Consider the following 126,043-nt stretch of genomic DNA (forward strand, 5'->3'; position numbering starts at 1 on the left):
TACTTTACATAAATTTAGAGTCAATATTTTATTTTATTTTATTTTTTTAATTTTATTTATTTTTTTGAGACGGAGTCTCGCTCTGTTGCCCAGGCTGGAGTGCAGTGGCCGGATCTCAGCTCACTGCAAGCTCCGCCTCCAGAGTTTGTGCCATTCTCCTGCCTCAGCCTCCCAAGTAGCTGGAACTACAGGCACCCGCCACCTCGCCCGGCTAGTTTTTTGTATTTTTTAGTAGAGACGGGGTTTCACCATGTTAGCCAGGATGGTCTCGATCTCCTGACCTTGTGATCCGCCCGTCTGGGCCTCCCAAAGTGCTGGGATTACAGGCTTGAGCCACTGCGCCTGGCCGAGTCAATATTTTAAAAGGGATACTCTGATCTTGTTGGCAGACAGTAGCTATAGCATGAGTACAATTTCAGTAACTGGAAACTGAATGAAGGGCAAGATAGTGAACATACTGAAGGTATGACATACTATTGACCATATTCAGTAAATAGTATTTGCTGAATATTTAACACAGGGGGGCTACTTTGCTAAGTGTGTTTACATTTTTCTCAGTCCTTACAACTTTTTTGAATTAGGTAATATCTGTCTTACAGGTGAGGAAAGATTTGGAAAGGTGAAATAACTGGCTCAAAAATCACAAAACTTGTAAGTGACAGAGTCTAGACTCAAACCCAGCCATGATTAGTTTATAACCATTGTCTGCCGACAGGGACACACACAAAGCCCCTGCAGACCTTGTATAGGCATCTGGCATGTGTGTCTGGTTTCTTAAAAGTTGGACACTAGGTTGTGAGAGATAGAAACCTTAGGGCCAGGCGCAGTGGCTCACACCTGTAATCCCAGCGCTTTGGGAGGCCGAGGCGAGCGGATCACAAGATCAGGAGATCACGACCCTTCTGGCGAACACGGGGAAACTCCATCTCTACTAAAAATACAAAAAAATTAGCCAAGCGTCGTGGCAGGCGCCTATAGTACCAGCTACTCGGGAGGCTGAGGCAGCAGAATGGCGTGAACCGGGGAGACGGAGCTTGCAGTGAGCGGAGATTGCGCCCCTGCACTCCATCCTGGGCAACAGAGTGACACTCCATCTCAAAAAAAAAAAAAAACAAAAACGAAGCCTTCATTGTAGAAGATTATGATGGTTGTCTTAATATCACAAAAAAAGCCATGATTCTTTTAATAAAAAAAAAATAGAAAATATGTTTGAGAAAGGTTTTAACATGAGCAGACTAAAAGAATTAGCTCCTTTCCTCACTTAGATAACAATTGAAACCACTCTCTCTAGAGATGAAAGGCCTGAGCTTGAGTCCTGGCTCTGCTGCTTCTGGCTGTATGGCCTCAGGGAAGTTTCTTAACTTCTCTGTACTGTCCTCGAAGATCTGTTGAAAGCATCCACAGAGTTAATACGTTAAAAAGCTGTGAAGGGCCCCTGACATTCCCATACTTACAAAGCTGGTGACAAAGCTGGTGTTTGAAAAAATATCTTCTTGACTCCTAAGTCCATGCTGTTCCCCAGTAGAGAGCCAAGGGCAGTGACAAAAGGGATTCACCTTACACCTTTCAGGACTAAAACCATTTCTTTTCTTCCAGGTTTGAATCTCTGTTTACTGACTTGGAACTGAGACAGGTAGACCTGGGCATCTCCAGCTTTGGGGCCTCTGTCACCGCCATGGAGGATGTCTTCATAAGGTAAGCACATATAAAACTGTAAGACTCCAAGGTTCTTAGGATTGGAAGGGATCTTAAAGGTCATGTATCTAAACATTGCCTGATGCTTGAATCTTTTCTGTAGCAACCTCACTGAATGGCCTTCCAGCCTCTGACTAGTACTTCCAATAACAGGGATACCTGAATCTTGGCTCACTGCAGTCTCTGCATCCCAGATTCAAGCAATTCTCCTGCCTCAGCCTCCTGAGTAGCTGGGACTACAGGCCCCTGGCACCACACCCAACTAATTTTTGTATTTTTAGTACAGATGAGGTTTCATGATGTTGGCTAGCCTGGTCTCAAACTCCGGACCTCCAGTAGTCTGCCTGCCTCGACCTTCCAAAGTGCCTGGGATTACAGGTGATTTTTGTATTTTTAGTAGAGATGGGGATTCACCATGTTGGCCAGGCTGGTCTTGAGCTCCTGACCTCAAGTGATCCACCCACCTTGGCCTCCCAAAGTGCTGGGATTACAGGCATGAGCTATTGCACCTGGTCTTTAAACAAATTTTATTGATACATAATGTGCGTATGTATGGAATACATGTGATATTTTGATACGTGCGTATTCTACTTGAGACTTGATTGATGTCTGGCTATGCACATCTTCCATGAGTTTAGAATCCCCAGCTATTATTATCTGTTCATACAGGGCCTCTGCTCAAATATCTCCTCTCGTTTTGGAACTCCAGTTAAACATATTAGATAGATCTTATCACTCTGCTATGTGAATTTTAACTTTTTAAATATTGTCCAACTCTTTGTCTCTCTGAGCTGTACTCTACATAATATGTTCTGATCTGCATCCAGGTCATTGATTCTCTCTGCAGATGTTTCTGATCTTCAGCTAAACACTTCCATTGAGACTATTTTCTTTTTTGTGGAGACAAAGTCTCATTATGTTGACCAGGCTGGTCTCAAACTCCTAGGCTCAAGCTATCCACCCCCTCGGCCTCCCAAAGTGCTGAGATTACAGGTGTGAGCCACTGCACACAGCCAGTTTTTTAAATACTTACATTTTTGTTGAAGTATAACATATACACCAAAAGGTATGCAATTATTAAACCTGCAGCTCAGTTTTCATTTTTTGAGTTGTTGAAATTTCTATATATTCTAGATATAGATCTTTTGTCAGATATGTGTTTTATCTACATTTTCTTCCAGTATGTGGCTTGCTTCTTCATATTCTTAGTGGTAGCTTTTTTTTTTTGAGACAGGGTCACACTAGGTCACCTAGGCTGGAGTACAGTGGCATGATCTTGGCTCACTGCAACCTCTGCCATCCAGGTTCAACGGATTCCCCTGCCTCAGCCTCCCAAGTAGCTGGGACTACAGGTGCATGCCAACACACCCAGCTAACTTTTTGTATTTTAGCAGAGACGGGGTTTCACCATGTTGGCCAGGGTGGTCTCAAACTCCTGACCTCAGGTGATCCGCCCGCCTTGGCCTCTCAAAGCGCTGGGATTACAGGTGTGAGCCACCATGCCTGGCCCCTAAATTTTTTTTTATGGTTACTGTGTTCTGTATGCTTTCTAAAAAGTATTTCCCTACCCTTAGGTCATAAAGTTATGCTTCTACTTTTTATTCTAGGAATTTTATCATTTTAGCTTTTACATTAGGTCTGTGACCCATTTTCTGTTAATTTTTGTGTATGGCTGTGCGTGTGTGTGTGCACGTGTGTGCAAGACAAGGTCTCACTCTGTCACCCAGGCTGGAGTGCAGTGGTGTGGTCACAGCTCACTGCAGCCTCTGCCTCCTGGACTTAAGTGATCCCACCTCAGGCTTCCAAGTAGCTAGGACTACAGGCGCACACCACCACACCTGGCTAAGTTTTTTTATATTTTGTAGAGATGGGGTTTTGCTATACTGCCCAGGCTGGTCTCTAACTCCTGGGCTCAAGCAATCTTCCCACCTCGGCTATTATTCCAAAGTGTTGGAATAATAGGCATGAGTCATGGTGCCCAGCCTTGTGTACGGTTTGATAAGAGGTGAAGTGGAAAAACATACAGTGTTTTTCTTCTGCTCTTACATCACAGCAATCAACACAGAAGCCTTCTATGATAAAATGTGCAGGAATTTCCCCCCAACAACAAGCAAGCAATGAGTTCTGCAGCAGACAGCAGCTGAGTGTCCTCTAATTCAATTCTGACACTATTTGGAGATAGCATCAGATCCCACAAATCGAGGGCTAAGTTCCACAAGACTTCCCACTTCCGGTGTCAATCACAAGCCCCAGGTTGTTTTACCTGTCCTTTTTTTTTTTTTTTTTTTTTTTTTTTTTAGAGACAAGGCCTCACTATGTTGCTCAGGCTGGTCTCTATCTCTTGGGCTGGGCTCAAGTGATCCTCTTGCCTCAGCCTCCTGAGTAGCTGGGATTATAGGTGTTAGCTACCACACACTTACCTGTACTTCTGACCGACCAGCTATAAACTAGGGATCCTATTACCCCCTCCTTAGGTTAAATTAATTTGCTAAAGTGGCTCACAGAACTCAGGGAAACACATTTCCCAGTTTATTATAAGGATATTACAAAGGATGCAGAAGAAGAGATGCATAGCGTGAGGTATTGGGAAAGGGTATGGAACCTCTGTGGCCTCCCCAGACACCCTCCAGGAACCTCCAATTGTTCACCTCTCTGGAAGCTCCTCTTGGGCCTTCTATGGAGACTTCATTGGATAGGCATGACCAAAGCATGGACAACTGTGTAGAAATGAGATTGGACAAAAAGAGTACTATGTAATACTAGCAGTGTGAGGGGGGAAACCCGCAAGGCCTGTCTGTTCAGATCCTTCTTGGCCTCTCTGTGCAGAGTTCTTTCCCCCAAGGTATGGGATGGGACACCTTCTAAAATGGGAGGGTCTTTTTTTTTTTTTTTTTTGAGACGAAGTCTTGCTCTTTGCCCAAGTTGGAGTGCAGTGGCGTGATCTCAGCTCACTGCAAGTTCCGCCCCCCAGGTTCACGCCATTCTCCTGCCTCAGCCTCTGGAGTAGCTGGGACTACAGGCACCCGCCACCACACCTGGCTAATTTTTTTGTATTTTTAGTAGAGACGGGATTTCATCGTGTTAGCCAGGATGGTCTCCATCTCCTGACCTCGTGATCCGCCCGCCTCGGCCTCCCAAAGTGCTGGGATTACAGGCGAGAGCCACAGCACCTGGCCTAATGGTGTGGTGGGGGTCTTATGACCTACATTCAGACAAGATAGGTCAGAGAATTTCTTTATGGCCACCTCTAAGACAGAAAGATGCAGGAAGATTATATTTTTAGTTTCTGTGGCCTGCCTTGGGGAGAAATAACAGCTACAGGAGTTATGAGCCAGGAACTATGAATGAAAACATATTTTATTGACCCCTATGATATAATGATATCACCGCCTCGACCCCTGTGATACATCGTTGTATATGATACATCATTGTATATGATACATCGTTGTATATGATACATCGTTGTATCACAGGGGTTGAGGCTCATTTTCTTCCACATGAGTATGCAGATGGGACAGACTATTTGTTGAAAAGACTTTTTTTTCCCCACATTGAGTTGTTCAGATGCCTTCACCAAAAATCAGTTGACTGTATGTCTGTACATTCCCTCTTCTGTTTCATTGATCTGTTTGTCTGTCCTGTGCTAGTACTACATTGTCGAGATTACTGTAGCTTTGTAGTATATCTTAAAGTCAGGTAGTATTGGCCGGGCGCGGTGGCTCACGCCTGTAATTCCGGCACTTTGGGAGGCTGAGGTGGGCGGATCACGAGGTCGAGATATCAAGACCATCCTGGCTAACACGATGAAACCCCATCTCTACTAAAAATACAAAAAATTAGCCGGGCGTGGCAGCGTGTGCCTGTAGTCCCAGCTGCTGGGGAGGCTGAGTCAGGAGAATGGCGTGAACCCGAGAGGCGGAGCTTGCAGTGAGCCGAGATCGTGCCACTGTACTCCAGCCTGGGTGACAGAGTGAGACTCCATCTCACACACACAAAAAAAGTCTGGTAGTATATAGTTCTTCCAGCTTTGTTCTGTTTTTTGAAGATTGTTTTGGGTATTGTAGATCCTTGATATTATCATGTAAATTTTAAAATAAACTTGTCGATTTCTTTAAAAAAAACAAAACAAAACAAAGAACCTGATGGAAATGCTAGTTCATTTGTAACGGTGAACCACACTAATGCAAGGTGTTTAAAACAGGGAAATGGGGCTGGGCGCAGCAGCTCACACCTGTAATCCCAGCACTTTGGGAGGCTGAGGCAGGTGGATCACCTGAGGTCAAGAGATCAAGACATCCTGGCCAATATGGTGAAACTCTGTCTCTATTAAAAATACAAAAATTAGCTGGGTGTGGTGGCTTACGCCTGTAATCCCAGCTACTCAGGAGGCTGAGGCAGGAGAATCGCTTGAACCCAGGAGACGGAGGTTGCAGTGAGCCGAGATCGCACCATTGCACTCCAGCCTGGCAACGGAGAGAGACTCCGTCTAAAAAAAAAAAAAAATAGGGAAATGGGGGTGAGGGGAGCTGTGGAAACTCTCTGAACTTTCTGCTCCTGGAAGTAGATGCCTCAGCCCCAGTCAAGCCATCAAGGGACTGCAGCCCTGTCTAATAGTTTAACCGCAGCCTCATGAGAAATCTTAATATAGAACCACCCTCACTAGCTAAGCCACTCTCAAATTCCTGACCCCCAGAAACTGTGTGAGATAATAAATGTTTACTGTTGTTTTAAGCTACTAACTTTTGGGATAATCTGTGTCACAGTATTAGATAACAAATATACCATCTTTTACAGAGTCATACTGAAGGAAAAAAGTCAATTTCCTGGGTTATTTTGCTGTGACAAATTCTTAGTAGAATGACAGCCCAAAGCCTGTGAGTAGAAATAGTTTCCTGGCACACTGACACTTTGCTGCCAACCAAACACATCTTTTTGCCTAGAGCAGGGGTCAGCAGACTTTTTCTTAAAGGGCTACATAGCTGGGCGCGGTGGCTCACGCTTGTAATCCCAGCACTTTGGGAGACCGAAGCAGATGGATCACGAGGTGAAGAGATCGAGACCATCCTGGCCAACATGGTGAAACCCCGTCTCTACTAAAAATACAAAAATTAGCTGGGTGTGGTGGCCCGTGCCTGTAATCCCACCTACTTGGGAGGCTGAGGTAGGAGAACTGCTTGAACCTGGAAGGTGAAAGTTGCAGTGAGCCAAGATCGCGCCACTGCATTCCAACTTAGCAACAGAGCGAGACTACATTAAAAAAAAAAAAGGATCACATAGTAAGTATTTTATGCTATGTAGGCTTAGCAGCATAATCAAGGATATTATGTAAGTAATTATATAACTAGTTCCAGGCCAGATACAGTGGCCCATGCCTGTAGTCCCACCTATTTGGGAGGCTGAGGCAAGAGGATCCCTTGAGCCCAGGAATTCGAGGCAGCTGTGAGCCATGATCACCACTGAAATCCAGCCTGGGCAATAAAGTGAGACCCAGGCTCTATTTTTTTAAGTGTGTGTGTGTGCATACATATACATACTATGTACTATTTATACATATATATGATTATATATACTTATATATATACACTGTAAATGTATATATAGTAGCTATATATACATGTGTATATATACATGTGTACATATACATATGTAATATGTGTATATATAGTATGTGTATGTATATATGCACATATTAATATATATATTTTACATACACATATTACATTTTATTATATAGTACATATATACACATATATAGTGTGTGTATATATACACATATTAGTATATATATACTTTACATACACATATTTGTGTGTGTGTGTGTATATATATATATACTTTAAATATATTTGTGTATGTACATACCTATACACACATATTGGTTAGTTAACTCAATACTTGGGACTTATTTAAGACTTTGCAGCCAGGCGCGGTGACTCACACCTGTAATCCCAGCACTTTGGGAGGCTGAGGCAGGTGAATCCCGAGGTCAGGAGATCGAGACCATCCTGGCTAACACTGTGAAACCCCGTTTCTAATAAAAAAAGAGAAAAAAAAATTAGCCGGGCGTGATGGCGGGCGCCTGTAGTCCCAGCTACTCGAGAGGCTGAGGCAGGAGAATGGCTTTAACCCAGGAGGCGGAGCTTACAGTAAGCCGAGATCACGACACTGCACTCCAGCCTGGGTGACAGAGTGAGACTCCATCCCAAAAAAAAAGAAAAAAAAAGACTTTGCTAGCCAGTTTATAGCCAGTATATACTATATACTGTATATATAGTATATACTGGCGCTATATATATATACACACACACACACATACACACACGTATTTATTTGTATATGTGAGTTTCAATGTTTAGGGTTATGTTAGATGGTTGTATACTTACATAATATCCTTGATTATGCTGCTAAGCCTACATAGTGTAAATATAATGTATATATTGCTCAGAATCAACCATAGTTCATTCCGAACTCAGAATCCCTTGGGCTGGATATGGCCCGCTGGCCATTGTTTACCAATTCCTGGCCTAGAGTCTCAGCAGAGCTCTGCTTTATAATTTTCAGTTTTGCTCATGAAATAGTTATTAAATGATATATCATTTTGTTTTAATTTGCATGTAGAATCTTTTAGGGAAAATGACAAAATCTGTTCATACTAGTGTTGCCTCAGTTATTTGGAAAAGCCATTGGTTAGTTAACTCAATACTTAGGACTTATTAAGACCTTGCTAGCCTGTTTATAGTCAGTATATACTTGCTACCCACTATATATAATCTAGATGCAGCTTTTTTCTTCATTATTCTTATCCTAACTTATTTTTTTTCAAATATCATATTACTTTCATTCTTTAAATCCAAGCAAAATGAACTGTGCCATGATTTTGAGAATTTGGTTTTGGTTTTGGTTTGGTTTAGGGGTTGTATGTTGGCAGATCCAGTACAGCTATCTCAAACATCAAACGTCCCTCTATGCATCCCCAGCCGCACTTAACAGAATTCCTGTTGACAGAAGTAAACATCTTCATTCAAGGATCTTCTCAATACAGACTGGGCTGCCAATCAGACCAAACGCTGGGGTAAGTAACATATTCCAAATGTATGTAAGAAAGCACATATTGGTTTAACTCTTGGAAATGTGGTGTCATTCTGTCAAGAAGTTACATCAGCCTTTTACAGGGGCTTAAGAAAAAATGTGCATATTTTAGGCATAAAAGATTGACTGCCAAGTTTCGGCACTATCACAGTCTCTGCTCTAGTTCAAAGGCGAAGGGTGATGGTCTGTATAGGATTAACCCAATGTAAGAAGGAATCATAAAAGATTATAGTAGAGGTCTTGGCCATTCCTCTGACCAGGAAGAAGATAGAATAAAAGTACTAAATCTGCTAGCCAAAAAGCATGTATCTTTCACTATAAAACAGATCATGTATTGTATCACTTAGAATTTAAAATTTGTTTAAATATATTCTTGTGAAATATATGGACAACCTGTAATGTTCTTTTAATGTTGAAAAAAGGATATTGGGCTGGGCATGGTGGCTCACACCTGTAATCCCAGCACTTTGGGAAGCTGAGGTGAGCGGATAACCTGAGGTCAGGAATTCGAGACCAGCCTGGCCAACGTGGTGATACCCTGTCTCTACTAAAAAAAATACATAGATAGATAGATAGATAGATAGATAGATAGATAGATAGATAGATCTCAAAATTAGCTGGGCATGGTGGTGGGTGCATGTTATCCTAGCTATACTTGGGAGGCTGAGGCAGGAGAATTGCTTGAACCCTGGAGGTGGAGGTTGCAGTGACAGTGAGCCAAGGCTCCAGCCTGGGCAACAAGAATGAGACTCCATCTCAAAAAAAAAAAGAAAAAAGATATTGGTGTGTGGCTGGGCACAGTGGCTCATGCCTGTAATCCCAGCACTTTGGGAGGCTGAGGCAGACGGATAACCTGAGGTCGGGAGTTTGAGACCAGCCTGACCAACATGGAGAAACCCCGTCTCTACTAAAAATACAAAATTAGTTGGGCGTGGTGGCGCATGCCTGTAATCCCAGCTATTTGGGAGGCTGAGGCAGGGGAATTGCTTGAATCCAGGAGGCAGAGGTTGCGATGAGCCAAGATCATGCCATTGCACTCCAGTCTGGGCAATGAGAGCAAAACTCCATCTCAAAAAAAAAAAAAAAAAAAGAATATTAAGGTGCATTTTATGAAGTGTTCTTGATTTAGCTATCCACAAGTATTAATGTAAAATAAGACTGACTTTTGTGGGTTAGTCAAGAGATTAACTTTATTGTTTCATAACCTTGAATCACACAATTACTGGGAAGCTGTCATCCACTGAGCCTCCAAGTTGGGAAAGGTCTTGGGGTCAACTAAGTCAGCCACCTGTCTCATACAGGAGGCAAAAGAAGACCCCATCTCATCAAAAAATAAAAAATTAGCCAAGCGCGGTGGTACACGCCTGTAGTCCCAGCTACCAGGAAGGCTAAGGCAGAAGGATCGCTTGAGCCCAGGAGGTCAAGGCTGCAGCAAGCCAAGATCACACCACTGCCCTCCAGCCTGGTTGACAGAGTGAGACCCTGTCTCAGAAACAAACAAAAAATTGAGAGTTCTGGCCGGTCGCGGTGGCTCGCACCTGTAATCCCAGCACTATGGGAGGCCGAGAGGGGTGGATCATGAGGCCAGGAGATCGAGACCATCCTGGCTAACACGGTGAAACCCCATCTCTACTAAAAATACAAAAAAATATATATATATACAAAAAAAAAAAAATTAGCTGGGCGTGGTGGCGGGCACCTGAAGTCCCAGCTACTCGGGAGGCTGAGGCAGGAGAATGGTATGAACCTGGGAGGAGGAGCTTGCAGCGAGCCAAGATTGCGCCATTGCACTCCAGCCTGGGCGACAGAGCAAGACTCCGTCTCAATTAAAAAAAAAAAAAAAAAAAAAGGCCGGGCGCGGTGGCTCAAGCCTGTAATCCCAGCACTTTGGGAGGCCGAGACGGGCGGATCACGAGGTCAGGAGATTGAGACCATCCTGGCTAACCCGGTGAAACCCCGTTTCTACTAAAAATACAAAAAATTAGCCGGGCAAGGTGGCGGGCGCCTGTAGTCCCAGCTACTCGGGAGGCTGAGGCAGGAGAATGGCGTGAACCCGGGAGGCGGAGCTTGCAGTGAGCTGAGATCCGGCCACTGCACTCCAGCCTGGGCGACAGAGCAAGACTCCGTCTCAAAAGAAAAAAAAAAAAAAAAAAAGACTTCTAACTTGAAGCAAATTTTGAACATAATTGAAAAGTTAAGGCCGGGCACAGTGGCTCAAGCCTGTAATCCCAGCACTTTGGGAGGCCGAGACGGGTGGATCACGAGGTCAGGAGATCGAGACCATCCTGGCTAACACAGTGAAACCCCATCTCTACTAAAAATACAAAAACTTAGCCGGGCGAGGTGGCAGGCGCCTGTAGTCCCAGCTACTCGGGAGGCTGAGGCAGGAGAATGGCGTGAACCCGGGAGGCGGAGCTTGCAGTGAGCTGAGATCCGGCCACTGCACTCCAGCCTGGGTGACAGAGCGAGACTCCGTCTCAAAAAAAAAAAAAAAAAAAAAAAAAAAAAAAAAAAAAAAAGGACCATCTTGGCCAATATGGTGAAACCTATCCCTACTAAAAATATAAAAATTAGCTGGGCAGTGGTGGTGCATGCCTATAGTCCCAACTACTTGGGAGGCTAATGCAGGAGAATTGCTTGAACCCAGGAGGTGGAGGTTGCAGTGGGCCAAGATCATGCCACTGCACTCCAGCCTGGCAACAGTGCAAGACTCCGTCTCAAAACAAACAAACAAACAAAGAATTATTTTGATCTGTATATCCTGATATGGTCAATGTCCATTATATACTTTTAAATGTAACAAGTAAGAAGATAATGCGTAGTATAATTCCGTTTTCATTTTAAAAGATAGTATCTAGAAAATATGGAAGGATTATACACAAAACTGTAGCAGTAGTTTTGGCAAGTGGAAAGGTACCTATACTTTCTAATTCCTACATGTCTCTTTTTTTCCATATTGTATACTTTTAAAATACATGAATTCTGGGCTGGATGTGGTGGCTTACACCTGTAATCCCAGCACTTTGGGAGGCCAAGGTGGGTGGAAAACCTGAGGTCAGAAGTTCAAGACAAGCCTGGCCAAAATGGCAAACCCCCATCTCTACTAAAAATACAAAAATTAGCCTGGCATGGTGGTGGGCACCTGTAACCCCAGCTACTCAGGAAACTGAAGCAGGAGAATCGCTTGGACCTGGGAGGCAGAGGTTGCGGTGAGCCAAGATGGTGCCACTGCACTCCAGCCTGAATTACAGAGTAAGATTCCTTTCTAAAAAAACAAAAAAGAAGATGATAGAGGTCTCTGAGTGTTTTTTACATGAGTGGTCAGTTGAAGTTACAGGGTGATTAATGATTGATAGAAGAGCCACACATGTAAATTTTTTTTTCTTTTTTTTTTTTTTTTTTTGAGGTGGAGTCTCCCTGTCGCCCAGGCTGGAGTGCAGTGGCACGATCTCTGTTCACTGCAACCTCCGCCTGCTGGGTTCAAGCGATTTTCCTGCCTCAGCCTCCCAAGTAGCTGGGATTACAGGTACTCACCACCAAACCCAGCTAATTTTTGTATTTTTAGTAGAGACAGGGGTTCACCATGTTGGCCAGGCTGGTCTTGATCTCTTGACCTCGTGATCCACCCGCATCAGCCTCCCAAAGTGCTGGGATTACAGGTGTGAGCCACCGCGCCTGGCCCAAACATGTAAATATTTTGTGTTTCAAATAGCTGTGATATGGATAGGGAGAACCCTTTTATTTACTTCATTTTTTAGTTAACAAAGAAAAAAATGAATATATTTATTGTATACAACATGAAAGAAGTCTTTTATTACATTATTTTTATAGAACATTGGTTATAGCAAGGGAAACAAAATATTACTCTTGTTTACCATTTGCTAGGATGTGGTTATAGTACTGATGACAGTAATGCTTCCTTTAAATAATATTTGTTATAAGAGGACTGCACCTACTATATGTAAAGGTGAAGAATAGCCTTGAAGATCACCCAGAGTTTAATAACATCTATTTGTCCTATTTTAGCAAAAGGATATGTGGTCCAAAAGAACACCTATGCCTGAGAGTCACTAGGTATGGGGAAGTACCTCACAGCTCTGGCTATTTCAGGACCTGTGTACATCATCCTGCTTTTCTTTGTTGAAACCAATATGTTCTAGAAACTGAAAACCAGGGTGTCTGACTTCTGCATGAAGCAAAATTTGGTGAGTGGGTCAACATGTAAATCTTCTAGGGGCTCCATAGCTTCCTTCCTGTGGTCTGTAGCTGCATTGATTCTCAGCATCAGAGGGAGCCTGCAGATCATCTGGTCCCATCTCAGAGCAGAGAGGTGACAGCTTGTGCCCAGGGACTCCCAGAGAGGGAGGAAGACTGGGGCTTAGTCCCTAGGTCCTGTTAATGATGCTGGCCACCTGTGGGGCTTTAAGTCCTGCTCATCAATGAATAGAAACAATACTCTGGGATTGGTCCAGGCATGGTGGCTCACGCCTGTAATCCCAGCACTTTGGGAGACTGAAGCGGGCGGATTGGCCTGAGGTCAGGAGTTTGAGACCAACCTGGCCAACATGGTAAAACCCCATCTCTACTAAAAATATAAAAATTAGCCAGGCATGGTGGTGGGTGCCTGTAATCCCAGCTACTCAGGAGGCTGAGGCACGAGAATTGCTTGAACTGGAAGGCAGAGGTTGCAGTGAGCCCAATTTGTGCCATTGCACTCCAGCCTGGGCAACAGAGTAGGACTCTGTCTCAAAAAAATAAAAAATAAAAAAATTACCTGGGATTCCTGAAACCAGTCACCTTCTGGAATACCTCTTTCCCCACAGACATCCATGAGCCAGGTAGGAGAAAGTTCTGCCCAGTCAGCTCTTGGTCTGAGTATCTTCCAGAGGTCAAGATCACCCAAGGAAACTGTAGAAAATAGGCGTTTATTATATTTTGATATCCCCAGGTTATAAGTCATCTAGTTTTCCTCAAAAGGCAATGCCATTTTGTTTGCATGTCCACGATATCATGGTCATGGCAATGGGAGTTCAGTTTTTGATGCCTGTAGTTGCTTCTGGAATAGGGGTGGGAGGTTTTATGAGAACCAATGTCAGCTGGGCACCTTTGAGGCCTTCCCGGAGAGGATCCAGTCTTTGTAGGTCCTTTCAATCGCTACCTCCTACCATCACAAAAGCAATTACATTTTCCCTCGTCTTGGAATACAGGCAGTGTTGCACACAGTAGCATTAGTGCCTGAAGACCAAGATGTGCAAGAGGAGGCAAAAAGTATCCAGACTAGTTTGCCAACTAGTGGAGAAAACTCCACTAGTTGTTAAAGAAATGTCAAAGTTAAAGTCAGACTTGTCTTTAAAAAGTCACGAACATTCTTCTTTTGGGCCCTTTGCATAAGGAATCAGTAAGTTGAAGGGCTCCCAGCCTTGCCTGCAGGTGTGGAGTATTGGAAGTGCCTCAGAGTTAATCACATGAGTTCATCTGTGTACCCAGAGACAGAAATTTGCAGCTCAGCCCTCCACTGTCTCTTCCCCTGGAAGACAGGAGGGCCTGGGATGGGAGGGGAGCCAGAGCCATGAACCTCAAGAACCAAGGATGTGGGCCAGGCGCGGTGGCTCACGCCTGTAATCCCAGCACTTTGGGAGGCCAAAGTGGGCAGATCACTTGAGGTCAGGAATTTCTGAGACCAGCCTGGCCAACATGGTAAAAGCCCTTCTCTATTAAAAATAGGAAAATTAGCAGGGCGTAGTGGTGGGCACCTGTAATCCCAGCTATTCAGGAGGCTGAGACAGGAGAATTGCTTGAACCCAGGAGTTGGAGGTTGCAGTGAACCGAGATCACATCATTTTGCTCTCCAGCCTGGGTGACAAGAAACTCTATCTCAAAACAAACAAACAAACAAAACCCTTCAAACATCCTCCCAAATTTGTTTTTCTTATTGTTTCCCTGTGGTTACTGGTGGTTAAAAACAAAATCAAGGCCAGGTGCAGTGGCTAACGCCTATAATCCCAGCACTTTCAGAGGCCGAGGCGGGCGGATTGTCTGAGCTCAGGAGTTCGAGACCAGCCTAGGCAACACAGGGAAACCCCATCTCTACTAAAATACAAAAAAAATTAGCCAGGTGTGGTGAGGGGTGCCTATAGTACCAGCTACTCGGGAGGCTGAGACAGAGAATTGCTTGAACCCAGGAGGCGTAGGTTGCAGTGAGCTGAGACCGCCCTGCTGATCTCCAGCCTGGGTGACAGAGGGAGACTCCATCTGCAAGGAAAAATAAAAAAAAAAAAAAATCGAAAACAAACCCTCAGGCAACATCAAAAAGTTTTGTTTGCTTTAAGGACAGAAGGGAAAGGGCCTATCTTAGGGAACTAAGTTCTCAATATGTGAAGACAGTTGGAGAAGAGAAAACTTTAATAAACCCTGCTGGGAGTAGCAGCTGAGAGAAGGCAAGTATGAGCCTGGGTACAGGAGAGGCCACGTGGGCCCAGAGGGCAGCTGGTAGCTATCCCAGAGCAGGTTTGCACCAAGCACAGTGCAACCCCTGGACTGCTGACTGCATGGCAGCCTCCTCACTGTTTCTCCTATCTTGTGTGTCTCAGATCTACATCAACAAGGTGCCCTGCTGTCTGTGAACAAAGTGTCCTTCACTGCAAGCACAAGAATGCTCTGGCCTTCTTGGCATCACTGGGGCTGAGAAGTCTTCCATTTTCAAAATGCTGACTGGGCAGAAGGCCATAACCTCCGGGGACGACTTTGTCAAGGTCCTCAGCATCAGCTCTGATGTAGGGAAGGTGAGTTTGTCCCTGGAAACAAACGTGGGGCTGTGACGCAGGATTTGGGGAACAGGAACTGGAATGGGATTTGCTCCCTGAAAATTCCATGTATCTGTTTCATCTGTGACTGCCAAATCCATAGCTCCATCCTAGATTGCTTCTCTGAGCTCCAGATCATATGTCAAGTTGTTTACTTAACACCATATCATGAATGTCCCACAGGCACCTGAAATTCAGCAGGCCCCAAGTCTCCCCACAGCCCTGCAACCTCCTCTTACTTCCTCCCTCGTGCTTCCTGGGGGAGTGAGTGGTACACATCCTCCTGCTGTTCAAGGCACCTCTCCAGACATCCAGTCAAGCAGTCTGTGGATGCTCCCTCCCAGCAGCTCTTGAATCTGCTGCCTCTGGACCCAGTCCTCCTGCACTCCCCCTAGCTGAGGAGACTCCTGATGTTCTGTCTGTCTTTTCCTTGACTCGTCTGCAGCATTCATAATGCTGGCCTTTTCTGCCTTCAAACTCTAGCCTTCTTCTGTTAACTTCTGTAGCTTTCCCCGCTCCTGGTCTTCTCAGTCACTGACACGTCCTTCTCAGAAAGGAGTCTTCTCCTTCATCTGCCCCTTACATTTCTCAGAGGCTGCATCGTCAGCCACGTCTTTCTCACTCCCGATGCACTGTCCTGCCTGTTGGCTTCTCACTGCTGTGGCTCCTGTTAACATCTGTCTGTGGATGCTTCCCCAGTAGGCACACCCCAGCCCACTCCAGCCCTGTGCTTCAGTCCTGCACGTTGATGCCTTCTCATCAGCCTTCTTTGGGTATCTCGAAAATGTTTCAAACTTAACTTAATATCTACTCCTAAACCTGACCCACTCTTGGATCAATGAGACACTTCTTGAAGGCCTTGTGTGCCCAGCTGTTGTGCTAGACCCAGTGGTTCTCACTTGCAAGGGGCTCATGAGCACATGAACAAGCCATTGCCATGAGGTAAGTGCATAGCCGAGGTGGGGGTGGTGCAGAGGGGATGCGGTGAAAGGCGCCCAGAGAGACCGCACTGCAGAGGTACGATCAGAGTTGTACTCTTCACAGCAGACGCATGCATGAGTCACTATTACCAAGAAGTTTATCAAGCCGGCCTCGATGTTCATGACCTAATCATGTAGAGAGAAAGCAGAAGAACCCACCCAGTCTAGTTCCAGAATCCGTGCCCTCAGTTGCCACTCTATATTGTCTTTCAGTATACCTAGCTTAATTGGACAATTATAACCAATGTAAGCCCTCCTTGGTCATGAAATATTTACTATTAATTTTAACTTTTTATTACTTTAAAAATCGTGGTGAAGGTCTTCTAGTAATGGCAAACGAGGAAATTCTGGCCCCCCCACTGCTGATGATAACTAGAAAAACTGGGCCAATGTTAAAAACATGTTTGAAAGCTTCAGAAAGCTAACAAGATAGTGAAGACTTACTGGGCCAGGAGGTAGAAGAAGATAGAGGCTCAGGTAGTGAGCAATTCAAGGTTTCACAACTGAGAGCTGAGCATTGCTTTTTGTTGTTGTTGTTGTTGTTGTTTTTGAGACTGAGTCTCGCTCTGTCGCCCAGGCTGCAGTGCAGTGACCGGATCGCAGCTCACTGCAAGCTCCGCCTCCCGGGTTTACGCCATTCTCCTGCCTCAGCCTCCCGAGTAGCTGGGACTACAGGCGTCCGCCACCTCGCCCGGCTAGTTTTTCGTATTTTCAGTAGAGATGGGGTTTCACCGTGTTAGCCAGGATGGTCTCGATCTCCTGACCTAGTGATCCGCCCGTCTCGGCCTCCCAAAGTGCTGGGATTACAGGCTTGAGCCACCGCGCCCGGCCGAGCATTGCTTTTTATGCTGAGTGACAGGGATTGGAATTCAGAGTTTACCTGGGGCAAGCACATGCCTGGTGAATGAATCCTTTCTTTGAGTTGAGACCCTGAAGGGCTGCACTATAGACACAGGGGTGAGCTATGCTTATGCAAGCTTATACAATGATTGCAAAACAGCCTGGACTTAATAGCAGTCTTTGACATGAAATTAATGTGACCCTAAACTGCCAGTGCTCCCAGACATCTATCAGAAATAAAGGGCAGGGGCTCACACCTATATATAATCTCAGCACTTTGGGAGGCTTAGGTGGGCAGCTCACTTGAGGTCAGGAGTTCGAGACCAGCTTGACCAACGTGGTGAAACCCTGTCTCTACTAAAAATACAAAAATTAGCCAGGCATGGTGGTGGGTGCCTCTAATTCCAGCTATTCGAGAGGCTGAGGCAGGAGAATCACTTGAACCCAGGAGGTGGGGATTGTTGTAAGCAAAGATGTTGCCAGTGCACTCCAGCCTGGGTTACTGAGCAAGACTCCGTCTCAAAAAAAAAAAAATACAAAAAATACAAAAAAATTAGCCGGGCGTGGTAGTGGGCACCTGTAGTCCCAGCTACTTGAGGGGCTGAGGCAGGAGAATGGCATGAACCCAGGAGGTGGAGCTTGCAGTGAGCCGAGATTGTGCCACTGCACTCCAGCCTGGGCAACAGAGTGAGACTATATCTCAAAAACGAAAACAAAACAAAACAAAGCAAAAAAAAAAAAAAAAAAACTGGCCGGGTGTGGTGGCACACGCCTGTCATCCCAACACTTTGGGAGGCTGAGGCGGGTGGCTAAGTTGAGGTCAGGAACTTGAGACCAGCCTGCTGGCTAACATGGTAAAAACCCATCTCTACTAAAAATACAGAAATTTGCCGCGCATGGTGGCACATCCCTGTAATCCCAGCTACTGTGGAGGCTGAGGCATGAGAATCACTTGAACCCGGGAGGTGGAGGTTGCAGTGAGCTGAGATTGAGCCACTGTACTCCAGCCTGGGTGACAGAGTGAGAGACTCAGTCTCAAAAACAAACAAACAGGCCGGGCGCGGTGGCTCAAGCCTGGAATCCCAGCACTTTGGGAGGCCGAGACAGGTGGATCACGAGGTCAGGAGATCGAGACCATCCTGGCTAACACGGCGAAACCCCGTCTCTACTAAAAAATACAAAAAACTAGCCGGGCAAGGTGGCGGGCGCCTGTAGTCCCAGCTACTCGGGAGGCTGAGGCAGGAGAATGGCGTGAACCCAGGAGGCGGAGCTTGCACTGAGCTGAGATCCGGCCACTGCACTCCAGCCTAGGCAACAGAGTAAGACTCTGTGTCAAAAAACAAACAAACAAACAAAATCCCAAAAACCAAAGGTAAATCTTCTCCAGGGAAAGAGGATATCATCCTAGTCCTCAAATGATCTCTACAAATAATTTGGCAAATGCAATGCTTGTTGCACAATAAAAAAATACTTAGGTACATGTGGATAAAATATAACACCCCAGCCCTACAAAAAAAAATTAGAGGCCCAGTGCAATGGCTCACGCCTGTAATCCCAGCACTTTGGGAGGCGGAGGCAGACGGATCACGAAGTCAGGAGCTCGAGACCATCCTGGCTAACACGGTGAAACCCCGTCTCTACTGAAAATACAAAAAAATTAGCTGGGTGTGGTGGCGGACGCCTGTAGTCCCAGTTACTTGGGGGGCTAAGGCAGGAGAATGGCATGAACCCAGGAGGCGGAGCTTGCAGTGAGCCGAGATCGCGCCACTGCACTCCAGCCTGGGCGATAGAGCGAGACTTTAGGATGAAGCACATAGGGTCAAAAGGGTAGAAAAAATATAGAGGAAGATAAGAGTCATTGTGGTATACAGCCTCCAAGGTGTGCCCTAGTAATGCCCCTCCCAGCATTCACACCCTTGAGTAGTCCCTCCCTATGTGGTACCAGGATTGTTGGATGTGTCAGCAAAACACTGTAGTCTTCTGAAGAAGAGATGGGGTGTTACTTCTGAGACTGGGTCATAAAAGACACTACAGCCTCTGGATTGGATACTCTCTTTCCTTCACAGCACTCACCGTATTATCACGATTTGCCAGAGAAACAGAACAAATAATACATACATAAACAGACACATAGAAAGAGATTTATTACGAGGCATTGGCTCACACAATTATGGAAGCTGAAAAGTTCCACAATCTGCCATCTGCAAGCTGGAGGCCTGATAAAACCAGTGGTGTATTCCTGTCCAAACCCAAAGGCACAGGGACTGGGGTGTCAATGGTGTCAATCCCAGTCTGAGTCTGAAGGCCCAAAAGTTAGAGGCCCCAGTGTCCAAGGATAGGAGAAGATGGATGTCCCAGCCTAGTAAGAGTGGAGTCACTCTTCGTCTGCCTTTGTGTTCTCTTCAGGCCCTCCGCGGGTTGGATGACACCCAACAGCATCCTTAAGGGCATGTATCTATTCTGTCTCTGATTCAAGTGCTGAGCACTTCCAGAGACACTCTCACAGGCATTCCCAGAAATCATGTTTCACCAGCTATCTGGACATCCCTGAGTCCAGTCAAGTTGGCACATAAAATTAACCAGCACAGCCGCGTGTGGTGGCTCACGCCAGTAATCCCAGCACTTTGGGGGGCCAAGGCGGGCAGATCACGAGGTCAGGAGTTTGAGACCAGCCTGACCAACATGGTGAAACCCTGTCTCTACCTAACATACAAAAATTAGCCAGGCATGGTGGCACATGCCTGTAGTCCCAGCTACTCAGGAGGCTGAGGCAGGAGAATCGCTTGAACCCGGGAGGTGGAGGTTGCAATGAGCCAAGATCACGCCACTGTACTCCAGCCTGGGCGACAGAGTGAGACTCCATCTCAAAAAAAAAAAAAAAAAAAAAAAAAAAAAATTAACCAGCACGCTTACTCTGAGGGAAGCTAAGTGCCATTGCCATGTCATGCAGACACCTAGGTGGCCCTGCAGAGAGGCCTGCATGGTGAGGAGCAGTAAGAAGGTACCTGAGACCTGCCAGCCACTTGGAAACAGCTCCTCTAGCCTTCAAGAGACTTTGGGCCCCACTGACAGGTTAGCAGCACCTCATGAGAGACCCTGGTCAGCACCACCCAACTAAGCTGCTCTGAGATTCCTGATCTGATGCATAATAACCATGAAATAACAAATTACACCCACGTTTTGAAGTAATTTGTTATGCAGCAACATATGACTAATCACATAGGAAGGATACAGTGACAAGGCTTAATATGTGTGTAACAGAGGTTCCAAAAGGAAGGGAGACAAGGCAACATTTGAAACCATATGGCTAAAACTTTTCAAAATTTATGAAAGACTTCAATCACAAATGAAGCCCTATTAGCCCCAAGTGGATAAATAAAAAGAAATCAGCCTCTAGGAACAGTATAGTAAATCTGCTGAAAACCAAACAAGAAAAAGTCTTAGAAGGACCCAGAGATAAGAGGTGGAGTCCCTTCACAGTTGTGAGCAACAGTTACACTGGCAGAGGCCCAATCACAGAAATAATAGAGGCCAGAAGACAATAGAACGATACATTGTAAGTGATATGAGAGGAAACAACCTACCTGGAATAAAGTAACTCATCAAACTATACTTAGGAAAGAAGTTTTGTTTGTTTGTTTGCTTGCTTGCTTGCTTGCTTTCTGTTTTTTTGAGATGGAGTCTCGCTCTGTTGCCCAGGCTGGTGCATGCAGTGGCGTGATCTCGGCTCACTGCACCCTCTGCCTCCTGGGTTCAAGCGATTATCCTGCTTCAGCCTCCCAAGTAGCTGGGATTACAGGCGCCTGCCACCACACCGGGCTAATGTTTGTATTTTTAGTAAAGATGGGAGTTCACCATGCTGGCCAGCCTGGTCTCGGACTGCCACCCTCAGGCCATCTGCCCGCCTCGGCCTACCAAAGCGCTGGGACTACAGATGTGAGCCACCAGCACCCGGCCAGAAGATATTTTTTAAAAGACTTTCAGGCTTTTTAAAGCGGTGGCTCAAGCCTGTAATCCCAGTACTTTGGGAGGCCTAGACGGGCGGATCATGAGGTCAGGAGATCAAGACCATCCTGGCTGACACAGTGAAACCCCGTCTCTACTAAAAAATACAAAAAACTAGCCGGGCGAGGTGGCAGGCGCCTGTAGTCCCAGCTACTCGGGAGGCTGAGGCAGGAAAATGGTGTAAACCCAGGAGGCGGAGCTTGCAGTGAGCTGAGATCTGGCCACTGCACTCCAGCCTGGGCGACAGAGTGAGACTCCGTCTCAAAAAAAATAAATAAATAAAATAAATAAATAAAAATAAATAAAAAGACCTTCAGATAAATAAAAGCTGAGAGAATTTATCACCAGCAGATGTATGCAAAAGGAGATAATAAAGAGTAAGTTTCAGGCAGAAGGAAAATGATCCCAGATGGAAACTCAAAGATTCAGAAAGGGCTAGGTGTGGTGGCCGCTGCTCATACCTATAATCCTATCACTTTGGGTAGCTAAGGCAGGTGTATCGCTTGAGGCCAGGAGTTCAAGACCAACCCAGGCAACATAGTGAGACCCCCATCTCTACAAAAAATAACAAATTAGCTGGGTGTAGTGGCATGCTCCTGTAGTCCCAGCTACTCCAGAAGCTGAAGTAGGAGGATCGCTTGAGCTCAGGATTTGAGGTTATGGCAAGCCATGCTCATACCACTGCACTCTAGCCTGGGTGACAGAGCAAGACCCTATTAAAAATATATATATACAGAAAGGATGGCTGGGCGAGATGGCTCATGCCTGTAATCCCAGCACTTTGGGAACCCAGGGGGAAAAAAAGGAGTAAGAAGTGATTTATTGATTTATTGATTTATTTGAGACGGAGTCTCGCTCTGTCACCAGGCTGGAGTGCAGTGGCGTGATCTCGGCTCACCGCACCCTCTGCCTCCCGGGTTCAAGCGATTCTCCTGCCTCAGCCTCCCGAGTAACTGGGGCTACAGGCACGAGTCACCATGCCTGAGTTATTTCTGTATTTGTAGTAGAGATGGGGTTTTACTGTGTTAGCCAGGATGGTCTCAATCTCCTGACCTCATGATCTGCCTGCCTTGGCCTCCCAAAGTGCTGGGATTACAGGCATGAGCCACCGTGCCCGGCCAAGTGGTTTTTTTTTTTTTTTTTTTCAAGGGAGATGTGTGGCTGAGAGCGATGGGAGATGCGCCTGTAGTCCCAGCTACATGGGAGGCTGAGGGAGGACAATCGCTTGAACTCGGGAGGTGGAGGTTGCAGTGAGCTGAGATTGCACCACTGCACTCCAGCCTGGGCAACAGAGTGAGACTCCGTCTCAAAAAAAAAGAAAAGGGAGATGTGTCAGTTTTGACGGAAAGCTATAATAATAATGTCTTATGAGGTTTAAAATACATGTAAAAGTAAAATACATGACAACAATGGCTTTAAGTCAGGAGAGGGTAAAAGAAGGTAAAGTATTTTAAGGTCCTTACCTTGTTCATGAATAAAGTAAACAGTTAATGATATCCATTGCTAAGTCAAGGATGCATGTTTTAATCTCTAAAGGAACAACCAAAGTAATGGGAGAAAGGAGTATATATTTTTAAGCTAATAGAAGGGAAAAATAGGAACATGAAAAAAATTATGTGATAGAAGAATTGAGAGAGAAAAAGGAACATAGAACATATGGGCTAGCTAGCCCTGAATAAGATGATAGAGTTAGGCCAGGCTTGGTGGCTCACACCTGTAATCCCAGTACTTTGGGAGGCCCAGGCGGGAGGATGGCTTGAACCTAGGAATCCGAGACCAGCCTGGGCAACATAGCCAAACTCCATCTCTACAATAAATTTAAAAATTAGCCAGGTGCAGTAGTGTGTGCCTGTAGTCCCAGCTACTTGGGAGCTGAGAGGATCACTTATGCCTAGGAGGTTGAAGCTGCAGTGAGCCATGATCACACCACTGCCTTCCAGCCTGGGCAAGAGAGTGAGACCTTATCTCAAAAAAAAAAAGTTATATATATATACATATAAATATAAATGTTATATATATAATTTTAAAAGATTAAAATTATCAAAAAGGATACTCAAAAGGTTAAACATAGAATTACCATATGACCTAGCAATTCCATTCCTAGGTATATAACCAAAAGAACTGAAAACCTACATCCACACAGAAACTTGTACAAGAATGTTCACAGAAGCATTACTCATAGTGGCTAAAAGTGGAAACAACCCAAATGTCCATCAACAGATGAATGGATAAACAACATGTGGTCTTGCTGTATAATATGGAATATTCCTCAGCCATAAAAAGGAATGAAGCACTGACATGCACCACAACATGGATGAACCAGAAAACCTTATGCTAAGTAAAAGAAGGCAGACACAGAAGACCATTTGCTGTGTGATTCCATTAATATGAAATGTCCAGAACAGGCAAAGCCATGGAGACAGGAAGCTTATTCGTGGTAATCAGGTGCTGGAGGTGTTAAAGGGAATGGGGAGCGACTACTAATGGGTACAGGGTTTCTTTTGGGAACAATGAAGTGTTTCAAGTTGAGTGTGATGATGGATCTGAACGTGCTAAGAACAGTTGAACTGTACACACTGGTGAAGTATGTGGTACGTGCATTGTATCTTAATAAAGCTTTTATAAAAAGAAGAAGGAAAAGGGGGAAGCCCCACTCTGGGAACCAAAGCTGGGCCCTTAGTTGTGTAAGGTCTCTGTAAACATTCTTCCATGCTGACAGCCTTCTCCCTTACCTCTCTTTCACTAAGCAGACACTTCATGTGGTTTCCTTTCTTTCCCTCCCTCCCTCTCTCTCTTTTTCTTTCTCTCTCTCTCATTTCCTTCCCCTTCCCCTCCCCCTTCCCCTTCCTCCTTTCTTAGAGTCTCCCTCTGTCACCCAGGCTGGAGTGCAGTGGCATGATCTCAGTTCGCTGTAACCTGTGCCTCCTGGGTTCAAGCAATTCTCATGTCTTAGCCTTCAGAGTAGCTGGGATTACAGGCGTGTGCCATGTTGGCCAGGCTGGTCTCAAACTCCTGGCTTCAAGTGATCCACCCACCTAGCCTCCCAAAGTGCTGGGATTACAGGCGTGAGCCACAGTGCCCAGCCTCCATGTGGTTTTCTGTTTTGTATTCTGTAAAATCCTACCCATCCTCACAACCTCAGGCAGTGAAGCCCAGGGTTGTCCAGCTGTTTGAATAGAGAGGAGAAGAGGGGAGAAAATAGGAGGGAAAAACAGTGGTTACTTCTCAAAAATGGCATCCCACTCTTTTCAGCACCTGGGAGTAGACGAACATGGACACAAACGAGGGTGGTCAGCTGCAAGTTTAGAAAGGCAAAAACCTGAGGTCAGGAGTTTGAAACCAGCCTGGCCAACATGGTGAAATCCCGTCTCTACTAAAAATACAAAAAAATAGGTGGGCGTGGTGGCGTGCACCTGTAGCTCCGGCTACTCGAGGGGCTGAGAGGAGAATCGCTTGAACCCAGGAGGCGGAGGTTGCAGTGAGCGGAGATTGCACCACTGCACTCCAGCCTGGGCAACAGAATGAGACTCTGTCCCAAAAATAAAAATAAAAATAAAAGCAAAAACGTGGAAATGAGTCAAATGAATTTTTTAAACAGCTAAATAAAATCTAGAAGCCCTCCCTGGATGACTAGCAGTTAAAATAAGTGGGGGTAGATCTGTATTTACTGACCTAGGAATATCTTTAAGACATAATGTTGAGTAAGAAAAGCATGTTGGCTGGCCATGGTTGCTCACACCTGTAATCTCAACACTTGGGGAGGCTGAGGCAGGTAGATCATGAGGCCAGAAGTTCGAGACCAGCCTGACCAAATGGTGAAACCCCGTCTCTACTAAAAATACAAAAATTAGCTGGGTGTGGTGGTGTGTGCCTGTAACCCCAGCTACTCAGGAGGCTGAGGCAGGAGAATTGCTTGAACCCGGGAGGCAGAGATTGCAGTGAGCTGAGATCACACCACTGCACTCCAGCCTGGTGACAGAGCGAGACTCCATCTCAAAAAAAGAAAATAAGAGGCCGGGCGCGGTGGCTCAAACCTGTAATCCCAGCACTTTGGGAGGCTGAGACGGGCGGATCACGAGGTCAGGAGATCGAGATCGTCCTGGCTAAAACGGTGAAACCCTGTCTCTACTAAAAAAACACAAAAAACTAGCCGGGCAAGGTGGCGGGCGCCTATAGTCCCAGCTACTTGGGAGGCTGAGGCAGGAGAATGGCGTGAACCCGGGAGGCGGAGCTTGCAGTGAGCTGAGATCCGGCCACTGTACTCTAGTCTGGGCGATAGAGCGAGACTCCGTCTCAAAAAAAAAAAAAAAAAAGAAAAAGAAAAGAAGAAAGAAAAGCATGTTACAGAATGGTAGATATGGGATGATACCATTTGGCAAAAACAGCACCCAGCCAGTCCTGAGCAAGGAGCACAGGCCCACAAAGGTGCCTTTGCCAACACAGAAGTCTAAAGGGTGCACAGGTGCCTGGCCACAGCAGGCTGAGCCAATAGACTGCAGGAGTCTTTGCATGAATATTTTACAAAGAAAATCTGTTTGCAGATTACATGTCTAATGGAAAATATTTCTAAAGAGGAAAAAAGCAAAGCAAGCCTCTTGTATTGACTGGATGCTTCAAAGGCACCAGGAAGTAAGGAGGCACTGTGTGCTGAGGTTTCATGCTGGGTGGGCTGGAGGAGGAGCTAAACAAGCACTCCACCCTGTCCACTACACCAGCAGCAAGGGCTGTCCCAGGCTCCCGTACGTTACTCTACTTCCACTCACAGCCCCTTAGTAGTGTGCCTGTGCATTCACGTGGCAGATGCAGGTAGTGGCAGAGGCAGCAGCCTGGAGCAAGACCGGCAGGTGTCCAGGCCCTTGCCTCATTAGAGGCTTGATAAACCTGGTGGGAAGAGGCTTTCTTCTGACGTGCCTCCCTCTCCGGGCTGTTTCCTAACTCAGATACGGCGGTGGATTGGTTACTGTCCTCAGTTTGATGCTCTGCTGAACTTCATGACAGGCCGTGAGATGCTGGTCATGTATGCCCGGATCTGGGGCATCCTAAAGCACCACATCACTGCTTGTGTGGACCAGATTCTTGAGGATTTAGTCAGGTACATGTATGCCGACAAGCTGGTCAAGACCTACAGGGGAGATCTGGGGCTTCCTTCAGCCCCTCCACCTCCAGTTACAAGATAAGTTCCAGTTCTTCCCAGACCTGGAGAGCAGGGCAAAGCCCCCAGATCTGGGCATGAGGTCACTGCACAGGTGGTTGGGGGCGGCCTCCACCCCTGCAGAAAGAGGTGAGTGGCCTGGGCTGCCTCAAGGCACCACTTCCTCTTGGTCCTGGGCTTGAGCGGATTATAAAGCTGACGCAGGGCTAAGGCAGCTTACCGGGCTGAGGTCAGGTCGATGGCACCACAGGTGTTACTGTCCTGATAAGGTGAGGACGGACCTTTCTCCCTGCCACTTCATGAAGGGCTTTCTATTTTCAATAAGTTTGCATTTTAAGCCCCGTTTTACCTCATACCACTGGGCCTGGAGTACCTGAACTGCAGATGTTCTGCTAAGGAGCATGGGGTATTTCTTAGCCTTCTGTTGTCAGTGATAGAAGCCTGACACCAATCAAAGCAAGGCCACAGGCTGCGCAGGTCCAAGGACTCCCTTCGTGTTGTGTGCAGCTCCCCCTGGAGGCACACAGCGGTACTGCATACCCAGGATTGGGATGTAGAGGTGCCCACACGTCTGGCAAAATGAGCCCAGGGTCAGATGATGATGTCCCTTGGGTCTTCTCTCTTTGTTGGCTTCTGTTTCTTTTTTTTTTTTTTTTTTTTTTTTTTTTTTTTGAGACGGAGTCTCGCTCTGTCGCCCGGGCTGGAATGCAGTGGTGGCCGGATCTCAGCTCACTGCAAGCTCCGCCTCCGGGGTTTACGCCATTCTCCTGCCTCAGCCTCCCAAGTAACTGGGATTACAGGCGCCCGCCATCTCGCCCGGCTAGTTTTTTTTTTTTGTATTTTTTAGTAGAGACGGGGTTTCACCGTGTTTGCCAGGATGGTCTCGATCTCCTGACCTCGTGATCCACCCGTCTCAGCCTCCCAAAGTGCTGGGATTACAGGCTTGAGCCACCGCGCCCGGCCTGTTGGCTTCTGTTTCAAGCAGGTTTTATGTTTCCCTGCATCTTCTGAAGATCAAATGAGTTCACATTTGCAGTTTAGAACTGTGTGTTGCGCATAGTAAATGCAATATGTGTTTTTTTTTTTGTTTTTTTTTTTTTCTTTTGAGGCAAGGTTTTCACTCTTGTTGCCCAGGCTGAAGTGCAATGGTGCGATCTCACCTCACTTGAACCTCCGCCTCACGGGTTCAAGCGATTCTCCTGCCTCAGCCTCCCAAGTAGCTGGGATTACAGGTGCCCGCCACCACGGCCAGCTAATTTTTGTATTTTTAGTAGAGACGGGGTTTCACCATGTTGGCCAGGCTTGTCTCAAACTCCTGACCTCAGGTGATCCACCCGCCTCAGCCTCCCAAAGTGCTGGGATTACAGGCGTGAGCCACCACGCCCAGCCAGTATTTTTTTTTAGTTAGCTAAGATGGGCCAATGCCCGTCCTCTCAGATAGAGAAGTGCTTGCCCTCAACACTTCGAGACCCTCAAAGAAGACTCCTCAACCATGTGCTCACCCTAGACTCATCCCTGTGTCCAGGGGAATGGGCTATTCCTTGAGTGGACAGCCCAAGCCACAGTTCAGCTCTGGGTGAAAGTGGTGGGCTGCACTGCTGAAAGCCCCATGAGAGGTGTGGGAATGCTTCCTGAATAGAGAAGGAAAGGGGGTGAGTATTGAGCTGGCAGTGCTCAGTGCTGGAGACTGACCATTGCCATCACCCAACCTTCTCCCTTCCACCCCCAGCAGTGGTAACAAGCAGAAGCTGAGCACTGGCGTCGCCCTGATCAGAGAGCCTGCCGTCATCTTCCTGGACGAGCCGTCCTCTGGCATGGACCCCACGGCCTGGCACCTGCTTTGGAATGCTGTGGCATGAGCCGGCAAGTCCGGCAAGGCCATCATCATCACCTCCTACAGGTAGAGCCTGGGTCTGTGGGTAACTGGAAGTTTCAAAACCAGGTAGGCTGGGAAAGAATCAGGTGGCCAGGAGACCCGTCAGCAGCTGGTGGAGAGTCTTTGAGGAGATTCCCTCAGCTCTGCACATGAGCCGCACTCTGAGCATGGGTATCAGGAATGGCCTGATCAGGGCACCAATGCCTTCCTGTCTGCACCAGCCTTTGGCATCCCCAACCCTGTCTGAGGCCCCGCCCTCTCCACAGCATGGAGGCGTGTGAGGCCCTGTGCACCCAGCTGGCCATCATGGTGCAGGGGCAGTTCAAGTGCCTGGGCAGCCCCCAGCACCTCAAGAGCAAGTTTGGCAGCGGCTACTCCCTGCGGGCCAAAGTGCACAGCGAAAGGCAATAGGAGGCGCTGGAGGATTTCAAGGTCTTCGTGGACCTGACCTTTCCAAGTGTGTTTCAGCCCCAGCAGCCCCCACTGGGTGGGCCCTGGGCCCCTGCCTAGGCCTCTTCCATCTGCCGTAAGGAGAATCTATGCCTCACCCCTCCCATGTCCCATCTCCCCAATCCCTGGGATGAGGACCCCAGTGCCGAGCAACCACGTACCCTCTGTGATCCTCCAGCCTGGCCGTCACAGCAATGCCATCCGTCCTTCGTGCAGGCAGCATCCTCGAAGACAAGCGCCAAGGCATGGTCCATGACCACCTGCTGGGCCAAGACCTCAGCTGGGCAAAGGTGAGCGCACATTTTTGACGTGACCCACTTTCTGGGGTAACTCTGTCTCTCTCTCTCCCTCTCTTTCTCTCCTCTCCATCCCCCTGAAGTCATGTTCAGCACTGCCCTTGTCCTCTGCCGTCTCCATGGCAATGTTCACGTGGTTATCATAGAACAGAAGGTGTTTCCCCTGGAAGGGACTTTGAAGATTGGCTCCTCCTGGCCCCTCATTTCATGGAGAGGACAGCAGGCCCAGAGAGGGAACACCAGATGCCTGGGGACACACAGCAAGCCAGGGACACCCACCAGGCCTCTGACCTTCCGGCACCATTCCCACCCAAGAGCACAGACAGCTGAGATCCATAGCACTGACTTCTTGGGAGGTGTTCTGGAGCAGCTGAAAGAGGGATGGGCCTCTTTGGGGCCGTGTCACAGTCCCAGAGGCCAGCCCTTCCCGCCTTCTCTCCTCCCCTGCGTGCATCTGTGGGACAGCCAGAGGCCAGCCCTTCCCACCTTCTCTCCTCCCCTGCGTGCATCTGTGGGACAGCCTGGCCACAGCAGCCTCCTTCCTCCCCTCAGATGTTTGGCACTCTAGAGCAAGCCAAGAAGAAGTACATGCTGGACAATTAGTCAGGTCACCATGGAGGTCATCTTCCTGAGCTTTGCCTGCCCTGTGCCCCTGGTCCAAAGTGAAGACCAATGACAGCAAGCAGAGCAAGCGGGCTCCTCATCGTGCTCGCTGCCTCCCTCCCTGCCTCCCTCTCAGCTTTTCTCTCAGCCTCCCTCCCTACCTCCCTCAGAGCCTGTCCTGCTGTAATTAAGACAGACCAGTGCCAGGTTGGCCCAGGTGTGCATGGCCTGCCCTGGGTCTCCAGGGCTTACAGAGGCAACTCTCAGCCCAGCTAGCTCAGCACAGGGCTCTCCCCCTAACTGCAGTGCACGGAGCAGAGTGGGGCCCACTGGAGAACTTAAGAGGCCCGCTGGGGAACCCAGGTGCGTTTCCTTAGAAAGGGATGCCCGAGTCCCACCTGAGTAGCCTGTGGTCTTGTTGAGACCTGGCTGTGGAAGCAGCCTCAGAATATCTTGCACATCCTTTCCAAAGGCGGCGGCCAGGGAGTGACCACAGTAGTAACCATGACCCGACCAGGTGCCAGCTCTGTGGACGGTCCCCTGCAGGCATCATGTCATTTGATCACACCACCCTCAGGCCCAGCCTGAAGGGGACTGTCCTGGTCATCCCCTTGCTCATGGGCAAGAAGTCTGCAGGGCAGAGGGAAATGCTTACCCAAAGCTTGCCTTCTTCCTTCTCTAGAATCCCCTGCCCAGATAATTTGTCCGTCCAGTGCACTCCCTCCCAGGGCAGGCCATGCTGCCCGATGCACCCTGAGACGCGAGGTGCAGCAAAGCAGCAGCTCTGCAGAACTGTGGGTGGAGTTTGGATGGGTGCATGGGGGTTTCCACACAGATGTGCAGATCCCTTGGAAAGCAGGATAGAGCCAGAAACAGAGAGGAGGGTGCCCATAGGCCAGGGTGGGGCTGGCTCCCATGGTCACATGGAAGAGTGGAGCTTCATGGAGACCATGATTCTAAACTCACACCTGGCCTCCCAGGTGGTAATGACACTGTTCTTCTGAAGGAAGGAGGAAAGAAATATTGACAAGCTTGCTAGCCTAAGTCAGGATGTTACAACATTTAAGTATTTGGATGTGTGGGCTTTCATCCTCTTCCCCAGCTCCTGCAAATTTAGGGCTGCATGTGATCCTATATCCACCCATGAAGTGAACAGCGCCCTACCTCCCACATGGGTAGACTGACTTAGAGGCAGCCAGTAACTTCCCACATCAACAGGCAGGGGAGCCAGGGTTGCACTGGGGCAGAGGTTTTTGCAGTGGGGTCCCAGCAGCAGCAGCACCATCAGGAAACTTGTTAAAAATGTAGGTTATTGGGCCCCATCCAAAACCTACCAAATCAGAAATGCTTGGGGCAAGGCCAGCAATCCTGTTGCAACAAGCCCTATAGCAGGTGTTCTGACGCAGCTCCAGCGTGAGAACCACTGAGCAGAGGCCCCATGGGCGCCAGACCATCGCAATGTCCACATGCAGATGGATGTGGCCACATGCCTTTGTCACGTACACTCTCCTATCCTCTGAGACGGGCTCCATTCAGCGGCCTTTCTCTCTCTGTGGAGCTCACTCTGCCCCTTGCCACAGGCCCCTCAGCTCCCCTCTGGGAAGTGCAGATGCTGGTCTCTGTCTCTTCTCAGCCAGGACTCAGAAAGTATCATGCACGAGCCTTGTCTATGCTTCCTGCACCCCTTGCCCAGAACGACAGCGTCACACACCCATGGTCACCAGCCCACCTTCTTCTCAGTCTTTGTTTCAGGTGACTGCCCCCTGTGATGAAAGCCACTCCCTGGGCTCCCACATCCAGCTGTCATTTCTCCCATGCCCCTCTCTGCCTCCACTGAAGGCCCACCTTCTCTGAATGTGGGATTTCTCAGGCTCCCAAGCTACTTCACTTTCCCTTACTCTTCCCTGCCCCTCACTACCCATGTCGTTTTCAACTGACACCTCATTCCACCAGGAATTTCCCTGAGCTTCTAACAGTTTAGACTTTTCCAACAAGGTCTCACCTTCCTGAAGCCCAATGGGAAACGGGCCCACACCCTGGAGGAGCCACTCATCACCCCAGGGCAGCCAGTGCAGGGTGCGGGCCGAAAGCAGGCATGGCTGCAATCAAGACAACTCCTGCTCCCTGAAAAAGAAATTTGCCTCTCCATATTGAAAGGAGAGTGATCACTACACAAAGCACAGGATAGAGCTAAACAACAACCTAGGGACCAGGGACGCTGTTCTAGATTCTAGAGGCAGCTGGTGTGGCTAATGTGGTCATGGCCGGCTCTAGTTGATTAATCCCTTCAAGATGCTATGGAAGCTAACCCTGAAAGTGCACCTCTGCCCTAGGGGGAGACAGTGACAAAGTAGGAAACAGTAACCCACGAGGACAAAAGTGAGACGAGGGGATAAGAAATCTGGGAGCTGAGAACATGAGACATCTGGGGAGCAGGCCCCAAACTTGCTCAGCCTGTTCTCTCTTCACCCTCCTTCATCCGCTTCCTGATTCCAGGACAGGGAATAGTCCCAACTTCCAGGCCCTCTCTGGGGCCACGGACTCTTCTGCGCCCTGTGCTGTGATCACCTGTTTGCTCTGTCTCTTGCTCCAGGCTGGCTGAAGCCTACACGCCAGGGCTCCTGTCTGTGTGCCCAGGGCAGGCCCAGTACTTGAAGGGGTTCTATGGGGACTCAGAAGGATGGAAGGGTGCAGACTGAGGGAAGCGTGAGGGAGGGGTAGGCAGCCTTGGCCCAGGCCCCTGCCTTCCCCAGGAAAAGCCCCTCTGTCCTCCACCAGACACTCAGGAGGCTGCGTGTCTTCCCCTTGACAGCCTGTGCCGTGAAAGGGGTGGGGTATGGCTGATTCCTGAAGGACAGCTCGGATGGGCTCTGCCTAAGACAGGAGTGAGCAGATGTGACAGATCGCACGGCGAGCAGCTACCAGGTAGCAGCCGAGGAGGCGAGACAGGGGGCAGCATCTGGCCAAAGTGAGGGGGAGGGCTTGCCCCGGGACTGGGGCACTGAGGCGTCCAGGGTGCGCCACGATTCGCGGGAAGAAGGGGTCAGCGTTCCGCGGGGGAGACTTCCAGCGCCAGCTCCGACCTCCTCTTTCCCTACCACGATCCGGGCCAGCATCCCCGCCCAGCAGCGGCTCGGCCACAAACCCAAGGGTCTCCACCTGAAGCAGGCGGCGGAAAGGATGGCCGTGCAGGCTGGGGGTGAGGGTCGCGGACCCAGGACCGACCCCGGGACCCGGGCAGGGCACGGCCTCGTTCTAGAAGCGCCACGTCGGGGCTGTGCCAGGCTGGATCACGGCCGCGACTGCGAGGGACGCCAAGGAGTCCTCTTTCCCCTGGCCGCAGGCATGCGCCTTCGGAGCCCATCGGGCACCGCAGATGCCAGTCGCCGGGGTCAGCGGCTAAGCCCGGACCCATGCGGCCGGGAGAGGACGCCTAGAAACCCCTGCGCGCCGGCCGGGAGCCGCGTTCCTCCAGGACCCCAGCCCCGCTGGGGAGGCGGGGCGGCCACGCGGATTCCACCAGTCAGCGACCAATGTTCGAATTCGCGTCCTGGCGCGGCCAATGGCGGGCGCCCGGAGCAGGCAGTGTGGGCGTGGAGGGCGGTAAATAAGGCGAGCCCGGGGCGGGACGTGGGCGGGGCAGGCGGCGGCCCCCCCGGGCAGGCCAATGGGAGGGCCGGGCGCGTTTGAAAACTGGGGTGGGCGGTGGGGCGGGGTCTGCGCCTGCGCGAGGGCTCCGCGCGCGCTCCAGCCGGGACGCGGGCGCGCTCGCAGGCGGGCTCAGGCGACAGAGACGCGAGCGCGGCGATGGGGAGCGGTGGCGGTGAGTGGGAGGCGATGTCCGCCGGTTTCTGCCCCACAGCCCTTCTGCCTGCCCTGCGGGGCAGACGGTGGGTCCCGCGGGAGGGGAGGCCCTGGCGGCCTGAGGAGGGCCGGCTCGAGCTCTTTAACCCGGGGCGGGTGTCGCGTCCGGCGCAGGGAGCCCCCGCGGCCGGGCGCGCGGTTTAAATGCCCGGCGGGCGCCCGAGCCCCTCGTCGCCTTCCCTCGCGGCGACGTTTCCGGCCCTTTGCCGGAGCGGCGATCGGGTCTCGGACGGCGATCGGGTCCCGGGGCGGCGATCGGGTCCCGGGGCGGCGATAGGGTCCCGGGGAGCCAAACACCAGCGCCTCCTGGTCGGGGTTGGGGCTGCGGAGCTCGTGGGGTCGAAGCGATCCCGCGGCCCGGCCCGGCCCTGACTGGGCCTCGGTCCAGCGGGGCCGTGGACCTAGCTCAGTGGAAAGCAGCGTTCGGCCCCGCGCGCGATGAGGCACAGGAAACTCGAGCTGTAGTTTGAGCTATTATCACAGTATCTGTCCGGGAGCCGGAGAATGAGGAATATTTTATGGAGAGCTCTATAGAATCTTTGAGAGTTCGTCGCCCTGGAATACGTTTGGCTTTTGCAGCTCTTTTAATTGCTGACAGGAAGACCCGGGTCGGGAGAGGGGAGCAAGGAGCAATCGCTAGGAAGTCCTGGTGGGGAGGGATTTGGGCCCACAGAGGGGAGTGGCGTTTCCTTTCAGGACTGGAAGAATGGATAGAAAGGTAGATTTGTAGATGGGGAGGCAGGATCCTGAGGTTCCTGTCTGAGGGCTTCTGTTTCTCTATGAAATAAGGGCTAAGGTCATCTGCTTAGAGTGAGGAAGGGGTTGCTGGAGTAGGAGTTAGAAAAGCCGGCTGTGGGAAGAGGAGAGAGCACATCTGAGAAGCATGGCTGGGCTGCCTGCCTGGTGGGTGGAGAGCCCGTCTCACCTTTAACGATTGCACCTGTAGACAGACCTACAGGTCTAGGTTTGTGTTGGGACCTGAGCAACAACCTTACTGCGCAGCTGTCAACTCTGCATTCTACAGTGGAGGGCACACTGAGACTCTGCAGAGCTGACTTGGACGCACACTACCCTGGCCTCCAAGCCTGTGGCTTCTCTCCAGGGCTGACCCTTCTAATTTGGATTGAAAACCAGACTCTACAAGCCCACAGATCCTTATTGAACATTATGCACCTTGGTCATGTGTGCAAAAAGCAAAGATATCCAGCAAAGGCCCCAGGGGTTTTCCTAAGAGTGAAATGGAAGGAAAACGGTCATCAGCCTCAGCAGCTTTTTCCCCTTCCTGACTGTCATGTGGGCTCTGGATCAGAAAGTTTCTCAATAGCCAAGTTACATGATATGCGCTATTTGCCATAAATATTTGTTGAATATTTGAAAATGAATGATCTCTTCTGTAATTTGTGCAATGCCACTCCTTTTACATAATCTTTGTTTGGGACAGGAAGCATAGTTCCGTTTTTGTGGCACAGGGAATAGTAACCATTAGATCATTTTCAGGTGTAACTTTTATCCTTTTTTTTTTCCCTTCAAGGGTATGTATATAGAATAATTTTTCATCTTATCAAGACTTCTGTCTTTTTTTCCTTCAGTGGTTCACTGTAGGTGTGCCAAGTGTTTCTGTTATCCTACAAAGCGAAGAATAAGGAGGAGGCCCCGAAACCTGACCATCTTGAGTCTCCCTGAAGATGTGCTCTTTCACATCCTGAAATGGCTTTCTGTAGAGGACATCCTGGCTGTCCGAGCTGTAAGTCCCTGGATGAAAACAGCATGAGCCCTAGCACTGTTACCATCAAGGCCTTGTGTTCTTAACTGTCAGAACAAAACTTTGACTAAAAAGGAGGTCACGGGCAGAGGCCGGGCACGGTGGCTCACACCTGTAATCCCAGCACTTTGAAAGGCCAAGGGGGGGGTGGATCACCTGAGGTCAGGAGTTCGAGACCAGCCTGGCCAACTTGGTGAAATCTGTCTCTACTAAAAATACAAAAATTAGGCGTGGTGTCTCATGCCTGTGATCCCAGCTACTAGAGAGGCTGAGGCAGGAAAATGGCTTGAACCATTTTCAAGGTTGAAGCAGTGAGCCAAGATCGCACCACTGCACTCCAGTCTCCAGCCTGGGCAACAGAGCAAGACTCTGTCTCAAAAAAAAAAAAAAAAAAAAGGGGGGGCAAAAGGAAACAAGGATGATATCATTACCATTACCATATGCTTTCTTTAAGACATTCTGATTACAGAAATTTCCATTCCTGTCTCCCAGCACACTAAAGTTGCCTCTGTTCATTACAGTGTCAACAGAAAAGTACCTTTTTTTTTCTTTGAGACAGAGTCTCGCTCTGCCGCCCAGGCTGGGGTGTGGTGGCGCAATCTCCACTCACTGCAAGCTCCGCCTCCCGGGTTCATGCCATTCTCCTGCCTCAGCCTCCCGAGTAGCTGAGACTACAGGCGCCCGCTGCCACACCCGGCTAATTTTTTGTATTTTTAATAGAGTCAGGGTTTCACCATGTTAGCCAGGATGGTCTCAATCTCCTGACCTTGTGATCCGCCCACCTCGGCCTTCCAAAGTGCTGGGATTACAGGCGTAAACCACCATATCCGGCCAAAAGTACCCTTTTATGGCAGTGAAATTTGCATCCCTTAAAAGATAGTGTTTAAAAGAATAAGAAGGCCAGGCGCGGTGGCTCAAGCCTGTAATCCCAGCACTTTGGGAGGCCGAGACGGGCGGATCACGAGGTCAGGAGATCGAGACCATCCTGGCTAACACCGTGAAACCCCGTCTCTACTAAAAATACAAAAAACTAGCTGGGCGAGGTGGCGGGCGCCTGTAGTCCCAGCTACTCGGGAGGCTGAGGCAGGAGAATGGCCTAAACCCAGGAGGCGGAGCTTGCAGTGAGCTGAGATCCGGCCACTGCACTCCAGCCCGGGCTACAGAGCAAGACTCCGTCTCAAAAAAAAAAAAAAAAAAAGAATAAGAATATATTCTTGAGGACAAATCCCATGTAACATTTAACACTTAAATGAACTCTAGGAGTTATTTTCTAGATATTGGAACCATAGGCTTACTTTGAGTGACTTAACCTAGAGTATACAGTGGATTCATGGGAAAATACCAGCAACAACCCATTTTCTGACTCCCAAAGTCACCTCCATTGCAGGTGTGACGCACTTTATGGACCCCAGGGAGTTCTGAATTTCCAGTGGCAGTGGAAACTTTGGTGCTTAAAATGCTCAACTGTGCTCCAGGTCCTGGCCTGGACACTTCCTGCGCTGGCCCAGCGCAGAGGTTCCAGGTTCTACCTGAGACCTCCATCACGGGTGGTGTTCTTTGCCCTGAGTCCCTGTGACCTGTTTCCACACTCCCACTAGCAAGGCCTCCAGTGGGGAAGCAGAAAACACATTTCCGTCCTGCCTGCCCCCGTTTAGAGTGTTTCCCCTGTCTTTGGGGGTGACACCTTTGCAGGGATGTGGAACCCTCTTTCTCAGCCTAGGTGTTTGTTTCCTCCTTCCAAGATCATTGTCCTCTGCCCTGCTTTAGAACCTCAGAGAAACTCGTTTCTGGGCTGTTTTATCTGTTCAAAGCGACAGTTACTTTCACACAGAGATTGGGGACCTCGACTACTTGGGATGGGGAGGGAGACAGGAGACCCTACATCTGCGTCTTGTCCTTAAGAACCTCCAGGCGTGGAGCCTTTGGGTGGTCCCTCCATGACCCAGCCCCGGCCCCTGTTGTTCTGCAGGTACACTCCCAGCTGAAGGACCTGGTGGACAACCACGCCAGTGTGTGGGCATGTGCCAGCTTCCAGGAGCTGTGGCCGTCTCCAGGGAACCTGAAGCTCTTTGAAAGGTATCTCTGCACCCTGAGAATGGCTCGGTCTTCTCCTGTCTTGGCCTCCCTATGTGCCAGTCTGTGTCTCACGGCCTGATTCAGTAATGATTTTCCTGTTGCTATCTCCCATGACATTGCCTCATCCCCTGGGGAGTGACTGAGGGTGGCAGACCTCACGCATCAAGCCGCACAAGCCACACGCCTTCCAGCAGGCCGTGCAGTCAGTCATCCCTCACGCCACTGATCCATTCCCACATGACCCAGACATGAGTCCTCTTCCTGTGGAAACTTCACTCAGCCTTCCTTCCCTTTGGTCAAAACCATGTGATTTCTATCCTATAATGTTTCACTCACTGGCTGATCCCACCCCAACCTGCACCCCACACCCTGGCCTCCTGTCCACGTGTGCTCATGGTCCCAGGTACCAGCTGCCTTCAAAACAAACCAAGGAACCACAGTTCAGGCGGGGATTTTTCTTTTTTGTTTGTTTGTTTTTTGTTTTGTTTTTTGTTTTTGTTTTTTTCTTGAGACGGAGTCTCGCTCTGTCACCAGACTGGAGTGCAGTGGTACGATCTCGGCTCACTGCAACCACCGACTCCCTGGTTCAAGCGATTCTCCTGTTTCAGCCTCCCGAGTAGCTAGGATTACAGGCACGCGCTACCATGCCCAGCTAATTTTTGTATTTTTAGTAGAGATGGGGTTTCGCCATGTTGGCCAGGATGGTGTCGATCTCCTGATCTCGTGATCTCAGGCGGGGATTTTCTGACAGGGATTCACTGTGGCCCTTGTCCACTTGAGTTGCCAGAACTCCAGATAGACAGCCAACAAGGGCAGGCAGCTGTGTTGCCAGGGCCATGCTTGGGCTGCTTCCAGGGGAAATGTATATATTTCTTATTGAGACATGATCCACACATCACACAGTTCACCCATTTAAAGTGTAGAACTCAGCCGGGTGTGGTGTCACACCTGTATTCCCAGCACTTTGGGAGGCCAAGGCGGGTGGGTCACTTGAGGTCGGGAGTTTGAGACCAGCTTGGCCGACATGGCAAAACCCTGTCTCTATTAAAAATACAAAAATTAGCTGGGTGTGGTGATGGGCGCTTGTAGTCCCAGCTACTCTGGAGGCTAAAGCATGAGAATTGCTTAAACCCAGCAGGTGGAGGTTGTAGTGAGCCGAGATTGTGCCATTGCACTCTAGCCTGGTTGATGGGGTAACACTGTCTCAAAAAAATAATAAAAAAATAAAATGTGGCCAGGCACGGTGGCTCACACCTATAATCCCAGCCCTTTGGGAGAGCGAGGCGGGCAGATCATGAGGTCAAGAGTTCGAAACCAGCGTGAGCAACATGGTGAAACCCCGTCTCTACTAAAAATACAAAAATTAGCTGGGTGTGGTGGCACATGCCTGTAATGACAGCTATTCAGGAGGTTGAGGCAGGAGAATCGCTTGAACCCGGGAGGCAGAGGTTGTAGTGAGCTGAGATTGTGCCACTGCACTCCAGCCTGAGCAACAGAGCGAGACTCCGTCTCAAAATAAATAAGTAAATAAATAAATAAAATGTATAACTCATTGGTTTTTAGTATACTGAGAGTTGTACAGACATCACCAGTACTTAACTTTAGAACATTCTCCCTACCCCAAGAAGAAAGCTTGTCCCCATCAGCAGTCACTTCCCATTTTCCTCACAATCCTGGAAACTCTAGACAACCCCTAATTGATTTTCTGTCTCTCTGGATTTGCCTTTTGTGAGGATTTCACATGGAATCTTGCAACACGTGGTCTTTTGTGGCCGGCTTATTTCACGGACCCTGATGTTTTCAAGGTTCATCTGTGTCAGAGCATGTAATGGATAATTCATATTTGACTACATGATATTAAGAAATGTTCTGGCCGGGCGCGGTGGCTCAAGCCTGTAATCCCAGCACTTTGGGAGGCCGAGACGGGCGGATCACGAGGTCAGGAGATCGAGACCATCCTGGCTAACACCGTGAAACCCCGTCTCTACTAAAACATACAAAAAAACTAGCCGGGCGAGGTGGCGGGCGCCTGTAGTCCCAGCTACTCGGGAGGCTGAGGCAGGAGAATGGCGTGAACCCGGGAGGTGGAGCTTGCAGTGAGCCAAGATCGCGCCACTGCACTCCAGCCTGGGTGACAGAGCGAGACTCCATCTCAAAAAAAAAAAAAAAAAAAGAAATGTTCTAGGGCCAGGCATGATGGCTCAAACCTATAATCCCAGCACTTTGTGAGGTTGAGGCAGGGGGATCGCTTGGGTCTGGAATTCAAGATTAGCCGGGGCAATGTAGCAAGACCCTGTATCTAGAAAAAAAAAATTTTTTTGTTTGACTATCTGAGCATGGTGGCACATGCCTGTGGTCCTAGCTCCTTGGGAGGCCGGGGTGGGAGAATGGCTTAAGCATAGGAGGTTGAGGCTGCAGTAAACTGTGATCGCACCACTGCACTCCAGCATGGGCAACAGAGCAAGACCCTGTCTCAGATATATATATACACACACACGCATATATATACGTCTATATACACACATATATGTGTGTGTGTATATAGACGTATATATATATTCAATTCAGGGAACAAGTATTCTGACTTCTTCAAGTGCTATGGTGCTTCATACCGTTTGTGGCATAAAATATTGTGATGCTTTATGTTCTTAATGTTTCAGGGCTGCTGAAAAGGGGAATTTCGAAGCTGCTGTGAAGCTGGGCATAGCCTACCTCTACAATGAAGGCCGTAAGTCCTCACCCCTCCTGCGTGTTGTCGCTTTAGATAGGCGTGAGCCTTTGGCCCTATGAAGAGGTGGTCCCTGTGTTAGCAGTTCAGTCACTGTCCTTGCTCTGTCCAATGGCCTGCCTTCCCATTCCCTCTCAGGAGCTTGTGCCCAGATGTACCCTGCTGAAGAACCTGCTAATGATACTCTGACTTTGTAGGTTATGAGAGAGTCACCTCTTGTTTTAGCAAACCCTTTAATTTCAGTTGGCAAAGAGTGACTGAGCCAGAGCCTCAGCACGGGGGCTGTTCGGGCTCCCCGCCCTCTGTGCCCTGAGCACGCAGACCCGCGTGTGAATGCTGGCCCTCTCCTTGGCCATCCTCTTAGAATTCTTGAGACAGAGGTCAGCCTGCCCTGTAACACAGAGCCAAGCTTCTAAACGGGAAGCATGTATGGGCAGGTTAAAGCTGGCCTGGTTCCTGGATCCCTTCATCCCCAGAGGCCAGGTGCTCCTTGAAAGAAACTTGCACAGCCTTTTCTTCTACCAGTTCCCGCTTATCTGGCCAGCACCCCAAGGAACGAGCCCACAGTCTGTCCCAGCTCTCAAAACAAGGACTGGGGTGTAGCCTCCCACATTCCCACTTCTAAACGATCTGGTGTCTTGCTGGGAGAGAGTCCCTACCCCTGGCTGGCTGGCAGGATTGTGGTGACTGACAGGGACCATGAGCAACACCCTCCTCCAGAATCAGGGGAGCCGAGGTCCTACCCCTACCCTCCCATCAGAGAGCAGTTCCCAGACATGAAATTTGCATACCATACAGTTCACCCATCTAAAGCCTGCAGTTCTGTGGTTTTTAGTATAGTCACAGGGTTGTGCAGTCATTGCCACTGTCTAATTTTAGAATATTCTCCTCGTCCCAAAAAGAACCCCCACTCCTGCCATGGACCCATGACCAGGGGGTCAGGCGGTGGTTCCCAGCTGGAGGGAGGATGGGACATGAAGCGTCGCAGGGTCTCCTTCCCCTGACCTTCAGAATCCAGGCTTCCGGGAGGACTGCAGCAGGGGCATTGATCACAATGACCCACCTGTTCTAGACATTAACGAGGTAGGGGGAGAAAAGACAGGTGCCCCATCCTGGAGGGCTCTTCCTTCCTTAAACACCAGCTGCTTTGCACTATGGTGGACTTCAGGCGTTACACTTTCCACCAAGACCATGGAGAACTTCCCACATTCCATCCCTAAGAGACATCCCTGGGCTCTGTCCTATCTGTCCCCACAGTGTCTGTGTCTGATGAGGCCCGCGCAGAAGTGAATGGCCTGAAGGCCTCTCGCTTCTTTAGTCTCGCTGAGCGGCTGAACGTGGGTGCCGCGCCTTTCATCTGGCTCTTCATCCGCCCTCCATGGTCGGTGAGCGGAAGCTGCTGCAAGGCCGTGGTTCATGAGAGCCTCAGGGCAGAGTGCCAGCTGCAGAGGGTGAGTCTGGGCGAGGGGCAGCACCTGCGAGGCCACCTGCAGGGTCCCACGGCACAGGAAGACCCCGAAGGTAGACCCTGGACCCTGGAAAGTCAGGAGCCTAAGGGAAGTGAAGATGCAGAAAACTGAGAGTGCAGATGTGGGGAACGCATCTCGAAATTACCTGGCACAGAGGAGGAAGCCTGAGAGCCAGGGTGGGCTGCAGAGTTCTGGGCACATGTGCTAATGGCTGGAAACTCAGGGCTGAGGCTGCATGGGGTAGTTGGAGCTCAAGACCCAAATCCGGCCGGGTGAGGTGGCTCACGCCTATCATCCAAACACTTTGGGAGGCCGAGGCTGGAGAATCGCTTGTGGCTAGAAGTTCAAGACCAGTCTGGGCAACATGATGAAACCTCATCTACAAAGAATACAAAAAAGCCAGGGGTGGTGGTCCCAGCTACTCGGGAGGCTGAGGTGGGAGGATCGCTTGAGCCTGGGAGGTTGAGGTTGCAATGAGCTGTGACTACGCCACCGCACTCCAGCCTGGCTGACAGAGCGAGACCCTGTTTCCATTAAAAAAAAGAAAAAGAAAAAAAAAGACCGAAATCTGAGAGTGACCCTCTGCAGGGGAGGGAGGGCCAGACAGCAGGGCCATGGGCATGGGACCCAGAGACACAAACAAGGGAGGGTGGCCCCCAGGCAGCTCTCTCTGCTGGAAATCACACTTCTTTCTCCTTTTTTTAAAGACTCACAAAGCATCCATATTGCACTGCTTGGGCAGAGTGCTGAGTCTGTTCGAGGTGAGTCAAATTGTTCTCTGCACTTGGACTTTGTGTTTGATACATCCCTAGCCAAGATCCTAGAAGTGAAAAGCAGCAGAAGGGGGAATCCAAGGCCCAAAACAAAAGGCAAGCCTTGCCCAGAAAGGCCCAGCTGAAGAAGCCAGGGAGTACATATGCGCCAGGCCGCGGGCTCCGATCCTGGCTCCATGACCCATCTGGTGGGGGAGTAGGGGGAGGTGAGAACTGCAGAGCAGATAGCAAGGAGGCATTGAACCTCGATGCTCGCTCGTCTGCTGGCCCTGCTTCTGGTGGGCTTCGCCTGCCCATGTGGACCTCTCTGCTCTTGATGTCCTAATGGACTTTGTGATCCGTAAACCCCCTTGGCAGCAAATTGAGGGAATGTGGTGGCTTCTAGTGACAGGCTTGGCAAACGCATCAGAGAGGGACACTGAGGAGAAGCCCTGAGAGCCACCACTGAGGGCCACCAGCACTATCCTGGCAGTTGAGGGCAGTTCCTTTGGCCGCAGGTGAGAAGGGCAGGCCTTTGATGGTGCAGAGCTGAACCAGGGATTGTGCAGGCCCAGCCCAAACATAAACCCTTCCAGGAAGACAGCAGGGCTTTTGTGGCCGGAGTTCTTTTTTTTTTTTTTTTTTTTTTTTTTGAGACGGAGTCTCACGCTGTTGCCCAGGCTGGAGTGCAGTGGCGCGATCTCGGCTCACTGCAAGCTCCGCCTCCCGGGTTCCCGCCATTCTCCTGCCTCAGCCTCCTGAGTAGCTGGGACTACAGGCACCCGCCACCGCGCCCGGCTAATTTTTTGTATTTTTAGTAGAGACGGGGTTTCACTGTGGTCTTGATCTCCTGACCTTGTGATCCGCCCGCCTCGGCCTCCCAAAGTGCTGGGATTACAGGGCCGGAGTTCTTGAGTTCACACTCCTCACTGGCTTTGGAGTGGTGCCTCTGTAGAGAAGTCACTTCTGCTCTGATTTAGATAACTCATTTTATTAAAGCTCAGAGCAATGTGTGTTACCACTTTGTATAGGGGCCGGGTGTGGTGCCTCATGCCTGTAATCCCAGCACTTTAGGAGGCCAAGGTGAGTGGATCACCTGAGGTCAGGAGTTCAAGACCAGCCTGGCCAAAATGGTGAAACCAGGTCTCTACTAAAAAACACAAAAATTAGCTGGGCTTGGTGGCAGGTGCCTATAATTCCAGCTACTCAGGAGGCTGAGGCAGGGAGAATTGCTTGAACCTCGGAGGTGGAGGTTGCAGTGAGCCGAGATTGCACCACTGCTCTCCAGCCTGGCAACAGAGCGAGACTCAGTCTCAGACAAAAAAAAAAACAGAGTATGGAAAGGGAGGAGGCTGGTGAGTAGAGTGACTGAACATCAAGTAAAGAATAAGGGCCAGTCATGGTGGCTCATGCATGTAATCCCAGCACCTTGGAAGGCCAAGGCGGGTGGATCACCTGAGGTCAGGAGTTTGAGACCAACCTGGCCAGTGTGTTGAAACCACATCTTTACTAAAAAACACAAAAATTAGTCAGGCGTGGTGGTGGGCACTTGTAATCCCAGCTACTCAGGAGGCTGATGCATGAGAGTTGCTTGAACCTGGAAAGCCGAGGTTTTAGTTAGCCGAGATCATGCCACTACACTTTGGCCTGGGTGACAGAGGGAAACAACAACAACAACAACAAAAAAAAACAGCCAGGCACAGTGGCTCACGCTTGTAATCCCAGCACTCTGGGAGACCAAGGTGGGTGAATCACCTGAGGCCAGAATTTCAAGACCAGCCTGGCCAACATGGTGAAACCCCATCTCTACTAAAAATACAAAAATTAGCCGGGCATGATGGTGGGCACCTGTAATCCCAGCTACTCAGGAGGCTGAGGCAGGAGAATTGGTTGAACCCAGGAGACAGAGGTTGCAGTGAGCCGAGATGGTGCTATTGCATTCCAACCTGGGTGACAAGCAAAACTGTCTCAAAAAATAAAAATGAAAAAGAGAGTAAGGGAAGAGTGAACTCTGCTGGGATTTATTCTAGGATGAAGAGAAGCAGCAGCAGGCCCGTGACCTGTTTGAGGAGGCTGCTCATCAGGGATGTCTAACCAGTTCCTACCTCCTCTGGGAAAGCGACAGGAGGACGGATGTGAGTGGAGCCTGCTCTGGGTTAGGGGGAGGTTCGCTGGACAAAGGCATAGTTGACGCTTGGTCCTTGGATGCAGTTCTGTCCGCAAAAGGGTGGTGGCTCTTGCTGCTCCCAACCTGTCAGCCTCCAGGAGCCACTGGTCAGTTGGCTGTTCTTGGTACCTCCAAAAATGACTCCCACCATTTGAGAGAGAAGAGGTGGGAAGTTAGCGTAGTGTCGGCCCTTCTGAGTCTTGGTTGTGAGTTCCTCCCAAGACACAGTTGTATAAAGGCTCGGTGATCTTCTCCCATTGACAGGTGTCAGATCCTGGGCGATGCCTCCACAGCTTCCGAAAAGTCAGGGACTACGCTGCCAAAGGGTGCTGGGAAGCGCAGGTGAGGTGCGGGGCTGGGATGATGTGGGGAGCTGGCCTTTCTCCTTCTGACCTTGGGGCAGGACTATCTGGGCTCCCACAGGGAGGCCAGGATTGAGGGATACCGTAAGATCGGTTCAGCACTGGAACTGAGTCTTAAAGGACAGGTACACAGTGAGAAGAGCTGGGAAATATGTTATTCCTCCATGCCCATCCACCCTTGCCTCTCAGCCAGCCAACCTCTTAATTTTCAAATGCTTGTGACCTATAGCTGCTGTCAAAATTTGTGCCATTCTTGAAATTTGTCCCATAGGTAGAACTGATCTTAACAACAAAACTTGAGGCTGCTTGAGAGCAGAGGGGCGTGTAGAGTCCCTTCCTGCTTCCTCTTCCTGTTAGGGTCTTGCTCGTCATGTCACCTGGTCACCAAGTCATCCAGGGCTAGAGGCAGGAAATCAAGCGCTGGTAGACTCTCCCCTCACAGCTGTAAAGAATTTGTCAGGGCCAGGCGCGTTAGCTCACGCCTGAAATCCCAGCACTCTGGGAGGCCAAGGCAGGTGGATGACCTGAGGTCAGGAGTTCGAGACCAGCCCGGCCAACATGGTGAAACCGTCTCTACTAAAAATACAAAAATTAGTTGGGCATGGTGGCAAGCGCCTGATACTCAGGAGGTTGAGGCAGAAGAATCGCTTGAACCCGGGAGGCAGAGGTTGCAGTACCACTACACTCCAGCCTGGGCGACAGAGCAAGACTCTGTCTGAAGAAGAAAAAAAGTTGTCAGGACAAATCAAAGAAAGCTCCTATTTGCCAAATGGATAGAAGCTTATTCTTGTCACCCCACCAAGTGGGTGGCAGAGTGATCTGTGCTCAAATGCTAGGGACAAAATTACAAATTGATAATGGCCCAGCCCAAGGTGTCATAGTACATTGTGGTATTCACATCCAAAAAGCCAGTCAGCAGATTTACAAGAAGGCCAGCTGTGGTGGCTCACGCCTGTAATCCTAGCACTTTAGGAGGTTGAGTTGGGAGGATCGCTTGAGCCCAGGAGTTCAAGACCAGCCCTGGCAACATAATAAGACCCCATCTCAACAAAAAATTTAAAAATTAGCTGGATGGGCCGGGCGCAGTGGCTCAAGCCTGTAATCCCAGCACTTTGGGAGGCCGAGACGGGCGGATCACGAGGTCAGGAGATCGAGACCATCCTGGCTGACACAGTGAAACCCCGTCTCTACTAAAAAATACAAAAAAACTAGCCGGGCGAGGTGGTGGGCGCCTGTAGTCCCAGCTACTCGGGAGGCTGAGGCAGGAGAATGGCGTGAACCCGGGAGGCGGAGCTTGCAGTGAGCCAAGATCACGCCACTGCACTCCAGCCTGGGCGGCAGAGCGAGACTCTGTCTCAAAAAAAAAAAAAAAAAAAAAAAATTAGCTGGATGGGTTGGGTGCAGTGGCTCATGCCTGTAATCCCAGCACTTTGGGAGGCTGAGGCGGGCAGATCACGAGGTCAAGAGATGGAGACCACCCTGGCCAACATGGTGAAACCCTGTCTTTACTAAAAATACAAAAAAAAAATTAGCTGGGCGTGGTGGCGCGTGCCTATAATCCCAGCTACTTGGGAGGCTGAGGCAGGAGAATTGCTTGAACCCAGGAGGAGGAAGTTGCAGTGAGCCGAGATCATGCCACTGCACTCCAGCGTGGCAACAGAGTGAGACTCCATCTCAAAAAGAAAAAAAAAAATTAGCTGGATGTGGTGGCATGTGCCTTGTAGTCCAGCTACTCAGGAGGCTGAGGCAGGAGGATCACTTGAGCCTGGGAGGTCAAAGCTGCAGAGAGCCGTGATCGCAACACTGCACTTCAGCCTGGGCTACAGAGGGAGACCTTATCTCAACAAAAAAATTGTTTATGAGAAATGCAGCAACGTAGTTCTGTTGGAAACTCAGGGTAATCAATAAGAATAGGAAGACTCTGATAGAAGTTCAGGGGAGCCTCAGTTGATTCTCAAAAAAGAGGAAGTAGGGCTGGGCGCAGTGGCTTACATTTATAATCCCAACACTTTGGGAGGCTGAGGCGGGAGGATCACTTGAAGCCAGGAGTTCTCTCTCTGTTGCCCAGGCTACAGCACAATGGTGTGATCTCAGCTCACTGTGACCTCTGATGCCTGGGCTCAAGACTTCTGAGTAGCTGGAACTATAGGCGGCCGCCACCACACCCAGCTAATTTTTGTATTTTTAGTAGAGACGGGGTTTCACCATGTTGGCCAGGCTGGTCTGAAACTCTTGACCTCAAGTAACCTGCCCGCCTCTGCCTCCCAAAGTGTTGGGATTACAGGAGTGAGCCACTGAAGTTGACCAAAAAAAAATTAATAATAAATAAATAAAAAGAGGAAATAAACTCAAGTGGTTAGAAATTGGAATGTTCAATCTTATTACTAGTCGTAAGAGTGCACTTTTAAATGAGATATTTTGGGCTCATCGTATTAGCAAATTATATATGTATGTATGTATATATGTGTGTGTGTATATATGTATATTTCTCTGTGTTTGACTGGTAATTTCTGAAAATAGCTGTTTTTTTGTTTTTTGGTTTTTGGTTTTTGGTTTTTTTTTTTTTTGAGGCGGAGTCTCACTCTGTTACCCAGGCTGGAGTGCAGCAGCGCGATCTCTTGGCTCACTGCAAGCTCCGCCTCCCGGGTTCACGCCATTCTCCTGCCTCAGCCTCCCGAGTAGCTGGGACTACAGGCGCCCACCACCATGCTCAGCTAATTTTTTTGTTTGTATTTTTAGTAGAGACGGGGTTTCACCGTGTTAGTGAGGATGGTCTTGATCTCCTGACCTTGTGATCCACCCGCTTCGGCCTCCCAAAGTGCTGGGATTACAGACATGAGCCACTGCGCCTGATCTGAAAATAGCTGTTTTTAATAATCACAGTGTTTGCTGGTATGAAGCTGTGATGAAGCAGGTGCTCCTATTCCTGGGTGTAAACATTGGCAGAAGCCTTTTGGAGAGCACTGGGTTGTGTGACCAGAGACTTAACACAGCTGCCCCAGGCATTAGCCGTGTAAGAAACTGAGACCTGAGCCACGGTGGAAAGGCTATTGACATTTCATTATATATCTTTTCTCATGTCATCTATGACTTTTTCAAAAAAGAAGAATAATTAAAACCTGAGCCATCCTCATTCCCGAAGCTTGTGAAGGTTTAAGTTAAGTGGGGCACTGCGTCCGTATGCATTTGCTGCCTGAATGGCCCATTGCTTCAGAAATGGAAAACCACAACACAGCTGCTACCTCACACTCATGTTTGTCTTTTCTTCCTCAGCTGTCTTTAGCCAAAGCCTGTGCAAATGGAAACCAGCTTGGACTAGAGGTGAGAGCTTCCAATGAGATCGTCTGTCAGCTATTTCAGGCTTCCCAGGCTGTCAGTAAGCAGCAAGTCTTCTCCGTGCAGAAGGGACTCAATGACACAATGAGGTGAGGCATTCGGGCTGGGGCTTCTAATTAGAGCGGCGCGACAGCCTCCAGGGGAAGGGAGCCCTGTCACAGGGCGGCACAGAGTTCCCTATCACCCTTTTTTTTTTTTTTTTTTTTTTTTGAGACGAAGTCTCGCTCTGTCGCCCAGTCTGGAGTGTAGTGGCGCGATCTCAGCTCACTGCAAGCTCTGCCTCTTGGGTTCAAGCAATTCTCCTGCCTCAGCCTCCTGAGTAGCTGGGACTACAGGCACCCGCCACCTCGCCCGGCTAGTTTTTTGTATTTTTAGTAGAGACGGGGTTTCACTGGGTTAGCCAGGATCATCTTGATCTCCTGACCTCGTGATCCGCCCGTCTCGGCCTCCCAAAGTGCTGGGATTGCAGGCTTGAGCCACCGCGCCTGGCCTGTTTTTTTGTTTTGTTTTTTTTTTGAAATGGAGTCTCACTCTGTTGCCCAGGCTGGAGGGGTGACGTGATCTCAGCTCACTGCAAGCTCTGCCTCCTGGGTTCAAGCAATTCTCCTGCCTCAGCCTCCTGAGTAGCTGGGACTACAGGTGCCCACCAGCACACCCAGCTAATTTTTTTTATATTTAGTAGAGTTGGAGTTTCACCATGTTAGCCAGGATGGTCTCGATCTCCTGACCTCAATCCGCCAACCTCAGCCTCCCAAAGTGCTGGGAATACAGGCGTGAGCCACCACGCCTGGTCTTGGGTAATACCTAAGTTACTGTGGACTTTTTGGAAGAAAATATCCTACTCTGCTTTCTTCAGTTACCTATTTTTTTTTTTTTTTTTTTTTTTGAGACAGGGTCTGGCTCTGTCACTCAGGCCAGAGTGCAGTGGCATGATTTCAGCTCACTGCAGACCTCCGCCTCCCAGTCTCAAGTGATCCTCCCGCCTTGCCCTCCTGAGTAGCTGGGACTACAGGTCACACCACCACACACAGCTAATTTTTGTATTTTTAGTAGAGACAGGGTATCACTCTGTTGCCCAGGCTAGTCTTGAACTCCTGAGCTTTTCAAGCGAGCCTCCTGTCCCAGCCTCCCACAGTGCAGTGACCTTTTTTAAGCCATAGAACACATTGAACACTTTTTTTTTTTTTTTTTTTGAGATAGGCTGTCTGTCACCCAAGGTGGACTACAGTGGTGTGATCTCGGCTCACTATAACCTCCGCCTCCTGGGCTCAAACCTTTCTCCTACCTCGTCCCCCAAGTAGGACTACAGGCACCACACCTTGCTAAATTTTGTATATTTTGTAGAGATGGAGTTTTGCCATGTTGGCCAGGCTGGTCTCAAACTCTTGGCCTCAAGCGATCTGCCCACCATGGCTTCCCAAAGTACTGAGATTACAGGCGTGAGCCACTGCTCTGAGCCTCCATTGAACATCTTAAACATCTTTCTGAGATGTTGAGATTCATATTTCCAATTCCCAAAGCTGGGACACAGCCTTTTCTTTATGGCCAGTCTCTGTAAGCATCAGCATGTCACATGAAACTCAGCGGCCCTCAGGAGCCCTGCCATCCGGGGCAGCTGTCATGCTGACCACTAAATCACAGAGAGAGTAAAATGGAAAACATGAATGATTTTCAACTTTATGCATGAGATTTCAGATACAGTTTGGATTTACAATGGGAAGCCTCTGGTTACCCCATCAGGAGACAACACCCAACGCATAGTAAGCACTCAGTAAACGTTTACATATTTACAAAATGATCAGGTCAGGCCAGGCGTGGTGGCTCACACCTGTAATCCTAATCCTAAGTTTTTTGTTTTGTTTTGTTTTGAGACAGAGTCTTGCTCTGTCACCCAGGTTGAGTGCAGTGGTGCGATCTTGACTCACTGCAACCTCCGTCTCCCAGGTTCAAATGATTCTCCTACCTCAGCCTTTTGATTAGCTGGAATTGTAGGCATGTGTCATGACGTCTGACTAATTTTTGTATTTTCAGTAGAGACGGTTTCACCATTTTGACCAGGCCTCAAGCGATCTGCCCACCTCAGCCTCCCAAAGTGCTGGGATTATAGGTGCGGGCCACTGCGCCCGGCCAATCCTAGCACTTTGAGACACTGAGGAGGGAGGATCGCTTAAACCCAGGAGTCTAAGACCAACCCCATCTCTATGAAGAAAAAAGAATTATCGGGCCGGGCGCGGTGGCTCAAGCCTGTAATCCCAGCACTTTGGGAGGCCGAGATGGGTGGATCACGAGGTCAGGAGATCGAGACCATCCTGGCGAACACAGTGAAACCCCGTCTCTACTAAAAAATACAAAAAACTAGCCGGGCGAGGTGGCGGGCGCCTGTAGTCCCAGCTACTCGGGAGGCTGAGGCAGGAGAATGGCGTGAACCCGGGAGGCGGAGCTTGCAGTGAGCTGAGATCCGGCCATTGCACTCCAGCCCGGGCGACAGAGCGAGACTCCGTCTCAAAAAAAAAAAAAAAAAAAAAAAAAGAATTATCATCCCTTCCCCAGAGAGGCCTGATGTCCCTTTCTGACACACACACACACACACACACATCACACATGCACACTGACGCACAGGCCTAGGGATGTAGCACCCCTTTCCCCTACATTAAATGACACTGGCCGGGCGCTGTGCCTCATACCTATAATCCTAGCATTTTGGAAGGCCAAGGTGGCAGGATCACTTGAGGCCAGGAGTTCACTGCAGTGAGCTATGATCGTGCCACTGCACTCCAGCCTGAGACACAGAGCAAGACCCTCTCCTCAAAAAAAAAGAATGAAAATCTTTTTAAAAAATGGCACCAAGCTGTAGTGCTATTGAGTCCTGTGCTGCCTGTGTGGTGATGCAGTCCCCTTCCCTCTTTCTGTTGGAAGAAATATGCTGATAACACCTTCTAACCTTCTTGGTCTGCTCTCTTTTTTTGGTTTGTTGAAATTCATTTTATGTGTGGGCATTTTTTTTTTTTTAATTTACCAGGGAGATGCAGCATTTGATATAAAACAAAGGTACATTCCCTATTTTAACGTATGCAATTCAGTGGTCTGTTTTATTTTTACTTTTTAATTTATTTTATTTTATTTTTGAGATGAAGTCTCAGTCTGTCGCCCAGGCTGGAGTCCAGTGGCGCGATCTCAGCTCACCACAACCTCTGCCCCCCTGGGTTCAAGCAATTCTCTTGCCTCAGCCTCCCAAGTAGCTGGGATTACAGGTGCCTGCCACTGCGCCTGGCTGATTTTTATATTTTTAGTAGAGACGGGGTTTCACCATCTTGGTCAGGCTGGTCTTGAACTCCTGACCTCATGATCCACCTGCCTCAGCCTCCCAAAGTTCTGGGGATACAGGCATGAGCTACTGTGCCTGGCCCTGTTTTTATTTTTATTTTTTAATTAATTAATTTTTTTTTTTTTTTTTTTTTTTGAGATGGAGTCTCACCCTATTGCCCAGACTGGAGCGTACTGGTGTGATCTCAGCTCACTGCAGCCTCCGCCTCCTGGGTTCAAGCAATTCTCCCACCTCAGCCTTCCAAGTGGCTGGGACTATAGGCATGCACCACCACACCTAGCTAATTTTTGTATTTTTTTGGTAGAGACAGGATTTCACCATATTGGCCAGGCTGGTCTGGAACTCCTGACCTCCGATGATCTGCCCTCCTTGGCCTCCTAAAGTGCTGGGATTATAGGCCCCCATGCCTGGCCCAGTGGTTGTTTTTAGAAGTCAGATGATTAAGCGTGTTAAATCCATCTGCTTTGAGTAAGCTTTGTAGTGTGTTCACAGTAGAGGCCAGTTTAAACCTTAAACACCTGGCTCTTGCATGTTCTCTGTTCTGGGAGGAAATAGAGGCTCATCTGCTCCTCCTCTGCCCTTCTTTTCACGCCTCGGCCCGTCTTCCTGTCCTCCCCTCCACCTCTGAAGATGCCTGTGTCTGGGCTGACACCTGGCACCTGCGCTGCCTGTCCAACAGAATCACCCATCCTCCCACTCCTCTCTTGCTTTCTGTTCACTCTGACCCCTCTGTTTTAAGACAAGCGTCTACAGCCGGGTGCGGTGGCTCATGCCTGTCATCCCTGCACTTTGGGAAGCTGAGGCAAGCAGATCATCTGAGGTCAGGGGTTCTAGACCAGCCTGGCCATCATGATGAAACCCTCTCTCTACCAAAAATACAAAAATTAGGCCGGGTGCAGTGGCTCACGTCTGTAATCCCAGCACTTTAGGAGGCCGAGGCAGATGGATCATGAGGTCAGGAGATTGAGACCATCCTGGCAAATACGGTGAAACCCCACCTCTACTAAAAATACAAAAAATTACCTGGGCGTGGTAGCACGTGCCTGTAGTCCCAGCTACTCAGGAGGCTGAGGCAGGAGAATCACTTGAACCCGGGAGGTGTAGGTTGCAGTGAACCAAGATTTTGCCACTGCACTCCAGACTGGACGACAGAGCGAGACTCCATCTCAAAAAAAAAAAAAATACAAAAATTAGCCAGGCGTGGTGGTGTGCACCTTTCATCCCAGCTACTGGGGAGGCTGAGGCAAGAGAATCACTCGAACCCGGGAGGCGGAGTTTGTAGTGAACTGAGATTACGCCACTGCACTCCAGTCTGGGTGATAGAGTGAGACTGTTTCAAAAGAATACAAGTGTCTCCACTCTATTCAGAAAGGCATTTACCATATTGGGGCATCCTGTGGCATTCTCTTGCGACTGTCTACGTTCTGCCGCTACCTGCATGCCCTGAGGGTCAGGGTTCATCCACTGTGGGTGGATCAACGGCTGTGGGCTGACTTTTCGCTTTGCGCCAGGTCGAGGTCTCGAAGCGCTTGGGTTTGGGAGCACCAGGAACATGTGGTCTTGCGGGAGGGAGGGCCGGTGCAGAGATCTGCAAGTCCATCCACCTCCCAGGAACACAGTCGAAGGATGTGGGGCCTGCTTCGGGGCTGGGACCCATGGAGCCTCCCGGGCTTCCTGTGACATGGCCTCTTCAGCCTAGGTTCCAGGGTAAACCCATGATTCCAGAGCTAGCCAGGTTATTTGGTCGGGCCCAACAGGTGGAGTTGAAATTGCAGACAGGGACGCATGGAGAATGCCTGCCCTAGTTCCCACGCGCTGCTCTTTCCGCAGGTACATTCTGATCGACTGGCTGGTGGAAGTTGCCACCATGAAGGACTTCACAAGCCTGTGTCTGCACCTGACCGTGGAGTGTGTGGACCGGTACCTGCGGAGGAGGCTGGTGCCGCGGTACAGGCTCCAGCTGCTGGGCATCGCCTGCATGGTCATCTGCACCCGGTGAGAAGCCCCCTCGGCCCAGTTGGCAGGGACGTCCTGGCCTGTCCTGGGTTCAGGGTCACCTGCCCTTCACGTGCTCCTCACTGGTTTGTTTTTTTTTTTTTGGAAACCAATTCTCGCTCTGTCACCCAGGCTGGAGTGCACTGGTGCGATCTCGGCTCGCCGCAACCTCCGCCTCCCAGGTTCAAGCGATTCTTCTGCCTCAGCCTCCAGAGTAGCTGGGACTGCAGGCATGCACCACCATGCCCGCCTAATTTTTTTGTATTTTTAGTAGAGATAGGGTTTCACCATGTTGGTCAGGCTGGTCTCAAACTCTTGATTTCAAATTATCTACCCGCCTCGGCCTCCCAAAGTGCTGGGATTACAGGCATGAGCCACTGCACCTGGCCCTTACTGGTTCTTGACTCATGAGCCGTGAGTGTCCCACCTGGTCAGACGTGGAGTGCCATACTGAGGGCCCTCTGCAGGCAGGGGTGATGGAACAGCCTTCAGCATGTGGGGGCCACTGTGTGGGGTGCCTGCATCCAGGCAATTTGTCCTGGTGTGCAGTCTCAGGACCCGGAGTGTGGCCTCACTCTGGCAGGCACAGGCTAAACCGCCCTGTCCCCTGGCTCCTGAGGGCGGCAGGATGACTGATTGGGGAGGGTGGCAGTCAGCTGCCCTTCTCTGAAGTCAGGTTCTAAAGTCTGTTGCCAGAGTTTCCTACACTATTGGAGTTAGAGGGTTTTTCGTCCCCCACTGGTGCCCTGCAGAGCCCACTCCAACCACGTGGGTGTCTCTCAGCAGCAGGGTGCGTCCTTACACGGCAGTCTGTCCCTTTCACATCAGACCACTGCTTTCCTTTAACTAATGCAGGATCCCCTAGTTCCGCCTTTGGGAATAACGTGGAAATGATTCTCACAATACGTTTTGCATTTCCTAAACCAGCTGTCCCCAGCATGGTCTACATTTCCCAAGGAAGTGCTTTCCAGACCAACTCCTCTGTAGAGCCTGGTGGGTGAGGATAGGCTTGGCTGCACACAGCATATGTGTAAGCTACAGAGACTTGTTTCTCTCTAGCACAGGTAACCCAGAGGCAGAGGGTCCGGGCTCAGGTCATTGGGATGTTTTTTGTTTCACGAGGAAGCAGAGGAACCCCATCTCCCATGTTAATCTCTGCCACCAGCTAGGGTGCTGCCCTTGTCCCTGTGACACCTGTACCTGCCACATTTACCTTTGCACTGAGCTTAGTCTTGTGGCCACATCTCACCAGATGGGAACTGGGAGGTGCAGTCTCTTTGGGCCTGTGTGTGCCGGCTCAATGCAGTGTCATTCCCACGGAAGGAGGGAGCAACCCCTGCCACAAGCATCCAGAGCTGTCTTCAGATGTGCTCTTGGGCCTGAATCCAGCATCCCAGGTCTTCCTACCAGAGACAGCTGAGGAGGTTGGGTGGCCGCCTCCCTGGATCTGACCACATATCCATCACCGCAACCTACGACCAAGCTCCTGGGCCACAAACCGGCTGGCAGTGAGAGAATAACCACTAAAAACGTTTCAGGGAGCTGAGTCCAATTTCTTCCCCAACCACAAGACCTGATTGCGGTGGTCCATATAATTATCACCACAGCTCCCTCAAATCAATTCTGCCTTATCTTTTTTTTTTCAAGCTGGGGGACCAGGCACGGTGGCTCACACCTGTAATCCCAGGACTTTGGGAGGCCAGTGTGGGCAGATTATGAGGTCAGGAGTTCAAGACCAGCCTGGCCAACATGGTGAAACCCCGTCTCTACTAAAGATACAAAAAATTGGCCGGGCGCGGTGGCTCAAGCCTGTAATCCCAGCACTCTGGGAGGCCGAGACGGGCGGATCACGAGGTCAGGAGATCGAGACCATCCTGGCTAACATGGTGAAACCCCGTCTCTATTAAGAAATACAAAAAACTAGCCGGGCGAGGCGGCGGGCGCCTGTAGTCCCAGCTACTCGGGAGGCTGAGGCTGGAGAATGGCATGAACCCGGGAGGCGGAGCTTGCAGTGAGCTGAGATCCGGCCACTGCACTCCAGCCTGGGTGACAGAGCGAGACTCCGTCTCAAAAAAAAAAAAAAAAAAAAGATACAAAAAATTAGCTGGGCGTGGTGGTGGGCGCCTGTAATCCTAGCTACTCAGGAGGCTGAGGCAGGAGAATCACTTGAACCCGGGAGGCAGAGGTTGCAGTGAACCAAGATCGCACCATTGCACTCCAGCCTGGGCAATGGGGCAAGACTCTGTCTCTAAATAAATAAATAAATAAATAAGCAAGCTGGACGTGGTGGTGGGCGCCTGTAGTCCCATCTACTTGGGAGGCTGAGACATGAAAATCGCTTGAACCCGGGAGGTGTAGGTTGCAGTGAGCCGAGATCACGTCACTGCACTAATCCAGCCTGGGTGACAGAGGGAAACTCTGTCTCAAAAAAAAAAAAGGTTTTAAAGGCTGAGCTGCCCGCCACCTCTGCTCTCAGAAGTGCCCTGCCCCAACCAGCCACCTCACACCCTATGCTGGGCTCCCTGTTGGCTACTGACATCTCATCTTTTTGGCGTCTGCAGTCCCTGCGCTGGCAGGTGTAGTCCCCGTGCCTCTTGTCCTCTTGGTCAAGTGAATGACACATGCAACCTGCAGAATCCCCAGGACGGAGCAGCCAAGAGACTTGGCCTCAGTCCAACGGGAAGGTGCCTTGCAGGGGCCACTGGAGCAGCGTGTTCCCTGATAGTTGGCACTGGTAGACAGCAGAGAACAGGGTGACCCCTGCCTGGGGACAGTCAGGATTCCAGTCAGGATTCCTGTGGCCACACAGTACCGGGCACAGACTTTCCAACAACCCTTGGGCCCTTTGCCTCCAATTCCTAGATCTGGTGGCTTACCCACCTTCTGAGTCTAAAACATTTCCACCCCACTGATAGAGCTGTCACGTGACGGGCAAATCTCTGTCTTTGGTGTCTTTTAGCAAACTGAATGCTGGTGGCACTTGGGCCTTTTGCAGACATCTGTGAGTCTGCCTAACAGCCCTGCTGCTTTCTGTCTGCCTTGTGGCTCTCATCCTTCTTTCCAGCACTTTCTGACCTCCCCCCTATTGTTACGATGATGATTATTTTTTGAGACAGGGTCTTGCTCTGTCACGCAGGTTGGAATGCAGTGGTATAATCATAGCTCACTGCATCCTCAACTTCCTGGGCTTAAGCAATCCTCCCACCTCAGCCTCCCAAGTAACTGAGACTATAGGCACATGCCACCATGCTCTGCTAATGTTTTATTTTTTAACTTTTTGAAGAGATAGGGTCTTGCTTTGTTGCCCAAGGTGGTCTCGAACTCCTGGCTAAGCTGTCCTCCTGCCTGGGCCTCCCCTTTTTTAAATGCCCCTTGTCAGCCACAGGCAGCTGGCTCCATTATGAAGCCTCTGTCACCAAAGCCCAAAGCCATGGCTCCCTCCCTACCTTGAAGCCTCCTAAAGCCTTGGGTCCCTGTGCCCCACCCCTGCCACAGGAAGTGGGCTCCGCGCTGAGACCCCTTCTCGGCGTTGCAGGTTCATCAGTAAAGAGATCCTGACTATCCGGGAGGCCGTATGGCTCACAGACAACACGTACAAGTATGAGGACCTGGTGAGAATGATGGGCGAGATCGTCTCCGCCTTGGAAGGGAAGATTCGAGTAAGCAGTGGTTCCATTTTCCTTATTAATCCTGGTTGTCGCTGTGCTGGAGGGTGGGGGTGGGCATTTGGCTTTCCTGCTGTGGGAGGCCTCATGGACTCAGAGGGCAGCTCTCTCTGCTGTGCCCAAAGCCACGGAGCAGGAGGCCACGGTTGCACCACATCGCCACTTGCGCTGGTGCGCTGCGCGTGCAGCATCAACGTGAACATCACCCGGGCCAGACCCTGCGCTGGGCCTGCATGTGGCACTGCACCAAGGAGCCCCCAAGCACTAAGAGCCCACACCCGCTCCCGGCTGTCTAGGTCCCCACCGTGGTGGATTACAAGGAGGTCCTGCTGGCGCTAGTCCCCGTGGAGCTGAGAACCCAGCACCTGTGCAGCTTCCTCTGTGAGCTCTCCCTGCTGCACACCAGCCTGTCCACCTATGCCCCAGCCCGCCTGGCTGCCGCAGCCCTGCTTCTGGCCAGACTGACGCACAGGCAGAGTAAGGAGAGGCCCTTCCCAGGGATGCCTGTGTCAGGGAATGTGCTCACACAGGAGGAGGCTGTGGGGCGGAAGAGTCCAGCATCCGTTTGTCCTGGTTACTTCTTCAGGGATGAGATACAGCACAGCTCCTAGCTTCAGTATGTCCCAGATTTCTGACTGTGAGCCTGCACGCCCTACGTATGGGTTTTTTTCAAAACTGTTTTAAAAGGATTGCAACCCTGAGCTCCAAGAAACTCCACAGCAGAGCCCACAGAACTATAGAGTGGAAGTGGTCAGGCGGCTGTCACCACAGCCCGTCCGTCCCCTCCATCCCCTCCATCCCTGGCCTGCTTTCTTCCCCAGCACAGCCCTGGACCACTCAGCTGTGGGACCTCACCGGATTCTCCTATGAGGACCTCATTCCCTGCGTCTTGAGCCTTCATAAGAAGTGGTGAGTTTTGGCCAGGCACGGTGGCTCACGCCTGTAACCCCAGCACTTTGGGAGGCCGAGGCAGGCAGACCATTTGAGGTCAGGAGTTCGAGACCAGCCTGGCCAACATGGTAAAACCCCACCTCTACTAAAAATACAAAAATTAGCCAGGCGTGTTTGTGCACGCCTGTAATTCCAGCTACTCAGGAGGCTGAGGCAGGAGAATCGCTTGAACCCAGGAGGCAGAGGTTGCAGTGAGTTGAGATCACATCACTGGACTCCAGCCTGGGTGACAGAGCAAGACTCTGTCTCCAAAAACAAAAACTGGCCAGGCGTGGTGGCTCACACCTGTAATCCCAGCACTTTGGGAGGCCAAAGCGGGTGGATCACCTGAGGTCAGGAGTTCGAGACTAGCCTGGTCAACATGACAAAACCCTGTCTCTACTAAAAAAACAAAAATTAGCCAGGCGTGGTGGCGTGCGCTTATAATCCCAGCTACTCAGGAGGCTGAGGCAGGAGAATCGTTTGAACCCGGGAGGCAGAGGTTGCAGTGAGCCGAGATTGCGCCATTGCACTCCAGCCCAGGCACCGAGTGAAACTCCATCTAAAAAAAAAAAAAAAAAAAATTCCAGGCCTTTCCTATCTCACACCTTTTTCACATTGAGAGCAGCTGCTCCCAACCCAAGCTCATTGCATAGGCAGCAGAACGTACTAGAAAAAAATGAGGGTGTCTCCCTGACCTGTGGTAACTTGTACCTGTGTCAAGTTGTCATCTAGCTCAGGCGCTGGCACACTGTGGCCCTCAGACAGCATTTGGCTGCTTTTGTGAATGGGGTTTTCTTGGCAGCAGCCGCCCTCACTGGTTTCCACATCGTCTGCAGCTGCTTTTGCTCTGGCAGTGGCTGAGCTTACAGTGCAGCGGAGACCACATGGCCCCCAGTGGGGAAAATACTCACTCCCCTTCCCTTGAGAGAACAGCTTCCACCCCAGTGCAGCCGTTGGTATAGATCTATCCTCTGTCTCACTGAGAAGATGGAGCCTGCGGGCAGGTCCCTTGCCCCATCATGCCCAGCTGTGGCCCCCTCTCTGCCCCAGCCCCACTGGGCTTCCCTCCACCTGCCCCGGCCCCTCCGCCCTTCTGTCTGCTGAGCCTGGCCCGGCCCTCGCTGCATCTGAGCCCCTTCACCTGCCCTGGCAGCTTCCCTTCAGCCCACGTTGGTTTGTTCTATGCAGTGCATGAAGCCCCCACCGTGGGCCGGGCGCTGGGGGAGAGGCCAGGACAGAGAGTTCAGAGGTCAGGTCATGTTGGGAGAAACGGCAGGCAGGAGCGGGGCATGTGGCACGGGCGGGTGCGGCTCCCTTCAGGGAGCGCAGCCAGGGTCACTTGGGCATCTGAGTCCCAGGCAAAGGGGGCAGCCATGCCAGGGCCCAGTGCAGACCAGCGGGGCCAGGGGCTGTGAGTGGAGTCATGGCAGTGAGGGGCAAGGGGGACAAGCATGGGGGTGAATTTGCATCTGACCAGCCATCTCCCTCTCGCCTCCTCAGTTGTGTTCACAGACTTGCTCCTCCCACCTCTCGGCACCACCACTCCCTGGTCTCCCCCTTCCCCGCTTCTGCCATGACTTCCCTTTCCTCAGCCAAATCCAGCAGACTCAGCAGCGTAGGCTTTTTTTTCCTTTTTTGAGTTGGGGGCCCAGGCCGGAGTACAGTGGCGCCATCCTAGCTCACTGCAACCCTGACCTCCCAGGCTTAAGGGATCCTCTTGTGTCAGCCTCCCGAGTAGCTGAAACCACAGGCACCACCACACCAGGCCTGGGTGGCTTTTCTCCAGCCAGCATTACGCTGACCCTCCCTCCTTCGGGGGCCTCAGCTGCCTGCCGTAGGCCATGCGGCCTGGGTATTAGTCTCCCTTCTCACCCACCCCAAGGGGCCAGGGAATTCTGGCTTTCTGCCACCCCTCGGACTCCTTTCCTGGGAGACTTCATCACTTCCAGGATTCAGACCACGTCTCAACCTTGACCTGCCACCCACCCTGCCAGTGTGACTCAGCCATTGGCCTGTTTCGGCCCTGGTGGGTTGTGGTGCATGAACCACTGTGCACCCAGCTGAGGCCTCCACCAGCCGCTCCTGCTTCTCCATCCCTGCATCCTCGCCAGTGCACTTTCCTCGTGCGCTCACCGCTTGGGGGCTGGAGCTATCCGTGGTGGCTGCCCAGCCTTCTGGAACACTGGCAGCCACCCCACGTGTGTCTCGTGTACACTACCCAGGGCCTTGCTGTCCGGCTTCCAGGATGAAATCAGAACTCCCTGGGGGTCTCTTTGCCCTTGAGCAGCCCCTTCTCTGGCCCATCTGCTGTTTCTACCCCCATACTGTACTTCAGCCACAGGGGACCTGGTGGCATCTCCCGGCTTTGGCATGTGCTGCTGCTCATGCTGCTTTCTCCTGCAGTGCCCGGACCCTGTGCCTTCTGGGCAAGGAACGAGGGTGACAGAAGGGTCGGCATGGATCTTACCCCCCCCACCTTTGCTTATGGGGATCACAGATCGTCCCAACACTGGCCACCAAAAGCTGTTTCTGAGCTGCGTTTATTCTCTTCCACCTGAAAAAGTTAATTTTTTTTTTTCCCAAACCAGATAAGTTAGAAACATTATTTACAAACTAAACTTCCTTTTATTGTATGATTTAATCGGCTTTTAGTTTATTCACACAGTTGTGCTTGTCATCACAACAATCAAATTTACAACATTTTCACTTTCCCCAAAGGGACAACACACCCCTCAGCTGTCACCCTCTGGTTCCCCGCAATTTCCTCAGCCCTAGATGACTCAGTGGTCTACTTTCTGTCCACGGATTTTTCCCATTCTGGACATTGCATATAAATGGAGTCATAGGACAGGTGGCCTTTTGTGTCTAGGTTATTTCCCTCAGTGTAATGTTTGCTGGATTTGTCCACGTTGTGGCGTGTGTACCTGCTTTATTCCTTTTCATGGCTGAATAATATTCCCCTGCATGGACCACATGTGTTTATCCATCCCACAGCTGGTGGACGTTTGCCTATTGTGAACAGTCCTGCCATGAACATTCTAGTACAGGTTTCTGTGTGGACATAGTTTTTCCTTTTTCCTGGGTCTTTACCTAGAGAGAATTGCTGGGTTCTGTGGTGACTAAATTTAACCATTCGGGGAACCGCCAGGTTGGATTCCAGAGTGACTGCACCATTTTGCATTCTCATTGCTCACTTCAGTGAACTAAGGCTAAAAATGGGGTGGGGGTGCCTCACATGTCCACTCCATGTGACTGTTTCCAGCTTCCACGATGACGCCCCCAAGGACTACAGGCAAGTCTCTCTGACCGCCGTGAAGCAGCGATTTGAGGACAAGCGCTATGGAGAAATCAGCCAGGAAAAGGTGCCTCTCTCCTGCCAATTGGGCGTCTCATGGGGTGCTGGGGTATGGGCGGGCCTCACCCTTGGGGCCTCTGCACCCCCTAACTCTGGCTTCCCCTAAGGTGCTGAGCTACAGCCAGTTGTGTGCGGCATTAGGAGTGACACAAGACAGCCCCGACCCCCCGACTTTCCTCAGCACAGGGGAGATCCACGCCTTCCTCAGCTCTCCCTCGGGGCGGAGAACCAAACGGTTAGTTACCCTGCGCCATACAATGCTGGCACCCTCATGCCGGCCCAGTTCCCTCAGCGCTCCCTCACAGAGAGGCCTCCAAGGCTTGTCAGGGGAGCAGCAGATCCCAGGACATGACCCTGGGACGGAGCCCTGCAGTCATGCCTTAGGCCCCCGCGTAACCTCCACTGTCTCCAGCCCAGGTCTCCTTCCTCAGAGGCTGTTGCCTCTCCCTCTGCCTGGGCTCCCTGTGGAGGAAGATGGTTTCGAGCATGCGGGAGCCCAGCCTGGCTCTAGCCCTGCCCGTGCCTGTCACGCGTATCCTGGACTTACCTGCTCCATGATGCTGCTGTCACTCCCGGCACTCAAGTTGTGACCTAAGTCACATCCCCAGCACTTCCCTCACCACCCGTGTGAACCTGTTTACCTGCCTCTCCTATCTCAGCACCTTGGCTGTTCCTCCTGGAGTTAACTTCCTCTTTCCACCTCACCCACCTGGAGAACTGCTATTGATTCTGCAAGGCCCCGATGAACAGGGCCCTCCCTGTGCTGCTAGCCCTGCGCCTGTGACTCCTTAGCACCATGTGCACCCATAACTTTCCCAAGGGCAGGCACTGGGTGGCTGGGTCTTCCCTGTCAATACAGGACCAGGCAGGGCTGCCTCCGGGAGTGTTGTGTGGGGAGTGGGCCCCTGGCAGTAGACCTAAACTCCTGGGGAGCCCTGGGGAAGCAGCCGAAGCCCCCGCTACTGCTACTTCCTCCCCAAGAAGCGTGATAGCACTTTCCATTGTGCAGAAAGCAGGAGACCTGACCCTCCTGTCTCACTCCACACACGCACCGACTCCCTGGGGCCAGTTATCACGAGGAAAGTCCATGTAGACACGCATAGCTACTCCAGGTGGGGGCCTGGCCCTGTGCTCAGCCTCACTGTGTTAAACCCGCTTCTCCAGAGGCCCCCCAAAGCCCCATCAGTCTCTGAGACAGACCCCCATGGGTGACACGGGTAGCTCTCTCCACCCCCACTCCCCACTGGGCCCTGGGTTCAGGAAGTGGAAAGGCTCAGCTGGTGTGGCAGCTTTTCCCAGGCTCAGGCCCACACTCTGGCCTCCAGCCCCATCCCGAGCAAGACTTGACCCCAGTTGGGCATGGGTGCCGGCACCGCCCAAGGCCAGGCCATTCCATGCAATCTGCCTGGCCCCGGGCTGAGCACTGCCTGGCCCTTATTAATCAACACCAGAGGGGCTGGGCGCGGTGGCTCACGCCTGTAATCCCAGCACTTTGGAAGGCTGAGGCAAGTGAATCACCTGAGGTTAGGAGTTCGAGACCAACTTGGCCATCATGGTGAAACCCCGTCTCTACTAAAAATATAAAAATTAGCTGGGTGTGATAGTGGGCACCTGTAGTCCCAGCTACTCAGGAGCCTGAGGCAGGAGAATCACTTGAACCTGGGAGGCGGAGGTTGCAGTGAGCCAAGATGACACCACTGCACTCCAGCCTGGGTGACAGAGCAAGACTCCACCTCAAAAAAAAAAAAAAAACAACAACACTGGAAGGTAGCATCATCCTGGGGGTGTCCAGGGGACCAGATGGTTGGCCCAGGCCCCACAGCTGAGCCGGGTGGGCTGGGCTTCACACCCAGACCTGGGGCCTGAGTTTGCCTGAGCTGTCCTCCAGGTTGGCCCTGCCTCAAGGGCTTATACCTGTTCTAGCTTCACCAGCATTTTCTACACAGCAGAGCCTTTGGGAGCATGCAGTGACAGGCCGGGGCACACGGGTGTTAGAGGTAGGTGCAGAGGGCCTGGCCTCCCAGCGCTGGCGCCCATGACCGGGTCTCCTGGGCTCTCTCCACCTTGCAGGAAGCGGGAGAACAGCCTCCAGGAGGACAGGGGCAGCTTTGTTACCACCCCCACTGCGGAACTGTCCAGCCAGGAGGAGACGCTGCTGGGCAGCTTCCTCGACTGGAGCCTGGACTGCTGCTCTGGCTACGAAGGCGACCAGGAGAGCGAGGGCGAGAAGGAGGGTGACGGTGAGTGTAGGGCCAGGGCGCACTGGAAGGGACATCACACAGGGTGGCTCTCACTGAGGGTCTCTGGGCACCTGGCCCTGTGTGAGCGCTGTGGGAGGGAGGAGGATGTGCACAGAGCACAGGGCGGGGCCAGCTCCTGCCCTGCCGGGGAGTGTGTCCAGGCATGGGGAGAGTGAGAGGAGGGGAGAACCCCCAAAACACCACAGCTTCTACCATCACACAGGGATGAGAGGACTTAGGCCACACCTATCCGGCTCCTGCTCGTTCTGTGCTGGGAAGACCTCACTAGGATGAGGGAGGTAGAGACCTGTCTGGAGTTCATGGAGATCCTTCTAGGCCAGGTGTGGTGGCTCATGCCTGTAATCCCAGCAATTTGAGAGGCTGAGGCAGGAGGATCACTTCAGGCTAGAAGTTCAAGACAATCCTGGGTGACATAGCAAGACAAAAAATTTAAAAATTAGCTGGACAGGCTAATTTTTCTTTCTAGAATGTTGTTTGAGATGTGCCCACGTGGTTTACATGACACTCCTCACTGCCCTGCTGGGATCACTGCCCTGTGCAAACCCCAGGCAGACTGCATGGGTCCTTACCAGAAGCCCAGTTAGTGTGAGTCCTGTCGATTTCCCAGTTGCTTGCTTCTGCATCCACTTGGCTTGAGCTAGATGCCCAACTTGTCATCTCCACTGTCGTTGGAGTCATGGTGGGCAGCTGTCCAACCTTGGAAGAGGTATGTCACCCACACTTCTCACCACAGGAGGGTAACACAGAGGACCATAGCAAGGTAGAAGATTCTTGACCTGCACTTCAGGGTCCTGACCTGGAAGGGGGTCTCCCCTGATGCTTGGGTGTGACATGATCTCCCTCCCCACCAACCTTCCTGCAGTGACAGCTCCCAGTGGCATCCTCGATGTCACCGTGGTCTACCTGAATCCAGAACAGCATTGCTGCCAGGAATCCAGTGATGAGGAGGCTTGCCCAGAGGACGAGAGACCCCAGGACCCACAGGTACCAGCGCTGGATACCCAGATCCCTGCAACCCCAGGACCCAAGTCCCTGCTCCGCACCGGCCCGGAGCCAGGGAAGGACGTCACGACCTCAGGGTACTCCTCCGTCAGCACCACGAGTCCCACAAGCTCTGTGGATGGTGGCTTGGGGGTCCTGCCCCGACCTACCTCAGTGCTGTCCCTGGACAGTGACTCGCACACACAGCCCTGCCACCATCAGGCCAGGAAGTCATGTTTACAGTGTCGTCCCCCAAGTCCCCCCGAAAGCAGTGTTCCCCGGCAACAGGTGAAACGGATAAACCTATGCATACACAGTGAGGAGGAGGACACGAACCTGGGCCTTGTGAGGCTGTAAGTGTGTCAGCGCATTTGCCGCAGTGGATGTGTACTGAGGGGGCTGGAGGCGAGGGGTGGGAGCACAGCATAGGAATGCTGTGTAGATCCCGGAGGCCTTCGCACAGAGAGCAGAGAGGGTAACTTGTGGCCACCAAGTTTCTTTCTCCGCGGGAGTCCCTTGCAAGCTATGAGAATGTTGAAATGAGAGTGAAGAGGTCAGATCCCTCTCTTGGGAAAGTTGAGCCTCAAAGCAGTTGGCCGCACTGCATGGAGGGCACCTCTCTGTCCCTTCCGTGTCTCACTGTCTCTAGAAGCTTCAGCCCATGTGTGTCCTGGTCTTCCCAGCCCCAACAGAGCCCGGTGCCAGGAGCTGACAGCTTTCACGCTCAAGGCACGTGTGACCTGGGTAGTCAGACACCACTTGAGCTTCTGCCCACATCTGTCTGGTTTGGGGCTCCAGTGGGGAGCTGACAGCTCTGAGCACACCACTGTCCCCTCATCCACCTCGGTCTGCATGGGGCACCCACTTCCTTCTGGGTGGGTATTCCATGGTAAGGGGGCCTGTGTCCCTGCACACTGCGTGGACTCCCTACGACACGTTACTCATTTTAGAGCTCTGTCCCAGAGGCTCTGTCCCAGACATTTGTCTGTGACCCACAGATGTTGTCAATGTGAACACCTCTCTTTGTGCTGAATTTCTGGGCCATTCTTTTCCTGTCTTTGTTTCTAAATTTCCTTCTTCCAAGATGAAAACAAGAAAAACTTAAAACAGAAGGTATTAAAAAAACAAGAGATTCCTACCATGATTTAGGTTCAACTGCAAAACAAAAATCTTACTCCAGCCCCTCAATGCCATCCTGACACACTTTATGTAAAAAGAATTTTCCCAGAGAGGCTAGCCAGAAAAAAACTTGAAGTCCCCTCTAACATCTGAGGTGACCAAGAGGCAGAGTAGTAGAGCAGTCGGGGGCCGTGTCCTGGCTGATCCCAACTGCAGCTGTGCTCTGGGGATCCGTGGGAGGGAGGCAGACCCCTGGGCTTTCCTGCTGGCCACAGAGACTCCGCTTCTGCATGGAAAGGGAGCCTGGGAGACAGCAGTCCACGCCTGGGGAGCCTGTCTGGGGCCATGTGACCGTGGCCTCTCCCTGGGGATGGGCTTACCACAGCACACTCACCCTGCTGCCATCCACTTCTGTTTCCTCTGCAAATGTGAGAAAGAACCACTTGACTAGAAGTGTCCCCCAGATGCTTTTTTTTTTTCTTTTGAGACGGAGTTTTGCTCTTTTCACCCTGGCTGGAGTGCAGTGGCATGATCTCAACTCACTGCAACCTCCGCCTCCCAGATTCTGCCTCAGCCTTCCAGGTAGCTGGGATTACAAGCACCCAACCACGCCCGGCTAATTTTTGTATTTTCAGTAGAGACGGGATTTCACCATGTTGGCCGGGCTTGTCTCGAACTCCTGACCTCAGGTGATCCGCCCACTTCGGCCTCCCAAAGTGCTGGGATTACAGGCATGAGCCACTGCGCCTGGCCCCCCAAATGCTCTTGAACCAGAAACCCAGGGCTGGGAGATGCTCACTGAGCTGCTGCTTTTCTGTGTGCTGGTGCTGTGTGTGTTTGTAAGTCTGTGGCAGCTGTCCTCTTGCGACTATAAGGGAATTCTGGCCACCCTGGGTGGGGCGTGGTCGGGGTGAGAACCGAAGCGTTGGAACTGTAGACCCGTCCTGTCGACTGTGTGCCCCTGGGCATGTGTGAGCCTCAGTTTCCTCATCTGTAAGAGGGGGCGATGATAACCTACCTCACAGGGGTGTTATGAGGATTAAATGTGAGGAGGATAGTGACAAATGAGTGATGGACGTCATTTGCTGCCTCAACGCCTTGTCCAGGGGCTCTTTTGTCAAAATCCCAACTCTTCATGGAGTCAGTTCTCTGCTTTCTCCCAGCTTGCACCTGAAAGAGGAAACTACTCCAGGGGAGCCTGGCATCACCTGCTGGGGTGGGTGGTCTCCTGCATCTCGAGTGCTGCCTCCTCCTTCACAGAGAACCTCCAGGGAGGCAGGGCCACCGTCACCCTCCCCCACCGCTGATGGAGGGGCCCACCCTGAGCACTGGGCCAGAGCTGCCTGGGTCCCAACCTCCCTGACAACTCCCTTTGTGCCCTCCTTCCCTTCTGCGATGACACCTTCCCATTAACGACTATGGAACGGACTCACCTGTCCCATCTTTAAACAGCACCCCCAGGTCTGTCTTTCCTCCAGCTACCACCTGGGATTTCTTGGCCCTAATTGTTTATTCTTGTTAACATCAACTACATGGGGCCCTGCTGCCCTCCTCACTTCCTCCCCCAGGTGTCCCCTGCATCACTGAAGGCCCTGTCCGCCGACCCCCCCTACCCCCCGGTGCTGTGTACACCGCCGAGACCTCAGCAGCGCTTGGCCTGTGACCCAGTCCCTCCCGCGACAGCCTCCTGTTGCCTCTGTGACACTGTCCTACTGCTGCTCCACCTCCCTGGCCATTGCCTGGGCCCCATCACCTGTCCCTACCCGTCCCCTGCCCCACCAAGGGCCACCTCGCCGTGCCCACTGCTCCAAGGTCTGACCTTCCTCCCCTCTGCCCAGTGCTATCACGTCACATGTCCAAAAGTGAACACTTTCTCCTCCCTCATCCCCGCTCCTGACAGGCGGCATCCTCACCTCCAGCAACCCGGGCGTCAGCACTCGTTGGCCCGGGCGTCAGCAGGACGGCGGGTCCCTGCGGTAGAGCACTTTTTTTTTTTTTTTTTTTTTTTTTTGGAGACGGAGTCTCGCTCTGTCGCCCAGGCTGGAGTGCAGTGGCCGGATCTCAGCTCACTGCAAGTTCCGCCTCCCCGGTTTACGCCATTCTCCTGCCTCAGCCTCCCGAGTAGCTGGGACTACAGACGCCCGCCACCTCGCCCGGCTAGTTTTTTGTATTTTTTAGTAGAGACGGGGTTTCACCGTGTTAGCCAGGATGGTCTCGATCTCCTGACCTCGTGATCCGCCCGTCTCGGCCTCCCAAAGTGCTGGGATTACAGGCGTGAGCCACCGCGCCCGGCCGCGGTAGAGCCCTTTCAATCAGGACAGATGGAGCCTCTCGTATAACCGTCACAGGCGCCCTACAAGAGAAGCGCGATAATGGCGGCCCCATCTACCCAGTTACCCAAACCAAAATCCCGGCGTCGCCCGCAGTCCCCTCCCTGGCGGCCTCGGAGACCTAGCAGGAGTGGGTGGGGCTTGAGGCTCGCCCGCAATGAGGGAGAGAAAGCTTCGGGGGCGGCCCCGGAGCCCCGGTTCACGATTGGGCAGCCCGGCCGGGAAGGGGCGGCCTTCCCGCCCGGAAGGGGCGTGGCTCTTCAGAGGCGGCAAATTGCAAGGAGACACCGCCGCCTTCATGCTGCCCGCGGACTGCTCGCGCCGGTGAGGCCTGCGCGGCGGGAGGGGGCGGGAGGACGCGGGCGGGCGGGCTGGCAGTCAGGCGCGGGGCCCGAGGCCCGACGCTGGCCGAGGTGATGAGCCGCCGGTGCGTCCCCCAGGCTGGTAGCCGAGCTGCAGGGCGCCCTGGACGCCTGCGCACATCGACAGCTGCAACTGGAGCAGAGCCTGCGCGTCTGCCGTCGGCTGCTGCAGGCCTGGTACGCGGACCCCGGGACCCCCTGGCCAGACCTCCCTCGGCCCCTCAGAGTCCTGCCCCGAGGTCCCGTGGCTGGGAGACCGGGCGCAGCCGCCCACTTCGGAGCTATAGGTTGTCAGTGCCACCCCCCGTACCCTGCAAGCTCTGAGCTGGGGGACTGCCGCGGGGTCGGGCAGCCCCCTTGCGTCTGTTTGGGCTGGGCCCTGCCTCCTGGCCGTGCGACGGCTGCCCATGTCTTTGTAGGGAACCAACCGGGACCTGGGCTTGGGAGCCACCTCCAGAGCCAGAAACTAATGAAGAGGACCCCCTTCCAGGTAAACCTCCACCACCCACCTAATCCAGGTGCTGTTCTGGTCTTCTGGAGCGCAGTTGTGAGGGACCCTCCTGGGGGACAGTGGGGAGAGATCCCTGCGTAATTCTCGGCTTTCACAGCATGCACACCCAGTCCACAAGACCTCAAAGAGTTGGAGTTTCTGACCCAGGCACTGGAGAAGGCTGTTCGGGTTCGAAGAGGCATCACTAAGGCTGGAGAAAGAAACAAGGCCCCCAGCCTGAAATCTAGGTCCATTGTCACCTCTCCTGGCACGACAGCCTCCACCCGACCCCAGTCCCCAGGCCAAGCTGGTGGCCATGCTTCAGACAGGAGACCCACCAAGGGCCTCCGCCAGACCACAGTGCCTGCCAAGGGCCGCCCTGAGCGCCGGCTGCCATCAGTGCGGGATAGGACCCGTGCTGGGATAGGAGCCCAAGCCCCCAGGCCTGGAGCGGGCCTCAGGAACCACCATATGGCCCCATCGGCTGCTCCTCAGGCCCCAGAAGCCTTCACACTCAAGGAAAAGGGGTAGGTTTCCCAGACCCTCACTGGAGGGACTTCTGTCTCTGCCTCCTCAGACCCTGGCTAGCAAGGAGCCTGGGATTTGGGGTCACAAGGCAGGGCATTGAGCCCTGGGATGCACCCCTGAGGCTTGTGCTCAGAAGCTGGCAGAATGAAGCAGCTGTGTGGTGGTGTCCAGGTCGGCACCATCAGGACAGGGAAGTACTAGAGCCTGTCCTGCCCTCTCCTCTGTGGCTGTCCCCTTATTTGCCCAGGCCAGAGGCTGCAGATGGGCTCTGGAGGGTGTGGGCTCTGCTCACGGGGCCCCCTCTTCTCTCTACTGGGACAGCACTGGACCATGCTTCTCCCATGGCCGCTCTGGAAGCCCTATCCAAGGGGGCTCATCCTTGGTGGGGTCGGGTGTGGGTAAGGGGCAAGAAGCCTCATCCCTGATTGGGCTCTGAGCAGGAAATGGGAGTTGTAGACCCCAGAGCAAGGCGATGCTCCTCTGAACACCGGCTTCTCCGACAGGCACCTGCTGCGGCTGCCTGCGGCATTCAGGAAAGCGGCTTCCCAGAACTCGAGGTGAGGCTGAGGTCTTTGGCTGGACAGGGGTAGGGGAGAACCTGGAGGCATCACCAGCTCGGGTACAGGTTCGAGATACTTTCCAGTGGGTCTCTTTGCCTTCTTTGCTGAGTGGGGTCACTGTCGACGTTAAAAGTCTGCCAGCCTGTCAGCTCTGTCCCCTTGTTCTGGTCAGTGTCCTCTTGGTTCCCTGAGGCCTCTGGAGACCCCTCCAGGCATTCAGCAGAGCCAGATGCCCAGCCTGGGGTCCCCACCCTGGCCCTTGCCTACCTCCCAAGGCCCAGCTCACCAGCTGGAATAACCGTGTCCCTCTATGGTTCCTGGGGCGCCCCTCGTGTGCACCCCAGCCTGTGGGCCCAGCTGAGTTCCATGCAGACCAGTGATTCCATGGATGCCGCTGCCGCCAAAACCCAGTTCCTCCGGAACATACAGACAGCTGTATCCTTGCTGGGCTTGTGGGAGCCTGGGGGGCCTCTGGCTCTGAACCTGGCAGGTTTGTGGAGCAGCCCCAGGAGGGGCTGGTGTGGGATGGCTAGGGCCACTCTCCAGGCCCTGTCCTTGGTGGGAGCAGAGGGGCTTGGCTGCAGGAAAGTTTTCCTGACCCATATCCAGTCAGGCGGGTCCCAGCCCAGGCTCAGTGCTGCGGAAGTGGAGGCGGAGGCGAGGCGCCTGCGGAAGGCCTGTTCGCTGCTGAGACTACGTGTGAGGGAGGAACTCTCGGCAGGTCAGTGGGTCCTGGGTCTGTCTTGGGAGGAGCATGGAGGGCTAGTGCAGGGAGGGTTTCCAGACTGCCACGGACCCCACCTGCCCTCCCTGACTCTTCTGCAGCCCCCATGGACTGGATGCAGGAGTACCGCTGCCTGCTCACGCTGGAGGGCCTGCAGACCATGGTGGGCCAGTGTCTGCAGAGGCTGCAGGAACTGCGTGCAGGTGAGACTCCGCCCCCACCCTGCCACCTGCACTGAGGTCTGGGCCAGGGACAGGGTGCTTTAGCCAGCCTTGTCTGCACCTCAGTGAAAGGTGAGCAGCCCAGGGACCAGATGCAAGTTGGTGACCCCCCCTCCCCCGCCGCCCTCCTCTCCTCCTCAGGGCAGCTCCCCTACCTTGCTGCTCCCCACACACACAACCTCACTGCTCTGAACTGTTGCTTATTCACCCAGTTGTTGAAAAAGTGGCGTGTGAGGGCCGGGCACTGTGGCTCACACCTGTAATCCCAGCACTTTGGGAGGCCAAGACAGACGAATCACAAGGTCAGGAGATGAAGACCATCCTGGCTAACACGGTGAAACCTTGTCTCTACTAAAAATACAAAAACTTAGCCAGGCGTGGTGGCGGGCGCCTGTAGTCCCAGCTACTTGGGAGACTGAGGCAGGAGAATGGTGTGAACCCGGGAGGAGGAGCTTGCAGTGAGCCGAGATTGTGCCACTGCACTCCAGCCTGGGTGACAGAGTGAGACCCCGTCTCAAAAACAAAAAGAAAAAGTAGTGTGTGAGGCCGGGCATGGTGGCTCACGCCTGTAACCCAGCACTTTGGGAGGCCAAGGCAGGCGGATCATTTGAGGTCAGGAGTTCAAGACCAGCCTGGCCAAAATGGTGAAAGCCCATCTCGACTAAAAATATAAAAATTAGCTGGGTATGATGGTGCACGCCTGTAATCCCAGCTACTTGGGAGACAAGCACGAGAATTGCTTGAACCCGGGAGGCAGAGGTTGCAGTGAGTTGAGATTGCGCCACTGCACTCCAGCCTGGGTGACAGAGTGAGACTCCATCTCAAAAAAAAAAAAAAAAAAAAACAAAGTAGCTCATGAGAATCAGCTCCCGGAAGGTGGTTATTTATAGAACTTGTTTCCTCCTTTGTATTTTCTAATTGCTTGACGTTTTAAGAGTGAAAATACACCATTTGTCAAAAGGAAAGCCAGTCTCACAAAAGTCGTGCATAAACGCAGTAAAGAAATAAGGCAGGCCGGGCGCGGTGGCTCAAGCCTGTAATCCCAGCACTTTGGGAGGCCGAGACGGGCGGATCACGAGGTCAGGAGATCGAGACCATCCTGGCTAACACGGTGAAACCCCGTCTCTATTAAGAAATACAAAAAACTAGCCGGGCGAGGTGGCGGGCGCCTGTAGTCCCAGCTACTCGGGAGGCTGAGGCCGGAGAATGGCGTAAACCCGGGAGGCGGAGCTTGCAGTGAGCTGAGATCCGGCCACGGCACTCCAGCCTGGGTGACAGAGCGAGACTCCATCTCAAAAAAAAAAAAAAAAAAAAAAGAAATAAGGCAGACAGAGGGCCACCCCACAGAGGACTCCCTGCCAGCAAGTCCAAGCTCAAGACACACCATCTTGCACGGGACTGTCCTAAAAGCCCACCTTTCCCCTAAAGGCAGGGCAAGTGGTGCAGATGCCTGGGAGAGCCAGGCAAACAGGAAAAGCGGGGCCGCAGCTTCGGCTGCCACCCCAAAGGCCACATTCTCCTGTGCACACAGCGGTGGCGGAACGGCCACCATTACCGTGTCCTGTGGGGAGGCCCCCCAGAGCCTCGCCGTCCTGTGGGGGCGGAGCGGAGCCTACATGGAGCCCCCAGCTGCTTGTCTACTCCAGCACCCAGGAGCTGCAGACCCTGGCGGCCCTCAAGCTGCGAGTGGCCGTGCTGGACCAGCAGATCCACTTGCAAAAGGTGCTTCTGGAAGAGGAGATGGGGGTGCAACAGAGGTCTGCAGCCTTGAGGAGGACCTGAGGGTAGGGGCTTGACTGCTCCACCCCCCAGAACCCAGGAGAATGGGGGCAAGCCTGGGGTCTGTGTGTGTGGGTTGGGAAGTGCACGGGCCAGACTGAGCTAGGGATGGCAGGAGGGAGGGGCTGAAGCATGGGGGCTTCAAAGCTTGTCCCAGGATTGCCCCCAGCCTAGGTGCCCCTGAGACCTTGGCCCTGCCCTGCCCCCAGGTCCTGATGGCTGAACTCCTCCCCCTGGTAAGTGCTGCACAGCCGGAGGGGCCGTCCTGGCTGACCCTGTGCCGGGCTGCACACAGCCTGCTCTGCGAGGGAGGCGCACGTGTCCTCACCATCCTGCGAGATGAACCTGTGGACTGAGCCTTTCCCATGCTGCACCCACCAGGCCTCAGGACCACCTGGGCGCTGGCCTGCCAGGGAGCATCCCCTCAGCCCTGTTCAGATGGGTATTGGGGGTGTCTTCTCTGGCACTGTGCTTGGGGACCCAGAGATGCCTGTGCTTCCCTGGGAGACCTGGTGAACTGGACCAGGTGGCCTCAGTGGCTCTTCTCAGGACAACTAAGCCTGCTGGTCAGGGCTGACTTTCAGCCTTCCCAAGGCTCCTGGACTCCAGAGGCCAGCGGGGAGCCTTTCCTGGCTCCCTCTGTTTTCTCTCAGTGTAAACCAAAGAGCTGCTTGTGTGATATTAAAGCCACTTTAGAAAGCATTTGTACTTATTTTTGTCGAGACAGTCTCACTCTGTCGCCCAGGCTAGAGTGCAGTGGCATGATCCTGGCTCACTGCAACCTCTGCTTCACAGGTTCAGGTGATTTTCCTGCCTCAGCCTCCCAAGTAGCTGGAATTACAGGCTCCAGCCACCACGCCTGGCTTTTTTTTTTTTTTTTTATGTTTAGTAAAGATGGGGTTTCACCTTGTTGGCCAGGCTGGTCTCAAACTTTTGACCTCAGGTGGTCCACCTCGCCCTCCCAATGTGCTGGGATTACAGGTGTGAGCCACTGCGCCTGGCTGAAAGCATATGTATTTAAATCATACCAAGGTGGGACTTGGGCCTTTGTTTCTTTTTTTTTTTTTTTTTTTTTTTTTTTGAGATGGAGTCTTGCTCTGTCGCCCAAGCTGGAGTGCAGTGGCGCGATCCTGGCTCAGTGCAAGCTTCGCCTCCTGGGTTCACGCCATTCTCCTGCCCCAGCCTCCCGAGTAGCTGGGACTACAGGCGCCCGCCACTGCGCCCGGCTCATTTTTTGTATTTTTAGTAGAGACGGGGTTTCACCGTGGTCTCGATCTCCTGACCTTGTGATCTGCCCGCCTCGGCCTCCCAAAGTGCTGGGATTACAGGCGTGAGCCACTGCGCCCGGCCTGGGCCTTTGTTTCTTTATGATTTTGTTTATCAAGTTACATCACTGGTTGATACATGTCATGCTGAAAAGGAATATATCAAGTGTATTTATCAAGATTATAAATGGGCTGGATGTGGTGGCTCACGCCTGTAATCCCAGCACTTGGGGAGGCTGAAGTGGGAGGATTGCTTGAGGCTAGGAGTTTGAGACCAGTTTGTACAACAGTGAGACCCCATCTCTACACAAAATTTTAAAATGAGCCGGGCATGGCATGTCTGCCTGTAATCCCAACTACTTGGGAGGCTAAGGCGGGAGGATCGCTTAAGCCTAGGACTTTTTTTTTTTTTTTCTCTGTCACCCAGCCTGGAGTGCAGTGGCGCAATCTCAGCTCACTACAACCTCTGCCGTCTGGGTTCAAGCAATTATTCTGCCTCAGCCTCCCAAGTAACTGGGATTACAGGTGCGTGCCACGACGCCTGGCTAATGTTTGTAGTTTTTTAATAGAGACGGGGTTTTGCCATCTTGACCAGGCTGGTCTTGAACTCCTGACATCGTGATCCGCCCGCCTCGGCCTCCCAAATTGCTGGGATTACAGGCATGAGCTACTGCACCCGGCCGAGCCTAGGACTTTGAGCCTGCCGTGAGCCATGATTGTGCCACTGTGCTCCAGCCTGGGCGACAGAGCGAGGCCCTGTCTCGATATCCCTTCTGTATAAAGGACGGGACAAGGCCACTCAAGGTGGGCCCAGCACTGCTGAAAGCCCCACCCTCTGCAGGCTGTAGGCTCTACTCATTCATTGGAGGACACGAAAACCACAAGGCCATATTGGAGAACAGGCCAGTCACTGTCTCTGCCACAGCCCCCCAGCTCTGCTTCCCACTGTCTGCTGGTACCCACACCCAGCTCCCCCTCCTGGCGCTGTCGCTGGGGCGGTTGTGGGGTCACCGGTTCACATGGCCTCCACCAGGAAGGGCCTTTTACCTCTTCACCCTTTAGCCACTCCACTCTCACCTCCTCTGAGCCTCCTTCCCTTCCCCATGAAGGCAGGAAAGAGCAGGGGTCAGGGTTGGGCCCTCTGCAACCACAGAGGTGGGTTTGCAAAATGACTTGTTTTTGGCCCTGGGACTGGGCAAGATTCTCAAGGACTCAGCCCCAGTTGTCCAGGTTTGTCCCCACTGTCATGCTGGGTGATGGTGGTGATGACCTTAGGGGCCGGCAGAGATTACTTGTTGCATCTCAAGTGCTGGCCACAGGCCGGGCGCGGTGGCTCACACCTGTAATCCCAGCACTTTGGTAGGATGAGGCAGGCGGATCACCTGAGGTCAGGAGTTCATGACTAGCCTGGCTAACATGTTGAAACCCTGTCTCCATTCAAAATATAAAAACTAGAGGACAGGTGTGGTGACTCATGCCTGTAATCCCAGCACTTTGGGAGGCTGAGGTGGACGGGTCATGAGGTCAGGAGATCGAGACCATCCTGGCTAACACGGTGAAACCCCGTCTCTACTAAAAATACAAACAGTTGGCCGGGTGTGGTGGCATGTACCTGTGGTCCCAGCTACCTGGGAGGCTGAGGCAGGAGAATCGCTTGAACCCAGGAGACAGAGGTTGCAGTGAGCCAAGATGGTGCCACTATACTCCAGCCTGGGTGACAGAGTGGGACTCCATCTCAAAACAAACAAAAAAATTAGCTGGGCATGGTGGCGGGTGCCTGCAGTCCCAGCTACTCAGGAGGCTGAGGCAGGAGAATCACTTGAACCTGGGAGGCAGAGGTTGCAGTGAGCCAAGATTGTGCCACTATGCTCCAGCCTGGGTGACAGAGCGAGACTCTGTCTCAAAAAAAAAAAACAAACAAACTGCTGGTCGCAAAGGCCCTGGTGCTGGCCATGTTCAGTGCTCATAGTGTTCTTTAAACGAACCTGCACTGAGGGCCCGAGGCATCCCAAACATTTGGGAGTTGGGGCCAAGTGCTCTGTGTGGACGGCGCGGGAGCTCCACCAAGCCCAGCTGTGGGCAGGTACCTGCGACAGGGAAGATTACCAGCCTCTTCCCCAAGGTGCCCCCCGGACAGGGCAGCAGGACAGAAGGTGGGTGGCACTTGGAGAAAGCTGGGTCTACTGAGAACCAGATGAAGCATCGCAGGTAGGTCCTGCTTGTAAAGGGCCTGACAGTCCCGAAGGCCAGAAACATGCTCAGACCCAGAGTCCCGAGTTGAGGGCTGCTGGGGACCAGATGACAGAGACCAAGGCAGGAAACCAAAAACCATGATCCTCATTGCATTGAGGGGGCACCTCCAGGGACAGAGCAGCTCCACCCCCTGCCCCTGCAGCCTGGCAGCAGCCCCAGGGTCACACCCCTTGTGCAGATCAGCCAGCCTCGCCCCTCCCAGCCACCCCATTGCTGCCTCCAGGCTTATGCCCAGGTGCCTCTATCTGCAGGAGCCGCTGACTTACTTGAAGCCCCAACCACACCCGGACTGTACACCCGTGTGGCTTTCCAGAGCAAGTGGTCTCTACCCAGCGTTATTTCACTAGCTGACTTGGCTCATCCCCCATGCCTACTGGATGTTTACCTCAGGAGGACAGGGGTGCTGTCCCCCTCTACCCTGGTCAGGCCCTGATGGGAGCCAGACATGCACTGACTCAATGATCCACCAATCCCGGGGCCAATCCAGAGGACAGTGGTTTCTTGGAGCAGGGAGGCGGCCTAGATAGCTTTGTGGGGGTCCTGGGGAGGCCCCGACACAGGGGTCCAGGGCAGGAAAGACAGGTCTCCTCCTCCGACTGACGCCCGCCCACCCCGATTCCCCGCCAAAACCCAGAGGCGGCTGCTGACTCCCCGGGCTCCCAGCTGGCGTCACCACCTCTGGAGCCAATGGGCTCTGACGTGGCGAGCCCGGAACGCCATTGGGACTGCGCGGGCGTCCACACCACCCACCGAGCGCGGCCACCGGGTTGGCGGCATGAGCGCGCCCGAGCCTGCGCCCGCCTCGCCACCTGGGCCGGGTCTGGTGCACCCGGAGCCCCCCGGGGTCCTGCGCGCCCTGCTCTTAGCCACCGGCGGCGCAGGGGGCTCGTGGCCGCGCTGCATTCTGCCGTTCGGTGCCGTGGCCCCCACCAGCCATCACCTTCTCGCTGCGGGGACCACGCCTGGACCTGGCCCAGGGCTCGTCGCTGGCCGCGCTCAGTGCGGGCCTGGGGCTCCTGACCGCCGCCTTCCTGTGCTGGCGCGCTCGGCGGAGGCGAAGGGCCGGGCGCCGGGAGCCGGGGGCGCCCTGAGCCGCGGGCAAGGCCCCCTCCCATCGAGGTCACCGCGAGCCGGTCGCCCCTCCCTCCGACCTCTCCCCGGCCGGGCGGGCGCAGTGCCAAGCGCGGTCGCAGAGGCCGCCTCCCATACCCCATCCCCAAATCGTTTCTTCTGGAACCCTTTGGGCAGAGGAGGCCACCGGCCGTTTCCCTCCCTCCCTTTCTGCTTTCCCTCTCCTCCCTCCTCCGTCCAACGTCGCATTTCAGCTTTTGACTTGGCGCGCAGAGCTGGCGCGACCGCAGAGCGGCCTGGCTGGGCAGCGGTTTGCGCGGCTCGGAGATCGACCTGGCGCGAGGGTGCTGGGTGCAGGGCACCGCGACGCGGGTTCGGCCACACCACTCGCCGCTGGGAGCCAGCGCTGTGTCCGCTCCTGGGCTGTCTGCCTTGGGGGCTCGGTTGGAAACCCCCCGAGGCATAATAGGCGCTCAATAAATGTGCAATAGGTGAATAAGTGGTGGCTTGCAGGCGTCTGCGGGGAAACAGCAGGTTCTAGGCTGGGCGGGGAATTATTGGATCAATGGGCATCTTACAGGAAAGACTCTCAGCTCCCTGCTGCCTGGGACTGTCCAGCCCCTCTATGCCCTCACCCCAGCCTGTGTCCCAAAGCTGGAGCTGCCGCTCTAGGGGCAGGGGTGGGGTGGGGTGGGGGAGGCCAAGCACTGCAGCCTGAGTTGCAGGTAGGGGGAGGGGAGGCGGAGCTTCTTTGTTACAGAAGGTGCCAGGAGGGGGCAGGACCAGTGGAGAGGTGGGAGGTGGGAGAGGCCCCAGCCAGAGGCTGGGACAGGTGGCTGGGTCCCTGGAGAGCAATAAGTCCCGCTTGGGGGCTGTGGGGAGGCCCTCCCTAACTTCCAAACACCATCTGTGAGGGCTGGGGGTGGGGGCAGAGTAGCGTGTGCAGAGGTCTGTTCCTGGGGAGAGGCTCTGTGGCCAGCGGCCTCCTGCCTGGGGAGCTGGAGATACAATGGCCCTCTGGGCCTACAGGGCCTCCCTCGACCTCTGCTGACCCAGATGAACAATTGCACCAGGGCTGAGCCCCAGGCACCTACTTTCCCTCACCCCAGAAGCCACCAGACGTTCTGCAGACCCCAGTCCTGGCTCACAGGGAAGCTGAGCTGGAGACAAAGCTGGCCCCTCTGATGAGAGTGGAAGAGGATGCTGGCCACTGTCTCTCCTGCAGCCTGGCTGGCGGCCAGTCTGGCAGTGGCCCTGCTCTGGCAGTGGCCCTGACGTCCAGAGACAGCCTGGGTTTCCCCAGAGGCTTGTCTCTGGCCAGTGGGACCCCTCTGTCAGGCCTGGGCTTTTCTCTCTACTGTCCCAGAATGATGATCTCAGCCCCCATACTCCCCCAGGGTTCCTCCCACCCTTAGGGTGGGGTGGCGGGAGGTAGGGGTTGGGAGCCAGAAGGACCTTGAAGAGGGTGGTTGGGAGTTTCAGGTTCTAAGTTTGACTAAGCATGAGCCCTGTCAGATTCAGGTCCCTCACCTTGTCAAGAACACAATTCCCATTCTCTTTATCAGGGAGCTGAGGGGCAGGGGCCCTGTGGTAGAGAGAAAGCCCCCCAGCCCTTTCTGCTCAGTCCTCCCATGCCCCCATCCCTGTGCATCTGTGGCTGTCACACGCAGATGTGTGGCCAGGAGAAGGTGCCCACCAGCCAGTGTCAGTTGCTCCAGGAGCCAAGCCAGGTGCCCTGTCACTCTGTCTTCCCGTTCCTCCCCTCCATGGTCAGGCCCTCCTACTCCCTCCTCTGGTCCTTCAGTTTCTCCTGGGAGGCTTCTGTGTCCTCCTGTCCCTCCTCTCCCAAACAGTGTGATGCTTCTGCCTCTCCATCCTCTTCCTCTTGGTCCTTGATCATCTCTGGCCGTGTCCAGGGTAGCACCCACGTAGCTCCCTCCACCAGCTGCAGGCCTGGCCTCCCATCTGAAATGGGACATTCAGGCCTCGATGATGCCCCTGCATGGAACTTGTTCCCTGCCCCGCCCTGGGAGGCTTGGCCTCCTCTGTCAGGGACCTAAAAGTAGGAGGGGAGGAGGTTTCTCTGACCAGAGCTGTCCCTGGACCCTCTTTGGTGGTGTCGCTCCCAGGCACAGCTGCCCCATCCCCAGCTAGTCCCCAGGCCACCCAGCTGGGCTTCTGCCTCAGTTTCCCTGCCCAAACGTGCTGCGACGTGGGGCAGTGGGCTCCAGGTTGCCACCAGCCCCTTCCCATGATTAAACCCTACTCCCTGCCCCTGCAGAGAGGTCCTCAACAGCTAACCAAGTCCCTGAACCCCAAGGAGCCACCCCATCCCACCCTCCAGCTTCCATGTCCTCTGCCAGCTGGGCCCATGGCAGAGATGCAACTAGAAACTTGCAGACCCGGGGAGCTTTGGGATCAGAGTCTGGCCTGGTGCAGGGGATGCTGGCCTCATGTCTTTTTTTTTTTTTTTTTTTTTGAAATGAAAGGCCTCACATATTTATTACTGAACTCAGCCAACCAACGCATTCATAATAGATTCAGAGAGGAAAACACGTCGAACTCTCCAGATAGTGGTGACATTTTCAGTTTGATATGGTAATGTGATTGTGACCTTCAGACAGCACAAATATGTGTGCCATCTCATGTAATTCCTTACAGACCCAGCTTGGTTCTTCTCCAATGTCTCCTTTTGGAGTTGTACCTGATTTTATTTCCAGTTTTCATCTGAATCCACTGGGGAATGGGACGATTTTGCTTTTGTTTCCTGGCCAGGAATCGCTTAATCCTGAAAGTCTTGTGAGAAGACATGGCGAGAAGCAGAGGCAAGAACACATCGCGATGGTGGAGAAAAGAAAAGAGGGGGTGGCCTCATGTCTTAGCCCAGCTCAGGCCGACGGGGGTGCCCCCCTTCCTCAACACAGACAGGAGACACTCCAGTCTGTGCAGCTCCAGACTTGGGCCTGATACTACTTCGGGTTCATCAAATCCCACAGCTTCAGAGAGCCTCGTGAGTAACAGGCGTCTGGCGGATGAGGAAAAAGGACCCCAAGCTATGCAGCCAGAAATGGAGCAGTTTGGATTCAAAATTAGACCTGACCCAATCCTGGGTTCTTTCTACTCCAGTAGATGCTGCTTTGGGGATGACCCTTCAACTGGTGGTTACTTGGCTTCCCTACCCAGGGAGCATCCAGGCCTTCTGCTGTCAGACCCGGGTCTCGCCGGCCTGATGGGCTTCAGGGAGGAGGTGGCCCAGACCCCCGTCCAGCACGTGGCACAGCCCCAGGAGCAGTAAAGGCCTGGCTGTGGGCCCAGGACCCTGCTGGGTGGTCCTCCACGGGCTGCGAAGGCTGAGCTGCCCCCCTCCAGACCCCTCCCGCCAGCGCATTCCTGGCTCCCCGGCCCCTCCCCTGGCTCCCGGGCCTCCCAGCCCCCTTCCCCGCTGGCCCAGCCCGCGTCTGAATCTGCTTCTGATTCCAGCTCTGCCGATGAGGCCCCCTCCCCTCCCCTCCCTCCTTCCCGACCGGAGCAGCCCCGCCCCCGGCTGGGCCCTGGCTTGCGCCTGCTGCGCCCCCCACCCCCTCCTGGCACAGCTCGTCCGCCCTCGCTGCAGCCGGGAGGAGGCGGCGGCCCGTGCACCGCAGGCCCCGCCCGCCCACGGTCCTTCCCGGGAGGCCGGGAGACCTGCTCCGCCCGGCCCTCGGTGGGTGAGTGCGAGCGGCGGGTGGGGCCTCCGCGGACTGAGGCACCGGGAGCCGGGGCGACGCCTGTCATCGCTCTAGGCCCAGCGGGAGGACGCGCCAACATCCCTGCTGCTGTGCTGAGCCCGGGGCGTGCCCGCCGCTGCTCCCACCACTGGGCCGGGCTGAGGCCGCCCGGGGGCCCTGTTCCTCGGCATTGCGGGGCCTAGTGGGCAGAGCCGCGGAGGGGGCTTCTTCTCCCCGAGGGCAGCGTCTTGGGGCCCGGCCGCTGGCTGACCCGCAGCGGCTCCGGCCATGCCTGGCTGGCCCTGGGGGCTGCTGCTGACGGCAGGCACGCTCTTCGCCGCCCTGAGCCCTGGGCCGCCGGCGCCCGCCGACCCTTGCCACGATGAGGGGGGCGCGCCCCGGGGCTGCGTGCCGGGCCTGGTGAACGCCGCCCTGGGCCGCGAGGTGCTGGCGTCCAGCACGTGCGGGCGACCGGCCACTCGGGCCTGCGACGCCTCCGACCCGCGACGGGCACACCCCCCCGCCCTCCTGACTTCCCCAGGGGGCACGGCCAGCCCTCTGTGCTGGCGCTCAGAGTGGCTGCCTCGGGCACCCCTCAACGTGACTCTCACGGTGCCCCTGGGCAAGGCTTTCGAGCTGGTCTTCGTGAGCCTGCGCTTCTGCTCAGCTCCCCCAGCCTCCGTAGCCCTGCTCAAGTCACAGGACCATGGCCGCAGCTGGGCCCCTCTGGGCTTCTTCTCCTCCCACTGTGACCTGGACTATGGCCGTCTGCCTGCCCCTGCCGATGGCCCAGCTGGCCCAGGGCCTGAGGCCCTGTGCTTCCCTGCACCCCAGGCCCAGCCTGATGGCAGCGGCCTTCTGGCCTTCAGCGTGCAGGACAGCAGCCCCCCAGGCCTGGACCTGGACAGCAGCCCAGTGCTCCAAGACTGGGTGACCGCCACCGACATCCGTGTAGTGCTCACAAGGCCTAGCGCGGCGGGTGACCCCAGGGACATGGAGGCCATCGTCCCTTACTCCTACGCAGCCACTGACCTCCAGGTGGGCGGGCGCTGCAAGTGCAATGGACATGCCTCACGGTGCCTGCTGGACACACAGGGCCACCTGATCTGCGACTGTCGGCATGGCACCGAGGGCCCTGACTGCGGCCGCTGCAAGCCCTTCTACTGCGACAGGCCATGGCAGCGGGCCACTGCCCGGGAATCCCACGCCTGCCTCGGTGAGGCCTTGGAGGGTGGCCTGGGGACCTTGGACCCAACCAGTCTGCCCCTGACCCATCTCTCCCTGCAGCTTGCTCCTGCAATGGCCATGCCCGCCGCTGCCGCTTCAACATGGAGCTGTACCGACTGTCCGGCCGCCGCAGCGGGGGTGTCTGTCTCAACTGCCGACACAACACCGCTGGCCGCCACTGCCACTACTGCCGGGAGGGCTTCTATCGAGACCCTGACCGTGCCCTGAGTGACCGTCGGGCTTGTAGGGGTGAGCCCACCACCAGCCACCTGCGGGCCCTCATCCTCTGGCTTCCCAGATCCCCAGACAGGCTTCTGACCAGGCCCTTCCCACCTCTCCTCAGCCTGCGACTGTCACCCCGTTGGTGCTGCTGGCAAGACCTGCAACCAGACCACAGGCCAATGTCCCTGCAAGGATGGCGTCACTGGCCTCACCTGCAACCGCTGCGCACCTGGCTTCCAGCAGAGCCGCTCCCCAGTGGCGCCCTGTGTTAGTGAGTGACCCTGCCCTGCCTCAGCCCCCAAGCCAAGGCCACCCAAGCTCCCTGCTGTTGTCCCGTCTTTTCCCTGAGCCCTGCAGATCTCTCTGCTCCTCCATCGCAGGCCATTCTCCCTCCCTCTCTGCAGAGACCCCTATCCCTGGACCCACTGAGGACAGCAGCCCTGTGCAGCCCCAGGGTGAGTGGACACAGGACAGGGCCCCAGACGGGCATGACTTTGGGTGAAGGGGCTCTGGGAGGAGACGGTGGGGAAAGGGGGGGATGGGAGTCTGTCAGCCTCCCACCCTCTACCCAGACTGTGACTTGCACTGCAAACCTGTCCGTGGCAACTACCGCATCAGCCTAAAGAAGTTCTGCAGGAAGGACTATGGTAGGTGCCCTCAGGCCTCCCGCGGACCTTCCCTCCTCCGCCAGCTTCCTCTTGGAACGCCTTGACCCTTGCTGGGCCCCAAGGCCCATCCATCCCCCACGGGGGGCGGCCCCGCTCCTTCAGCCCGCACTGTCCTCCGGGTGTCCTCCCCATGCCTCCCTCTACCCCGGGCAGGCCGCCGCCTCCTGACCCCACCCCCTCTCACTCTCCCCGCAGCGGTGCAGGTAGCGGTGGGCGCGCGCGGTGAGGCGCGCGGCGCGTGGACGCGCTTCCCGGTGGCCGTGCTCGCGGTGTTCCGGAGCGGAGAGGAGCGCGCTCGGCGCGGGAGCAGCGCGCTGTGGGTGCCCGCCGGGGATGCAGCCTGCGGCTGCCCGCGCCTACTCCCTGGCCGCCGCTACCTCCTGCTGGGTGGCGGGCCTGGAGCCGCGGCTGGGGGCGCGGGGGGCCGGGGACCCGGGCTCAGCGCCGCCCGCGGAAGCCTCGTGCTTCCCTGGAGGGACGCGTGGACGCGGCGCCTGCGGAGGCTGCAGCGGCGTGAGCGGCGAGGGCGCTGCAGCGCCGCCTGAGCCCGCGGGCTGGGCAGGGCGGGCGCCGCTCCCACATCCAGGCGCACGTTCACCCGGTGCCTTCGCCTGCCAGGAGTCCTTGCTCGCGTCGCGCGTGTCGCCACCTAGGCCGCCGCCGTCCCCGCCGGCAGCTCCCTCTGTACCTCCCGTCTGGCCCCGGGGGGATGTGACCGGCGCAGCGACAGCCCGCCCCGCACAGAGGCGGGTGATATGGCACACCCAGAGGACCCTATGGTCTCCTGCCCCCTGGCTGGCGGTCCTGTCCCAGGGGCACTGTGATACCCGGAAGGCTGTGAATTCCTCGTGATGCCAGGCCCTCTCGGGGATCTCAGATCATCCCCGGGGCCGCTGTGATGCACACCCCCACCCGTGCAGCGACCCCCCAGGGAGCGCGCTGACCTCCCCAAAGACTGTGGCCACCGCAGGCGCCTTGGACCCCCATGGGGGGACAGGGCGTCCCCTGCCTTCTGCAGCCCCGCGAGGGCGGTGGCCTTGGCCCCTGCAGGCTGGGCGTCCACGTTCGGGTGCCCCGCGGCGTCTGCTGCCGGATCCCGCATCTTTCTTGGCCGCCTGTGTCCGCGTCTGCGGGCTCTGTCCGGCCATCCCTCTCTCCGCCGCGTCTCTGACCTTCGGCGCCACGGCTCTTCAGCTCAGGGCCCGTCCCAGAACCCCCTTCCAGCCCTTCTCCCCCCGCTCGGGAAGGGACGTCGCGCCCACGCGGTTCCAGATCCACGCGTGACCCGGCCAGGCGGCGACTCCGACAGGCAGCTGTCCGGGCCCCCGATGCACTCGGCAAGTCCCTGCCGACCCCCGTCCCCCTTGGCTCGTCTCCCCGGGACCGCACTGCAGTCGCCTCCCCTCCGCGCGGGACCGGTCCTCAGCCGGCCCCTGCTTCCGCCGCAGCAGCCGCCGACCACCAGCGCGCATGCCCAGAGCCGGGCAGGCCGGAGGCCCGCGGGCGCTCCGGGGCGGGCACAGGGCGAGAGCTCGGCGGGGGCGGGGCCCAGCGCGCGCGTGCGCAGAAAGGCCGGCGCGGCGAGCTGAGGAGAAAGCGGCGCGCGGAGGTGGGTGCGCTCGGGGTGTGCGGGGGGTGCGCTGCGGTGTGGCCTGGCCAGGTCCCCGCTGTCACCGCAGTCGACGCGTGCTGGGGGCGGGAACGTGGGGTCCCGGCTGCGGGCCCCATTCGAGGCGGGGATCCCCGGCCACGCGCTGGTTGGGGGCTCCGGAGCCCGGCACTGCCCGGCGCTGCAGCTGCGGCTTGGCCTACGGGCGGGGGCGCAGGAGCGGGACCCCCTGGATGCGAGGCCCGATCCCCGCCCGGTCGCTGGCCCGCGACTCGGCCCGGGGCATGGTGTCGTCGGGAAGGGTGACTGTGTCACTCTTTCCTTGGGGCGTTTTCCGTCTCCGCAGGGTCGGAAATCCTCTTCGGGGCTCGGTGAGATTGCAACAGATTCTGATAAGTCCTGCCCTGTGGACCTGGAGCAGCCCCGGGCCCCGCCCCGCCCTGCCCAGGGATGACACACGCCCCCACCGCCCACCCGCTTGGGGGTCCGCTAGCCCCCGGCCCTGTCCAGTGGGAGCCCCTCTGGGTGCGCCTTGCCAGGCGGCCGCTGCCCTCCGGGCCTTGGGAGGTGGGAGCCAGGGACCCCCAGCTCCGAGCCAGCACAGCGGAGGGGAGAGCCGGCCCCACCTGGGCTGGGCTGCACCTGTTCCCGCCCCCTCCAGGCGGGAGTCCCCGCGGGCTAGCCACAGGCTTTCTTTGATGGCCGTGCCCCTCAGGGAAATGCGCTTCAGACCCCTGGGTTACTGCTTGCGGGGGTGATATTAAAGGCCAAAGGTTGTCTAAAAGCCACCTGGGTGGTGTGGAGGTGCAGGTGGACTGTTAGGTTGGTGGCTGTGGTTGTGAAGCCGGTGTCACTGTCTTTCTCCAGCAGCTTTTTCCAGAAAGGGGGCGTCAGCCTGCCCTTCCAGGGCGATAGAAGCACTAGCGGGTGATTTTTCCCTGTTTTGCTGTGTTTGCTTCGGAGTCACCAGGTGACTTCCAGACAATGTGCAGAAGGAACCGTTCCATTATTTGGCACGTGGGCCGTTTCCTCCACCCGAGGTCCTGGGCTCTGTCTTCACAGTCTGTCCTCAGCACACAGTAGGCACCTGTAGATGGCACGTGTGGCATTTCCTCCGCCCGAGTGCCAGGGCTCTGTCCTCAGCACACAGTAGGCACCTGTAGATGTTTGCTCAGTTGCAGCGGAGACAAGCAGTCAGTTCTTTTCATTTTAAGGAACACAGGCTGGGAAAAAAAACCAATCCAGATAAGAGAAGATCAGGAAATCTTATGCAGATTTTACAGTTACTGTTCCTAGCCTGTGGCATGACCCCTGCGTGCCCTGCCTTTTATTTTGAGGGTTGATCCTCATCTAATCTGAGCGCTCAGATAAAGGCTTTACATAGAGTACTAATTAGAGAGTGCTTGCTCTACTTAGAAGCCTGTCTTTCCCTGTGAACGGGGCTGGAGCCACACTGTTCATCTTTGCTTCCCCCTGGCCTGGCCAGGGCTGGGCCAGAGGTTTTCTCTACATGATGGTTGAAGTGGATCAAGGTCCTTTTGTCAGAATGATAGATGTGAACTATTGCAGTTGCTTTCCACTGGGTTGAGGGTGACCTTCTGAGATGCAGAAGTAATCTAGGCAGGGTTTTCCTAACAACAGTAAATTTGGCCACCCAGGGTCTGTAAAGTCACCTGCAGGGTAACCTTACTAGCTCTCGCTGACCACACCTGCCAGGATTGTCCAGCAGGCTCGAGTGACCTTGGGCATGCAGTGTTGCTCTTAATTATCTGCAGATTGAGCCAAGCTCAGAAAACATATTAAATGTTTGCCTTTAGATGGTTTCTCGTTTAAAGTACATAAGGACGATGAAGCAGGTTATAAAAAAAGCACTTAACATTTACCTTGTTGAATGTTTTCCCTGTCTGAGCATGCCTTTTCTGTTATGACAACTCTGTAAATGGAAGAAAGAAGTCCTTTTCTTTTTATTTTTTTCTCTTTGAGACGGAGTCTTGCTCTGTCGCCCAGGCTGGAGTGCAGTGGCAGGATCTCAGCTCACTGCAAGCTCCGCCTCCCGGGTTCACACCATTCTCCTGCCTCAGCCTACCGAGTAACTGGGATTATAGGCGCCCGCCACCCCGCCCGGCTAATTTTTTTTTTTTTTTTTTTTTTTTTTTTTAGTAGAGACGGGGTTTCACCGTGTTAGCCAGGATGGTCTCGATCTCCTGACCTCATGATCCGTCCATCTCGGCCTCCCAAAGTGCTGGGATTATAGGCTTGAGCCACCACGCCTGGCCAAGAAGTCCTTTTCAACTCAAAGCAGCAATTGCAGTGGCTGTTTCAAACATTGCCTGTCAATTGGAGATAAAATCAAAGAAACACAACCTCAGGCTTTTTACTGAGGACCAACTTGAATTCATTATTCAATGATTTTCTGTATCCTTTCAACATGCGTTTATTAAGCCAGGTGCAGTGGCTCATGCCTGCAATCCCAACACTTTGGGAGGCTGAGGTGGAAGGATTGCATGAGCCCAGGAGTTCGAGACCACCCTGGGCAACATAGGGAGGTCTCGTCTCTATAAAAAATTAGCCAAGTATGGTGGTATGTGCCTGTGGTCCCAGCTACTTGGGAAGATGAGGCAGAAGGATCACTTGAGCCTGGGAGCTCAAGACTGCAGTGAGCTGTGATTGTGCCACTGCACTCAAGCCAGGGCGACAGAGTGAGACCCTGTCTCTGAAAAACGAAACAACAAAAATGCATTTATTGAATTCACACTTCATAGGAGGCACCATGCTGTGCGTTCTGTGGATTCGGTGTTGAGTAAGACTTGGTCTCTGCCCTTGACCTTATAGTGCAGTGAGGAGACAGGAGAATAAACACAAGGTAGAAGCTCCAACAGAGGTGGACAGAGCCTTCTGTGGGCGCAAAGGCATGGCATCCAGCTGGATTGTGGTGGGGGTGGGGCTCTGAGATGGACTTGAGCTTCATTTTGAAGGATGATCAGGAGTGGCAAGAACAAGTGAGGGAAAGCGCCTTCCCCCAAAGGAACAGTGGATATAAAGTGACGGGCGTGGTGCCTGCCCACCAGCTCTTGGGAGAAGGGCAGTGGTGGTCCCGGGTTAGATGGGGTGAAGTGAGTGAGCTGGGCTGACAGCAGACTGGGAAAAGCCTTGATTGCCACCTGGGAGTTTGAATTCACCCAGAGTGGCATGAAGCCTCTGAAGATCTTGGGTTTGTGAGTGACCTGATCAGAGGTGGCCAGGGAGGTGAAGGGCCGCACAGAGGCCATGGCCGGTTGAGGGACTGTCATGGCACACCCAGAGAGACATCAGCACAGAAAGGAGCAAGACTCAGCTGAGCCCGGGGGCTCACACCTGCAAGCCCAGCATTTTGGGAGGCCGAAGCAGGAGGCTCGCTTGAGCCCAGGAGTCACAGGCTGCAGTGAGCTGTGGTTGTGCCACTGCACTCCAGCCTGGTCACCTCTGTTTCGGAAGAAAAAAGAGAGCAAGACTCTGAGACAAGTGGCTGCAGGATGGGAAGAGCCAGAGAGGAAGGAGAGGATGTTCCAGGATTGAGTGGCGGGCAGTGCCATACCCCATGCAGAGTGTGGAGGGAGGGAGCAGGCTGGCACTGTGTGGAGAAGGCGATGAGGTTACTGTGAGACGTCTGGGCAGTAAGCACATGTGTTTTGGCCTGGAGCCAAGGAGAGCGTACTAGACGAGAGCATTTTGGGGATGCTGTGTGCTGTCCAAGCTGGGGGTTGGGTTGGGTCTTCCCAGGAGAATGTGTAGAGTGAGAAAAACAAAACAGAACCCTAAACCTTGTGGACTCCTAATACAGTCTTAAAACAAAGTCAATAAAGTAACAGAAGGCCAGTCGGTAACCCGTTGCCTTTTGTGGGAATGGGGCAGAGTAGTGGGCTTTTAATTTTCTTTTTTTTGAGACAGAGTCTCGCTCTGTCACCCAGGCTGGAATGCAGTGGCCAGATCACAGCTCACTGCAAGCTCCGCCTCCCGGGTTTACGCCATTCTCCTGCCTCAGCCTCCGAGTAGCTGGGACTACAGGCGCCCGCAACCTCGCCTGGCTAGTTTTTTATATTTTTTAGTAGAGACGGGGTTTCACCGTGTTATCCACGATGGTCTCGCTCTCCTGACCTCGTGATCCTCCCGTCTCGGCCTCCCAAAGTGCTGGGATTACAGGCTTGAGCCAACGTGCCCGGCCTTTAATTTTCTTTCTTTCTTTCTTTCTTTCTTTCTTTCTTTCTTTTTTTTTTGAGACAGGGTCTTACTCTTTCTCCTAGGCTGGAGTGCAGTGTCAGGATCAATGGCTCACTGTAGCCTCGACCTTCTGGGCTCAAGAGATCCACCTCAGCCTCCCAAAGAGCTGGGACTATAGACTTTTTTGTTTTCTTTTTTTTTTTTTTGAAACAGGATCTCACTCCCATTGGCCGGACTAGAGTACAGTGGTAGGATAATGAGATCGTGGATCACTGCAGCCTCAACCTCTCGGACTCAAGCAATCTTCCCACCTTAGTGTCCTGAGTAGCTGGGACTACAGGTGCACACCACCACACCCAGTAATTTTTGCATTTTTTTATAGAGACAGGGTCTCACTTTGTTGCCCAGGCTGGTCTCAAATTCCTGGGCTCAAGCAGTTCTTCCACTTTGGCCTCCCAAAGGGTGGGATTACAGGCGTGAGCCACAGTGCCTGGCCTGGGCTTTTAATTTGTTGCAGAAACCCAGTGTGTCTCTTGGAGTGAAGGATGGAGTGTGGGACGGGGGGATGCCAGTGTCCTTACAGTGGCCTTCCTGTCTCACGTGTCTATTTGCCTTTTGGGGAACCTCCAGCTTCAGTGTCATGCTTCTCAAAGGACCTAGTTCACCTGCAGTCCAAGGGTTGCTCCTCTTGGAGCATTCCCACAGGTAGGGCTCTGGAAAAAGCCTTTTCAGACCCAGAGACTGAAGGCTGCAGAGCCCTCAGGGGCACCTCACTCTCCTTCCAGGACCCTGTTTCTGTGTGGTCCATCAGCATTGGCAGCAGGCACAACTTTGGAAAAAATCTACTAAGAACAGAGGCCGCGCATGTGGTGCGTCCCCCACCCCCCCATTCCCCCACCCTGAGGGGCCGAATGGGTGAGGCTGGGGAAAGGGTGAGGCTGGGGAATGGGTGAGGCTGGGGAAAGGGTGTGCTGCAGAAGCAGCCCCGATCTGCTCGCGGCCGGCATGTGGCCCCCAGGGCTGGCTGAGCCTCTGGATAAGGTTGTGAGCTGTTATCTACACCCTCCAAGAGAACCTGCTCACAGGGGCGCAGGCTTCACAGCCTCTGAGGACTGTGCGTATGCAGCCATGGCTTCCTGCAACCCTCCCCAGTGTGCTCTCTTCTTTTTTCTCTCTTTGTTAATTTTTTTTTTTTTTTGAGATGGAGTTTTGCTCTTGTTGCCTAGGCTGGAGTGCAGTGGTGTGATCTCAGCTCACCGCAACCTCTGTCTCCTGGGTTCAAGTGATTCTTCTGCCTTATCCTCTCTAGTAGCTGGGATCACAGGCATGCGCCACCACACCCGGCTAATTTTGTATTTTTAGTAGAGACGGGGTTTCACCGTGTTAGCCAGGCTGCTCTTGAACTTCTGACCTCGTGATCCACCTGCCTCGGCCTCCCAAAGTGCTGAGATTACAGGCATACCTGCCTGGCTGTTGTTTGTTTGTTTGTTTATTTGTTTGAGATGGAGTCTCGCTCTGTCGCCCAGGTTGGAGTGCAGTGGCGCGATCTCGGCTCACTGCAAGCTCTGCCTCCTGGGCTCACACCATTCTCCTGTCTCAGCATCCCAAGTAGCTGGGACTACAGGCGCCCATCACCACGCCTGGCTAATTTTTTGTGATTTTAGTAGAGACGGGGTTTCACCGTGTTAGCCAGGATAGTCTCCATCTCCTGACCTCGTGACTGCCCGCCTTGGCCTCCCAAAGTGCTGGGATTACAGGCGTGAGCCACCATGCCCGGCCTGTTAATTGTTTTTTTTAAGAGACTGGGTCTCGCTCTGTTGTCCAGGCTGGAGTGCAGTGGTGCAGTCATGGCTCATTACAGCCTCAACCTCCTGGGCTCAAGCCGTGCTCCAACCTCAGCCTTCTGAGTAGGTGGGACTACAGGTGCATGCCACCACACCTTCCTGATTTTTTATTTTTTTGTAGAGACAATATCTTACTATGTTGCCCAGACTGGTCTCGAACTCCTGGCTCAAGGGATCCTTTCGTCTCAACCTTCCAAAGTGCTGGGATTACAAGCATGAGCCACTACACCGGGTTGTTCCCTTTTTCTTTCTTTTTTTTTTTTTTTTTTGAGACGGAGTCTCGCTCTTTCGCCCAGGCTGGAGTGCTGTGGCCGGATCTCAGCTCACTGCAAGCTCCGCCTCCCGGGTTCCCGCCATTCTCCTGCCTCAGCCTCCCGAGTAGCTGGGATTACAGGTGCCCGCCACCTCGCCCGGCTAGTTTTTTGTATTTTTTAGTAGAGACGGGGTTTCACCGTGTTAGCCAGGATGGTCTTGATCTCCTGACCTTGTGATCCGCCCGTCTCAGCCTCCCAAAGTGCTGGGATTACAGGCTTGAGCCACCGCGCCCGGCCCCCTTTTTCTTATAGGTCATTGAGAACACACCACAGGGGACCTGGGAATCTACTGAGGATACAGATTTCCCATAATCTGAAACTGTGTGTCTGCCTGATTGTTACACAGTTTTAATTGGGTGCCACACACCGAGAGAGATTGTTTGCTTGTGGGCCATCCTGTTTCCAGTAAAAGCCTTTCCACTCACTGTGGCATGCTAAATGGAGCTTATCACCTGGATCCCTTCAGCCTTTCCTTGAATCCTTTCCACCCCTTCCCTAAATATCCTCTGTGATCCCTTTCCTGGCAAGGGTCCTTCTGGCCTTCCTACCTTGGTAAACCTGTGGCCTTAGAAGGATCGAGGTGTGGACATTAACTTTTCTGCCCTGGCGGCTTCCTGGGCTGTCCTCTCCCTGTTCCCAGCACTCAGGAGCACTGCCCTTTCCTGGCAGCCTAGTAAATCCCAGGCCTCTGTTTTGGGCCCTTTGGCTTCTTGGTGCCTGTTATGCTGAACCGTAGAACTGTCTTAATTAGAGCCCCAAAGGACACTCACTGGCCAACGCGCTTATGGAGCGTTGGGTAGCTCTGACCAGGCTTGCCCTCCAGGGCCCTGTCTTTTGACCACGCTGTCTCTATCACTTCTGAGGCTAAGGCCTCCTCACACTGTAAGACCCAGCTGAGGCAGGCGTTGGCTCTGGGAAAGCACCCTGTCGCAGCACCTGCACCTTGAATTGGCATCGTCAGTACACCTGACCCGGGCTGGGGAGGGGCCATGCCTCTGTACTCCTCTGTACTCAGGTACCTGGCACACTGGCATTCAGGAAGCGTGCCTTGAATGCCTGTTAAAATGATTAGGACCAGACGTGGTGGCTCATACCTGTAATCCCAACACTTTGAGAGGCCAAGATGGGAAGATTGCTTGAGGCCAGGAGTTTGAGACCAGTCTGGGCAGCATAGTGAGACTTTGTCTCTACGAGACTTAAAAAGTAAATAAAAATAAAATGATTAAACCTGCACGACTCCACCCTGAGCTGGATCTCACCTTAGGTCTAAAGACACTTGCTGAGAACCTGATGTGAGCCTGGCCTTCCAAGGCACACCTGTCACAGGCTTGGAACTCAGACCAATCGAAATCCTGCGCTGCTGACAGCTGAGCTCTCTTCCTCTGGTTCTCCTCCTGGGTCCTGGGGGGTATTTTTCTAGACCTGCTGTGGGGAGAATCTTTGGGCTCAGATGGTAAAGATCCTGAATTACCAGAGTCCTGTGCCAGCTCTAGCCCCTGCCTTTGGGTGGACCAGACCAGGCCGGGGAAAGAAAGATATCTGCCTATGAAAGGGAACAGGGAACTGTCTTGAGTGGCTGGCCAAGGTTGAGGCTCAGCCTGCCTCTGCTCAGGCTCCGAGCAGTAGGCTCAGGAGCCACAGTTAGGCACGTTTGCACTGCTGACCAGCACAGGCAGGCAGACCAGCTGGCCCGTGGTGCGGTGACTAACGCCTCGTTAATGGTCACACCCCTTTTGTACCTGGCACGTGCCCTCCATTGTGTGCCTCCAGCAAAGAGCCCACTATCAAGTTCCCCAGGCAGCAGCTACTTGGTAGTCACTGTGGCATGTCGGTCACCATTAATATTTGGAAGATGCCTATGCTCTGCTTCAGGCTGAGGCAAGCACCCCTACCTTCCTGTCATGTGAAGATGCCTGCAGGAAAGGTCACACCTAGGGTTGGTGGACTAGTAATGCTCCCTGTTGTTATTTGGCCTTCAAAATTAAATTTATCTTGGGCCCAAGTGGTTTGCGATTTCTCTGAGTCTCTGCCTGTTTTCTTCTCTGTTCCCTCCTTCCCAGGACACACTGGACATAGTGTGAGACACTTTGGTGGGTGGATAAGCCAGCACCATGATGGTGGGTGCACTGGGTGAGGGTGAGGACAGATGTGGACAGGAGGTGTGGAGCTCTGTGAGGGCTCGGCCCTGGGCCGGAGGTCCCATGGAGGCCTGTGAAGAAGGGGCAATTGTACTGAGAGCAGAAAGTGAAAGGGGACAGGTGTGTCCTGCCTCTCTGGACAGTGACATTCCCACAGTAGTGTGGGGACTGCAGTTGGCACTATGTAGCCGGGGCTCCTGAAGCTGTTGTCCGAGGGGCAGGGAGGGGCCAGGTCCTGAAGGGCGGAGGACACCAGGAGAGGGTTTTGGGTGGAGAATGGTGACTGGGTGAAGCCCTGAGCGGGCAGGAGGCTGGGAGTGGGAGCTGAATTGCGCTGGAGTCACGTGGAGTGTGAATGTTGTGAGCGTCCTGGAAACAGCTGGGAAGCAGCTGGAGGGACGGGCCTGGACCTCAAAGAAGGATTCTAGGCTCAGGAGAGGGTGGGCTCCATTGGAGAGACAGGCACAGGAGCTGGAGGAGCAGCCGTGGAGAGGTGAGGAGATGCCTGGCAGGGAGGCAGGCGGGATGAGGCCCAAGGCAGCTGGGAGATCTGGCAGCCAGCGCGGCCAGCGGCGGGAGGGCCGGAAGCCGGGTGTCATCTGCTTTTGCCAGCAGCTCGGCTCAGAAGAAAAACGGAGGAGAGGTGGAGCTGGAGCGGAGCCCCCAGCACTGTGGTTTGCTGTGTTTGGGGCCCGTGTCACAGCACTGGGGAGCCTTGGAGAGAGATGGGGAGCTAGGGTCCCCAGAAGGTGAGAGCCAGGACTGAGGGGGGCCTTGGTCTGTGGTGGGAATGCAGAGAGCTGGGAAGCTCCTGCCTGACAAGCCCCCTTTCTTGGGGTGGAGTGGGTGGGACGGGGCAGCTGTGAGCTGGAGAGGAGACAGTGTCAGTGAAGTGTGCCGCAAAGGCTGCCAGGTGGCACCGGGGGCTGGGCCACTCGAAACCGCTGAGCAGGCGGCAGGACTTCTCCCTCTCCCCTCAGCTGTTCTCGTGCCTCAGGCTGACTTCCTCGTGCCGTTTATCCATATGGCTGAGACAGGAGTGTGGGGTTGGCGGGCGGGAGTTGGGGCTTGGCGTGACGGTCCAGGCTGAGCTGGCAAGAGAGAAAAGCCAGAGCGGCTGGTGGATGGGGCAGTCGCAGCTCCGAGTGGGAGGAGGGCACTGAGGGCTCCAGGACGGGGTATGGGCGGGTTTATGAATGTGCCGCCTCTGGAGTGGGTGGAGTGGTTTTCTGGAATGCCCAGGGACTGGATAAAACGGTAGAGATGTAAAGGCTTTTAAAGTTCTAGAGGCCACGGAGCTTCCAGCCAGGACTGCGAACTTAGCCCTCAAGGGAGGGCAGCACAGAGAGGAAGGCCCTGAGCCGGAGAGAGAGGAGGTGGGTGGTGATGGCGAGAGCCTGGCTGCTGCTCGGCCCAGAGGAGGAAGGGTACATTCGGGAGAGGACGAAGACTTGGGAGCGGTGTGTTTGCTGTAGAAAATTTCCAGAGCAAGAAGGCAGGTTGGAAGCAGGTGCCGGGGGTAAAAGGCATATAACAAGGTAAGGAGATGTGGGTGAAGACCGGTGGCTGTGCTCACCGTGGTTAGTGACACTTTCACCATCCAGCCCCGGTCAGACATGGTCCTATAGCTGAGGGTCTCACCAGGCGGTGGGGGCACAGGTCAGGGGAATGGGATCGCCAGAGGAGCATTCTCAAAACGTGCCTGTGCAGGCATCTCCCACCCCTGACATTCTGCAAGAGAGGTCCAGGGGGTGCCCACCCCACATGCAGCGGACCCCTGGTGGTCATCCTCCTGTCAGCCTCCCCTCCTCCCCTCCCCACCTCGCCACCCCCAGTGGATGTTTCTGATGGCTGTGGCCTTTGCACATGCCCTCCAGGCTGCCATGCCACAGATCTTTCTGGAATAAAAGCTTGATCTCGCCTCCCCACCCTGGTATTCTGGTGGTGCCCTGTCACTATTGGGATGGGGTAGGGTGCAGGCCTTGTGACTTGGAGCAAGTCTTGTATTTCCCTGCTGCTGAGTGCAGGTCCTCCCCCTGCCGCCCACCCACACCCCGCCCCCCGCAGTGTGCTCTGCCAACCCCAGCACGCTGTAACCACCTCCTAGAAGGGCTTCCGGAACCCCTCCAGCTCTCCGGGGCACGTGACCACCCCAGGGCCTCTCTGCCTCTACACGTGCCTACAAAGCGGCTTTCCGACCTCACTGCCAGGTGATTGATTTATCTCTCAGCTCTTTCTAGCTCAGTGCCAGGCATCTAGGAGGCACTCAGAAGAAGGTTCCAGAGAGAACGGGTACACCTGGGTGCACAGATGAGTCCAGTGGCTCTCTTCCATCGTGGTCCACTGTGCCAGCTCCATTGTTCCAGGGCTGAGGCCTAGGGTGGCGGGGCTATATGGCAGGAGTGTCTGCACTTTGGGACTCTGCCTGGGATTTGTTTGTGTCTTTGAGGCATCCAGTAGATTCTTGGAGGACAGGATTAGGTGTTCCCTGGCCTTTCCCAGCAGGTAGGTGGGAGGCCTGGGCCCCTCATGAAGAAATCAGACTTGGCCTGGACTTGTGAGGAAGGTCCCCCAGCCGGAGGAGGCGTCATCCCCTCCCTGGGGCTGAATGCTGGGGCCACCTCTCCCCTCATGCCTGTCATCCACGCCCCACTCCAGGTCTGCTTTTAGGCCCCATTCCCTGCCCCGTCCAGTGTGTTCCTCCAGCCTCCCTCCACCTACTCTCCCAGCACCTCTGTGATGTTGTGAAATACCTATTTGGTCTTTGTCCTTGTTTTGTGACATACAACTCCTGAAATCCTCAGGATCTCCGTGGCGCTCTTTCTGTGCACTGGTGTTGACTGATAGCTTCTGGGTGGCGCTGGTCACTGGAAAGACCAAGGCAGGATTAGCAGGTTAGGACTTTCAGCCCCAGCCCCAACCGCAGGGAGGGGGGAGGTCCAGGGGTGGAAGGTCAAGTTGATTGCCAGTGGGGTAATCAATCACGCCTACTTAACAAAGGTTCCATGCCAACCCTAGAGGACAGGACTTGGAGAGCTGCTGGACAGCTGAGCAGGAGGGGGTGCCTGGAGGGTGGCACCATCCCTCTCCCATACCTCACTCTAAAGGCCCCTTCATCTGTGTCCTTTGTAACAACCTTTATAATAAACTAGTGAATGTAAGTGTTTCCCTGAGTTCTGTGAGCTGCTCCAGCAAGTTCATTGAACCCAAAGCCGGGTTGTGGGAACCCCAACTTGAAGTTGGTCACTGAGAAGTTCTGGAGGCCTGGACTTCTGACTGGTGTCTGAGGGTGTGGGCGTCTTGGGGACTGAGCTCCCGACCTGTGGGATCTGACCTATCTCCAGGTAAATGTCTCCATTGTTGGGATTGAATTGGAGGACGCCCCGCCGGCACCCACTGCAGAATGGATTGCTTGCTGCGGGGAGAAACCCCTGCATTTTCTGGGTCGCAAATCCTGTGCTGATTGCTGTGCTGGCGTCAGAGCAGAGGAAAACATGGCATGAGAGTTTTTCCAAACAGTCCGGACAGCTTCCAGGCTCTCTCAGCCACCCCACGCCATCCCTACCATTCCCACCTGGCCCGCTGCCGCCTCTGCCCCAGGGTTTCTGAGCACTCCGAGCTTCCCTGTCAGGCAGCGAAGCTGTCATCCCTGGACCTCGCGCCTGGGGCTGGAATGCCTGTGCTGCCCTCCCCTGCCTGGCAGGTGTGGTTGGTGCTCAGGAGTGGGCGGGCCCTGCGGGGCTCCCCAGCCCACCAGCAGGTTTCCCCCATATCCCTGCAGCACTTAGCAAGGTCCAGGGTCTTCTGTGGAGAGTGAGAGTGTTTTGGATCCTGCCTGGGGAGCCCGCTGAGAGGAGCGTGCATCTCCTATCACATGAAGCCCGTAGGGACCAGAGCACCTCATTCCTGTGGTCCCTAGCTGCGGGCATTGGGGTTCCCCACCCATGGGGCCCGGCCTCGTTTCCTCTTCCTCTTCACTCCCGGCCCCACTCCCAGGAAATGGTGAGGGATTGCTCAGACCAGACGGGAAGAACTGAGATGAGCGGCAGCTGACGCCCATTCCCTGTTCTGTTGCCCCGTGACTGAGGTCCAGCCACACAGAACGCCGGGTCCTTGTTAGCTGCTGCTGGGACGGGGGCTGTTCCTGTGGCCAGGATGGGTGTGGTAGTCAGGCCAGGGCGGGATGGGGCCCAGGCCTGCAACCCCAGCTCTTCAACCTGGAGTCCTAGCGAACGCTGACCTACATTGGGACAGGGCTGCCTCTTGCCCAGGGGGCTGCAGTTGGCCCCTTGGTGGCGTCTGGGAGTGCATGGGGGTGCCCTCTGTGCTGTGGGCCTCGCCCCCAGGGCTCTACTTCCAGCCTGAGCTGCTCTGGCATTTGCCTAAGAAGCATCTGTATCGAAGCTGGCTCTGAAAACTTCACAGTGGAGCTTCCCTGGGCTGGGATTCTCTGTCGCTTGCCCCGACCTCCAGCATCCCCAAGTGGCCCGGGTTCTGACTCCCACTATCAGGCCACAGTCCGGTGGGATCCAACCCTGAGTGGTCTCTGGGGGTCCCCCTATCTTCTCCACCCTCCCGGTCTAGACTCTACCTTCCTTTCTCCCTGGCTCCTCTGTCCCAACCCTTCCTCCTCCAGGGACACCAGGGGGATTTTTGTAAATGCAGATCTGATCAAGTCACCTGCCTACACTCTCCTCCTACCCCGTGTGGGGACACCCGCTCTTAGCCCACCCCAGCCCCTCAGCACTGCCAGGGCTGCCCAGCTCGCCTTTGCCCACTCTTGCCTCCGCGTCTGAGGGGCACCGTCCCCACCCACAGGCTGCCTCCACGCCTTTCCGCCCCTTCCACAGCAGCAGGCACAGCCCTGCCCATGGGGTTCCCCCAGCACTTCCCGAGCTGCCGCGGTTGACGGCCTCCTCTCAAGCCGTCTCTTGCCGGCACAAAGGAGGCGCTTCAGTCAGTGGAGGTTTGTCATATGATGACCTGCGGGACGAGGGAGCCGTGGTCACACGCTGTCTCCTCCCGTTTGCTGTGACCTGGGACAGGAGCAGTCCCCAGGAAGGGAGGCGCGGTGTCGGGGTTGCCGTTGGCGGTGTCAAAATGTCATCACTGAGGCTAAATGTGTGTTCTGTCTTTGTCACATGAAAGAGAGTGTGTTTTCAAATCCAGTTGTTGGGAAAATCACATGCCCCCTGAAGAAGTGACGTATGCAGAGGCCTCATGACTCAGGCTCTCAGGCCTGGAGTTGGGTGTTTGGGGATGGCAGGTGTGTTGCTAGCAGGAGCCCTGCCGGGGTGGCCTGTGTCTCCAGGACCCACAGGAGGGCCCTGGCACTAGAAGTGGCCGAGTGCTCTGGAGTCCCAGACCTTGGTAGGTCCTGCCTGTGCTTGGGGACCCTCTGGAGCCTCTCTCGGAGGTCCTCACTGTCCCAGGATGAAGGGAGATAGAGCAGGAAGTTAACTCATCAGCAGCCAGCAGCTGTGGGGTTGTGTTCCGCCCCAAAGCTGGGGTGAGCTGCTAGTCTGCTGGAGTGGAGGGGCCAGCTGCCCAGTCCAGGCCTCTCCTGCCCCACTCTCCACAGTGAGGATCCACCTCCTCCCACATCCATGCTCCTTCCCACCTGCCTCCTGGCTAGAAATTAGCTCAGGGCGCCATACCCTGGATGGACGCCCCCCACCCAGCCCTGGCAGCCTTTCTCTTCCTGTGGACACCTTCAGGGGGTTTGCTGCAGAGGATGGATCAGGGCTTTCTTGGAGCTCCCATGGAGTGTGGACATAGGCGGCTGGGATCCCAAAGTGCTGGGATTACAGGCGTGAGCCACCGCGCCCAGCTGCTTGTTGTTTTATTAAGAAATATTTGCGGCCAGGCACAGTGGCTCAAGCCTGTAATCCCAGCACTTTGGGAGGCCAAGGCGGGTGGATCATGAGGTCAGGAGTTCGAGATGAGCCTGGCCAATAAGGTGAAACCCCATCTCTACTAAAAATACAAAAATTAGCCAGGCGTGGTGGCGGGCGCCTGTAATCCCAGCTACTCGGGAGGCTGAGGCAGAAGAATCACTTGAACCCGGGAGGTGGAGGTTGCAGTGAGCGAAAATCGCACCACTGCACTCCGGCTTGGGCAACAGAGCAAGACTCTGTCTCAAAAAATAATAAATAAATAAATAAATAAACGAACGAACGAATACAAACGTTTGCTTCTGATCTGCAGGCACCCTGAGCTCTCAAACAGGCATGGTGTTTATGAGGAAAGGCCCTGTAGGTCCCTGGAGAAGCTTCCTGGGTGGGAAAGAAGCCGCACTGGGTATGGAGGGCAGCTTGACTGTGGAGAGAGGCACTGGGAGGAGATGGTGGCCTGTGAGAGCTGCCCCTGACCTGTGCAGTTGCACCTCCCTCTACAGGACCAGCTGGACATCAACCCACTGGGACTGTCACATCCCAGGCATTCCAGAACACCTTTCTAGCGCCTGGCCTGGGACCCTGTAAGGATGAGACAGTCCTCAGGCAGCTGAGCAGTCCTGGCCGGCCGGGCTGGGCTGAGTGCTTTCTATCAACAGGCTCAGTAAATTTCTCAACAGAACAGGGACTGGAGCTCATCCCTTGCCAGTTTCCCACTGTGCTTAGAATACAATCCACGGGCCCGTGGGTGTGTCCATGCTGCCCTCTGCGCCCTGGAGTGCGACAGGCCTGTTCCTCGCTCGGCCTTTGCACCTGCTCTGCTGTGTCTGGAGTGCTTTGTCCTCAGCAATCCCGCTGCTTCCTTCTCACTGCTCTGGCTCAGTGTCATCTCCTGGGAGAGGTGTGCCCTGAAGACCCTCAGTAAAGTAGCTGTCACCCTCCAGACCCACCATGTGGACCCCCACCATCTGGAACTGTCTCTGTCTGTAATTCTTGTGAGTCTCATGGGTGTCAGGTGGAATTTTTCCTATTTTTCTGGAATTGCAGGCTGGGCCCAAGGCTGAGGACCAAAGACAGGAGGAGTGCTTCTCCGTTCCACACTCAGGGAGCTGGTGGCAGCCGGGCTGACAGGTGCCACCTCGGAGAACCAGTGCCACCTCACTCCATGCCTTTGCAGGGAACTTGAGACTGGTGGGGAAGCACCTTTAGGTGAGGGCAGTGCAGTGTCCGTGGCGAGAAGCAATGTGCTCGCTCCCCAGAGGCTTCAGGAAGGTGGCCTCCCCCACAGGAGGCACCCTCACAGGGCCCTGCTGGCACTGTCTGCCCGGGGCCGCCTGAACCTGGAGAGAGAGTGGGATAGACTGTTCACGGGGTGTCACCCTAATGTCACCTGCACCCCACCCTGTCAGTCCAGAGTAGGGCTCAACCCACAGGGGTTGCTTGGGAATTGTTGCCCGTGAGGAGTTGGGTGTTATTATCGGCTCCGCTCTACAGACATGGCAACTGCAGTTTAGGGAAGAGGCACGGCTTGTCTGCATTTCAAGCAAACAAGTGGCAGAGCTGGACCTTGCGGCCAGGCCTGTCTGACTGCAAAGCTGGACCGTTTCCATGGTAGCCCCTGCCTCCCCTCTCACTCCCTCCGCGGCCGCCACCTCCGGCTCCGCACCTTCATCAGGGGTTGGGGGACTGTGGGGAACAGACCAGGCCTTGTTTGCTGCGTAGGAGCAGGTGCAGCTTACGATGTACAACAGCAGCCAGCCAGCCAGCAGACAACAGGGAAAGCCACTCGGCCGTGAAAACTCACCTCCAGAGTGTGGGCACTCAAGCCCGTAAGTGCGCCAGCCCAGGATAGTTTATGTTTTTCCTCAGTTTCCACTTCCCCTTACTTCCTCATCTCAGTGTCCAGTTTAAAAAAAACCTCACTCAGTTGTGAATGCAAGAAAAAGGTTTGGCAGGATATATACCAAAATGGGAATAGCGATGATCTGTATGTAGAAGGGGAGTAGGATTAGAGAGGTAATTTAAACAGAACTCTACACTTTCACTCCCTAATTTTGGTACTATTTGATTTTTTGTGATTTTTGCATTCAAATATCACCGGCATAATAAAAGACTTTTTTTTTTTTTAAACCTAAGGAAACCAATCTGGACCTCGTTTTTATTTATTTATTTTTTATTTTATTTTATTTTATTTTATTTTCAGACAGAGTCTTGCTCTGTCACCCAGGCTGGATGGAGTTCAGTGGTGCAATCATGTCTCACTGCAGCCTCGACCTCCTGGGCTCTAGTGATCCTCCCACCTCAGCCTCCTGAGTAGCTGGGACTACAGGTGTGCACCACCATGCCTGGCAAATTTATTTATTTTTTATTTTTTGAGATGGAGTCCCACTCTGTCGTCCAGTCTAGAGTGAAGCAGTGTGATCTTGGCTCACTGCAACCTCTGCCTGCTGGGTTCAAGCAGTTCTCCTGCCTCAGCCTCCCAAGTAGCTGGGACTACAGGAATGTGCCACCATGCCCAGCTAATTTTTTGTATTTTTAGTAGAGACGGGATTTTACCTGCTGGTCAGGCTGGTCTCAAACTCCTAGCCTTGTGATCCACCTGCCTCGGCCTCCCAAAGTGCTGGGATTACAGGCGTGAGCCACCGTGCCTGGCCCGCCTGGCTAATTTTTGTATTTTTTTTACAGAGATGGAGTTTTGCCATGTTGTGTGGGCTAGTCTTGAACTCCTGGGCTTGGCCTCAAAAGATCCTCCCCACTCAGCCTCCCAAATAGCTGGGATTAGTGGTGTATGCCACCATGCCTGGCCATTGTTTTTTTGTTTTTTGTTTTTTTTTTTTTGCAGAGATGAGGTCTCATTATGTTGCCCAGGCTGGTCTTGAACTCCTGGGCTGAAGTGATCCACCCGCCTTGGCCTCCCAAAGTGCTGGGATTATAGGTGTGAGCCACTGTGCTGGCCTGGACCTGGTTTTTGTTTTGTTTTGTTTTGTTGTTTGTTTTTTTTTTTTGTTGTTGTTGTTGTTTTTTGAGATGGAATCTCAGTCACCCAGGCTGGAGGGCAGTGGCGCGATCTCGGATCACTGCAAGCTCCGCCTCCCGGGTTCACGCTGTTCTCCTGCCTCAGCCTCCCAAGTAGCAGGGACTACAGGCGCCTACTGCCACGCCAGGCTAATTGTTTGCATTTTTAGTAGAGACGGGGTTTCACCATGTTAGCCAGGATGGTCTTGATCTCCTGACCTCAAGATGTGCCCGCCTCGGCCTCCCAAAGTGCTGGGATTACAGGCGTGAGCCACCGCACCCAGCCTGGACCTGGTTTTTATAGATGCCTTAAATGGTTTGTTGCCTTGTGTGCACAGCCCCAGAAATGTCATGCTGCTCTCTTTTTTGAGTGAGGGATTGGGGAACAAGAAAGAATCCAAGGGCTCCCTCGGGGTCTTCTGCACATGTCCTTGGCTCGGGTGTCCCTCTGAGTCCAGCACATCGCTGGACCATTCGCGGCAGCAAACACAACTTGGGATCTGCATCTCCCTGAGGGAACTTTGCGAGGTGCAGTCACAACTTTTGCTGTTTCCAGTTTAATATTCAACCTGAATCTGGGGCCAGCTGAATGGAGGCTGGTGCTGCTCTGCCCAGCTCCTGTTCTGTTTAGAAACATGTTTATTGCCTTAAGAAGGAGCCAGTTCTTTCACCCAAACAGGTTGGGCCTGGAGTTCCTCCAGAGGCTAGTGGGCCCAGAGCCGGGAAGGAGGGATGTAAGCTGTGGATAACCGACACATGGAAGATCGTGCAGTGTGCGCATGGCCGTGCGCATGTGAGTGGACCTGTCGGCCTGGCCTTCAGGACCAGGGAAGGGGGGAGCCCTCGCCGCCTTCCCTCCCAGGACAAAGCAAACCAATCAATGGTCTTAAGGGTTTCTTTTCTTCTGAGGCCTAGTCCTGCTGTAGGCAAGGTTTTTCCAGTGGGATATATTAAAATCAACTTCAGTGGCTCATGCTTGTAATCTCAGCACTTTGGGAGGCTGAAGCAGGCGGATCACCTGAGGTCGGGAGTTCGAGACAAGCTTGACCAACATGGAGAAACCGTCTCTATTAAAAATACAACATTAGCCGGGAGTGGTGGCAAATGCCTGTAGTCCCAGCTACTCGGGAGGCTGAGTCAGGGGAATCGCTTGAACCCAGGGAGGCAGAGGTTGCAGTGAGCTGAGATTGCACCACTGCACTCCAGCCTGGATGACAGTGCGGCACTCTGTCTCAAAAAATAAAGAAATAAAAAATGGCTACAATGGTAAATTTTTTTTTATTTTTTAGTTTTTTGAGACAGAGTCTTGCTCTGACACCTGGGCTGGAGTGCAGTGGCGCGATCTCGGCTCACTGCAAGCTCTGCCTCCCAGGTTCATGCCATTCTCCTGCCTCAGCCTCCCGAGTAGCTGGGACTACAGGCGCCCGCCACCGCACCCGGCTAATTATTTTGTATTTTTAGTAGAGACGGGGTTTCACCGTGTTCGCCAGGATGGTCTCGATCTCCTGACCTCGTGATCTGCCTGCCTCGGCCTCTCAAAGTGCTAGGATTACAGGTGTGAGCCACTGTGCCTGGCCTAAAATGGTTAATTTTATGCTATGTGTATTTTACCACACACACAGAAACACAGTATCGAGGTACTTTCCCAAGACAGTGTCTCACAGACATAGGTTTTATACTATGATTTTTACCTTTCACGAACTGTTTTAAAGTAGTATTTGCCTTATAATAGGTAGGTGAATGTTCTAGCTGCAAGAGAAACCAGAGTGGTCCGGTCACTTAACCAAAACTTGCTGAAGCAGACCCCTGTGGCACTCCGGGAACTTGTACCATCCCAGGCGGAAGGGTTAGTCTGATGTGCATAAGCAAACCTTGCACTTCTGTGCCCAGGGCAGTAGCCTTGCGCCAGGGAAGTCACCTGTTGTCCAGAATCCCACAGGGCACATCTTACCCACTCCTTTTATGTTTGCCTAAGCCCAAGGGTTGCTGTTCTTGGAGAAACACCAACCACCCCACTTGACTTCTGGCTCATTTGGATCCAGAAATACGCAGTTTTAAAGCTGCAGCACCTTCCATTTAGGTCCCAGCTCTCCCTCTGGAAACATGCCTGCTCCTCACCAGAGATTCCTCCCTGGAGCACCTGCCCGAAGCATAGCTTTCAAGCTGGTGGTTTTAGAAAGTTAAGAGCTGGCTTCAGAATTCCGACAGGTTGAGACAGCATAGGCTGTGACTTTCTTACCACGCACAGCTGGTTAAAGAGAACTGGGAACGGGCTGGGCGCGGTGGCTCACGCCTGTCATCCTAGCACTTTGGGAGGCTGAGGCGGATGGATCACGAGATCAGGAGATCAAGACCAGCCTGGACAACATGGTGAAACCCCATCTCTACTAAAAATACAAAAACTAGCCGGGCGTTGTGGCGGGTTCCTGTAATCCCAGCTACTCAGGAGGCTGAGGCAGGAGAATCGCTTGAGCCCGGGAGGCGGAAGTTGCAGTGAACCGAGATCACGCCACTGCACTCCAACCCGGGCGACAGTGCAAGACTCCGTCTCAAAAAAAAAAAAAAAGAGAACTAGAACGAAGCATCTCTTTGCTCAAAGTGATCTTCTCAACTGGGGGTCCCTTTCAGAAGGACCCCAGGGTGCAGGGTGGTGTTTGGGAGCCTGGGGTGGACCATGCTGGAGCGGGGAGGTATTTTCAGCAGGGTCAGGCCCTTTTTTTGGTAGAGATGGGGTCTCACCATGTTGCCCAGGCTGGTCTTGAACTCCTGGCCTCAAATAGTCCTCCCACCTTGGCCTCCTGAGTAGCTGGGATTATAGATATGGGCCACTGTGCCCAACCAAGGGCCAAGCTCTTGAAACCCTTATAGAAACTCTATCTGTAGCCTCTCATTACCCAGAATCTGTGTGACCTATTCCGGTAACTTCATAAGTTCTGTGAAAAGAAGGTATACTCCAAAGTTTGTAATGGCTTCTCAGAACAGTCACTTGTCTTAAGTGGAAGCCCTTCTAATACTTACACAAAGATTAAGACAAATAATGTGGCTGGGCACCATGACTCTCACTTGTAATTCCAGCATGGTGGGAAGATCACTTGAGGCCTGCGGTTCAAGGCCAGCCTGGGAAACAGAACAAGACCCCATCACACACACAGACACACACAAATAATAATAATAATAAAGAAAACAGGCCAGGTGCACTGGCTCACACTTGGAATCCCAGCACTTTGGGAGGCTGCGGTGGGTGGATTGCTTGAGGTCAGGAGTTCAAGACCAGCCTGGGTAACATGGCAAAATCTCGTCTCTACTAAAAAGAGAAAAAATTAGCTGGACATGGTGGCGCCTAACTGTAGTCCCAGCTACAGCTGAGGTGAGAGGATCACCTGAGCCCAGGAGGCAGAGGTTGCAGTGCACCGAGATGGTGCCATTGCACTCTAGCCTGGATGTCAACGCAAGACCTTGTCTCAAACCAAATAAAACAAGGCCAGGCACAGTGGCTCATACCTGTAATCCCAACATTTTGAGAGGCCAAGACAGGATGATTGCTTGAGCCCAGGAGTTCAAGACCAGCCTGGAGGGCATAGTGAGACCCCATCTCTACAAAAAAATAAAAAATTAGGCCAGGGCAGTGCCTCTCGTCTGTAATCCCACACTTTGGGAGGCCAAGGTGGGCAGATCACGAGGTCAGGAGTTTGAGACCAGCCTGGCCAACATGGTGAAACCCTGTCTCTACTAAAAATACAAAACAATTAGCCAGGCATGGTGGTACATGCCTATAGTCCCAGCTACTCAGAAGGCTGAGTCAGGAGAATCGCTTGAACCAGGGGCTCAGAGGTTGCAGTGAGTGGAGATCGTGAAACTGTACGCCAGCCTGGGTGACAGGGTGAGACTACACCTCAAAAAAAAAAAAATTAGCTGGGCACGGTGGTGGACACCTGTCGTCCCAGCTACTCGGGAGGCTGAGGCAGGAAGATTGTTCAAGCCATTCAAAGCTGCAGAGAGCCAGGTCACGCCACTGCACCACCCTCCAACCTGGGCCATAGAGTGAGACCCTGTCTCAAAAGAAAAGAAAACAGGCCGGGCGTGGTGGCTCACGCCTGTAATCCCAGCACTTTGGGAGGCTGAGGCAGGCGGATCATGAGGTTAGGAGATTGAGACCATCCTGGCTAATACAGTGAAACCCCATCTCTACTAAAAATACAAAAATTAGCCGGGCGAGGTGGCGGGCGCCTGTAGTCCCCGTTACTCAGGAGGCTGAGGCAGGAGAATGGTGTGAAGCAGGGAGGCGGAGCTTGCAGTGAGCGGAGATCGCGCCACTGCACTCCAGCCTGGGCAACAGAGCGAGACTCCATCTCAAAAAAAAAAAAAAAAAGAAAAGAAAAGAAAAGAAAACACCACATTTGAAAAAATACATTCTTTGAAATGTGAACCTTGAAACACAGATGCAAAAAAATGTTGTTTTTAATCCTGCAGAGTGTGAGATGGCAGACAGGTTTGCTGAACACCCTCAGAAAGGGGGCTGGAGGATTTAGCCGCTCTGTCCTCCCCTCCCTGCAGCCCAGGGCTTCCTCCCTAGCACAGTGGCGCTATGGACTCTCCGGGATACAACTGCTTCGTGGACAGAGACAAGATGGACGCTGCCATCCAGGACCTGGGGCCCAAGGAGCTGAGCTGCACTGAACTGCAGGAACTGAAGCAGCTGGCGCGCCAGGGCTACTGGGCCCAAAGCCACGCCCTGCGGGGAAAGGTGTACCAGCGCCTGATCCGGGACATTCCCTGCCGCACAGTCACGCCCGACGCCAGCGTGTACAGCGACATCGTGGGCAAGATCGTGGGCAAGCACAGCAGCAGCTACCTGCCGCTGCCCGAGTTCGTGGACAACACGCAGGTGCCCAGCTACTGCCTGAATGCGCGCGGTGAGGGGGCCGTGCGCAAGATCCTCCTGTGCATCGCCAACCAGTTCCCCGACATCTCCTTCTGCCCCGCCCTGCCAGCCGTGGTGGCCCTGCTGCTGCACTACAGCATTGACGAAGCCGAGTGCTTCGAGAAGGCCTGCCGCATCCTGGCCTGCAACGATCCCGGCAGGAGGCTGATCGACCAGAGCTTCCTGGCCTTTGAGTCGTCCTGCATGACGTTTGGGGACCTGGTGAACAAGTACTGCCAGGCGGCCCACAAGCTGATGGTGGCCGTGTCAGAGGACGTCCTGCAGGTCTATGCGGACTGGCAGCGCTGGCTGTTTGGGGAGCTGCCCCTCTGCTACTTCGCCCGGGTCTTTGACGTCTTTCTGGTGGAGGGCTACAAGGTGCTGTACCGCGTGGCGCTGGCCATCCTCAAGTTCTTCCACAAGGTGAGGGCCGGGCAGCCCCTGGAGTCGGACAGCGTGAAGCAGGACATCCGCACGTTCGTCAAACACATCGCCAAGACAGTGTCCCCGGAGAAGCTGCTGGAGAAGGCGTTCGCCATCCGCCTCTTCTCCCGCAAGGAGATCCAGCTCCTGCAGATGGCCAACGAGAAAGCCCTGAAGCAGAAGGGCATCACTGTGAAGCAGAAGAGGTAGGTCCCCGGCAGCCAGTGAGGGGCACGCCCAGGGTAAGGGGGCTGGGGCAGGACGTGTCCGGCATGAGCTCATCCTGCTGGCCTCTAGGCGGCCTCTGCCCATGGTCCACCCACCCATCTGTGCATGGCTGGAAAGACACTGAAACAGGAAGGATCTTCCCAGTTACAGCCACAGACGAGGGACATCAGTTCCTATCCTCTGGGACCAGGCCCGCGGCTGAGATGAAAGCTGATGCTGGCCACGGGGTCAGAAGGCATCGCGGGAGGCCAGGCCCACTCCCAGGGTTATTTCAGGGCAGCCCCTGCTCCACCCCTCCAGCTCTGGGCTCCATGGCTGGTCTCTGCTGTGGTTGCTGGCCGTGGCCTCCCTGCCTGGAGCACAGCCCCAGGGGAGCAGGGTCAGGGGTTCATGGTGTCCTATGTGCATTTGGCAGCCGGCGCTGTGGTGGTGCCACGCTGCGGTCTGTTGACGTGCAGTCCTCTTTCTTCTGGGCCAGCAAAGGCCTGTCAGGGGATCGGTACTCACACTAACTTCTCCTTGTCTGTTTTATTTTTCTTCTCCATGTCCGTTGCTTTCTCCTGTTTTTCAGTGTGTCCCTTTCTAAAAGGTAGGTCTGAAACTGCATCCGCACACCTGGCCTCTGTCTTTCCACCAGGCTGACTCTAGGCCAGCTGATGCTCTGGGTCCCAGGGCTGCTCTCACGGGCTGGCTTCGGCAGTGCTGCCTCTGAGCCGGACTGCTGCTCAGGCGCCTTCTGTCTGTGCGTCTGCCTGCCTCCCTGCCTGTCTGCCTCTGTCATGCTATCTCCTGGTGCTTGGCTCACCCCGAAGCCTTGTCTTGCCAGAGCAGTCATTCTCTGTCCTGATTTCTTAGAGAAAAGGTGCATTGTCCCCATCCAAGCTGGGCACTCTCCCTTCTGTAACGGGTGGGAGGTGGGGCTCCTGGGAACTTTCTCCCTGTTGGGCACCTAGAACCCGGCCCTAAACCGGGGCAAGCAGGCAAGAAGTTCCCTCTGGGCTTAGTTCCAAAGAGGCTCTTGGGCATACCTTGGGAGACATGGCCTGGCCCCGGACGTGGCTTCGGGCTTTGACCCCTGCTTGCTCCCCTCAGGCAGTTTGTACACTTGGCCGTCCATGCAGAGAACTTCCGCTCAGAGATCGTCAGCGTGAGGGAGATGAGAGACATCTGGTCCTGGGTCCCCGAGCGCTTTGCCCTATGCCAGCCCCTCCTGCTGTTCTCCTCCCTGCAGCATGGGTACAGCCTGGCCAGGTAACACCCCAAGGGGCCAGAGCGGGCGGCAGAGCTGTCCAGCCACATGTCTTGCCCACAGAGGCTGGAAATGGGCCTCAAACCTGGGCACCTGGTGAGGCCCTGCTTCTTCCTGTGGGGCCTAAGAATCAGGGTCCTTTTCTGGGCTTCTGCCCTCCCCAGGCCACCCAGACTTTGGGAGTCATGGCCAGGCATGCCACAGTTTGGGGCCGTGCAGGTGTCATGAAGACGTGGGAGGCAGAATCCCCACCTCGGAGCTCACAGCATTGTCTTGGTTGGGGGACCATGTGCGTGGCAGGTCCCGGCTCTGCTCCCTCCCCACCCTGTCATCGACATGGTGCTCTGTCAGGGACCCCAGGCCTGCTGCCCTCCAGGGTGGCGCTGCCAGGTGCAGCCAGGGAGCCTCCCTCCAGCCTTGGACAGCATGTGGCCGTGGGAGCTCTGGGTTGGGCCTGGGATGACCTGGAGGTGAGGTAGGCAGAGCTGGTCCAGCCCCCACCCGGCACCGTTCACAGGTTCACAACGCCTCAAGCTTTTTGGCGTAGATGGAGCCACTTCTCCTGGCCCTGCCAAGGACACAAGCCTAGCTTTGGGCGCCACATTGGCAGACACGGGCATCTTTGGCTCCCACGTGCCTGGGCTGCGAGGATGAGCCAAACCTCCCCACCGCGGGGACCTGTTCCTCTGGTTCCTACTTCCCTAGCCCCTGGCGCTTGGCTCTGCACTGGGGCCTTCCGCTGCAGGCCTCTCCCCTGAGTCACACCAGGGCAGGCTGTCCTGGAGATGGCAGAAAAGGGCCAGGTGAGAAGAACACCTGGGTGAGGGTGTTGTCGGGACCCAGAGAGAAGGAAGCACAGTTCCCAGGTCTTCCGCCCCAAGACAGCCGGGGCCAGTGGAGGCTGCAGGAGGCAGCTGGGAGGGTGTGCAGGGTGACAGCTGGCATGCGTGTCTCTACGCCAGGTTCTACTTCCAGTGTGAAGGACATGAGCCTACCCTCTTGCTCATCAAGACCACGCAGAAGGAGGTGAGCACGGACCCGGGAGCCAGGGCTGGCTCTGATGGGCTCCGGAGCCTAGGCCTCCTGGGCTGGAGCCAGAGTTAGAGCGTGGGTGTGGCCAGCACATGAGGCTCATCCCACGCTCAGGGTCACAAGGGGAAATAAGACTATCCCCAACACAGCCCCCGCCCACCCTTATTGCCAGCCCCAAGCCAGGGGCAGGGTGCACGCACGCTGCCTTGCCTACACAACCCCTGCCCTGGGGTGGGGGTGGGAGACGGCAATGCCTGCACCCCCACCTGTGACTTGGTGGGGCTGGAGTAGGCTGGAGCACAGGGACGCTCCTGGGGGCCTGTGGGCACAGCCTCACCCAGACCTTTCCCCCAGGTGTGTGGTGCTTACCTGTCCACAGACTGGAGTGAGAGAAATAAGTTTGGAGGCAAACTGGGCTTCTTTGGGACCGGAGAATGCTTTGTGTTTAGGGTGAGTGGGGCCAAGTGCCCCCCAACCCCCATGCAGACCCTGTAGCTGCATTGCTCTGGGAGCACCCGCCTGCCCTGGGGACACTGTTTGATGTCACCATGGCAGTCACCCAGCAGCGTCATCGCCATGTGTGCTTCGGGTTTGATCTTTCAGCCGCGCGCTGCTCCGAGGCAGGGGGGCTTATCTGCTCGAGCCACCACCTCCCCAGCCCCTGGCTCGGGCTGCACCCACCTTGGGCTCTGGGTGCAGATTCGGGGAATGAAACAGGCTGTGGCTCTGGGGCAGAGGGTCCTGCAAGTGCCTGCACCAGCTCCTCATGCTCCGCTTCCACCCCAGCTGCAGCCTGAGGTGCAGCGCTACGAGTGGGTGGTGATCAAGCACCCTGAACTGACCAAGCCCCCACCCTTGACGGCTGCCGAGCCCACCGCCCCGCTCAGCCACTCCGCCTCCTCAGACCCTGCCGACCGCCTCTCGCCCTTCCTGGCTGCTCGCCACTTCAACCTGCCCTCCAAGACCGAGTCCATGTTCATGGCGGGGGGCAGCGACTGCCTCATCGTGGGTGAGTGCCAGCAGACGGGGCCCTGGGATGAGGGTGTGGGGGTCCGGGCAGCTGAAGCTGCTGCACCCAGCCCTCCCTGACCGGGGTGGCAGAGAAGAGGCCCTGGGTGTCGGGGTGGACCAGGCACGATGGGTGAGAGGGAGCTGGGAGGGAGCGACCAGCCTGGACAGCTAGTCCTGGGGGCTATGGAGGGTCAAGGGTCTGTGCGGTTTCAGAGAGGCCTGTGCAGGGCAGGACAGCTGGGACAGCAGGTGAGGTGCCTGGGGCAGTGCTGATGGGGCAGTCAGACCGCAACTGACCTGAGCATCCTGCAGGGGGAGGAGGTGGCCAGGCGCTCTACATTGATGGGGACCTGAACCGGGGCCGCACAAGCCACTGCGACACCTTCAACAACCAGCCCCTCTGCTCCGAGAACTTCCTCATCGCTGCTGTGGAGGCCTGGGGCTTCCAGGACCCTGACACCCAGTGACAGCCTATGCCACGGTGACTGAGCCGCGGTGGGGTGGTGGGCCAAGGCTGGGCTGCCACCTTGGGCAGCAGAGAGCAGATGAGACCCCCCATGTGGTGGGCAGGGTTGGGGGACAGCAGGGCCCCGTGGCCGAGCCTGGCGTTGCCTGGACCTGCTGCTGCCTCTACCTGGGGTTTGGGCTGGGCTTCCCCAGTCCACCTGCATCTGGGTCAGAGCTGGAGGGGCTGCAGTGCCCCCAGCCCCACCCAGAGCTGGCATAGGAAGTACCTTCCTCCTCCTTGGAGGCTTCCTTAGCCCAAGGCCTTGGGAGTGTCTGGGTCTTGCTGCCCCTGAGCTTCTCTATGCAGCCTGAGCCCCTGGGGTGGGAGTGGAATGGCAGCGGCGACGTGCAGCTGAGGGTGGGCTTGTGGTGCCCCCTGCTGGTGCCGCGTAGCATCGCACCCTCCCGAGCAGGGCCCTGCAGCCTGGCTGACTGGCGACTGAATCCCAGAGTAGATCCTGAGAAGAGACTGGCACCCTTGGGCCTGCCCCCTGGCGGACCCCACCTCCTGTCCCGGGCCTTTGCCCCAGTTCCCTCCCCAGGCCTCCTGGGCCACCTCTCTCAGTAACCCTGCTTGGCCGGCTCTGAGGCTCCCCTGGGCTGCGTTTGGGAGCTGCTGGGTGGGAGGAGGAGGGTGGGATTTGTGCTGGGCTCCACCCCCAGGGAGGGTGGGAGCTGGAGGGAATGTCACATGTCCTTGTGTTTCTGCAGAGCCTGAAGCTTTTGCTGGGCCTCCCTGCGTGTTCCCATCTGAAGAGGTGGCCCCGGGAGAGGCCCTCAGGGACCGACCCAGACCAGCAAGCTCGATTTCCAGGGGTCTGCCTAGAGAAGCCTGGACCCAGGGGACTTCTCAGCCCCCCTCCGTTCCAGCCCAGGCCTCCTTGAGTTCTTGTAGCCTCTGCAGCTGCCCATTTCACCTCTTTGTCATTGCAGTGACCTGGGGCCCAAGGTCACGCCCAAGCCCCTCTTTGTGGCATGCTCATCTCAGTTCATCCCCAGCTGCTTCTCTGCACCAGGCCCTGCGCCCTCCCCAGGCCCTGGCCACCCAGTACCTCCTTGGCCACCTTGCATGGATGCATGTCCCCCCTCTGTCCTTCTTGTGGTGCTGTGGCTGGCCACGTGTCAGGGTTTTCTCTCATCTTACAGGCTTTGGGCCCCTGGGCCCCTGCCCTGCCTAAGCCCTGCACTGGCCAGACACAGGTAGGTGCCAAGGGAGGCCTTGCCTCTGGGCACTGTAGGGGGCAGCCCCCTGCCTTGTGACCTCCCTCTGTGCCCTGTGACCTCCTTCAGCTGGTATTGAGGGTCTGGCCACCACGGAGGGGAGAAGGGAGAAGTGGAGGCCCGAGTGGCTGTTCTGGGACCATGGAGGCCTGGGTCACAGATACAGGTACCAGCAGTCCTGCCCCTACTTCCGTCCCTGCTGGTCTCCAGCCAGTGCCACTTGGAGTCCCCTGCACCGTGCCACTGTCCATCCCCACACCGTTGCCTGCTCCTCCCATGAGGCTTCAGCCTCCCCTGACCATCTGCTCACGTAGCCTCTGACTGGGCCCACAGTGGTGCAGGAGGAAGGACCGGGAACCCTGCGTGGCTTTGGGCAAGCTGACAAACCCATCTGGAACTCAGTTTCCCCAACTGTGAAATGGGGCCAGTCCCCATGCCCTGCTGTCCTCCTCACAGGACTGTTGAGAGGATCGCAGGGGGACAGGGTGAATCCCTCTCTCCGGGAGAGGTATGGGAGGGAAGTCGCCACTCATCCCACAGCCCACCGCAGCCCTCCAGGCCCCCGCCTGAGTCCCCAAGGCCCTCATCTGTACCGCCAGCTTTGGTGTTCATTAAACATGGTCTTGCTGCATCAACTCCAGGGCTCCAAGCTGAGTCTGATCTCTTCAGCCAGGGGCCTCCGGGGGCTTCCTGGGCCTACAGCCAAGCAGGTGTGGGAGGCTGCCCGCTGTAGTGCTCACCCACATTCTATGACTGGAATGCTGCAAGCCTCTTCCAGAGGGAGCCCTCCAGGAGCAGGGAAGTCATATCCGAGGACCATTTGTAGGTTTCCCTCTGCAAACTTCCTGAACTGGGTGGTGACTTTTCTGGCGAGTTAAGTCCAGTAGGTTCTGCGTGGCTGCCCCGGGGGGCCCCACCCTGGCCTTGCAGTGATCTGGACCAGGAAGACGGATTGCTGCTGGCTCATGATTTCCACATCATGAGCGAAGTTCTTTGTTTTTTGTGTGCATGCAAAATGTTGTTTCTTTAAATTTAATCTCTTTTCCTAACTTTTCTAACCTAGAAGGTATGTGTGATTATTATCTTTTTTATTCTTATCACTATACTTGTTATTATCTGATATTAGGCATTCCCAAATAGAACATAATTTATTTTGTTAATGTTCTCTATTTCTTCTTGATTATTTATTAGCTTTGGATGTTAAAAATTAGCCAAAAGTGGCTGCTCTGCCTATGGAGTAGCCATTCTTTGTTAAAAAAAAAAAAAAAGCCAACATTTGATAAAATTGCATAATGAATTCTTATTTGTTTTTAGAAACATTCAAACATTTATTTAGTTTTTTTTTTTTTTTTTGAGACGGAGTTTCACTCTGTCTCCCGGGCTGGAGTGCAGTGGCGCGATCTCGGCTCACCGCAAGCTCCGCCTCCCAGGCTCCCGCCATTCTCCTGCCTCAGCCTCCCGAGTAGCTGGGACTACAGGCGTGCACCACCAAGCCCGGCTAATTTTTTTGTGTTTTTAGTAGAGACGGGGTTTCACCATGTTAGCCAGGATGGTCTAGAGCTCCTGACCTTGTGATCCGCCCGCCTCGGCCTCCCAAAGTGCTGGAATTACAGGCGTGAGCCACCGCGCCCGGCCCTTTTTTTTTTTTTTTTTTTTGAGACGGAGTCGCCCAGGCCAGTGGCCGGATCTCGGCTCACTGCAACCTCCGCCTCCCAGGTTCAAGCGATTCTCCTGCCTCAGCCTCCTGAGTAGCTGGGATTACAGGCACACTCCACCGTGCCCAGCTAAATATTTTTTTGGTATTTTTAGTAGAGGCGGAGTTTCACCATGTTGGTCAGGCTTGTCTTGAACTCCTGACCTTGTGATCCACCCACCTCAGCCTCCCAAAGTGCAGGGATTACAGGGGTGAGCCACTGCGCCTAGCCTATTTAAAAATTTTTTTTAATAGACCACTTTGTGCTGAATAAATGTTTAACATTTATTTTCAAAACAACAATTGAACCTAATTTAAAATAGTTTATTTAAATGAATTCATTAAAGCAGATTATATGCCTTTGGGGCTTCAGAAAATCAGTTTAAACAAAAGAACTTATGAGAGCAAGTCATTTGTACTTGAAGTTTTTCAGAGTTTTAATGAATTAAAGTATTTTCATTTTTTCTATTTTTGTAAGCCGCGTACTTCATTTTTTGAGTTTTGCAGTGGAATTTGTTTTAAAAATTTTTGAAGATTTCAGAGGCCTTCATATTTCTCTTATCCACTTTCTGAGCCCATAAAGCCTTTGCAGTATCCTTGAGTAGTTTATATTTAATAATTTGGTTGTGTAGCTTTTTATTTTGAAGTAATTTTTGATTTGCAGAAGAGTTGCAGAGATGGTACAGGGTTTCCATGGACCCTCACCTTCCCCCATGTCAACATCAAAACAAAGAAATTAACATTGTTGCATTGCTGTTAACTAAACCACAGGCCTATTGAGATTGCCCCGTTTTTCCCACTGTCCAGGAATCCATTTAATTTTTAGTTATTTACTTTCTCACATTTTTACTAAGTCCAGAATATCATCAAACTCACAAAACCACTGGTCAAAAAACCCAAATGGCCACTAATTAGGCAATATAGCACCTGCCTCAAATTTGGGTTCATATGGATTTTTTTTTCTCCCTTTTTGTGGAGAACAGTCTTGCTATGTTGCCCAGGCTAGTCTTGAACCCCTGGGCTCAAGCACTTCTCCCTCCTCCCACCTCTGCCTCCCTAAGTTCTGGGATTACAGGCATGAACCACTGTGCCCAGCTCATCTGGATTTTTGCTGGTTCTCTTTCTCAGCCTAAATGTCTTGTTTGCATGGAGAAATTAATAAATGAAGCAGGAGTGCCAAACAAGCCTCACAGGCTCTTCACCCTACAACATCTATGTTAAGTAGAAAAGTATGTGGATTTTTAAAAATAATCTGGTATAAAGAGTTTTTAAGAATTATCTTCATCATCCTAATATCAGATTGTGCTTGAGAAGTTAGGTACAATGTAATGCGATTCACTGCTAAAAACAAAATGCCTTCCACAGTTGCAGACTCACTCATTTTACCAAACTATGGAATCTGTCAACACCTTTGCTTGGGACCAAGGAAGCAAAGTCATTGAATACCGTGTTCTGTAGACATGTGACCTGTGATAAGGCACAGACAACACGAACTGGCAAAAACATTGGCGTTTGCTCAAAAGCGTATGAGCTAAGGATCAAAGGGAAAAAAGAGCTGTGTGAATAATTTTACCTCTTAGTTCTTATGAAGGATGGTTATCGGACTGGAAAAATGTTTATTGGACTGATGCTTTGGAGCCTCTCAATGAATGTAATAAAAAAATAATGTGTAGTGAGCACAAATGTATGGATTTGCAGCGCAATCCAACTTTGAAAACGTGAAAATAAGTGATTTAGTGATACGTTTGGTTGGTGTTAATTTGAATCCTAAATAAAATTGAGAACTGGTAAAAGAAGGTCACTGTGGAATAACTTGCTATGAGAAGGCTTAGAGGGATGGGAAGTCCTGGACGCCTCTTCTCCAGGATGTCAGAAGAGAGAGGGGAGCGCTAGGTTGACAAGATCGCATCTGCGCATTGTGGTCACCAGTGAGCCTCTCCGCTGAGGCAACAGGTACGTGATGCCACATCTGCAGCCATGGCTGGTGAGAACAGCACCATTCCCTGATCTGTCTTTTCTTTTGTTCCTAGTGCCTGTTGTGTGGACAACTGCACTCAACAGAGTTTTAGGGAGACTTAGAGGAGCCGCCGTGAAGAATCAGCATCAGACGCCTCATCAGGAATCCCTGGCAAGGCCGGCTGTGGTGGCTCACACCTGGAATCCCAAGACTTTAGGAGGCTGAGGTGGGTGGATTGTTCGAGGCCAGGAGTTTGAGACCAGCCTGGGCAGCATAGGGAGACTCCATCTCCACAAACAAATAATAAAGAATGTCATGTGTAAAACCGAGTATCAAAAAGCAAACTCGGCCGGGCGCGGTGGCTCAAGCCTGTAATCCCAGCACTTTGGGAGGCCGAGACGGGCGGATCACAAGGTCAGGAGATCAAGACCATCCTGGCTAACACGGTGAAACCCCGTCTCTACTAAAAAATACAAAAAACTAGCCGGGTGAGGTGGCGGGCGCCTGTAGTCCCAGCTACTCGGGAGGCTGAGGCAGGAGAATGGTGTAAACCTGGGAGGCGGAGCTTGCAGTGAGCTGAGATCCGGCCACTGCACCCCAGCCTGGGCGGCAGAGCAAGACTCCGTCTCAAAAAAAAAAAAAAAAAAAAAAAAAAAAAAAAAAAAAAAGCAAACTCAACCTTTCTCATTCAGAATTTCAAAATGAGTATTTCCTTTGGAAGTTTGCATATATATATATTTGTTTTGAAATGGAGTCTTGCTCTGTCGCCCAGGCTGGAGTGCAGTGGCGCAATCTTGGCTCACTGCAAGCTCCGCCTCCTGGGTTCACATCATTCTCCTGCCTCAGCCTCCAGAGTAGCTGGGACTACAGGCGCCCACCACCATGCCCAGCTAATTTTTTGTATTTTTAGTAGAGACAGGGTTTCACCATGGTCTCGATCTCCTGACCTTGTGATCCGCCTGCCTCGGCCTCCCAAAGTGCTGGGATTACAGACGTGAGCCACCGCGCCCGGTCACGTCAATATTAATGAATGTCTTTTCTTTTTTTTTTTTTTTCGTTTGAGATGGAATCTTGCTCTGTCACCCAGCCTGGAATGCAGTGGTGCGATCTTAGCTCACTGCAACTTCCAACTCCCAGGTTTGAGGGATCCTCCTGCTTCAGCCTCCTGAGTAGCTGGGATTACAGGTGCCTGCCACCATGCCCGGCTAATTTTTGTATTTTTAGTAGAGACGGAGTTTCATCATGTTGGCCGGGCTGGTACCTAACTCCTGGCCTCAAGTTAGCTCCTGCCTCAGCCTCCCAAAGTGCTGGGATTACAGGGGGGTGAGCCACCGTGCCCGGCCACATGTCTTTTCTAGTACCTTGTGTTTAATTGTGGATCCGTATAATACAAAGAAAAACAGAATGCCTTTTTTCTTTTGAGCCCTGCACAGATGGCCCCTCCCTGTCCAGTTCCTCCAGTGAGCCCGAGGCTGCCGGGGGTCCTCCCTGCAGCTGCTGCGGAACCTCTGCCTGCCGTCATGTGAGCTGCCTCTGTCCACTCTATCCTCTCCCCCAGACTGGCCACGGGGGTGGCCCCTTCCTGCCAAGCCCTCTTTCTTGGTTTCTCTGAACACCTTCCTGCAGTGCCTTCAGCGGACTGTTGGGGCAGCAGCTTGGAGGCCACTCCCGGGTCTGAGAGGCCTCCTGGTCTGCTAGCCTGGCAGGAAGCTTGGCCCCCAACACAGCCACAGCTCTCTGGCACCAGGTTTCTTTCAGTTCCTCTGAACTGAGAGCCTCTGCTTCCCGGCCTTTGCATGTGCTGTTTGCCACTCCTCATGCCTGGGCCCCAGCGTCCCTCCCAGGATTTCCCTGAGCTCTCTGCCGAGGCTGGGTCCCCATTCTAGCTTCACAGCACCTGAGACAGGGGTTGGCTGGTCTCCCCGCCCCCTGTCCTGAAGACTGTCAGCCTCAAGGGGCAGGAGCGCTCAGCACTGCAGAATGAACTGAAGCCCCTTTGGGTCGGTCTGTGCTGCTGCTGTGTGTTCAGGGCAATCGGAGATTTTTCAGGTGTGTTCCTGGGGCCTGTGGTGGTGGGACACCCCCTTCCCCCGCCCACCACGCTCCCTGCAGTAACTCTTCCACTTACTGTAAGTGCACGGACTGTCTTGTGGTTGACGTTAGGACATACACTCAGGCCAGAATTGGGCAAGACTGTTCCTGAGCGGCGTGCAGAGCACTCTGGCCTGGGAGGTGGGGCGCCGGGCTGCTTCCTCCTGCAGGCTAGCTCAGGGTGGGGCTGGTGTCTGCCCAGAGCTTGGCCAGGCAGTGCCGCCCCCTCCCCTCCTGCTGCCTCTACCACCAGCCTTCCCTCAGGCTGCTTCCTGGACCTAGTCTGTGGCAGGTGTCCGAGGCACATTCTCCCCTCTAGGTTGCCATGAAACTGTTTCATTGTCCTTTCAAAAAAATTGAAGTGAAATTGACATACTATCCAATCATTTCAATGACCCCAGACAGAGGTGGTGGGTGCATGAATGAGAGTGTTGGGCATCCACCACCTCTAGTTCCATGGCATTTCCCCATTCCTAAAGGAAAACCTGTCCCCAGCAAGTAGTTGCTCCCCATTCCTCTCTATCTTATGGCTTTGGGTTTCGTTTTCTTTTCTTTCTTTTTTTTTTTTTGAGACGGAGTCTCGCTCTGTCGCCCAAACTGGAGTGCAGTGGCCGGATCTCAGCTCACTGCAAGCTTTGCCTTTCGGGTTCACACCATTTTCCTGCCTCAGCCTCCCGAGTAGCTGGGACTACAGGCGCCCGCCACCTCACCCGGCTAGTTTTTTGTATTTTTTAGTAGAGACGGGGTTTCACTGGGTTAGCCAGGATGGTCTTGATCTCCTGACCTTGTGATCCGCCCGTCTCGGCCTCCCAAAGTGCTGGGATTATAGGCTTGAGCCACCGCGCCCGGCTGGGTTTCGTTTTCATGTTTTTGTTTTTTTTTGTTTTTGTTTTTGTTTTTTTTTGGGATGGAGCCTTGCTCTGTCGCCCAGGCTGGAGTGCAGTGGCACGATCTCCACTCGCTGCAAGCTCCGCTTCCCGGGTTCACACCATTCTTCTGCCTCAGCCTCCCGTGTAGCTGGGACTACAGGCGCCTGCCACCATGCCCAGCTCATTTTTTTTTTTTTTTTTTTTTTTGAGACGGAGTCTCGCTGTGTCTCCCAGGCTGGAGTGCAGTGGCGTGATCTCGGCTCACTGCAAGCTCCGCCTCCCGGGTTCACGCCATTCTCCGGCCTCAGCCTCCCAAGTAGCTGAGACTACAGGCGCCCGCCACCATGCCCGGCTAGTTTTTTGTATTTTTAGTAGAGACGGGGTTTCACCATGTTAGCCAGGATAGTCTCGATCTCCCGACCTCGTGATCCACCTGCCTCGGCCTCCCAAAGTGCTGGGATTACAGGCTTGAGCCACCGCGCCCGGCCTCCCAGCTCATTTTTTAAAGTGTATTTTTAGTAGAGACGGGGTTTCACCATGTTAGCCAGGATGGTCTTGATCTCCTGACCTCGTGATCCGCCCATCTCGGCCTCCCAAAGTGCTGGGATTACAGGCGTGAGCCACCGCGCCCAGCCTGTTTTTTTTTTTTTTTTTTTTTTTTTTTTTTTTTTTTTTTTTTGAGACAGAGTCTGGCTCTGTCACCCAAGCTGGAGTGCAGTGGCACGATCTCGGCTCACTGCAACCTCCCCTTCCTGGGTTCAAGTGATTCTTCTACCTCAGTCTTCCTAGTAGCTGGGATTACAGGCACACACCACCACGCCCAGCTAATTTTTGCATTTTTAGTAGAGACAGGATTTTACCATGTCAGCCAGGCTGGTCTCCAACTGCTGACCATAGGTGATCCGCTCACCTTGGTCTCACAAAGTGCTGGGATTACAGGCATGAGCCACTTGCACCCGACCAGTCTCTGACTTACTTAAATACAAACTGGATCAGTTTCTCCCCTGCTGTATGCGCTCTCTTCATCTTTTAAGTCCTAATTCAGAGATCACCTCTTCTGGGACCCACTGAGCTAGTCCCAGCACCTCCTTCCCTTGTCCCCGCTGCTTCTAGGAACCACGTTTCTGGTGTAGCGTTGGCTGTGCCGTTGGGGATGCTACTGCCCCCTGGTGGGCCGCCAGGTCTTGCGGGACTCTAACTTGTCTTTGGCAGGGGCCTCACTCAGCACCTGGCACAATAGTAGGTGCTCAGGGAACTGAACGAATGGGTCAGGGTCTGAGACGGGCAGGGGCTGCGGTGGTGACCCCTGTCCCCCTGGGTGGAATGTGAGAGGCTATGTTGGCCTTCAGGGTGCACCCCAAGACCAGACATGGGGTCTGGGCTGCCCAGGGCTGAGCATTTATCTGACACCCGTTCTGAGAACCAGATCGTGGTGCAGGTGCAGCCCCTGGTCCTGGTAATTTGGAAGTTTGTGTCAAAAAAACCCCCAAATGGCCACTAATTAGGCACTATAGCACCTGTGAGCCAATGGGGTCCTCCGCCTGCCCACCTGCCTGCGGAAGCAGCCCCGCACACTGCCACCTGGTGGTCAGGGTCGGCGGGACTCCCTGCCCACCCCGCCGGGTCCTTAAAGAGGAGGACCCACTCACGCCCTTCTCCATCAACCCTGAAAGCAGGGGGAGCTGCCCTGTCCTTGGGGTCATTGCAGTCGTCTGCCTCCGACCTCTCTCCCCTTCAGTGCCTGCTGTCCAGCGAGAGCAGCTCAGGGCTCCACCTCCCCTGCCACCCTCAACTTTGGGGAGCCTCCTTGCACCAAGCAGCTTGTGCGGCGCCGAGTCCTACTTGCACCTTGTTGTCTTTACCTCTGGCATGTTTTTTTATTAAAAAAAAAAATTCAGGCCGGGCACGGTGGCTCACGCCTGTAATCCCAGCACTTTGGGAGGCTGAGGCAGGCAGATCATGGGGTCAGGAGATCGAGACCATCCTGGCTAACACGGTGAAACCCCATCTCTACTAAAAGTACAAAAAATTAGCCTGGCATGGTGGCGGGCGCCTGTAGTCCCAGCTACTTGGGAGGCTGAGGCAGGAGAATGGCATGAACCCGGGAGGCGGAGTTTGCAGTGATCCGAGATCGCGCCACTGCACTCCAGCCTGGGCGGCAGAGCCAGACCCCGTCTCAAAAAAAAAAAAAAAAAAAAAAAAAAAATTCACTGTGTCATTGTTTAAGCCTTAACTTTTAATGATAACAAAATAAAGCACCTTTGGTCATACCCCTGATGGTACACCTGTGTTCTTGGCCCATTTCCTTTGGCCCTGCTGGGGCCACACGTCTCTCCTGGAAGCAGGTCGAGAGTGCCCGGTGCCATCTCCCAGCGTTGTGCATCTCTGGGTGTGTCCTCAGGGCAACTCAGAAGGATGGCTGTCTCCAGGAGCAGGCATCTGCAGGGACACTGTCGTATGCAGATGAGGCTGCCCCCCAGCCCTTTGTGATGGCTTTCTCGGGAGAAGTTCATCTCCCCAGTCACTCATGAGACTTTATTCCTTGTCTCTTTATCCCCATCCTCCCCTACCCTTGCTGGGGTGTCTGCAAAATGCCGCTGGTCCCTCCTGCAGGAGCCCACCCTGCATCTCTCTACTGTTCCTGTTGGGGTCTCTGAACTGAGTTTCTCAAAGTCCCTCTCCCAGTTCCTGGAAATCCCCGTTGCTGTAGCAGTGACAGGCCAGGGGCTCGTGACCTGTGGTTTCACGCCAAGAGGGAAGTAGCTGTGAGGGGGGAGAGAGATGTGTGTCCCTGGCCATCCCCACCCCAGAGGCCACTCCACCCTGGGGTTCTGCCTGGTGCTGGGAGACCAAGGGGAAGGAGATCTGGGTCCTTCCTGGCCCTGTCACTGGTCATCAGTCAGCTGCGGAGCCCACCACAGAGGAAGGCCCTGGAGCTCCAGTTTCAGGTTCTCTCGGCAGCTGCTACCTGGATGCCTGGCAATGCTCTTAACCTTCTGAGGCTTGTTTTCCTGACCAGGAAATGAGGGTCACGGTGAGAGTGAGGGGTGATGGTGCCCAGACAGGGCCTGGCCCACCCTGGTGCTCAGGAAATACCACCTGTATGTGTCCGGCACCCTACCAGGTCAAGGACACAGAAAAAGGGACACAGCGACCCTCAGTGGGGAGGCAGTGAGTGAAAAAAAAATCACAGGCCGGGCATGGTGGCTCACGCCTGTCATCCCAGCATTTTGGGAGGCCGAGGCAGGCAGATCACGAGGTCAAGGGATTGAGACCATTCTGGCCAACATGGTGAAACTCCATCTCTACTAAAAATACAAAATTTAGCCGGGCATGCTGGCGTGCACCTGTAGTCCCAGCTACTCGGGAGCGTGAAGCAGGAGAATGCTTGAATCTGGGAGGCAGAGGTTGCAGTGAGCCGAGATCATGCCACTGCACTCCAGCCTGCCAATAGAGCAAGATGTTGTCTCAAAAAAAAAAAAAAAGAAAAAATCAGAGTGTGAGGGGAGCATCCAGAGAGGCCTGAAGGAGGTGCCTGAGGAGGAAGAAGGAGGGGAAGGAAAGGAGGGCTTCCTGGAGGAGGTGGTGTTCTAAATACTGAGGCCCATTTTTATTTTTATTTCTTTTTTTTTTGAGACAGAGTCTTGCTCTGTCGCCCAGGCTGGAATGCAGTGACACGATCTCGGCACACTGCAACCTCCGCCTCCTGGGTTCAAGCGATTCTCCTGCCTCAGTCTCCGGAGTAGCTGGGATTACAGGTGCGTGCCACCACGCCCAGCTAAATTTTTGGGTTTTTTTGAGACGGAGTCTGGCTCTGTCGCCCAGGCTGGAGTGCAGTGGCACGATGTCCGCTCACTGCAAGCTCCACCTCCCAGGTTCACGCCGTTCTCCTGCCTCAGTCTCAGTCCCAGTAGTAGCTGGGACTACAGGCGCCCGCCACCATGCCCGGTTAATTTTTTTGTGTTTTTAGTAGAGACGGGGTTTCACCGTGTTCACCAGGACGGTCTACGATCTCCTGACCTAGTGATCAGCCCGCCTCGGCCTCCCAAAGTGCTGGGATTACAGGTATGAGCCACCGCGCCCGGCCTAATTTTTTATATTTTTAGTGGAGACAGGGTTTCACCGTGTTAGCCAGGAGGTCTCTGTCTCCTGACCTTGTGATCCACCTGCCTTGGCCTCCCAAAATGTTGGGATTACAGGCACCTGGCCAACTGAGGCACATTTCTTAAGCAGGGAGTGAGGAAGAGAGTTGGTGCAGACACAGGTGATGCACACACGTTGGGGGGCTGGTGATGAGAAGTGGGAGGGGACCAGAGAGGGCCCCTGAGGGGCTGAAGGATTCCAGGATGGAAAGTGCCCATTGGAAAGATCCTGTGGCTTTAAGGTGAAGACTGGGTTGATTGGGGGTAGGCAATGAGAAGACCTAGGCCAGGCAGCGGCAGGGGCAGGGGCAGGGGCGGGGACACAGCTGGGGAGGCAGGATCCCGGGATCCTGAGTAATAGAGAGTGGGGAGGGAGTAGTGGCGTGACATCAGGCTGCAGGGGGGATGGGCGTGCCTTCTGCAGGAATGGAAATAACCCAGTGGAAGCTGGTGGTGAAGGGGTGGGGGCGAGCTCAGCTTCAGACACACCAGCTTGAGGTGTCAGGAGCCACACTGGAGACCCGGTATGACCTCTCACACCAGAACCTAGGCAGAAAATGAATGGGTAAGAGGCCACTGAGCACAGCTGACCCACTCCCTGCTCCTGCGGAGGGAAGTCTTTCCACGTCCCCATGTGCGCAGTCCTGGTGTTTCAGCCATAGCGGAGTTAGGTGCACTTTGCCCACGCTACACTGTTTTGTTTGAGACGAGTTCTCACTTTGTTGCCCAGGCTGGTCTTAAACTCCTGGGATCAAGTGATCCTCCTGGCTTGGCCTCCCAAAGTGCTGGGATTACAGGCGGCAGCCACCGCGCGCAGCCCACCCCTGAGCTTGGACTGTGCTGTTTCTCCATGATGGGCTGCTCTGCACCACCTTTCCTTGGTCTGAATTCGGCCCCAGGCAGCAGCCTTCCTGGCCTGGGCTTTCCTGGAGGGCTTGGAGTCATGGGGGCAGGCACTGGTGTTGCTCTCACTCAGAGGGCAGTCGGGGCTGGAATGGTGCAGGTGAGGGACAGGATGGCATAAGATGGGGGACAAAGCCAGGGCAAGGATGGGATCAAGCAAGGGAAGGGCAGAGCCAGGGGCAGCCCTGGGTATGCCAGGACCTGCAGCAAAACTGGGGCTACGGGGTCTTATGACTCCAGGAAGACTGAGGGCGTCCGAGGCTTAGGAAGTCCACAGGAGAGAGGAGAGTGCGTGGAGAGGGTGGCAGGCCACGCAGCACAGAGGTCCACTTGAAAAGCCTGACATGTCCTTCTGCTTAGAGAAATGGCGGTCACCGGTGACCTTGGCAAGGGCAAGGAGCCGGGGAGGGAAGGGCAGGTGAGGAGGTGGAGACAGAGTGAAGATTCCTCTTCTCAGAAACAAGGGTCGGGCAAGAAAGAGGAGGAGCAAAAAGGGCCTCTGGCCTTATCTGTTGCCTCCTCTCCTTTGAACCAGGACAGACTTGGGGACTTTCACAGGCTGCAAGTTCCAAGAGTCCAGGTCCAGGTTAGCCTGGGGAAGGGGCTCAAGGGAGGCTCCTGCTGGGGAAGGTGGGGCTGAGTCCAGCAGGAGGGCCAGGTCAGGGGCCATGACCCCATTGCCTACATGGAGAAGGTGATGAGCTGACATCCAGGCTACTCAGGGAGAGCTCTAACCCAGGATGAGGCCTTAGAGCTCAAAGGACACCCAGGCCTTGTGGCAGCTGCCCAGGGCCCCTGAAAGGGGGAGTGGAGATCAGGCAGAGGGGGTGCCAGGGACTGCCACACAGGATCAGTAGGGCAGCACCAGCCCTGGCTGGGCTGCTTTCACTGCTGCGGGAACCGCTCCAACTGCTCCAGAAAGATGGCCCTGAAGGTGTAGGCTTTGCGTGCGTGGGTGGCTGCAAGGACAGGTGGGAGGACCGAGACGCCAGAATGTGCAGAGCCCGGGGGGCCTCAAGAGGTCGCAGTTCCGACAGGGCTTCCACCAGTCATGCCTACATCTTGAGGGGCAGAGACACACCCCACTAATGTTTGGGTCCCTGATGCAAGGGCAGAGACAGGTCCGGGGAGGGGGTCCTTTTTCTCCGAAGCGAGAGTTGAAGTCACCAACCGCTGGGTCAGAGGCAGTGGGTCTGGGTCTGGAGGAGACTGGGGACAGGGTGGATGGAGGTGACCTGGGGACACAGAAGGGCTGCAGCCACGGGCTGGGACTTCACAGCTGTGGGCTGGGGGTTTTTCCTGACGCTGCGGCAGAGGAGGCCCGCACCCCACACATCTGCTGGGACCCTTAGCTCGCCCAGGATTGGTAGGGAGATCCTGGAAGACCAGCGCCCGGAGGAGTCAGGCACCGCCTTGGGGGCAAGGCCGCGAAACCACGG

The 126,043-nt window shown here is 53.9% G+C and overlaps 5 protein-coding genes and 3 long non-coding RNA genes across 24 annotated transcripts; 5 read left to right on the top strand and 3 right to left on the bottom strand.

Annotated features, from left to right (window-relative positions):
• Positions 1–566: 566 nt before the first annotated feature.
• LOC105485803 (uncharacterized) lies at positions 567–12,847 on the top strand. The gene is made up of 4 exons (XR_011616241.1): positions 567–651; positions 1,597–1,695; positions 8,673–8,767; positions 12,811–12,847. It is a non-coding gene; the product is annotated as an uncharacterized lncRNA (long non-coding RNA).
• A 2,528-nt stretch (positions 12,848–15,375) lies between these two features.
• Positions 15,376–67,495, top strand: LOC105485801 (cyclin F). 9 transcript variants are annotated; one of them, XM_071083940.1, is made up of 22 exons: positions 15,376–15,566; positions 23,517–23,849; positions 26,353–26,504; positions 28,297–28,464; positions 29,069–29,180; positions 32,602–32,714; positions 35,243–35,397; positions 37,385–37,491; positions 40,152–40,219; positions 41,477–41,670; positions 42,396–42,449; positions 44,471–44,575; positions 44,872–44,949; positions 48,243–48,394; positions 53,461–53,625; positions 57,161–57,284; positions 57,587–57,767; positions 58,112–58,199; positions 61,486–61,585; positions 61,686–61,813; positions 63,649–63,818; positions 64,702–67,495. In XM_071083940.1, the coding sequence occupies exons 4-22, from the start codon at positions 28,410–28,412 to the stop codon at positions 65,175–65,177; spliced, it is 2,625 nt and encodes an 874-aa protein (XP_070940041.1). In that variant the 5' UTR covers positions 15,376–15,566; positions 23,517–23,849; positions 26,353–26,504; positions 28,297–28,409; the 3' UTR covers positions 65,178–67,495. The 9 variants fall into 9 exon arrangements, with proteins under 9 accessions (XP_070940041.1, XP_070940040.1, XP_070940039.1 ...); XM_071083941.1 differs by lacking the exon at positions 15,376–15,566 and adding an exon at positions 16,900–17,044; XM_071083939.1 differs by lacking the exon at positions 23,517–23,849 and having other exon boundaries at positions 28,294–28,464.
• On the bottom strand, positions 44,946–47,037 carry LOC105485800 (uncharacterized). The gene is made up of 3 exons (XR_989795.2): positions 46,962–47,037; positions 45,168–45,411; positions 44,946–45,082 (listed from the first exon to the last, which is right to left on the bottom strand). It is a non-coding gene; the product is annotated as an uncharacterized lncRNA (long non-coding RNA).
• A 931-nt stretch (positions 67,496–68,426) lies between the features above and the next one.
• On the top strand, positions 68,427–73,653 carry TEDC2 (tubulin epsilon and delta complex 2). Of its 2 annotated transcripts, none has more exons than XM_011748282.3 (10): positions 68,427–68,593; positions 68,710–68,808; positions 69,051–69,121; positions 69,240–69,648; positions 70,153–70,206; positions 70,554–70,644; positions 70,819–70,930; positions 71,035–71,136; positions 72,686–72,938; positions 73,143–73,279. In XM_011748282.3, the coding sequence occupies exons 1-9, from the start codon at positions 68,427–68,429 to the stop codon at positions 72,934–72,936; spliced, it is 1,356 nt and encodes a 451-aa protein (XP_011746584.2). In that variant the 3' UTR covers positions 72,937–72,938; positions 73,143–73,279. The 2 variants fall into 2 exon arrangements, with proteins under 2 accessions (XP_011746584.2, XP_011746583.2); XM_011748281.3 differs by having other exon boundaries at positions 68,429–68,593; positions 72,686–72,876; positions 73,143–73,653.
• Positions 73,654–78,012: 4,359 nt separating this feature from the next.
• On the bottom strand, positions 78,013–80,877 carry LOC139359802 (large ribosomal subunit protein eL39-like). Its single transcript, XM_071083948.1, has one exon. It carries the CDS (start codon positions 80,331–80,333, stop codon positions 80,178–80,180), a length of 156 nt encoding a protein of 51 aa, XP_070940049.1. The 5' UTR covers positions 80,334–80,877; the 3' UTR covers positions 78,013–80,177.
• Positions 80,878–81,118: 241 nt separating this feature from the next.
• LOC105485797 (netrin 3) lies at positions 81,119–84,248 on the top strand. Its single transcript, XM_011748280.3, has 6 exons — positions 81,119–82,445; positions 82,517–82,705; positions 82,800–82,949; positions 83,083–83,133; positions 83,251–83,325; positions 83,542–84,248. Exons 1-6 carry the CDS (start codon positions 81,518–81,520, stop codon positions 83,889–83,891), a joined length of 1,743 nt encoding a protein of 580 aa, XP_011746582.2. The 5' UTR covers positions 81,119–81,517; the 3' UTR covers positions 83,892–84,248.
• Positions 84,249–84,824: 576 nt separating this feature from the next.
• LOC105485795 (TBC1 domain family member 24) lies at positions 84,825–116,438 on the top strand. Of its 8 annotated transcripts, none has more exons than XM_011748275.2 (9): positions 84,825–84,955; positions 106,912–107,907; positions 108,501–108,518; positions 109,022–109,180; positions 110,141–110,204; positions 110,565–110,660; positions 110,997–111,219; positions 111,534–111,702; positions 112,440–116,438. In XM_011748275.2, exons 2-8 carry the CDS (start codon positions 106,943–106,945, stop codon positions 111,686–111,688), a joined length of 1,680 nt encoding a protein of 559 aa, XP_011746577.1. In that variant the 5' UTR covers positions 84,825–84,955; positions 106,912–106,942; the 3' UTR covers positions 111,689–111,702; positions 112,440–116,438. The 8 variants fall into 8 exon arrangements, with proteins under 8 accessions (XP_011746577.1, XP_011746573.1, XP_070940054.1 ...); XM_011748271.2 differs by having other exon boundaries at positions 84,837–84,955; positions 106,828–107,907; XM_071083952.1 differs by lacking the exon at positions 84,825–84,955 and adding an exon at positions 91,495–93,941 and having other exon boundaries at positions 106,828–107,907.
• On the bottom strand, positions 86,044–96,427 carry LOC139359804 (uncharacterized). Its single transcript, XR_011616245.1, has 5 exons — positions 96,202–96,427; positions 92,570–92,735; positions 87,165–87,285; positions 86,839–86,888; positions 86,044–86,178 (listed from the first exon to the last, which is right to left on the bottom strand). It is a non-coding gene; the product is annotated as an uncharacterized lncRNA (long non-coding RNA).
• Positions 116,439–126,043: the final 9,605 nt, after the last annotated feature.

Source organism: Macaca nemestrina, chromosome 18 (assembly GCF_043159975.1).
Source record: "Macaca nemestrina isolate mMacNem1 chromosome 18, mMacNem.hap1, whole genome shotgun sequence".
NCBI classification, from domain to species: Eukaryota; Metazoa; Chordata; class Mammalia; order Primates; family Cercopithecidae; genus Macaca; species Macaca nemestrina.

Bases quoted from the DNA above. Each gene is read 5' to 3' on its own strand.
- LOC105485797 (XM_011748280.3), top strand. From the start codon at position 81,518: ATGCCTGGCTGGCCCTGGGGGCTGCTGCTGACGGCAGGCACGCTCTTC. The intron at 82,706-82,799 runs GTGAGCCCACCA...ACCTCTCCTCAG, and splicing joins TGACCGTCGGGCTTGTAGGG to CCTGCGACTGTCACCCCGTT. The intron at 83,326-83,541 runs GTAGGTGCCCTC...CTCTCCCCGCAG, and splicing joins GTTCTGCAGGAAGGACTATG to CGGTGCAGGTAGCGGTGGGC.
- LOC105485795 (XM_011748275.2), top strand. From the start codon at position 106,943: ATGGACTCTCCGGGATACAACTGCTTCGTGGACAGAGACAAGATGGAC. The intron at 109,181-110,140 runs GTAACACCCCAA...TCTCTACGCCAG, and splicing joins CATGGGTACAGCCTGGCCAG to GTTCTACTTCCAGTGTGAAG. The intron at 110,205-110,564 runs GTGAGCACGGAC...CCTTTCCCCCAG, and splicing joins TCAAGACCACGCAGAAGGAG to GTGTGTGGTGCTTACCTGTC.
- LOC139359802 (XM_071083948.1), bottom strand. From the start codon at position 80,333: ATGTCTTCTCACAAGACTTTCAGGATTAAGCGATTCCTGGCCAGGAAA.
- LOC105485801 (XM_071083940.1), top strand. From the start codon at position 28,410: ATGCTGTGGCATGAGCCGGCAAGTCCGGCAAGGCCATCATCATCACCT. The intron at 32,715-35,242 runs GTAGCAGCCGAG...TTTTTCCTTCAG, and splicing joins GCACGGCGAGCAGCTACCAG to TGGTTCACTGTAGGTGTGCC. The intron at 44,950-48,242 runs GTGAGGTGCGGG...TTTCTTCCTCAG, and splicing joins AAGGGTGCTGGGAAGCGCAG to CTGTCTTTAGCCAAAGCCTG.
- TEDC2 (XM_011748282.3), top strand. From the start codon at position 68,427: ATGAGGGAGAGAAAGCTTCGGGGGCGGCCCCGGAGCCCCGGTTCACGA. The intron at 68,594-68,709 runs GTGAGGCCTGCG...TGCGTCCCCCAG, and splicing joins CCCGCGGACTGCTCGCGCCG to GCTGGTAGCCGAGCTGCAGG. The intron at 69,122-69,239 runs GTAAACCTCCAC...CGGCTTTCACAG, and splicing joins TGAAGAGGACCCCCTTCCAG to CATGCACACCCAGTCCACAA.